This window comes from Molossus molossus, unplaced genomic scaffold (genome assembly GCF_014108415.1).
Source record: "Molossus molossus isolate mMolMol1 unplaced genomic scaffold, mMolMol1.p scaffold_m16_p_11, whole genome shotgun sequence".
NCBI classification, from domain to species: domain Eukaryota; kingdom Metazoa; phylum Chordata; class Mammalia; order Chiroptera; family Molossidae; genus Molossus; species Molossus molossus.
The window spans coordinates 46,657,979-46,802,157 of record NW_023425346.1 but is presented as its reverse complement, the minus strand read 5'-3'; the positions used below and the strand labels follow the sequence as shown (position 1 = coordinate 46,802,157).

The 144,179-nt window shown below is 36.2% G+C and overlaps 1 protein-coding gene and 1 non-coding gene across 14 annotated transcripts; one reads left to right on the top strand and one right to left on the bottom strand.

Moving 5' to 3' along the window:
- Positions 1-62,532: 62,532 nt before the first annotated feature.
- Positions 62,533-139,559, bottom strand: LOC118625450 (sodium channel protein type 2 subunit alpha). 13 transcript variants are annotated; one of them, XM_036254476.1, is made up of 26 exons: positions 139,281-139,559; positions 137,407-137,525; positions 129,470-129,559; positions 128,375-128,503; positions 127,713-127,804; positions 126,549-126,821; positions 123,878-123,941; positions 122,209-122,350; positions 121,864-122,070; positions 120,251-120,535; positions 115,275-115,622; positions 111,833-111,965; positions 106,589-106,827; positions 101,065-101,238; positions 97,509-97,865; positions 95,188-95,667; positions 84,898-85,018; positions 83,832-83,986; positions 82,063-82,236; positions 78,080-78,202; positions 75,571-75,852; positions 74,249-74,302; positions 71,149-71,286; positions 70,678-70,782; positions 65,291-65,561; positions 62,533-63,725 (listed from the first exon to the last, which is right to left on the bottom strand). In XM_036254476.1, exons 1-26 carry the CDS (start codon positions 139,545-139,547, stop codon positions 62,533-62,535), a joined length of 6,015 nt encoding a protein of 2,004 aa, XP_036110369.1. In that variant the 5' UTR covers positions 139,548-139,559. The 13 variants fall into 13 exon arrangements, with proteins under 13 accessions (XP_036110369.1, XP_036110360.1, XP_036110359.1 ...); XM_036254467.1 differs by lacking the exon at positions 127,713-127,804 and adding an exon at positions 127,900-127,991 and having other exon boundaries at positions 121,849-122,070; positions 139,281-139,547; XM_036254466.1 differs by lacking the exon at positions 127,713-127,804 and adding an exon at positions 127,900-127,991 and having other exon boundaries at positions 139,281-139,547.
- On the top strand, positions 97,145-97,247 carry LOC118625945. Its single transcript, XR_004958793.1, has one exon. It is a non-coding gene; the product is annotated as a small nucleolar RNA U13 (small nucleolar RNA).
- Positions 139,560-144,179: the final 4,620 nt, after the last annotated feature.

The window sequence follows — 144,179 nt, the reverse complement described above, 5'->3', positions numbered from 1 at the left end:
TAAGAAGGAATATATAGATGGTGACCACTATCAAGGATTTCCTTATGTGTGGGAAAATGGAGGCAAAGAGTTAGTAGTTATTTTATTCACCATCCTTCCTAAAGTTTTTTATTTAAGATTTTTAGAAAGTCAGATACACAACCACTACCTGCCACTGTTGGGATGATAGGCCCCGGGCTCCGGGTTAACCCTGTTTGAAAGCCAGTATCCAATTTAAAAAGTCACTTGGTGACCTAATATAACCATTATTTGGTGGAAGAGATTCTCTTATTTTTAACTGACTTAAGAAAGTTTTAGAAGAATTGCTTATAAAGACTGAGAGCTATTGATAGATTATTTTTTAAAATATTGATATACCATAAGTTTATCAGTTATAGGAAACTATCTGGAAATTTTCCTTAACTGTTATGAAATCCATGCAAATGATTTATGCATGAATTTGCTCATATTTATGCTTTTAGTTTCTGGTGGCCTTGAATAATCTTGCACTAAGTCATTAGAAAAAGATCGACCTGTATAATTAGACATCTGAGTAAACACAAAGAAAGGGTAGGGAAAAAATATTCCAAAGCTTCACAGACACTTGTCGGAAGAGAGAGACTCAGCCTCCTTTGTGTTTGCTAATCTGATTCCACTGTAGTGTACTCTGGTTGTGGTGCTAAAATTGTGATGTTACAACTGTTTCCATGGCAACAGATGGTGAGATCATGCAAGAGAAGCTAAATGGTGAGAGATTAAGATGTTAGCCCTGTTCAGATGTCTGCAGTAGTACGTGGGAAGGGAGAATGATGGAAGGAGAAAACAGTTAGTGTAAATGCCCTTGATTGAAAAGGTCTCATCCACACATAAAGTGAAAGCAATCCTAAGGAATATTAAGAGTCACCCTAGAACACAGAATGTTGCTTTGAGAGTACATGGCTGGAAGAAACTGTTAGCAAACAGAGGGAAGGACATATGATTTATTTATATTTTCTGGCATCTAAGATTACAATATTTGTTTTGTATTTTTTAGAAGTCAAAAGTTTTAGAATTCTATTTCAGGAATCCTTACAAGGTTCTTTGTTTCCCAAAATGGTGTCTTCTTAGCTTTTCTTAATCTATCTAATGAGGATACTGTATTATCACTACTCCTGTATCCAATAATTTCTTTTGAGAAGTATATAAAATAAATTTCTTAATATGGTTCCTAATATGAAGAGTTAGTTACCTATGGGGTAGGGTTGATTACCAGATATTAATGGGTAAAAGTCAGAACAAGAGTGGGGACAGATCTCTGCAGCTAGAGACGGGTGCAGGATAAAGGTGAATGAAGGTGGAAGCAGACTGACCAGTCCAGGGAAGTGGAGGGGAAAGTCGGACAGGGGGAGTCGTAGAGGGAGGAAGGGAAATCCGCAAAGGAAAAATGGATGATTTGATGACCTGAGAGATCTGGCATTGATTTTTGTCAAGAATTTGATCACAGAAGAGTCAGAGGTAGAAGAAATTAGCCTAGGTTATAGTATCTATGGAGAAATGTTAGTTTCAAAGATTAGGGAATTTGGTACATCTGTCTTGTGTTGAGAGGAAAATGGGAAGAATTGTTTTAATATGAACTTGTGTTGGTATCTGGATCCCCCCAGTGAAACCACACCCGTTAATTTGCATGTTAAGATCTGAGAGGCTGGAGCTAGGAAAAACTTAGGAGAAAAAAGCAATCTGCATTGTTACCACTCGTTTGCCTTCAGGTGTGGGGAAGTGGTGATGTGTAACGCTGTCGGATTTAGACAAAGCTAATCATTAAAACAGAGTCCCAGGAAACACCAGGAATCACTGGAGTGGTGAAGAGGGTGAAGTCAGTTGCTTAAAAACCTGGTTTCACCATTTCTTAAATAATCCCCCTGAAAGTTAATTAATTTCTCTGAGCCAAAATTTTCTCACCTGTAAAATGGGATTAATAGTAGCTAATTTATAGTGTTAGAATATGCACTGTAGGTGCTTTCTTAATAATTGTTAACTTCTAGATTCTCCATTGGTACATATTATATGTTTCAGATGCCTTGCATTATAGGTAAGACAAATAAAAAACAATTCTCTGCGATCTTGGCTGAGTGTGTAATTTGGCCAGTTTAGTACAAAGGACGGCTATGAATTAGGAATAAGAGACCAGACCATGCCATTTGCACTTTGAGGCATTGAATGGATGGAACAGCACAGAACACGGGGGAAGATGATAACAAGGTCTTCTGTTGAGGATGCCCTGGTTGAATGGGCATGACCAGACGGACAATGTCAGGATGACCTTGTCAAGTGACTCTATCTTGCCAAAAGGCTACCTCAAACCCCATGTGGATGCCAGAGCTCCCTAAAAAGTCTCTAGAAGCCTAGTTTTACCTACAGCAATCTGAGAAGACTTGTCAGGGTGTGTTCCCTCCATTGTCAAATGACCATGTCTTGCCAAAGTCCACCTCACACTCTAGGAAGAAGTGTGAATTGATTAACACTATATATGCAATTTTGTAACCTATAATTTTTCCACTTATAACATGAGCATGTTCCAGTCTCATTAAATAATTTTCAAAACCACGTGTTTCTGTTATATTTTATTTTTATTTTTGTGCTTAAGGCTACATAACATTTCATTGACTAGCCATGCCATAATATCAACTAAAATTTTAAAGGGGATCTGTGGTTGTTTTAAATATTTATTATTATAAATCACCATATAATTAACATTTCTTTCATGTGCCTTTGTGTATAGCTCTGAATATATCTTTAGGATGAATTCCTAAAAGTGGAATTACTGGGCTTTCGATACACATTGCCAAATTACCTGGCAGAAAGTTTCTACCAATTTATGTATTTAATGGTGCATTGGGATATCACTTTATCATATAATTGCCATTACAGTGACATTGCTATTTTTAAAAATTTCTGTGAATTTTTCAGCTACTCAAGAAGAGCTAACACTTATAGTGCTGACTATGAGCCAGGCACTTGCTGGCATTTTACATATGTTTTAGGCTGGATTCTAAGGTGGAATCCAAGATTTCCCACCCTCTCATGTGCATGTTTTTTATAATCCCAGGATTACACACATGGTAATATACCACTCCCATGGTTACGTACACCTTATATGCCAAAGGGAATTTTCGTGTGTAATTTAGGTCCCAGTGACCTGATAGATTATCCAAGTGGGCCTGACCTAATCACACGAACACTTTAAATCTAGGGGTCGGATACTAAGGGTGAGAAGGGTTCAGTGCAAGAGAGACTCCGTGGCTGCCTTTGACATGGAAAAGGCCACATGAAAGGAAATGTGTGTGGCCTCCAGAAGCTGAGAGGGGATCCAGCTGCAGCAATGAGGAAACAAGGACCTCAGTCCTATGACCACAAGAAACTGGTTTCTGCCAACACGAGCTTGGAAGTAGATTTCCCCCAGAGTAACAGACAAACATTCAGTTGTGCTGACTCTGATCTCAGCCTTGTGAAATTCTAAGCAAAGAACTTAGCCACACCGTGCAGGACTTCTGCCCTCAGTGCTGTACACTAATAAACGGGCATTGTTTTAAGATGCTAAGTTTGTGGTAATTTGTTACAAGCAATAGGAAACCAATGCAGCATATATCAATTTATTTAATCTTCCTCATGCCCATATGAGGTAAGCATTATTATGAATACCATTTTCAGATTAAAAACTGAAACACGGAGCAGTTAGATAATGAGGCCAAGGTCATAGAGCGAATAACTACTGGAAGCATTTGAACCCAGGCATTTTGGCATTTAATCAGCATATTTGTAATCATCACACTCTTTCTTGATTCTTGATGATACGTCACTGCTAGAATTGCCTTCACAAGTCTAATAACTCATACAGTACTCACTTAACCAATTGATTTCCAATGTTTTAATTATAGAAATATGGAAAAATAGAAACACTAGCCAATATAGAAGAATTTTTGTTTTGTTCTGTTTTGTAATTCCCTAATGAGAAATAATATTTAGGAAGCTATTAAAAACCCTCAGGATTATTTTGCTCCTCCCATTCTTGGCTTATAAACAAAAAGAATGACTAGCAATAACAACTAAAATTGCACACAGTTCCTATGCCTTAAACTCTGTGGTGAACAATGTTCTACACAGACCTATCAATCTTTACAATATCACACAGTTAGATAGCTGGATTTTACAGAAACAGAAACTGGCTCAGGTAGTTTAAATAACTTGTCCAAATTTACACAGGCAGTAAGATGCCATGTCTGGAGCTGAACTACAGTCTGTGTGATTGCAAAGTCCATTACACCTCCCATCAATCATTATGTTGCACTACCTAAGGAAGTTACAAGACCCCATTAGCTCAGAGAAAGAAAGCATTTTTAGAAACAGAAATGCTGACTGGGTGACTGAATCATCCATTTAAAGGGTATAAATGTATACCACAGTACTGTTCCCATATAAATGAACCGAACACATTTATGGTGTATTAGCAATCACTTTGTCTCTTCAGACTCCCAGATACCACATCAGGGCAAAACATTCACTTTTTTTTTTTGGTCAGTTCTACCTGGCTCTAGTAGACACTTCCTCCAGTCCCATATTATCTGCTTACTTTTACCTTCTGACATATTAAACTCCAGTAAAAGAGCTATATTAACTCTCAGCATCTACCCTTGGCTTCTTTGTACCTGATTCAGCATTGTCACTTGCCAAGCATTGTGGCTTGGAATTGTTCACTAGAATACCATATAAACGGCACAAAGTGGATCCAGAGAGAAGCACAATATTGCTGAACAATTTTAACTTGAATCAAATGTGGGGATTCATTGAAGAAGAGTATATGTATGAGAGTAGTCACGGATTGGCAAAATATACATTACTATATTTTCTTACACAGACATTATTTGACATTTATATTACAAGTTAATATAAAAATTATAATTAATTTACAATGAATCCATGGATGTCATATATGATGACCTGTGTGTATGTGTATATTAGACACAAAATAGTGGTATTACGAAATAGCGCCTTGAAGAGTCATGCAGTGGGGAATGCGTACAGAAGAAATTCCCTGTTCAAGTAGGAGAGCTCAAATGGCATTCATGCAATATAAAGTCTGCAATACAAAATTGCACATGGCTTAATGACATCTATGTGACATGGAAGTTGTCACATTGAAGAGCATCAACAGAGAAGCACATGAAAGGAAGGGACTATCTTAGAATGTAATGAGTGTCTGTCATTGGGAAGATATAAGAAAAGGGAAAGATGACAAGATTATTCACTTATGTATTTTGTTAGCAAAACAATTTGGGGGCACATCATATGCATCAGGCATTATATAAAGTGTTGATGAAGAGAAAAAGAAACCCCCTAATACCAAGAACTAAATTGAGATCGTTGAATAAAAAATTATAGAGAGGTCAAAGAAGTGACTGTAATGACCACACAAAAAAGCCACAGCAGGGAGCAGAGGACAGGACCTGGCTGGCCCTGAGGCTGCTCTCATTAGCCCTTCCATAAGATGTGTGAAGGTCTCTGAATAGAGAAGCTCAAACGGAGTCCTCAAGCTCAGAGTCACCCATTTGACACTCAGTCCTACAGGACATCAGTGGCCAGCATGAGAGAGTCCACTCGCGGCCCTTTACTGATTCAGATATCATAGTGGCCAAATAATGTAAAGTTTTAAGTATAAGTTTTATGAATTACAAGAAAGGACTTCTGAGAAAGCAAAGCAAGAATTTTTAAAATAACCTTTGAAGGCCTTTCCCATCATTCTCTGCTTTAATATTCTGACAGCATCACAACCAGTATTACCTGGGTAAGGATGAATGACAAATATTGATTTTCCATGGCCAGCTTAAGTGGGACAGAAAAGGAAATGAAAATCTTTGTAAATAGATTCAGGAGTCTTGCTTAGGAAATTATTTGTGTCATTTATTAAATGTAATGTGATATATCCACAGTATGACAACAACCAACTATATCAACACTTACTAGAAAACAAATCTGAAATGCATACTTGACATTGACAGCATACTCACACAAGGGCACTCTGACAGTATGTCAAAGCGGCCAGGCCAGGCTCCCAGAACACCAAGGGCAGGTGTAAAGGGGAGGAGTCTGTGCCACTCCCAAATTTCTGTGTTGTTATGCACTGGGAAACATCTGGCCATGCCATGGTTTTTCACTTTTCAAACTCTGCTTTTCTTTCATCCAGTATTTAATGCATTATATCCACATATTTAATACAAACATGTAGTGTTTGGCTGTTGCCATTTGCCTAAGCAAATGATCTAGTTTCTGAAAAATCACTGTGGGACTCTCCCTCTCTGTGCCTTACTTCTTTCATAAGAAAATGGGCAATCCAGGAAGGAATTATCTCTACAGGCCCATGCACCTAAGGTAATGAAAGACTAAAATATTCAAAGAAAATTAATGAAAATAAAATGAGTATTTGCCATATGACCTTATAGTCAATATTATTTAAAGATATAGACATTTATATAAGAACTAATTTTGCCTGGTGACTGTTGTTTTTGTTAAAAAATAATACTGTTGCAAATGTGCATGTAAGTCGGGAGAAATGTAGAAATGTGTTGTATGCAACACCCTTTGGTGTTGTATAGAAAGATAATGTGCTAAGCTCTTGATCTAACTAGAGTACAAAGACTCTTTGAAAATAAATCACATGGCTACTATTTACCTTTTCAGCCATTAGACAAAAATGAATGGAAAATTTGATCTTGTGACAAGTGGTTTTCTTGCTAACGTATGATCCTTAGAAGTAGTATTGACATTTATCAAGGTCATCATAACCTTGAATTAAATGCTTCAAAAACTACATTGAGTCTGTATTCTCAGAGTATATGCATTCAATAATTTTCAGGTCAAACTATTTAGTCTATTATAACGAAGATAAAAACAACTGATAGAAATTCAATGATCTGTCAACTGATTCAAAGAGATATGTGAAATATCCCAATGTGATCACTAGTCTGATAATTAAATCCATTACTTGCTCCTTGATTTACAAAGTGGTAAAGGGTAATAATGCTGCTTAGCACCAACCCCCTTTCTATATACTTATATAAGCCATATACTATACTGTTAAATATTAAATATGCACTAAGTGAAAAATAGCACCTGATTGATATTTTTCAGTTATGACCTACCATAGTACAATCATTAGTGTGGTTTCTCATTTGTTTGAATTACCTTAAGTACATAGCATAATTTGAATATTGTGAAATTGACCCAATTTTTCAAGCTTTCTCATCTTGGTATAATTTCTACATTTTTAAATCTTACCTTTCCATATCTAGCAATGTTGTTTTTTTTACCAAACTACCATATTTTCACTATAGATATTATTGTCTAGCTATATTACAGCAGAAACTATTAATGTTATATTTTCTTAAATATATTTTGTGAGACTTAAGAAACCCTTGGCCAGTTTAGCTCAGCGGTTAGAGCGTCGGCCTGCAGTCCAGAGAGATCCGGGTTCGGTTCCCGCTAAGGGCATGTACCTTGGTTGCAGTTTGTTCCCAGCCCTGGTTGGGTCGAGCGGGTGGCAACCACTCGATGTGTCCCTTTCACGTCGATGTTTCTCTCTCTCTCTCTCTCTCTTCCTCTCTCTCCCTCCCGCTCATTCTGAACAAAACATGGAAAAATGTCTTCAGGTGAGAATAAAAAAGAAACCCTTGTAAACTCACCTAAGAATCTGGCAAGACACTTTCTAGCAAATAAAGAAGCATAAAGCAGTAAAGAGACCCTACTAACAAACAGTATTTAAAAGTTATCTGCAGTTGAGAGTAAGACTATGCAATGCGTTATTTTCAGGAACTTGATATGTACTTAATAATTTTGATTGTGCCTGAAATAAGGATTCTTTGCACAGGGTGCATAATCCATTTACTAGTCTAATTTGTTGTCAGCATGCTCTTTGATGTCATCTGTGTTTATGCCGAAAGTGCCACATGCAGTGTTTTGCTCATGTTAATTGATAACTAAATACTTCCCTTTATCTTAACGCCTTCTGAAAAATAACCTACTTACATACCACACTCATTTAACTTTAAATAATGTATTGACTAAATACTAAATATATTAAAGCATGGTTTAATCACGTACTTTATTTGCTACATTGTTAACAGTAAATCTAAGAGACTAAGGTTAATATTATGAAAATAAAGTATTATGTCAAAAACAAGTGATAAAAAAGAAAATAGAGTTAGATCTTTCCTAAATTACAATAAAATAAGAAAGATGTAATAGTTTTATGATGATTTTTCTCCTCACCAAATAGCTGAGAGAAAACCAATTATAATGAAAGTGTTTTAATTTAAGAAATTGCCTAGGGTAAAAATGACAATGGTTGTAATTTTTATTTCTTATAAAGAAAAGTTACATAAAATAAATTTTACTTCCTGAAAAGCAAAAGGCTTTTAATAAAACAAAAAGGACATATGTGAATTTACAATAATTCTTACTAAGTTTCAATTATATTACCTCAACATAAAATCCTTTTTAGATGATGTTTAATAATATTAAACTGCTTTTAGTTTGTTGCAATGTGTAATTTTTTAATATATTAGATAGATTATAAAGATAAAGAAATGACTGTATTAATGAACCATGGTCTGAACATTCAAGTTCAAAAGATTCTCGTTCTAATATACCTCCACTCCAGTGCTCTCTCTTGTCTCTCTCTCCCCCCACACTCCCCATCTCTCTCTGTCTCCTGTAGCCTCTGCAGTAAAAACTACCACAGTTATCTCATGGAGACGGCTCATGCAGACGTCTGCCAGTGGATGATAGCAAATGCTGATTGAGAAAGGGTTTATCTACATTTCATCTAAAATATGTGAACCATTAAGAAAATTATAAAAAGCAGCAACAATACACTCTGGTTTTATTCAGAACCTTTCCCTTAGCGATTATTAAAAGGATGATATTTTTAGCCAAAGAAAGCAAAATGCATCTGCAGCAGCTGGTTTCCAAGGAAACAGAATAATTTAAAACCATGTGGAACTCTGCTCTCTAATTTTCATCAATTCCCCTTCATTCCTGGATGTAGCTTTACTTGGAATTTATAATTTCCAAAAAATATAACTGCCTTGGCTTATTTTCTCTAACACATATCAGGCAGTAAATATCTGGTCTTATATGTTACCTTAATTTCCAATTTAAGGGGTGGATTAATTTCTACCTTCATTTTGGTTTAAGAAGCAAGATCAAAAGAATCAATAATGAGAAACATGGCAATAGCTCAGTGTCATACAATAATTTTTGAAATCCAGAAATAGTTCAACATAAACCATGCAAGAGTATTTGCTTGTGTCAATATGATGCTTCAGTACATAAACATATTATTCTCTGTATTTAGTACATTTAGAAAATTTAAGATAGTTCTCCATTCACTTTAGATCATTTTTACATAATATTCAGCAGTTTTTCTCCTCCCTTCTTTTTTTTGAATTTTGCAAGAAATGTTATGCTTTTGTCTGCTATTTAAAGACAAAACCCATCTCTCAAATTATGAAAAGCAAAGACTGGATCCCCCAACATCTTAGAAATTGTTTATATTCATTCCTGTTAGTTTGTGATTTATGCAAAAGAAGTATTTTAAAAATATATGAATGAATTAATTACATAATTGAAAGACTTTTATTTTATTATTATCAACAAGTATTAATTACCAATATGCCCATGTCAGTAATAATCTTTCTTTAAAAAGCTCAATCTTAAAAAGATAACCCTACATTTAGTGATCAATATTAATGAATTAAGAATAAAAGAAAGTGACTTGGAGTAAAATTTTTAAATGTCTTTACTGTATGTCAGTCTACATATCTAGAACTCTCCAATTTTCCCTAAGCAAAAAAAAAAAAAAGGCAATATTAACAGATATAAGCCAATGGTACAGTAAAATCTTAACTTTAAAAAACATTGCCTAGAAATATTCCCAACAATATAAATGCTGTGACAGAACTGTTCTCTAGATATATTTGACTGATAAATGAAACTAGCTTATTAAGATGCTGTTTTTACAGTAATCTTTAACCTTTCCCCAGTAGATTTCTGAGCTTTTAAAATGAAAACAGTCCCATGCATGTTGACAAATATAGACAGTTGTTTACATATCATGTAAGCTTACAATATACTAAATAAAATGACGCAACTACTCAATAGCATAAGATTTATCAAAGGAGGAAGTTAAAAAGGTTTAAATGCACATAAATCATTTGTTCTAAATCAGTGCTAAAAGGGTCTACAACTAGCAAAAGTTATTTTCCTAAACCATTTACTGTATTGTAAATATTAGAAGACACCACATGAAATTTTATACTGTATATTTAGAGAAAGCTCCATTTTCCCAGGACCTGTGGAATTTACCAAGCTCTCCTTTGATTTCTAACAACATAAGCTTGAATAAAAGCAAAAAAAAAAAAAAGGCACACGATGACTCATTTTATCCATTAATTTTGCCTCAATAACCCTTGCTTAGAAAGTTATCCAGGATAAGACATGCCTCTGGTGTTTTTATCCGCTGAGGGTTTGCAGGGAGAAAGAATAACTCACTGCAAAGCTTCCTCAAGTAATGAAAAGGACACACTTTAGGAAAATGTCTTCAGAATGATTTTCATATCATAAAATTGCCTCGGTAGGAATTGAAAGCATTCTCTTTTGAATAAAAAGAAATTTTTCTCTTCTTGTTTGCCCTTACCTGTAAATATGGTTTCTGTACTTCAGCTCCGTCAGATCAGACTGAAGATTTCCCTCCTCCCTCCTCTATCCATCAGGCAGCAGCCAACCAATAACAAAAGCCAGATCCTGGCATTCTCTGGCTCATGCTCCCTGCTCTGCTCCTCTCCCTTATTCCCTCCCACCCCCACTCTTTTGGAGAACAAATCCTTGCAGCTGGGAGAGAGAAAGGGAATGGAGAAGAAAGGAATAAACAGATGAAAAATATTTCAGCAAACAGCTCCCAACTATGAAAAATATCTGTAGGTGAACTCAGCTGAAGTAAAATGTCTTGCTTTGGATTTAGGAAAATAGGGTCAATCAATGCCTCACGCAACTGAAATCAAAACAAAATATGCCAAAACCTAGGTACATTGCCTACTAATTCAGCTCCCCCTGATTTTCCTCCGGGCAAAAATTTATCTCCTCATTGTACATTTTAATATGCAGACAGACGAGGTTCAGACTGAACATCAAGATAATACTGTGCATATACAGTCTGCAAAGAGATAAAATTAAAATTAATTGAGCCCCTGAACATTGATGTATTGTACTATTTGCATTTCAGCCTCTTCTTGGCACTGTTTCCATTTAAAACCAGTGTCAGAGCCTAATAAGTATGAAAAAGATAGTTCATCCTGAATATTAGAATATTCAAGTATTTCAAAATTGCATGGTTTGCATTACTTCAGATATCTTAAATGTTGGCACTAGTTTGTCTATGTAAATAATGCAGCTTGTTAAAGATTAAAAAGAAATCAGCCTGTAGTTGCCATGTCTCAAAGTGACTAATTAAACTCCAATTTTATTGTAATAACCTTGGGCAAAATCATTTCACTTCTGAACTAAAAGGCATAACATGTACAAAAGAACAATCAAGGAAAACATCAAGTTAGAATTCTTTGAGATAGTAAAGTATATTCATCCACAGCTTAAAGGAGGTTAGGTTGAGACTAACAAATATTTCAAACTATCATATATCTATATCTATATCTACATCTATATCTATCTTTATATCTATACCTATATTTATATCTAATATATATCTACACATTGTATTATTAATATTAAAAATATAATACAAACCAGGGCTCTTTATGATAAAAGGTGCTATTAATTGAACTTCCACTTCTCCAGGTGGTCTGCAAACATGTTCTTGGGGAGATACAAATTTAAGAATGGATATTATCTCTATTTTAGGAGTACTGCTTGTTTCCAAGAGTAACTATCATGAGATCAAATATTGATAGTCTAGAAATAACTGTATGAGAGGGTTTAGGGGTGTCAATATTGTTAGAAGGGGAGTGGCTGGTAATTTGATCCCAAACTGACTATAGTTAGAAGAAGTACACTGATTTTACTGAGTGTGTGCAGCTATTTGGAGTAGTTTTGGTAGACTCAGATTCAGATATGGGGAAGGTTAAACCATCTCATTTCTATCTCAAACCCTTTGCCTTGGAAAATGTTTTTAAAATCCTTGTGGTCCTACAGCTAGGAATAGCTGAAAATATTCTTAGGGCAGCATTTCTGAAAGTGGGAGCTGGAGGCCATCTGCATCAGAATTATTGCTGGGAGGTGTGTTAAAAATGCAGATCTGGCCGTGGCCAGTTTTCTCAGTGGTTAGAGCATCGGCCCTCGGACCAAGGAGTCCAGGGTTTGATTCTGGCCAAGGGCACCGTATCTCTGTTGTGGTTCTTCCGCAGCCCCGGTTGGGGTCATGCAAGAGGCAACCAATTTATGTGTCTCTCTCACATCCATGTTTCTCTCTCTCTCTTCCTTCCTTTCTCCCTCCCACTCTATCTGAAGATAAACAGAAAAATATCCTTGGCGAGAATTTTAAAAAAGCAGATATGTGGGCCTCATTCAAGACTTAAGGAATTAGCATTTAAGGAGTTTGCGACTCAGTGTACCAGTAATTTTTTTTATGCCAACTATGCTGTAGATCAGTGACTCAGTAGACAAGTAGACAAGTCAGTTACAAACTCTAACCAGATTACTTCTGGTTGCTTATGGCACCATTATCTCAGATAGAGGAAGAAAAGGAGGTGGTGGGGGTGGGGGGAAATAAATTTAGATGGGATGGTTGAATTTTTTGAATATCCAAATTGAAGTATTAAGTAGTCTGTTGAAATCATGGATAGGTCTGGAATCGAGGTCCAATTTGGAAATTATGTTATGGTTATAGCAATGAAAAGCAAATGAGTGCCTTAGGGCAGATCTTCTCAAAACTGTGGCTTAAGGAACTTATTTCTAAGAATTAAAATTACAGGTTAAGACTCTACCCCATACCCACTGAATCAGAATCTCTGCAGTGGGGCTTAGGAAGCTTCATTTTTAATAAATTTTCTAGCAAATTTTCTTTGTGTACTAAACTTTGAGAACCATCACTCTAGAAAGAGAAATAAATTGAGGATGAAAGTCTGGGGATGACCCACATTCATAAAGAACAAACAGAGGTCTTGGCGGGCTCAGTTGGTTGGGCACTGAGAAGTTGAATGTTCAGATCCTGGTCAGAGAACATGCCCAGTAGGGGTATGCAGGAGGCAGACCATCAGTGTTTGTCTCTCACATAGATGTTTCTCTCTTTATCTCCCTCTCCCTTTCTCTCTAAAAATCAATTAAAAATTATATTTTTATTAAAAAAAAAACAAACAGAACAAACAGAGGAAGTGATATGAAGAAAAGATAATTAAAAGAGAGAGCTAGCAAGGAGGAGAGCAAAAAAAAAAGTGCCCAGCCCATGTAGCTCAATGGTTGAATCAACCCATGCACCAAGAGGTCACCGGTTCAATTCCCAGTCAGGGCACATGCCCAGGTTGTGGGCCTGATCCCCAGTGGAGGGCATGCAGGAGGTGGCCAGTTGATGTTCTCTCTCATTGATGTTTCTCTCTTTCCTTTTCACTTCCTCTCTCTCTAAAATCAATACAGGGGAAAAAAAATGTTTTAAAAGGTGGTGTAGCAAAACTCAAAAGAGTAGAGAATTTCAAGAAAAGTTCTCTCAAAGGCTATGGCAAGGTCTAGTACCGTACTAGAGAAAATGCAGGTCAATGAAGTCAAGCATCCCTTAGAGATTGTTACGATATAAAATCTTGGGCCCTGTGCCAGCAACTGGGGCCATGTGCCAGCAAACTGATTCACAATCTGCATGTTAACAAGACCCATAAGTGAGTCCAATGCACATTCAAGTTTTATTTTTACTTATTTATTTATTTATTGAAATACATTGACATATAACATTGTGTAAATTTGAGATATGCAAGATGTTAATTTAATACACATATATTATAATATGATAGCTATTGTAGTGCTAATTAGCATCTCTATCATGTTACATAATTGTCCTTTCTTTTTAATGATTGGAACAATTAAGTCTAATCTCTTAGCAAGTTTGATGATTGTAATACATTATTGTTGCCTCTATTCACTGTACTGTGCAGGAGAGCTCCAGGGCTTATTTGCTACTTGCTGTAAGTTTGGACCCTTAAACAATATCTGTCCGGACTACCTCCGCAACCCCCATCCCCTGGCAGCCACCATTTTATTGTCTGTTTTTATGAGTTTAGCTTTTTAAAATTCCACACTTAAGTGATATTGAGACAGTATATGGACTTGGGCCCAGGAATAGAAAAATACCAGGTGGCCAGGAAGCCAAGTTAAGACCAGGTGGCCAAAAAATGTCGTAACCACTGTTCTGCATGTGCAGTTGCTCAAGGTTGACCACTGCATGACCTTCCCAGGGGCTGAGGAAATTAGCAACTCCAAACTATCACAAAAGATGACATTTAAGTTAGAAGAGGATTGTGGAAAATGATGTCTCAAAAATGAAAAATTCTCTTAGTAAGAAGAAACTCTGGATAAAAAGAAAATTGATAGCATAGTTTCCTTAGGGATTCATGCTGAGAAGAGCTGCAGATAAGGTTGCTAATTTTATAACAATTAAGCAATATTAATAAAATTTTCTTGAGAATTATAAAATATATCCAAGTATCCTGCTTCTGTTCACACTTCCTAGAGAGTGTCATAATAAACTATAGAAAATATAGAGAATAAACTATAGAAAACTTTATAGGTCAGCATGAATCAACAATATTAAGTGGTAGATGATTTTCATTAGGGGTATATATAAAATTATAATTTAAGAACAAATAATTTAAACCTTAAACTATGATGATGCTTGAGCATCAGATGTAACCCATGAAAAGACTGCTATCACTTTGGTTCCTAAAGACATTATTTTATGTTGTCAAAAATGCTCACAAATTCTGCTACCCATATTCTGGAAGCATAGTGAGTGAGAAAATTTTTTTTAATGTTTATATTTATTTTATATAAAAGTGCAGAATGTCTGCACTTGAAATGCCATCATAATGACTGGTTATCACAGATCAAGAAAGACATAAAATAACCAGAAAATATCTGGAGTAAAGCAAGTCCAGTGATCACTGGAACTAAGGGGTTTCAAATAAATCTGACCACTGAGATTTGGATAATGTGGAACTGGTAAGACAAAAAAAGAAAAAAGGACATAATCCAAGTCTTTAAAATACTGAGTGTGTATAATATAAACAGAAACATCTATACCAAATTGTAGGCAGCTTCAGCTGAGAGGAGATCATTTTATGATCAATAAAAACAAGTAATTATTTCCACTTCATCTTCTCCCAAACATTCCACATCTTAATTACCCAACGAGGATGGGAAATGCAAGGATTTGGACTGGATGGCTTCAAAATAGTCTAAGGTTTATCTTCATGATGTGAAAAATTTGCAATAATGATATTGTATTTAATAGTTAAGTATGCAGAGCATACACAGTGATGGGCAAATAATAAATTCAATAAATGTCGAAAGATATAAATCCAAAACAAGAGTGGAAGTGGAGTTGGGAGGAAAAAGAAGAAAGCAAAAGGAATAAGAGAGAGCAAGAGAGAGAGAGAGAGAGAGAGAGAGAGAGAGAGAGAGAATGCACCAATCAAAACTGCACAGATAAATTGATCTTGTCTTAAATATGACTAACCTTCAGAGTTATATGAAATAAGAATTTCTAACTATGAGCAGAGCCAACTTCTAGAATAAGGAGGTAAGAGAGAGATACCAGAAATAAAAGAAGTAACAGCCTTGCGAACCAGACCCTGAAACTGCTACACTGCTTTGGTATTCATCTATCTAATGATTCTCTGTCCAGGATATTCTGAGATGAAAGTAAACAAAAGCAAAATAGTGCCAAGCTCCTTAATAGGAAACAATTTGGCAGGTGACAGTGAGAGAGAGCCCAGCTAACACAGAAACATGCAAAGCATCGCTAAGATCCCTGCTGACTTTTTGGTTAGGTATCAGAGCCAAGAAGTTGAAAGGATGCTTGCATTTACGTCTGGTGAAGACTACAGAGAAAGCCTTTACTGAAGTGTGAGTTGGCTTTCCCCCAAACATTACATTACCCTTGAATGGAAAATTGATCGGATGACATATGGTGATAACATCTGCCACCCATGGATAAAGCCGGAGTGCCATGTGGGTGGTAATGGAAGCTGTAATAGTGAGGGTGGAGAATTTAATGACAGTATGTAACACGGAGGAAAGTAGCAGCAATCTGAAAGAAAGGAACAATTTGTGTAAATCTTTACAATGGGCACTACAGGACTACCCATCCTGTTCTGTAGTCATCTCAGAGGGAATGATAGAAATAAAAGATGCTTTGTCATTTTATTACCTCCAAGTTGATCTCAGCCATAACCCACAGGGAGGCATTTCTTCCAGATACTACTGTAGGTAGGCACTCATTCCTTATCAGTAAATAGATGTTTATTACAAAGCTGGAATGGTCATAGCAAGAAATCATAACAATCCAAGGCTATTTATATTAAATATAAAAATGAGGACAGCCTGGCTGGTGTGCACAGTGGATTGAGCATCATACCATGCCTGAGAGGTCCCAGATTGAGAGGTCCTGATTCGATTCCGGGTCAGGGCACATGCCCAGGTTGTGGGATCAATACCCAGTAGGGGGCGTGCAGGAGGCAGCCGATGGATATTTCTCTCTCACGTCAATGTTTCTATCTCTCTCTCCCTTCTTTTCTCTCTAGAATATCAATGAAAACAAAGTTTTAAAAAATGAGGATGAATGTCACTTCCAAACATTTCCAAAAAAATATTTAAATATGAATATTTAGATATTAGAAAAACAAGTAGCAAAATAATAATGTTTTACAAGTGAAATATTTAAGTTCATTTGTTTTGCCCTACTCATACAGAAAGAAAATAAATAGTATGGACAGCTGCACATTGCAAACATAAGATATTGATTTTCAAAACAGCAAAAAGAAAAAGAAAAATCTTGCCATGGTTACATAATAATATGAGTTTGGGCCAATGTTCCTATGAAATTCAAATATTTGAAATTTCAGTAGGCAACCTGAAAGACTTGGGCATAAAATGTTTTGGGGTGAATTTTCTCTTTCTCAAAATAGCCTTAAAAACAAAAAATCCTAATACAATTTTTGAAAGAGTCCTTAATTAGTTCAGAGCTAGTTCTGTGTTTCATTAAATTGCAAAGAATAACGTTCGGTTTTCCTCTTTCCTCAAGCGCAGGAAAAGCCTCAGCTGGCTCACCGCGCAGCCCCTCGGCCGACCCCGACTCCGTAAAGCCGTCCGCAGGGGCTCATGCAATGCCCGGGCCAAGGTTCGAATCTGGTTTTATTTTCCATCCAGTTTAAACCAGTCCAGTTTAAATCACTGCATTTCCTGGTACTCCCACACACATAATTCTAAAGTCATTTCATTCTCCCAGTTTTCCTCCCTATGTCCATTTGAGGGAACAAAATGACATCAACATTTTAAGTTTTATCCTGCCAACACAGATGCTGTGAGGTGATTATTATTGTTATTATTATTATTAACAAAGATCATTTGCCGTTGTTAACTTATTTAAAGCAAAGGATTGAGAATAAACGTACTTTATTTCAGAAAGGTGAGAGAAAATTGGAAACTTCAGTTTGGATAGTGAGAGCCAGATATTTGAGAAAACTAAATGAATTCGAGATCCGGTCCAACTTACAGGTAGGTAATAAAACCTCAAGACCAATGAACAGGACTAGGCTCTGATATCCGCAGGGGTGTGCAATGATTTCCATTAAAACATATCTTTTCCTGTCTACAGTCACCCCCATTTCTATGAAAGATAATCGCAGTAAGACTAATTTGTTTGCAAAATAAATGTAGTCTCATTAAACTTGGTCTGATTATTTACACAAGTGCAGCAAAAATAGTCATGACCATATATGCTCTTTTTAAGTCTTTGTTGCTGAAATTCTTAATAAGAAATCTAAGACTGGACTTTTAAAAGCCTCTTGAGGCTAGGAAACCAAGCCAAGTACTTGCCATCCTCTCTTCCCAGGGTCTCCCAAATATCCCGAGGCTCCTGGGACTCCCAGCAGGTGACCTTCTTTACTCACCTCCAAGGGCTCTGTAAACCCTGAGAGCAAAAGACCAGGCAGTTTTTCTGAAGGAGGTTTTATTAACTCAGCCTTGGTCCTTTAAAATTGTCTGATTACATCTAATGCTATGAACTTCATTCCCAAATATGACATTGCAGTCAAAACCTTGGCAACATAACCAACATTTCTAATTGTGTCCTGTTACAAGGAGAAGAATTTCATGACTATATTGTCATGAAAATGAGAATACTCATTAAGAGTTTTCCAGTTTTGCTGACTGCAGTCTTGTGGTGTTATCTAACATGATCCTTTTGTGCTTAGATCTAGAAGTCTGATCACCTTCAGGCTTTTACTTCCTAGGTTGTGTGTGTGCATCTATCAGTTAAGTTTAGGTTGTCTTGTTTTGGTGATACTACGTATTCATAACTTTGTTAAAAACAATACAACAGGTCCAAAATAGAGACTCTTATGCCAAGTGCCACATTAGCAAAACAAGATTTCAACTTAATTACAGTTTTGATGTCCTAGAAACAGAATCCTAAATGAGTCAGTACAAAATTGACTGATCAGCACTAGTTAGGTAATCTGCCCGGTTGACCTCTGCCATCCCCTAACTGAAGATAAGCTTTCCTTAATCAATTTATTTTTTGGTCTAGCATAACTTTCTTGCTCATTCTGTCTTCTCCCTATAAAAGTCTTTCATTGTTTCAGTTCCTTGAAGCTTCCTTTCATCTGCTAGATTGGATGTTACCTGATCCACAAATCACTAAAGAAAGCCAATAAAATCTTTAGGATTTACTCAGTTGACATTTTTTTTAAACAACTTACATGTACTGTTTCATTAGTGAAAATCTAATTTTATCATTCTTTGTCAATTTAATGACTGAAATTGAGAAACTTACTTTCTTTAATATTTATTCCAAATTAAAAATTCATATAGAAAAGACAGGATAAATCTTGTTTTACCCTTTATTTACCACTTTCCAAAATAATGAGATATGATAATTTAAAGATTATATGAATATGTGATTTTCCCAAAATTTAACAAATTTCTTTACTTAGAAGCTTCTGCCATTCTGCATTGACCACTAGTAGCCATATTTAGAGTATTTTTCCACAGCTTCACTAAAAGGGTATTCTGTCAGACTTTTGAATTTTTGTCAATTAGACAGATTATAAAGTAATATATTAAATATTTAAATGTGAAATTTACAACACATGCTTAGATCCAGTATATTGTGATTATTTCCCTGAGAGAGGTGAGGTATGAGTTGGGACTTTAATAAGAATTGGATGGAGGATGTCTTTGGTTTCTGTGATGGAGTTTGGGAGATATGTTCAAAGGCAGAAATTGAAAGAAGCTAATTATAATAAATGACAAGAGCTAAGCTTAGCAAACTCTAGAGATCAAATTCCATTGCCTTTTAAGTAAATTATATATTTTTTTCTCCTTAAAGAAATATCAATGTCCTTAAGTAAAAAAATGGAGGAGATGGGACCTTGGGTTTGGGGTGAAAGGGAATTTCTCGGAGGCTATAGAAATAAGGGAGCAGAGGTGAAGACAGCCAGGGGAGTTTCTGAACAGCTGAAGAAATGTTTGGAGCCTTTTTGAACTCAGCTCATGGCTGGACAATTGGGTGTAAATAAGCTAATTCCTAGTGATACCATTGTAGTAACTGGTTATTAATAACAGGAAAGGAGCAAAGGGAAGGCCAGATAATACAGGCATGCCATCTGCACAGCTTTGCCAGGAAGCTGCAGTTTAACATTCTCCAGGTCTGCTCCCTGCAGACTGATGGGGGAAGAGATTGGACAGAAGCAGTTTAGATGCATGCCCAGTGAGGTCTGAATAAAATAGGGAAGGTGCTTGCCTGTCAGTCACACCTGGAAACAGGTCGTTAGCTAAAATGAGCATGGCCACTGCAACGGCACAAAATCTGAGATCCTTAAACTCCTTAACAAAAAGAATTCTCCCTCTTGCTGCTCATGCCTGACTCTTGGTTTTCAGGACTTTCATGCTCCTTCATTCGCCCACATGGCTCCTGGCCATGGGGACCCCATGCACAATGGACTAATGGACTACAAATCATCTGATGTTACATTGGCCCCAGCTCCACCGCAAAACGGAAACTCTGGACACTTGCTCTGCTGAATCCCTAGTTGAACCTCTTCCAAGACTGGTTTAAGGGAAATGGGACTATGCAAATCGAGGGATATAACTGCATAAAAATAAACCTTTTTGCCACATCTGATCCTCTTGTGGGGGCCTCCAGAAATGCTTATTTTAGTGCTGCCCCAAGAAGCCCACTCTCAGAAACAGGGAGAAGGGCAATCCTCACAATTCTCCGATGATACTAGGTCACCCTTAGTCTCCTGGACCTCCACCTGATATGGATTCAGGACTAACTTCTTGGTCCTCTATTTGAAATCCTCATCTGGCCTAAATAACATCAAACAGGGACTTTCCTTAAAGTTACCGAAATAACTATTGTCATATTGCGAATGGGCATTTTTAGGAGATCCTTAGTTTTAGATCTTGTAACCATTCCCTTCATTTTATTTCATTTTAACCATTTTCTTCATGTCTACTAGGAGGGACCTGATAGAGCAACTCTGCTAAAGTTGTATAACAGACAGCAGTTCTCATTTTCTCTTTATTAATGTTTCTATCTGTGTACTATCTTTCAACCAAAATGGAATCTGGGATTGGAAATTCTGAGAGTTCCTCTGGAAAACCTGATTTAATTTTTTTTTCTTTAGCCTGCCAAGGCACACATTTCATGAGCTTTCTAGATAATTGGGCCTGAGAAATAACTTTCTGGCATCTAGTAAATTGGTCTCCAGCCAACACTAGGTCTCTAGGAAAGATTGCTTAAAAAGGAAATTCCAAGATAGTTATAATGTAGGAGTGGTCAGTGACCAAATGGGCATGTTTCTCTTTTAAATGCCATTAGTTACATAGAAAATATGTATTTTTCCGCAGATAGAACACTGTTATGCATTGGTTTATGCTTGTTTTAAGGCTTCAGGCTCAAATTATGGGGGTAGGAAGAAAGCGCCACTCCATTTTCATGAGATGCTGCCCAGTGTGTTCCACCCTCTACTTTAAATTCTGATATGTGAAACAAACATTCCTAGCCAGATAGCTCCCAGGTACTCTGCAGGTGCAGCTGCTGAGCACTGTTGCAACTAGTTTGACACCAGACATTTGTGCTTGAAGGAATGTCTAATTTTTTGCTTCCCTCAGATGGTTTCACACTCCTGTATAGCAAGTGGGGTTTTTTATTATAGCACTCCTTTTGGGTCAGACAACACCATTTTTGGGAAACCACCAACACAAATGTTAATGATATGCAGATCTGGCCTTTCCTAGGCTGGTATTGCATCAGCCAAACTTTATTTCCAGGGGAGGTTGCTAAGACAATTCATAAATCTTGCCAACTTTTACTAATGTGCTGAGTAGACCCGGTGTTATCATATGGGTGTTTATCAGCAGCCAAATCTCTGTACATACATATTGATCATCTCTCTTTTGTATGTTTTTCCTGACTACTGATTTCGATAAAAATAGAAAGTTGGATGAGTCTCAACAATGTATATTTCCTTTTAACAATATCAATAAACATATTTTTATGTGATTTCGCACATGAAAGTCAAATAACTCACCATTCTCAAGAAATCGTCTCATGATCTAAGGCAATCTCTGGTTCCTCTGTTGTTGCAGGTCTTCTGTTGTGATAGGTCCTAAAATCTATCTCTGTGACAAGCAGATCGCAATAGTCAGCAAATGACACACGTCCATCTCAGTGTCTGACAAGCTGCATACCTGTCCTGTCTTATCACCTGCTCTGGCTTTGTTCATTTTCTGACACTCTAAGTTCATCATAACTTTGTAATTTTGTGATACTGTCTCATTTCCATGCATTCCCACATTTTATTTCTTCTCCTTTTTTCTATTGAAAAACTTGGTAAAATTCCACTTCGCCATAGAGCCTTAGACCAGACAGAGGCCTGATCTGAAGCCTTTCCCATTTCTCTCAAGGGGACACAGACTTGGGGGGAGGGTCTCTTTTCCTTCTGCCTTCACCCTTTTTGTGCCACTCTTCATTATAGAAACGGTGTTACCGTGTAGTAATGATTCACGCAATGAGGGCGACTATGGCTCTCAAATATTGTCTGAACTTGGCTCATTGAAAGAAACACTTTTGGTAAAACATACATTTTGCTTGTGCTCACATTTCAATACAGAAAACAAAAGTACATAATTATAACAATAAAGTGACTCTTTTTAAGAAAATCTTAAGGGTGGAATTGCATACGCATTTTCTACAGATATACGGACAAGCCTCATTATATTTGTTAAGGACTAAACGTTTGTCTCCACCCCCCTCCAATTTATACATTGAAATCCTAATTCCCAATGTGAAGGTATTAGGAGGTTGGGTCTTGGGAGGTAATTAGGTCAGAAGTGTGGAGACCTCGTCAGTGGGACTGGCACCCGTATACAAGAGACCCCCAGGAGCTCTCGCACTCCTTCCACCACGTGAGAGCTCTGAGCCAGGAAACAGGCTCCCCAGATGCTGAACTGGCTCGTGCCTCACTTTTTGCCTCCCCAGCCTCCAGAACAGTGAGTAATAAATTTCTTTTTTTTTTAAATAAGCCACCCAGTCTATTATAGTATTGTATCATAGTAGCACAAATGGACTAAGACAATATTTATACTGAAACATATACTATACTTGTACTGAGGTAATTTTTCAAAAATTACAGACCAAAAGCATTACTGATGCAAACAGTGGACGTTCCAGATCGACGGGGCTAGCCCAACATGCTACCACCAACTAAACAGGCGATGAAGAGAAGGTAAAAGTAATTCATTAAAATCTAAACATAATAAATAATTTCAAATAAAAACCTTAGACAATCCAAAATATCCTTATAACAAAATGTTCTTTACAAGAATTAAATATATTTTATATATGTTTGTGTTTATGTGCAGTCGGTTTGCAAAATTTTCGAGAGTTTCGAGGTAGATAGAAATTTTAGAAGCTTACAATCACTGACTGGATTCTCAAAGTTCTTAGGAAGAGGACATACCCGTCTACTACTGCCCAGGTGGTCCGGGACAACTGGCCTCTAAACTGGATCATTTCCATGCCAGTCCCCTGGCTGGGGGTGTTGCAGCCACTTTGGATTTCCTTTCATTCCACCATACTCCCTGTCCTGTGGCTTTTCCCTCCGTCTGTGAATGTTTTATTTGACTGCCAACTTCTTATTCATTACAGCCACCCGTTTAATGCTTATGCTTCAGAAAGTAGCTCCAATCTAACTTCCAGGGCTGTTGGCTCTTACCTTGTCAGGTTGTATCAGGTTCTTCACTCCAGGTTTTTTCCTATAGCTTGAATTTGCACTTCCGAGTATCTATTACTATTTGTATTGGTATATGTGTGATTTGATTAATATCTGTGCTCATCATTCAATCCCCAGCATCGGGCTCAGTAGACCCAGAGCCTTGACCCTGCCCTGCCTTTATCCTGTGAACCTCTCGAAGCCTCCGTTTCTTTTTTATATAATGGGATTATTAGTGATATCTTCTTTGTAGAGTTGTTTTTGTGTTTGAAGAGATGATATTTACATTTAAAATATTATCTAGACCAATGCATATACCAATAGTAAATAAAGGCTAGATATTTTCAAAATAAATTTAGCTGAAAGAATAAATAATAAAATATTTATATAGATTCTTCAGTACATAATGGTAGTGTGCCGGTTTTAGTTCATAAGTACTTCGTTTTAGGGACCCCTGGTAACCCAGTCTTGACTTTGTAATCCAACATGTGGGCGTGTATAAAAAGGAAGGTCTATGACTTCCCATCATTCTTTCATCAGGTGGATGAAAGCATGTTGCTCCCTGAGGACAGGTACTTGTATCTGTCTTCCTGCCTGTGTGGCTCTCACTGTGCTGGATGTGTGAAAAGATGTTCCCAAATATAATTGAGTAAATAACATATCAATTTACATTTAAGTTCAAGACCAAATATATAGTTTTATTCCCATCTGTTTCTCTCAATTTATGGAAAATGGAAATTTATTCAATAATGGTAGGTAGGTGAAAGGGGTAATTATGTTGACTAATAACCTTAAAATAAATCTTTCCTAGCCTTTAAAATGATGGAAAACAGCCCTGGCCGGTTTGGCTCAGCGGTTAGAGCGTCGGCCTGCGGTCCTGAGAGACCCGGGTTCGGTTCCCGCTAAGGGCACGTACCTCGGTTGCAGTTTGTCCCTGGCCCTGGTCGGTTGTGCGGGTGGCAACCACTCGATGTGTCCCTTTCACATCGATGTTTCTCTCTCTCTCTGTTCCTCTCTCTCCCTCCCACTCTACCTGGACAAAAAATGGAAAAATGTCCTCGGGTGAGGATAAAAAAATAAAATAAAATAAAATGATGGAAAACAGTCTAAGTGCTTGCATCCTTTTCTGTCCAAGTTCACAGAAAGGCAGAAACTAGTATACCTCATGAACTAGAAACATCATGAAACAGATGCAATGAGCAGCAATTGAATTAAAGTATATATTGAGCCCGGCCAATGTGGCTCAGCGGTTGAACATTGACCCACGCACCAAGAGGTCGCCGGTTCACTTCTGGTCAGGGCACATGCCTGGGTTGTGGGCCCAGTCCCAGGTGGGGGGCATGCAGGAGGTGGCCCTTTGATGTTCTGTCTCATCAATGTTTCTATCTCTCTCCCTCATCCTTCTTCTCTCTCTAAAAATCAATAAAGAAAAAAAAATTTTAAATAAATAAAGTATATATTTATTATAATGCCATAGTCTAAACAAAGATTTTCTTTTTCCAAAAGTGAGAATAAATACAGCTAATAGAAATAATTTAATACCGGAAATGAGCACTTCAGAACACAAGGGATGTCTGGTGCATATTAAGCCCAGTGAGTAAAGGAACAAAACATGTTGGTTTTGACCTCTCTTCTAAACGTTTAGGTCTCGACGGTGCAGCCATGGTGCACAGTAAAACAGCTTGAGCATCACAATCTGTCCAGCACCCAGGTGAGAGCAGACATGTTTAGTACAGAAAGCAGAGATAACAGTTGCCACCCACTAACTTCTGGAAACATTCAGACAAGCCAACCTAGGAAAAAAGAAGAAAGAAAATGCCTGGTATTAGAAGAACAATGTTTGCAAATAGATTTGACCTGATTCCCATCGAGCTGGTTTATTTTTATTTTTTAATTATTATTATTGTTTTTATAGGGTGGGTAAATTGTGAGAGACAAAGAACTACATTTTATGTATATAAAACTATGTACAGATACATACAGGAAGCATACACATTTGCTCCTATGCAAAGTCTAGAACAGTGGTGTTTTCTATTTAGTAATATGACTGAGAATGAAACCATTTCTGATAAAAGGAATACAAAGGGTCGATATAGCATTCCTTGGACACAATAGCCACTTGGAGAAGCTGTTAAAGAGGTGTGTGTGTGTGTGTGTGTGTGTGTCTACAGAGGAGGGATAGAAGAAGTTTCCCTGCTTCATTCCTGCACTTTCTTGGTGGGTGCAACCATATCTGTAATGCTTGACCAGGCCAGATAACAAAAAGCTTTGTCCGAAAACAACTTCTTCCCTATTATTTCTGAAGTTATTATGGGAATGGTGTGGAGGAGGAGGTACCTGAATATCAGATCATTATTTTCTTTCAAAACCCAGTGTATTCTATAAGCATGTGGCAAATACCAACATAACTGAAATGGGACATTCATAACCTGCCAGGACTTATTTCATGATAACCTTAATGATTTCACTTGTTTGCCAGGTAGGACAAGATTAAAAGTGAAGAGAAAAAAAAAAAAAATCAGAGGAAGAAAAAATTGTAAGGATATATAGTGCTTAAAGTTAACAGATCAAAAGCATATTGATAAAAACCACATGGAAATAACAGCAACAAGGATGGTTCACTTGTAATTTTGCAGCTCAATGAAATGTGTTTAAATATCTTACAAAGTCAAACATGTATTTTTTACTCATATACTAAATGGATGTGAGGAACCATGGATTCTGTTTCTGAAAAAGGAAAATCCATATAAATAAATAGGAAATAAGTTCCTGGTACTTGAATAAACCAAGAGCTTTCAAAGCATGATCTCATTTCATTCTAATGAGACTTCAAGGAAGATATAATGACCTCTAACTTACAGGTAGAAAAATGATATCAGAGATATTAAATGAATGACCTGAATTAACACAGTAAGGAATTTGAACACAGAAACATCTGGATGTCAGAAATATATCACTAACATCTTTGAACAACCTAGAAATCTATGGAGTCTCTTGCAGTAAAAGACATGTACGCATGAAGCTTTGCTCACGGGGCCTCCCAGCCTCACTCCTAATCAGATAAGAAACCTGTCCTATATCAGGCTTCCTCGGAGTGAATACTCACATCAAGAAAGTCGTCATTTTTCTTCCTCAGAAGTGGAAACTTACTGGTAAATACATTTCTATATTGAGTACTTGGATCAAAAGGTAGTTTATTATCAAAACTTTTTTAAAAATCTGAACAGTTACCTCAAAGAGAAATGTTTATTTATTTATTTTTATTGATTAATTTTTGTTACAGATGTTTCTCCTTTTCCCCCACTGATTCCCCCCTCCCTCTCCCTCCCTGCCCCTTCCCCAGATTGTTGTCCATGTACACAATGGAGTACTACGCAGCGGTAAGAAAGAAAGATCTCTTATCCTTTGAGACTACATGGAGGGACCTTGAAAGTATCATCCTAAGTGAAACAAGCCAAACAGAGAAAGACAAGTTTCATATGATCTCACTTATTTGTGGAATATAATGAACATAACAGTTTGAGGAACGGGGTAGTCCCAGAGACGCGGAAGCGGGGTACATACTGACAATCCCCTAAAGAGGGGGGAGGTGGGGGAGGGATGAACCACAGAACTTATATGCATGTATGCATGAACAGTGGACATGGACATCAAAGAGAAATGTTTAAATGGTTTAAGTAAGATTTGAAGATGTCATACACATTGAAGTAAAACATGAGAAAAATACATTAAGGCTTTTGTTTTTCAACATAGGATCTCAAACACAGAGTATCAATGTTTGATTATCTGAAACTGGTTAATAAATAATAGAATACTAATATGCCACTTAAGTTATATTGCATATTCACAGTAAAACATGTATTTATTGACATGTAAATAACTCATAACATGTACTTTATGATCAAACATTTTATTGTGTGTGTATAGAATTCTAGAAGAATATATCAAGATGTTTATAATTTTATTTCTGGAGATAAGGTTATATCGTACAGGTTTTTTTTTTCATTTTCTTTTACTTGTTTACATTTCAAATTTCTATATAATAAATATGTACTATATAAAGTTATATGATAATTAGCATAGTGCATCATTGCTCAAATGTCAAAACTTCACTGACATTAAGAACCTTTGGTTAAAGCCAGTAGTTAGTGTTATAACTGGAAATTATTCTCGATACACAGATATTTTACCAGTTTAAATTGGGGATATATAAGAGTTTTTTTGGCCAAGAAACAGAGGGCATCTCCCCTGCTGGTGTGTTCTGTGTGAAAACCATCAATCCTGCCTCCACCGTGGGTGACAGCTAGTGAAGCATTGCCGGTTTTCTCCTCTGTGGCTCCCTCTCCTGCCTCTTTTCTCTCAGTACATGGTCTTTGATATCTGTTCTCTCATAAAGCATGCACCTTCCCCCAATACAGAGGAGGCACGTTTTGAGTCATGCATACACCTATTAAGCGACTCCTCATTTTGTTCATCTTGGCAAGAGAGCCCTGTTCAATTTGCCATGTGAGTAACACACTCTCTCCTCTGGAAAACCATTGTGGAGCTGCGGGTTTGAGATGATGATTCACGTAGCTTTACATCTGTTAGTAGTTAAAAAGTGGCTCCCTATTTGCTAAGGCTTAGGACAGGCGGGGAGTGTCTACAGTCAGTCTACAGGTCACAGACCAACTGTCCCCCTACCAATAAGCTTGAGTTTGGGGAGTCAATAATCCCAGTGGGCTGCCAATAGAGGCAAAATCAAGGCAGGACTTTAATCTTGGGGTTCAAGACAGATAAATTCATTATTGTTACCAATGTGCAAGACCAAGATTGAACTAATAGTACGTGTAACTTAATGCTAAATTACAGTGGAACCTTGGTTCTCAAACTTAATTCATTCTGGAAAGCTGTTCAAGAAGTTATTTGTTCAAAAACCAAAGGATTTTTTTTTTTCCCATTAGAAATAATGTAAATTGAGTTAATCTATTCAAGACCTACCCCCTGCTACCAGGGTCCAGAACCAAAGTTTTGTTTGACAACTGAGGTTTTTTTGTGAACAACTTGGTCGAGAACCACATTGTTCAAGATGGGAGATGTTTGAGAACTGAGGTTTGACTACAGTTATGTAAATGAAACCTGTTGTCTAACATTAGCATTTGTCCTAAATAACAGGGTAGAAAGTCACCTTACGGACTTGGCAATGGAGAGAAATACTGGAGGCAGAGCTTGTTATGTGAAAAAAATTCTCTAGTTATCTTACATAATTTAGCTAGTCCTTCTCCACATTAATATGAAAATGATCAAGATCTCATTAAAAGGCTTGCCCATAAATATGATTGATATAAGTTTGAAATCATGGCTCTTCAGGGTTCTAGAATCAATAAAAAACATATCTTTGGGTGAGGATTTAAAAAAAAATTATCTTCAGGGTTTTAAGATATTTTTTTTTTTAAATCCTCACCCAAAGATATGTTTTTTATTGATTCTAGAATGAGAGGAAGGGAAAGGGAGAGAAACAGAAACATCAATGTGAGAGAAACATCGATTGGTTGCCTCCTGCACTCCCCTCAACCGGGGATAGACCAGGGATCAAACTGCAGTCTGGTTATGTGCCCTGACCAGGAATTGAACCCATGACCCTTGAGTGCACAGGAAAATGTTTCAACCAACTGAGCCACACTGCCCAGGGCTTAAGAGAAACTTTGACATTACAAACACTTTTGGCCAACCATAAGCAGAGATTTAAACACTGAATATTTTATGATATCATTCTTGTACTAAAAATATTTCAGAACCACTAAGCTCTATAAAGTTCAGGGTGTAGGAAAAAGGAAGTTGTGGAGGAGCAAAAGGTTGGAGTCACATGACAAAGCTTGTCAGTCATCCTAAAACATGAGGTTGGCTGGAGATCCTATAACTGGATATTCAGATTTTAGTCAATAAATATCAAAGAAGTAGAATAAACAACTTGCACATTTGCATAAAAATAAAGGCAGTAAACCAGCATACTCAAAAACCCACAGCATTTTGGAAATTAAATAAAATTGCCTTAAAGCAATTTAAGGCACCAGTATGTACCCATTAAACTAACAAAAGCAATAAAAATCCATTGGTTAGAGGTTAGGATAAAAAGGTATGCTCATATATTTTAAGTGGCATTATAAATTGGTTCAAATTTTCTGCAGAGCTATTTGTGACAAAAGCTATAGAATGGTTTCTTTCCTTTGACTTCGTAATTTCACTTTGGGGAATATACTCCAAGAAAATAATCTAAAATCAAATAAGTAATTTGTTCCAAGCTGGTCATACAAAGCTGTTTATGAAAGGGAAAATTTGAAAATAATTCGAATGTCCAACAATAAGCGATTGTCCAAAGAAACTAGCATTTAATACCATGGAATGATAGCTGGCCTGTTAAGTTATATAAACAATGTTCATACAGGCCCATCTTTGTAGTAAATAATTAAGTGAAGTAAGAAAAACATCCACATGTGAAACCTGATTAGAGTGATGTAAATCCCTATGTGTATGCACAAAGGGCCATCAGAGAGACTCTGAAGTCAAGGGAAGGAGTCAATTCAGATGTATTGATATATTGAGGATCTCTGTGTCCCAAGGTCTTTCCATACTTTTTTTCTTGTAATCTCAGGTCAGTCTTGTGAGACAGATATCATTTATCCAACGGCAGAGCTGAAATTCGAACCCTGTCTGGAATTCCAAAATCCATGTCTTTTCAGTTCATCACATTGAACACATTTGAAATTCTCTCTCTCTCCCCCCTTTTTTAATGCTTACCTGAGGACATGCTTAGAGAGAGGGAGGCAAAGAGAGAGAATGAGAGAGAAACATTGATTGGTTACCTTTGATATGCTCCCTGATTGGTGATCAAACCCAAAACCCAAGTATGTGTCCTGACAGGGAATTGAACTGGACAGTGCTCAACCAACTGAGCCATTCTGGCTGGACTGAAATACTCTTTTAGAAACACTAGTTTCATCACATGATTCTCCCAAATGTATTAAGTGATTGAATAATTTTGAAAATGTGTTCAAATATATTCTTCTAATGTTAGTTGGCATAAATTTTGAAGTCTTAGAGAAAATAAGCCAGTTTAGATTTAAGACAGCATTTCCCTATCTAGCAAATCCTGTGTGAGTGTGTGTGAGTGTGTGTGTGTGTGTGTGTCAGTGTTTACACACATACATGAGCATTTGTGGCAACTGTTAATAAACCATAAAATTCAAGATCTGCAGAACACAGTTTGGTAAATAATAATTTAAAGTTTTGAGCTCACTAGATATTTTTTTGAGGTTAAGTATGAAAGCTTAAAGTTTCAAAATTTAAACTTAAAGTATTAAACTTTGTGAAAGTTGGTTATCTACTGAATAACCTCAATCTGAATGCACTCAAAGGATTAAATGTACATAAGAGAATTGCTCAGAGCTTAAATGAAAAATATATAAATCCATGTTTTTTGTTTTCCTTAAAGCAATAAGTGGCAACTCTTTGATATTGGCACAGAAAATTACCGTGGAATCCTGAGGAATTATTCTCCCTTGGAGGAGACGGTTCACCGCAATTTGTTTCAGTTATACTGTAGATAAGGGTAATTAAAAATTTGATGTTTTGAGGGTCAAAAAACCAGCTATCAGAGTGCATATGAAGGAGAAAGTAGAAGATGAGGTTTGTCAGTCTGTGATAAGACTGATCGGCACCCTGGAAGATGATTGTGTTAAGTTTAAAGAAATGAACACTAAGAATTATAACCCTCCTGGAATAAATTTAGTTAGGACTGTAGACCTCACCTGAGTGTGATTCAGAAGACTTTTGGGAAAAGCATCATTTCAAGGCCTTCTTTTTTTTTAATCTTCACCCAAGGATATTTTTCTATTTATCTGCAGATAGAGTGGGAGGGAGATAGAGGAAGATAGAGAGAAAGAGAGAAACATTGACGTGAGAGGGACGCATCGACTGGTTACCTCCCGCATGACCCCAACCGGGGCCGGGGACAAACTGCAACCAAGGTAACTTCCGTTGGTCAGAATCGAACGTGAGACTCATTGGTCCATGGGCCGACACTCTACTGCTGAGCCAGGGCTATGTATTACTTCTTCTAGAGTATTATTTTGATTAATGTCTTAGGGATTAGTTGTAATTTGAAGAAGGAGACCACACTAGGGGATTCAGCCTTCCTTTCTTTGTGTTTAAAAACTGCTTTTGTTATGGGTGGGGAGCTCTCCTTGTCCCTAACTAGTGATGGTGGGAGTGGGTTTCTTGAAATGTCACAAGAAAAAGAATTTTCTGAGAATCTCATTAAAAGATGAGCTACTGTAGAAAGCTTTATTTCTGTGGAATTAAATCCCTGAAAATTGAAAATCCATTTTGTTTTAAGCAAGGCTAAGATCAAAGCCAGTGTCCGGAGTTTTCCTCCATATTTGCACACTTCAGCTCATCATCAAACAGGTTTAGTTTGTGTTCCCAGTTGCAGTCCTTCGGTCCTCTGCATGGGGAGGGCCACACGACTATGGAGGGGTCATGGGCAGGAGCAAAGCCAGAGGAACAGGAGAGCAAGAGCCGAGAGAGAGCCCCTTTGTCTGGGGATTGGTATTCCCAAAAGCTCTCAGGCTTGCATGGGCTCCACTCCCTCTATTCAATTACCTTTGTTCCCGAGTTTGACTGACAGGCACCTTCTCTAAGTCACCGCAGTTGCACTGCCCCTGTGCCCATCTCCTCTTTGTTCAGTCCCTTCTCCCAGTACTCAGCAGGGAACAGACTGGTAGTTCCCTGAGGAGTGTAAAGTTGCAGCATCCTGATGAAGCTGCCCAGATGGCCATGCTTATAATATCTGGTCTCCCTTTTGTATCTTTCTTCTTACTATTAACCAGCTAATTACAATGATATAATTTTGAGCCCTGGCCAGTGTGGCTCGGTTGGAGTGTCATCCCATACACTAGAAGATGAGTTCAGTTCCTGTCAGGGCACATACTTGGATTGCAGGTTTGATCTCTGGTTGGGGCACTTGCAGGAGGCAGTGGATCGATGTTTCTCTCCCACTTCCTCTCCCCTTCTATCTCTAAAATAAATAAGTTTTAAAAAACAAACAAACACTCTATATATATTGGAAATTAACCCCTTATCTGATACATCATTGGCAATGATGTTCTCCCATACAGTGGGTTGCCTTTCCATTTTGATGATTGTTTCTTTTGCTGTGCAGAAGCTTTTTAGTTTGATGTAGTCCCATGTGTTCATTTTCTCCTTTATTTCTGTTGCCTTAGGTGATGTATCAGTGAAAATTCTGCTCCGTATGATGTCCGAAATTTTGTTGCCTACATTTTCTTCTAGAATTTTTATGGATTCACGGGTCACATTTAAGTCTTTTATCCATTTTGAGTTTATTTTTGTGTGTGGTGTAAGTTGATGGTCTAGAACCCAATTAAAAAATGGGCAGAGGAGCTGAATAGACCCCTCTCCAAACAGGACATACAAATGGCCAAGAGACATATGAAGAAATGCTCAACATCACTAATCATCAGAGAGATGCAAATTAAAACAACAATGAGGTATCACCTCACACCTGTCAGAATGGCCGCCATCAACAAATCATCAAACAACAAGTGTTGGCGAGGGTGTGGAGAAAAGGGGACTCTAATACACTGCTGGTGGGAATGCAGACTTGTGCAGCCGCTATGGAAAACAATATGGTGCTACCTCAAAAAATTAAAAATTGAACTTCCGTTTGACCCAGTGATCCCACTGCTGGGAATATACCCTAAGAAGCCTGAAACACCAATCAGGAAGAATATATGTACCCCCATGTTCATAGCAACACTATTTACAATAGCTAAGATCTGGAAACAGCCCAAGTGTCCACCAATAGACGATTGGATAAAAAAGCTGTGGTACATATACACAATGGAGTACTATGCAGCGGTAAGAAAGAAAGACCTCTTATCCTTTGAGATGACATGGAGGGACCTGGAAAGTATTATCCTAAGTGAAAGAAGCCAAGCAGAAAAAGACAAATACCACATGATCTCACTTATATACGGAATATAATGAACATAACCGTCGGAGGAATACAGTAGACCCAGACACATGGAAGTAGGGCACAGACTGACATCCCTCAGAAGAGGGGATGGGGGGTGGGGGGGTGGGAAGAGATAAACCACAGAACTTATATGCATGTATGCATGACCAATGGACATGGACAACTAAGCCGGGGACAGGGTGGAGAGGGGGTAGGGTGGGAGGTGCCAATGGGGTAAAAAGGTAAAATATCTGTAACAAAAAAATAAATAAAAATTCATAAAAAAAAAAACCAAAAAAACAAAAACAAACAAACAAACAAAAAACTTATGCCTGCAATCCAGAAAGGCTGATCTAATTCATCTGGAGTGGGCCTGTGATATATGTATTTAAAAAAAAAAAAGAATTACTTTGACAACCAGCCAGTTCTTAAACCATCACAGGTGTCACGAATAGATGGCCTGGGTATGTGGTTAATCCTATAATCTCCATCAGCTTCTCCTGGCTCTATAACTTTGCACATAAACACATGGCTAGGTAAAACTGATGTTTTTTGTTATGCAAACATAACTTTAAAGAAGGTTTCAAAGGGTTATTCTCATTCCTGCCAGCTCAAATTCAATCTCCCAAGCATAAAATTTGGTGCTATCTCCGGAATGCTCTTACAGCTTCTTTTGTTAGGTGGATTCTTCTGTGACCATGTGTCTGAGTATGTCCAGCAAGTGGTGCTTAGTCCCACTAAGGCCCCAAGCTCGTCTACTGCTTACTTCTGAGCCTCCAGAGAACAGAAGCATCCTTAGTTTTTTGGACACAGGTTACTTTATCTGGGAATCCTCCACTGGACTGAGAAACTGACACCTTAATGGCAATCATGAACTTAATCAGCTTTGGTACTTAGGAGACAGCTAACCAAGGCTCCTGGTTGCCTCTTCTGTAGTCAGCACATCCACATGGAACTGAGATGGATTTGTCATCCCTTTCTAGATGCTGTTGCTGGCTATCCCGGGATGCAGTAAGGGACTGGTGTGAAGATTCAGATAAGAATTTACCCTACTTGTGGATCCATTGCTATTTCAGCCATGTTCTAGTACTACTCTCTACACAGAGATGGACGGGGATGAGATATCTGTGTGCCCACCTCCCAGATCAATAAAATCACAGTCCCTCATTGGGCACAGGTATGTTTTTTTGTTATTGTTTTGTTTTTTAAGTTGCCCAGATGATCTGGGCTGAGAATCACGTATGTAGAAAGTCATCTTTATTAAACATTCAAAGTGTGTCTTGCGATGTATTTTGTGATGTAGACCTTTCTCAATCTTTGCAGCCATGGGATCGGTATTCAATCCCCTGAGCCACACCAGCTGGGCGGTCTAACCACATTTTGAAGACCAGTAGCTAATGCCCTAATTTTGGCCTAAAGATGTGTTTTATTTGACAGGCAGCACATTTTTTTTTTTTTAATACATCTGTTGCCAACATTTGAGATGTTTACATAAAAGTACACTTTTAATTTTCTTGAAGAAATTGGTAGATTTGGCCTATCCTTTCCTTGGCAGTAACTGGCTGGAGCTGAGTGTGCTGCACTGCCCCCTGTATGTGGGTTTGTGTGCCCCAAGGCTTCACTGTCCCCAGCAAGCCCACTGCACTCAAGACAGCGTTGCCTGGCCCCAGGAGTTTCAGTGATTGTGACCTGTGGTCTAATAGTTTCTTCCAGTACAGAAATTCTATGTTTCTCCTTTCCCCAAAAGGAGAGGAGAGGATGAAAGGTGGATGGAAAGGAACAGAACAGAATGAGGAGGAAGTGGGCTCTTAGCTTCCCCTCAAGTGTGTGTAATTTCTCTTGGATCAGAAATAGGCTTAATCCCTTAAAAGACTTGATCCACAACTTCAGAAGGAGTGGAGGCTGCGCAAGCTGCACAAACACCACTGTCATATTTACCAGGTGATGTGGAGCTTAGGGGAATGCCAAGGCAGAAAAGTAGCGACCAAAAGTTGTCATTTTAAAAGTTAGATTAGGTTCCTTTCAGATTATAAAAATCATCTATGTTAATTTTAGACTGCTTGGATAATTCAGCCATGTATCAGACAGTACCAGATTAGCATCCATTTAGTTTTAATCTGCAAGGAGATGAAATAAATTATTTCAATTAATTATAACAATAATTTATTGAGCACCTATATGTGTGTTACAAGGGATACAAAGACTAATCAAAGAAATAGTATTGAACTTCTGGGAGCACATAATCTACAAGGAGGAAATAATAGAAGTACAAGTACAACTGATACGAAGCAAAAGATACAAGTGGTAAAAGAAAAATACAAAATACAATAATTCTAAGGTCTGTAATTCAGAGGAGCTTGCCAGTGAACGAATATAAAATGTCTTATATTTTACAAGACAAATAAACAACAAACATTTTTAACTTTTCTTTTTAAAAAATTTTTTTATCCTCATCCAAGGAAATTTTTTCATTTATCTTTATATACAGTGGGAAGGAGAGAGGGAGGAAGAAAGAGAGAAACATCAACATGAGAGAGGCACATTGACTGGCTGCCACCCACACAACCCCATAGGGCCAGGGACAAACTGCAACTGAGGTACATGCCCTTAGCAGGAACCAAACCTGGGACTCTTTGTCCATGGGCCGACGCTCTAACCGCTGAGCCAAACTGGCCAGGGCTCAACTTTTTTTTTTTAATATGTTTTTAGCCCTGGCCAGTTTGGCTCAGTGGTTAGAGTGTCGGCCTGAGGTCCAGAGAGACCAGGGTTCGGTTCCCGCTTAGGGCGCGTACCTCGGTTGCAGTTTGTCCCCGGCCCTGGTTGGTTGTGCAGGTGGCAGCCACTCGATGTGTCCCTTTCTCATTGATGTTTCTCTTGCTCTTTCTTCCTCTTTCTCCCTCCTACTCTATCTGAGCAAACAAATGGAAAAATGTCCTCGAGTGAGGATAAAAGAAAAAAATGTTTTTATTGATTTTTTTAGAAAGAGAGGAAGGGAGAGAGAGATAGAAACATCGATGCGAGAGAGAAACATCAGTCGGCTGCCTCCTGCACACCCTCCACTGGGGATGGAGCCCAAAACCTGGGCACCTGCCCTGACCAGGAATCGAACTGGTACCTCTCCGTCCATGGGAAAATGCTCAATCTACTGAGCCACACCAGTTGGGCTCAACTTTTCAATTATAACAAATAATGTAATTCAAAAAATAAAGGATTGATTAAAATGGAACATTAACTTATCAGTGTGATACATATATATAATTATGCTTCAGCAAAAGTAATCTAAGACAAAAATAGTACAGTGTTAGAAAAAAAAAAAAGTGGAGCCCTCTCCTAATTTCTGCTATAGTAGAAGACATGAAGTTAGATTTCATAGCTTACTAGATGATTATTCCACTTTGACCAGGCCTTCATGGGACCCAGTACTGCAGATAATTTTCATAATTTAAAATTCCTTTGTTTGAAAGATTTTCATTCCCATAATAGGTCATAAACCAACCAGAACATAATTTCAGTAAGTTATGAATACTACTTGAGAGAAAAATGGTTATGTTGAGACATATTCTTGTAGAGAAAGAGAAAAACAAATTTTCTTTTGATTTAATTTAAAAATGATAATTGGTTCATTTCTCAAAGGACCTTAATTCTAAAAAAATTTTGCCATAGCATTTTTGTGTATGTAAAACCTAATGATACCCTAGATAATAAGTTCCCAAATGAAATGATAAACAATTTGACACTATATACAATATTTTCAAGTCTACAATGTTATTAAACTATCATTGCTTTGCAAATTAATATTTATTTTCATTTTGTAGTAAAATGACCAAGACGAAAATAGGCTCAACATGAATGCAAAACAGCAAATATGAATCACTAAAATTTGTGGCTATTTTTCCCTAAAATCATTTCCTCCTTCATATAAAATATAGCTTTGAACAATAATAAAATATTTTCCTCAGCTTTTTATAGTTTTAAAGACTGGTATGCTTACCACAGGATCTGTATTTGTCTAGAAAATGTAGTGGAAACAATATACAGTCCACTGGATAAAACATGTGTAATAAATATGATCCTTCAAATTGCTGGATGATTTATCAAATGTACAGTTGTCAACCTAATCAATTCATTTGATGGATCAACATTTCCATTGCTAAGAGAAAATGTACACCTCTGAGCTGTATACTATTCTCTGCAGACCAAAAACTGTGGTTGTCATGGCAACTGCAAACCGTGGAGAGTCCATCATGACCCAGTAACAGTATAATAGAAAACATCTGCCAGGAAATCACAGACTGGCACAAGGTCTTTGGGAGGAAGTACTTGTGAGAATTTCACCTTAAAAGATTTCCTCAATTATAATCTCAGAGTCCCCTAATGCAAATATTTTAAATTATGCTATTATTGTCAACATCCACAGCACACAGTACAAAGGGAAACACAGAAAATGTGAGGTTTTATTCATTGTCAATAATACAGTTTTCAAGAATTAAGTTAGTTTTTTTAAATTAATTAATTTATTTTTGTTACAGATATTTCTCCAATCCTCCCCCCCCCCCAGATACACTCCTCCAGAACCCACCTACCTTGTTTATTATAAAGTTCCCTCCCACCCCCACATTTCTGATTCAGTAGGTTAGGGTGGGGTGTGAGAACTGGTATTTCTAAAGTTTCCAGGTGATGCTGTTGCTGCTGGCCTAGGACTCTGAATCTGAGAACCACCGATCTAAATCAAAACTTCAAAGGACTCTAACAGCTTGCTAGCAATAGAATGTTGAGAGGAATAAGAAAAATGTCAGTTTTTACTACAAAGCTCATTTCAATTATATAAATGGCAGAGGTTTCTATACTTGGTCTCGCATGAGAAATCCCTTTAAAAAACAAAATTCCAGGTCTTACCCCTAGAGATTTGGTTTTATTTGGCCTTGGATGGAATCCAGTGTCTGGATACGTTTAACAAGCATCCTGAGTTAATTCTGATGTAAGCCTGCCCTACTTTGCTTGGGAATCACTGTTTTGCAGCAAGTTGACACTTTTTGGTGTACAGTAATAACCCCTAAAGCTAGTTTCAAAACTCTGATTATTTCCCCAGTCCTTAGATTCAGTGGGTCTTGATGGGACCTAGAAATTGAAATTTTATTAAGCACTGTCAGGACTTGGTGAAGGTGACGACAAGTGTTAGTCTTCAAAGTGAGTTATTCAAGACATCTATTGAAGATGAGGGAAGAAAATAATGGATTTTTCTCCCTCTTTTTAGTTTTTATCTGAAAACAAAGGAAAACATTCATCTTCACTCTTACTCAGGACCTCACAGGGTTCATCATCAGGGGCTGTCATGGGTCACCCACCTACTAAGGGAGGGAAGGTGAGCCTGTAGCGTGGAGGAGGGGCTGATAGCAACGTTCTTATTCAAGTGGTATCACAAGGCTGTTCATTGGGAGTCCTTTAGGTGGACTTATGGATTTTTTTTCTTTTAGTTTTTACTGACCCAAGCCTTTGGAAAATGGAGTAGTGGCTTAAGAAGAATTGTGTTTGATTGAAGACATTACAAATAATGCAACCACAAGTGAGCCACCTGAAAATGGTTCAACTGACACATTTCCTACTTTCTGTTAAAGCTGTTTCCCACCTAATTAAGAGAAGAAATAAGCTACTAAGATCCAAAAAGTTGATCAATAAAAAGAAAATAACACCTTCTGAGAGAAATATAGGCCGTGGAAAGAGCAGTTTGAAAATAGATATTTCCATTATCATATAATTTTGTTGCTAAAAATCTGCACACTTAAAAACATAAAAACCAAATTTTCTACCTTGATTAAAAATCTTTAGAGGATCACAGTGGGTTTTGAACCATTGTTTAAAAATATAATTAACACTTGATTAGCTTAAACTTCAGGAATGATTAAAGCTGCTTGAATTTCAACAAAACATCTTTAGTGAATTACATACAGAAATGAGTAGAATGATTTGATAAGCAAAGTGAAAATTAAGACATTTCTTTCTCATTTGGATCTGCATTTATTTATTTATTTTTTTGTCAGCTAAGATGGACTACTAAATCCAAGTATCTCTAAACTGAACTTAAACTCAGACCTACAAATTTCCATAATACAAAGTGGTAGGCCAAATGTTTTTCTAAATAATGAGGCATATTAAATATTAACTGTACCTCTTATAACATAATGTATATTATTTATTTTAACAGAAAAGGTATTGTGTTCCTTTATAAATGAAAATAGTTATTAAAATAATGTTTGTGTTATTTTTGGTTCAGGTAAAAATTTATTTCATTCTTTGTAATGTAAGGAATATAGGAATATATTTCTTTATAATTTATAAATACATATATATACATGTACTGGGGATATGTGTTTGAAAATATCTTACTGATTTGGAGATCAGGCTTTTGAAAACTGGATTAGAGAAAATACTTTTCCTTAGAGATCTAGTTAATAAATTAGAAATCCTTTCTTTTCTCATTGATGAATTAGGGATATGTATCAATTGATGATAATAATAATATTAATTATCTGGATATTACAAGCATTGTATTAATGCTACCTATAATAGATGCTAAAGACTTTTAAAATTATTAAATAATTATTGTGCTAAAAGTAAGTAACTGATATTTATTATTCCTTTTGTGAGCAAATAATGTTTAGTCTCAGAGAAGGTTTTGACGTTATAGTTGAACAGATATTTATCAGGATCTTGAAACTGAAATAAAAATTAAATAAATGTTTTAACTAAATTATATTAACCATCTTTGGGAAATTGGCAAAATATTTATCATTGAAAAATATGTCATTTGATTTTCTAAGTTATATTGAATAGATTTTGAACAATGTATAGTATAATTATGCCTGGCCAGTGTGGCTCAGTGGTAGAGCTTCAACCCATGCAAAAGGAGGTCACCGGTTTGATTCCTGATCAGGGCACATGCCCAGGTTGTAGGCCAAATCCCCAGTGGAGGCCATCAGTGTTCTCTCTCATCGATGTTTCTATCTCTCTCTCCCTCTCCATTCCTCTCTCTCTAAAATCAATAAAGAAAAAATATATATATAGTATACTTACTTTGAAAATGGTTAAAAAAGATATACAACACATGCTTTCCCCACATGGGATGTACAATCTAGTTGGAGAGGTAAGAGAAAAGTCTGTACCCTACACATCACTTACTTGAATGAAAAGAGTAACACACAACTCAGTCCTTGACAGTTCCTCTACTGTTCAAGATGCACTCTGTGGGTCATGAGTGGAGCTTCCACCACTACAAAGACACAAATAACACTGACAGCAAAGAAATGCTTTGTTGAATGTTTATGCCATAGTTAGCAGCATGGAACTTCAGTTCCTCTTCTGGACAGCTTTATTAAATTAGTTTTCTATTGCTGTATAACAAGTTATCACAGATTTAGCAGCCTCAAACAGCATCCATTTATTTTTTATTTTATTTTTTAAAAATATCTAATTTTTAAAATTTTTTCTTTTTATTGATTTTAGAGAGAGAGGAAGTGAGAGGGAGCGAGAGATAGAAACATTGATGAGAAGAGGGGAGAAAAAATGGCAGTGGAGTGAATGGAAGCTACACAGACCATCTCCCAGGACCAAACTGGAATTACAACGAAAATAAAGACAAATCATCAGGAAGGGGCAACCGAAAGGCAACTTGGAGGACCACATAACCAGGGACACTGACTCAATCCTGGTAGGCTATGAGGATGTGAGAGGGGGCGGGGAGCCCACAGTCTACAGCGGCCTGGGCTGGGACCTGCTGCAGCCTGAGCTGAGGCAAGCAGACTCTGCTGGAAGCTGCACCCTTGGCTGGGTCCTGTGGCCTCGGCTGGGTCCTATGACTTCGGCTGGGACCAGCAGGCTCGGCTCGAAGCTGCGCCCTCGACTGGGTCCTGTGGCTTCTTCTGGGACCAGCAGCTGCCTTGGCTGGGTGCTACACCCTCGGCTGGGAGCTGCCACAGTCTGGGCCGCCCTTAGCTGGGAGCAACACCCTCAGGTTAAAGTCCCAGGCGGCTCCACGGTACAGAGCCTGGACAGAGGCTAAATTGGCAGCAGCCACTCACCTTGGGCTCCGACAGAGGGAGGGCAGACTAGACAGGAACTGTGTGTGGACACTTGGGATTTGGAGGTTGTTCAGAGCTTTTGCTGAGTGCAGCCACACAGGACTGTGGTCATCTTACTCCTTCCCAGGGCCCTGGGGAGAGGCAGCGGCCCCTCCCTCGGAGATTCAACCCCACCCAGTGGCCATTGAAATGCTAATTGAGGCTCATTAACAACCAGCATCTGCCCCACCCTCAGGAAATCCTCTTACAGAGTAGAGGAAGCTGAGGACCTGATCAGTGAATTAGAAGACAGGGTAGAAAAAATCAACCAATCAGAAAACCAAAAGGAAAAAATAATTAACAAACAGGAAAACAGCTTAAGAGAACTGTGGAACAACTGGAAACATAATAATATTTGCATCATAGGAGTCCCTGAAGAAGAAGAAAATGAGCAAGGGTTAGAGAATATATTTGAAGAAATAGTGACAGAAAACATCCCTAATTTGGTGAAGAAAGAAGGTATTCAAGTTCAAGAAGCACACAGAGCACCAAGTAAGAAGAACCCAAAGAAGCCCACACCAAGACACATAGTAATCAAAGTGCCAAAAATTCAAGACAAAGAGAGAATCCTTAAAGCAGCAAGAGAAAAGCAACAGGTTACCTACAAAGAAAACCCCATAAGGCTCTCAGCTGACTTCTCACAAGAAACACTACAGGCCAGAAGGGAATGGCATGAAGTAATCGAAGTCATGAGAAACAAGGATCTGAATCCAAGACTACTCTACCCAGCAAGGCTATCATTCAAAATAGAAGGTCAAATAAAGAGCTTCCCAAACAAAAAAAGGCTAAGGGAATACATTAGCACCAAACCAACACTGCAAGAAATGTTAAAAGGACTACTGTAATGAGCAGGAGAAATAGGAAGAAAAATAGAACCACACTAAACAAAAATGGCAATAAATAAGTACATATCAATAATCACCTTAAATGTAAATGGATTGAATGCTCCCATAAAAAGACACAGAGTAGCTGATTGGATAAGAAAACATGATTCATCTATATGTTGTTTACAAGAGACCCACCTCACAACAAAAGACTCACATAAGTTGAAAGTGAAAGGATGGAAAAAAATCTTCCAAGCAAACGGAAAGGAAAAAAAAAGCTGGGGTAGCAATACTCATATCTGATAAAATAGATTTCAAAATGAAGGCCATAACTAGAGACAAAGAAGGCCACTACATAATATTGAAAGGATTTATCCAACAGGAAGATATAACCTTGATAAACATATATGCACCCAATATAGGAGCACCAAAATATATCAAAAATCTTCTGGAGGACTTCAAAGGAGAAATCGATAGCAATACAATCATAGCAGGGGACTTCAACACCCCTCTGACATCACTGGATAGATCCTCTAGAGACTCTAAATAAAGCACTAGACCAAATGGATTTAATAGATATCTACAGAGAATTACACACCAAAACTACAGAATTCACATTCTTCTCAAGTGCACATGAGACATTCTCAAAGACAGACCACATGTTAGGACACAAACTAAGTCTCTACAAGTTCAAGAAGACTGAAATCTCAGATCACAATGCAATGAAACTAGAAATCAATTGCAAGAAGAACATGCAAAGACATTTGAACACATGGAAGCTAAATAGCATGTTATTAAACAATGAATGGGTTACCAAAGAGATCAAGGAAGAAATTAAAAACTTCCTGGAAACCAATGAAAATGAACACACAACACAAAATCTATGGGATGCAGCGAAAGCAGTTCTGAGAGGGAAGTTCATAGCACTACAGGCCTGCCTCAAAAAACAGAAAAACCTCTAATAGACTATCTAACCTCACAACTTAAAGAACTAGAGAGCAAACAAAAAGAAAACCCAGAGCAAGTAGAAGGAAAGAAATAGTAAAGATCAGAGCAGAAATAAACAACATAGAGTAAAAAAAAAAAAAAACAATTCAAAGGATCAATGAAACAAAAAGCTGGCTTTTCAAAAAGATTAACAAGATTGATGGACCCTTAGCTAGACTCACCAAGGAATAAAGAGAGAGAACCCAAATACACAAAATCAGAAATGAAAGAGGAGAAGTAACAACTGACACCACAGAAATACAAAAAATCGTCAACAACTACTATGAACAATTATATGGCCACAAATTCGACAATCTAAGCGAAATGGACAAATTTCTAGAAACACATAGTCTCCCAAAACTGGACCAGGAAGTGATAGAAAACTTGAACAGACCAATAACAACAGAAGAAATTGAAGATGTAATCAAGACTCTCCTAGCAAACAAAAGCCCAGGCCCGGATGGCTTCACGAGGGAGTTTTACCGAACATACAAAGAACTAACACCCATTCTCCTCAAACTATTTCAAAAAATTCAAGAAGAAGGAAGACTTCCAAACTCGTTTTATGAAGCCAGCATAATTCTAATTCCAAAACCAGAAAAAGACACTACAAAGAAAACTTCAGGCCAATATCGCTGATGAACATAGAAGCCAAAATCCTGAACAAAATACTAGCAAATTGGATCCAGCAATACACCAAAAAAATTATCTGCCATGACCAAGTGGGATTCATCCCAGGGATGCAGGGCTAGTACAATATTTGCAAATCAATAAACGTGATACACCACATAAACAAAATGAATAAAAACCACATGATCATATCAATAGATGCCAAAAAAGCCTTCGACAAAATCCAGCATCCATTTCTGATAAAAACGCTCAGCAATGTGGGAATAGTGAGATCTTATCTAGACATAACAAAGGCCATATATGAAAGACCTACAGCCAACATCATACTCAATGGGCAAAAACTAAAAGCATTTTCCTTAAGAACAGGAACAAGGCAAGGATGCCCACTTTCGCCACTCTTATTTAACATAGTACTGGAAATCTTAGCCACAGCAATCAGACAGGAAGAAAAAATAAAAGGGATCCAAATTGGATAAGAGGAAGTAAAACTGTCATTATCTGCAGATGACATGATACTATGTGTAGAAAACCCCAAAGACTCCATCAAAAACTTACTAGACTTAATAAATGAATTTGGCAAAGTAGCAGGATACAAAATAAACATCAAGAAATCGATGGCATTCTTATACACCAATGATGAACTCACACAGAGAAACTAAGAAAACAATCCAATTTACCATTGTGGCAAAAAAATTAAGATACTTAGGAATAAACTTGACCAAAGAAATAAAGGACCTATTTGCAGAAAACTAAAGGTCATTCAAAAAAGAAATAGAGGAAGATATAAAAAAGTGGAAGCACATACCCTGTTCATGGATTGGAAGAATTAACATCATTAAAATGTCCATATTACCCAAAGCAATCTATAGATTCAATGCAATCCCCATCAAAATACCAACGGCATACTTCACAGAATTAGAACAAGTACTTCAAAGGTTCATATGGAACCAAAAAAGACCTTGAATAGCCACAGCAATCTTGAAAAGGAAGAACAAAGTTGGAGGGATCACATTACCAGATTTCAGGTTATACTACAAAGCCACTGAAATCAAAACAGCCTGGTACTGGCACAAGAACAGGCATATAGACCAGTGGAACACAACAGAGAACCCAGAAATGGACCCAAGGCAATGTGCTCAATTAATATTTGACAAAGGTGGCAAGAGCATGCAGTGGAGTAAGGACAGCCTCTTTAATAAATGGTGCTGGGAAAATTGGACAGCTACATGCAGAAAAATGAACTAGACCATCAACTTACACCCTACACAAGAATAAACTTAAAATGGATAAAAGAGTTAAATGTGACTCATGAATCCATATAAATCCTAGAAGAAACTGTAGGCAACAAAATTTCAGACATCATACGCAGCAGAATTTTCACTGATATATCTCCTAAGGCAATAGAAACGAAGGAGAAAATGAACACATGGGACTACATCAAACTCAAAAGCTTCTGCACAGCAAAAGATACAATCATCAAAACGGAAAGGCTACCCACTGTATGGGAGAGCATAATTGTCAATGATATCTCAGATAAGGGATTAATTTCCAATATATAGAGAGTGCTCATACAACTCCACAAAAGGAAGACAAAGAACCCAATTAAAAATGGGCAGAGGGCCCTGGCCGGTTTGGCTCAGCAGTTAGAGCGTCGGCCTGCGGTCCTGAGAGACCCTGGTTCGGTTCCCGCTAAGGGCACGTACCTCGGTTGCAGTTTGTCCCCGGCCCTGGTCGGTTGTGTGGGTGGCGGCCACTCGATGTGTTCCTTTCACGTCGATGTTTCTCTCTCTCTCTCTCTGTTCCTCTCTCTCCCTCCCACTCTACCTGAACAAAAAAATGGAAAAATGTCCTCGGGTGAGGATAAAAAAAAAAAAAAAGGCAGAGGAACTAGACATATCTCCAATCAGGACATACAAATGGCTAAGAGACATATGAAGAAATGCTCAACATCACTAATCATCAGAGAGATGCAAATTAAAACAATAATGAGGTATCACCTCACACCTGTCAGAATGGCCGCCGTCAACAAATCATCAAACAGGTGTTGGCGAGGGTGTGGAGAAAAAGGGACTCTAGTACACTGCTGGTGGGAATGTAAACTGGTGCAGCCACTATGGAAAACAATATGGTGTTACCTCAAAAAATTAAAAATTGAACTTCCATTTGACCCAGTGATCCCACTTTTAGGAATATACCCTAAGAAGCCTGAAACACCAATCAGAAAGAATATATGTACCCCCATGTTTGTAGCAGCACTATTTACAATAGCTAAGATATGGAAACAGCCCAAGTGTCCATCAGTAGACGAATGGATAAAAAAGCAGTGGTACATATACACAATGGAGTACTATGCAGCTGTAAGAAAGGAAGATCTCTTATCCTTTGAGACTACATGGAGGGACCTGGAAAGTATCATCCTAAGTGAATCAAGCCAAACAGAGAAAGACAAGTATCATATGATCTCACTTATTTGTGGAATATAATGAACATAACAATCTGAGGAATGGGGTAGTCCCTGAGATGTGGAAGTGGGGTACAGACTGATAGTCCCCAGAAGAGGGGGTGGTGAGGGAGAGATAAACCACAGAACTTATATGCATGTATGCATAAAGAATGGACATGGACAACAAAGCTGGGGACAGGGCAGGAAGGGAGGGACAGGGCAGGAAGGGAGGTAGAGGGGGGAATCATTGGGGTAAAAGGAGAAACATCTGTAACAAAAATTAATTAATAAAAACAAATTAAATAAAAAAAAAACATTGATGAGAGAGAACATCAATTGGCTGCCTCCTGCTTGCCCCCCACTGGGGATTGGGCCCACAACCTGGCATGTGTCCTGACCAAGAATCGAACCAGCAACCTCTTGTTTCATGTGTTGACGCTCAACACCAGCCAACCACATCCATTTATTATCTCAGTTTCTATAGGTCTAAAGTCCAGGCACCACATTCTGGTGTTCTCTGCCCAGGGCCAGCAAAACTGCAATCTAGGTGTCAGCCAGGGCTGGTGTCTCATTTGAGACTCAGGCATCTCCTCTCTTAAGCTAATGTGGTTGTTGGCAGAATTCATCCCTTGCAGCTATAGACTTCATAGTGGCTTGTTCTTCAAGGTCATCCATCAGAAGAATGGCTCTCTTAAGATTTCACATGTTTTTAAACGGCTCACCTGGTTTAGAGCAGATCCAGGAAGGTTAATCTTCATTTTTATTAACTCAGAGTCAACTAATTGGGAACCTAATTACTGCAATGCTCTCCCATCATATACACTAATCCTGTCCACACTCAAGAGGAGGAGATTCCGTAACAGGTGTTCGGCAGGATGCGCAATGTTGGAGACCTTCTTAGAACTCTGCTTTCCACAGCAAGCATGGATACGATTTTTAGTCATCAGTGTTTCAGAGTAACTATCAATTTATTCACACATTCAGGATTCCTTTTTCAGCTATGCACTGTATTCAAGGGATTGTTTCTTATTTATAGGCAACAATCCAGTTCAAAATAACCTTGGTTTATAACAATTTCAATTGAGTTTTTGATCAAGAACCAGATCTTACTCTTTTTGGCAGAGAGGCTTTAATTAAATTAAAATAATAAAACTCAGTTTTTTAGTGGTGTGTAGAAGACTTCTGTTCTCAGTTGTTTGGTATAGTGGGTGAAAGTCTAAAGGAGAGTGAACCTCTGGGGGTCAGAAAATGCCGTAGTACCCCCTGTAGTCAAAACTTTCCTCTCCACCTCCAGTGGGTGGTGGCTGCTGCTCTGCTTTGTCATTCTTTTGCCTTTCCACTGAATTCTGTATAAATGGAATCACACAGTCAATTATGGCTTCCTTTACTTCGCATGATGATTACTGAGATTCATCCATGTTGTTACATGTATCAGTAGTTCATGATTTTATTGGTGAATTGTATTCCATCCCATGGGTATACCACAATTTGTTTATCCATTACCAGTTGGTGAAAATTTGAGTTATTTTCTGTCTGGGCTATTAAAAGTAAAGCTTCATCAAATGTTCACATATAAGTAACAATACCTAGTAGTGAAATTGTTGAATTGGATGGTAGGGGTATATTTAATCTGATAGGAAATTCTCAAACTGCTTTTCAAAGTGACTACCATTTTGTGCACCAAAATACAACACAACACTGTGTGAGAGCTGCTTTATTATTCTCATCAACACTTGATATTATCAATCTTTTTTGTCAGTATAGAAGGCTTAAATCATCTCTTCCTTTTATTCTTTGTTTTCTTTCTTCTTTTAGATTGAGCATTTTTTAGGATTTTATTTTGTCTCTATTACTGGTTTAGCAATATCTTATTTTATATTTAAGAGGTTGCCTGATAGAAATTGAACATTTTATTTTTATATAGTCTGTAAGTAATATTATACCATTTTATATTTAGTATAAACATGTTAAATTAGTTTATTTATCTCTTTATGCTATTTTTGTAAATATTTTGCTTATACATGTGCTTAAATCATTCAATGTGTTACTATTTTTTTATTGAATAGTCAGTTATCCTTTTAAGAACTTAAAATGAGAAATACATTTTTTTTCATGTTTACCCTCAACATTTAACATTTCTGGTGCTATTAATTTTTTTAAGATGTGTGAAAATTCAAATTTCCCTCTGACATAATTTTCCTTCTGCTTGATGAATTCCCTCCAACATTCCTTTCAGTCAGTCTGTTGACAATGAATTCCCTAAGCTTTTGTCTAAAGTTTTCACTTCCCTTTTATTTTTGAAAAATAGGTTTGCTGGCTACATAATTCTAGAATAATGGGCTTTCCCCTTATTTTTAAAGAATTTAAACATATTCTTCATTGGGCTCTGAGCAGTCTTCCATTATGCTTTTCTCTTGTCCTTTGTAGTCAGTATATCTCTTTTCTATGGATATTTTCTTTTTTAAATCCTCACCAGAGGATATTTTTTCCATTTCTCTTCAGATAGAGTGTGAGAGAGAAAGAGAGAGAGAGAAACATCAGTGTGAGAGAGACATATAGATTGGCTGCCTCCCACATGACCCCGACGAGGGCCAGGGACCACACCACAACTGAGGTACATGCCCTTGACTCTTTGGTCCTCAGGCCGATGCTCTAACCACCAAGCAAAACTGGCCAGGTCTTTTCTTAAAATTCTTTATTGATTTTAGAGAGAGAGAAAAGGAGAGGGAAAGGGGGGAGAAACATTGATCAAAGAGGTCCACCTACTGATTGTTTCCTGCACCCCCCTACTGGGGATTGAACTGCATGCAACCTGGGCATGTGCCCTGACTGGGCATTGAACCAGTGACCTCTTAGTACATAGACGAGGCGCAACGGCTGAGCCACACCGGCCTGGGTTCTCCAGATCTTTTCAAGATTTTCCTTTTAAGACTTGACTTTCAACAATGTGATTATGATATGCCTTGATAAGGTTTTCTTTACTTTTTTTTCAGCATGGGGTTATTGAGCTTCTTTGAGTTATTGAGGAGGTCCCAGCCCTGGCTAACACCTTGACTACAGCCTTGTGAAACCCTAAGCAGAGGACCCAGGTAAGCTGTGCCCAGATTCCCAACCCACAGAAACTGTGTGCTAATACATATGTTCTTTGAACAACTACATTGAGGTCATTTGTTAATTCAGCAATTGAAAACCAACACACTATAATAACAATATCTAAAACTTATTTATGGAGATTACAAAAGAATATTTCATTTGGTGGTTTTTAGAATAACTGAATTGAAACACTTTAGGAAAATCTATATACAATTTATATATTGGCTAGAGTAGGTTCTGGTATATTTCCAGTTCTTTCTAAGTAAAAGCCTATTATTAAGCTAATATTTCTGGATTTGGGGATTCTTTTGCCAGGCTTCACAATAAATCTTGTCCCAAACTGTCTATACTGAACTGTTTCACAGGAGTAGTGACATCATTCTGACTTTGGTCAGAGAATGGTCTTTTTTTCTTTATTGATTTTTAAAGAGAGGAAGGGAGAGGGAGAGAGAGATTGAAACATTGATGAGAAAGAACATTGACTGGCCGTCTCCTGCACACCCTCCACTGGGGATTGGGCCCAAAACCTGGGCATATGCCCTGACCAGGAATCAAACCTGCGACCTCTTGGTGCATGGGTCAATGCTCAACTAGTGAGCCACACTGGCCAGGCATGGTCTTTATAGTATTTACCAGCTAATTCCTTAGAAAGGCTTTACTTCCTATTAGTGTACCTTGGAAAATGCTGACTGTTGATTTTATAAATTAACCCAAGAATGACTATACAATTATATAATTATAAGGTACTAATCAGAATACTTTAAATCAGATTTACTTCGGGGACTATGTTTTCTTGGACTATTTTTTCTACGCTACAGTGGAGTTTTGTTGCATGCAGTATCAGGAGGACATTCTCTTTGTGGGAAGAGTAACTTTCTGCATGGTTCTGGAGCTGAAAATAAATAGTCCACGCATGTGAATGTATGACACTCCCTGTGTTTCTTTGTTAAAACCCTAACATCAGAAATGGAGGGAGATTATGGTCCAACTATTTTATTCCTGATACAAACGTCAACAAATGTATCTTTATTAATTAATAAGTGACAAGTTATTTCATGAATCAGAAAGAATTTAAGATGAGCTGAGTTAAAGAACCAAATTTTGCTGTTGTCGTGAAAATACAGGTAAATACTTTCAAGACCTTCTCAAATACAGTAATAATAAATTATTTGAAACTCTATATTGATATGAATAATTGGACACTTTGCTGATTCGTGTTTATGTGTGTGTCTGCATGCTCTCCATGAACTTTTTTTTTTAAGTTTCATAATTTATTCATGTTGGTTAATTTTTAAACTGTGAGGTCTTTGATCATGCAAAGGACTTTTCTTAATATGGATGCCTCACAGATTTTTTTCTTGAAAAGGTCCATTCAAATGTAAAACATTGTTTTTCCAGTAATGTTTCCAAAATGTACATTGGCTTCTTAAAAAACAAAAAACCCTAAAATAGACGCAAAATAAGTAAAAAAATGTACTTGCTATTTACAGATCTCACTTTCTTCCTCGTTGTCATGTTTCTTAATGGAAGCAGCGTCCCCTAGTGGATATGTTTGTAATAATGTTAACTAATTATTTTTCTTATAAATTTTTAAGGTAAAATTCATATAATATAACCATTTAAAAGTGTACAGTTCAGTGGCATTTAGTTTACTCACAACATTGGGCAACCACAAGCTCTCTCTAGTTTCAAAACTTTTTAACTACTGCAGAAAACTTCTATAACCAGAGAGTAATCACTCCCAATTCTGCCCACCCATCCCCTGGTAAACTCAAACCTGCTTTCTGTCCCTGTGGACTTATTTATTCTACATATATCACATACAACGAATCAAAGAATATGTAAAGTTTGTGTCTGGCTTCTTTCATTTGGCATAACATGTTTAATGTTAATTTAAATTGTAATATATATCAATATTCCTTCCTTTTCATTGTTGAATACTATTTCATTACATGTACAGAGGTGGGCAAAAGTAGGTTACAGATGTTTATATGGAAAAACACATACAAGTTATGATAATTACAATAACTTTATTAACTCAAAAGTACCACAATGCGACTGTGAACCTACTTTTGCCCACCTCGGTATTGTTATGGAAAAGACAGAATAGCGGAGGAAGCCAAGAGGCTCCTTTATTTACGCATGGGGACCCAGAGGAGGCAGTCTCGGAATTCTGGGCCCGAGTTGTAGGGGTGCCTAGCTGTATAGTGGCTGGGCGGGGCATTCTTTTGGCGCAAAAGTGGTAAGCAACTTACAGAAGCAGGAAGCCAAAGGGGTCATGTCATTTCTAAGACAGTGGCTCAATTAAAATGGTGGTTTACTTTTCGATCAGTATATGCCACAATTTGCTTATTCATCTAATGTTAGACATTTAGATTGTTTCCACCTTTTTGTTGTCATGAGTAATCTTGTTATAAACACATGTGTACAAGTTTCTGTGTAGATATATATCTCCCTTTCTCATGGGTAAATACCTAGAAGTGAAATTGCTGGATCGTATGGTAATTGTGTGTGTAACTTTTTGAGAAACCACCAAAAAAGGCCAACCAATACACATCAGAATGTGATTTCCTAAGATATTGGCATGTTTTGCAAGAGAATGCTTCCTAACGTGGGAAATAATAGCAATAAGTATAAATCTACTCATAGTTCTATTATATAACGACAATTCTTATAGGAAGCCTTTCTATAATTGAGCATTGGATGATAATCCCTCTTATTCCATAAAGAGTGTCTCTAAAAACATACTATAAGATTTATCAATTCAAGATATGTATTTATGTATATCAAGATGTTTGAGTTGTCCCCTATTGCATTTTAACTTCTAAGGATGTTTCTCTCCTTTTCTTGAATTTTTCCATCATGAAGGCCATGAGGCTTTTGTTTCAAACAACAAGAATTCAGACACCAGTTACATAAATAATGGAAAAAGCTCTGCTCACATTGAAATTTGATATTTCTAAGTCCATAGGAATGTTGAGATTTTGCATAGTGACACTCAAAGTTCAGAGAACTGAACCAAGTATAGGCTCTAGAATAAGAATGGTATGTTATGTAAGGGAAGTTTTTGCTCATGGGAAAGGAAAAACATTTGCTGGCAAGTGGGGCAAAGGAAGGAAAGAAATTAAGAGACAAAGATTAGATATGAGTAACATGATTCCCCCTTCCACCTCCAAGTTAAAACTAATATTAGGAGTGGTGGTGGTAGACCATGCTCATTCAAAGATAGATTTAAGCAACTCCCAAGCAGAAGGTACTTTCTACATTTTTCAGGACATGGCCCAAGAAAGTTGCAAGATATTTAAAAATGACCCTTGCTTGGCAAAGCCCTGAGGCAATGTGGTGCTGTCATGTAGCTACAGGAAGAATCTGAGAGAGTGGCTACAATGTCATAGGGTCTACTTCTCACATGTAAGAGTGAGAATTTCTTACACATCCAGAATTTCTTAGGACCTCTGGCATGGGAAGGATAGAAAGCAGAGTATGAAAGATCCTAAAATACAGTGGATCAGAGACATCTGAATGCAAACTATGAAGAAGAGGAAATTTGAATCAAGAGAGTAGAGTCCCTGTTCCTGGAAACTCACTTGTAGCCAGCAAATAAATGTTGTCAGGTAAAGGCCATGGATCTCTAAGCCAAATGCTTATTTGATCATGCTGTTTGGGTTCTTATGGATTTTTTCATTAATTAATGAGTAAATAAAATCTTTGATATGTATTTATTTTTTATTCAAATGAGAGTCATGATTATTGGAAATTATCATTTTGACAGAAGACAATGATGTCATCCTCAAAATACTAAACTAGAAAAAACACTACCTTAGAATTCTACATTTAGAGAAAATATTCTTCAAAATTTAAAGTAAAAGAGAGACACTTTAGGGCAAATTAAACTTGAGAGACTCTTATTAGAAATATCTTATTAGAAATTAAGAAGAGTATAGCTAAATTTCCAAATATGTGGGGGATTTTCAAGATATACTTGTTTTGATTTCTAATTTAATTTCCTTTTATTAAGATAATATACTCTGCATAATTTTAATTACTAAACATTTTGGGGAACTTCTTTATAGCTCAGCATTTATAAAATGTAATATAAGTGTTATTTCTAATAAGAGCAGATGTACTGTAAAGGGAATATGAAATGGAGTATTTTTCAGGCAGAAGGAAAGTTTGTAGGTACAGCTATAAATATTAGGAATAAAAAGAGCATACATATTTTGGGAAATGTAAGTACGTATTGACTATAACAATATCTTCCAGAGTTTAAAATATTTATAAAATGAAAATATATGACAATAATAGCACAGAGGTTGAGAAGGGGGAAATAAAAGCACTCTTGTGTCCTACCAATGTATACAAACTGGTAAATGTACTAACTTATTTTAGAATTTAATAAGTCACAAAAGCATGTGGCAGTTACTCGGGCAACTACAAACAGTATAGTAGCAAAATGTATAAAATGGAACAAATAATGAATCCAAAAGAAGTTATAGATTCAAATCTAAATGTTGTGTGTGTGTGATTGTCAGACGAAATACAAAACTCACCTATATTCATTATTGAATATTATGTTACAGAAACATTAAAAGTGAAACAATAAAAAAAGATATATATTTCATGCAACCACTATCCAAGCAAAATTCATTGAAAGTGTAATATCAGACAAAGTGAACTGAAGGCGATCATTACTAGAAATTAAGGAGCCTATTTCATAATGATAAAAGGGACAACCTATGAAAATGTAGCAATTTAAAATTTTAGAATCTAATATATATCAAATAACCAAATACAAATAAAAAATCTATATAGCAAACGTTAACAAGAATAAACGGAAAAATAAACAAACTCATAATCATAATGGGTGATTTTTACATACCTTTCCTGGTAAATGACAGAAAGAAACAGACAAAAGAATTCAGTAAAGTTATATTTGAATAATATGATTAATAAACTTGATCTATTAAATGACATAAAACCTTGCATCTAACAACTGAATAATGCAGTTTGTTTTCAACTACACATAATAGTTATATTACATTTTATAAATGCTGAGCTATAAAGAAATTCCCTGAAATGTTCAGTAATTAAAATTATGAAAAGTATATTATCTTAATGAAAGGAAATTAAATTAGAAATCAAAACCAGCATATCTTGGAAATCCCCCAAGTATTTGGAAATTTAGCAGTATTCTTCTACATTTCTAATAAAATAAAAATAAATCAGAATAGAAATTAGAAAATCCTTTTATTCAAATTGTAACAAAATAAAATTTAACAAATTTGTGGATGATATCAAAGCTATGCTTAGAGAGAAATTTATAGCCCAAGTGTGTTTGCTTAAAAGAATAAAAGCTGGTCCTGACGGTGTGGCTCAGTAGTTGAGCATCAACTCATGAACCAAGAAGTCACAGGTTCATACTATATATAGAAAACCCCAAAGACTCCATCAAAAGTTTACTAGACTTAATAAATGAATTCGGCAAAGTAGCAGGATACAAAATTAACGTCAAGAAATCGATGGCATTCTTATACACCAATGATGAACTCACAAAAAGAGAAACTAAAAAAAACAATCCCATTTACCATTGCGGCAAAAATATTAAGATACTTAGGAATAAACTTAACCAAAGAAATAAAGGACCTATTTGCAGAAAACTACAGGTCATTCAAAAAAGAAATAGAGGAAGATATAAAAAAGTGGAAGCACATACCCTGTTCATGGATTGGGAGAATTAACATCATTAAAATGTCCATATTACCCAAAGCAATCTATAGATTCAATGCAATCCCCATCAAAATACCAACGGCATACTTCACAGAATTAGAACAAGTACTTCAAAAGTTCATATGGAACCAAAAAAGGCTTCGAATAGCCACAGCAATCTTGAAAAGGAAGAACAAAGTTGGAGAGATCACAATACCAGATTTCAGGGTATACTACAAAGCCACTGAAATCAAAACAGCCTGGTACTGGCACAATAACAGGCATATAGACTAGTGGAACAGAACAGAGAACCCAGAAATGGACCCAAGGCAATATGCTCAATTAATATTTGACAAAGGTGGCAAGAGCATACAGTGGAGTAAGGACAGCCTCTTTAATAAATGGTGCTGGGAAAATTGGACAGCTACTAGCAGAAAAATGAAATTAGACCATCAACTTACAACCTACACAAGAATAAACTCAAAATGGATAAAAGACTTAAATGTAACTCATGAATCCATAAAAATCCTAGAAGAGACTGTAGGCAACAAAATTTCAAACATTATACGCAGCAGAATTTTTACTGACACATAACCTAAGGCAATAGAAACAAAGGAGAAAATGAACACATGGAACTACATCAAACTCAAAAGCTTCTGCACAGCAAAAGATACAATCATCAAAACAGAAAGGCTACCCACTGTATGGGAGAGCATAATTGCCAATGATATATCAGATAAGGGGTTACTTTCCAATACATATAGAGTGCTCATACAACTCGACAAAAGGGAGACAAAAAATCTAATTAAAAAATGGGCAGAGGAACAAAATAGACACCTCTCCAAACAGGACATACAAATGGCTAAGAAACATATGAAGAAATGCTCATCATCACTAATCATCAGAGAGATGCAAATTAAAACAATAATGAGGTATCACCTCACACCTGTCAGAATGGCCACCATAAACAAATCATCAAATAACAAGTGTTGGCGAGGGTGTGGAGAAAAGGGGACTCTAGTGCACTGCTGGTGGGCCATTATCGAACACAATATGGTGTTACCTCAAAAAATTAAAAATTGAACTTCCATTTGACCCAGTGATTCCACTTCTAGGAATATACCCTAAGAAGCCTAAAACACCAATCAGAAAGCATATATGTAACCCCATGTTTGTAGCAGCACTATTTACAATCGCTAAGATCTGGAAACAGCCCAAGTGTCCATCAGTAGACGAATGAATAAAAAAGCAGTGGTACATATACACAATGGAGTACTACACAGCTGTAAGAAAGAAAGATCTCTTATCCTTTGAGACTACATGGAGGGACCTTGAAAGTTTCATCCTAATGAAACAAGCCAAACAGAGAAAGACAAGTTTCATATAATCTCACTTATTTGTGGAATATAATGAACATAACAGTCTGAGGAATGGGGTAGTCCCAGAGACGTGGAAGTGGGGTACAGACTGACAATCCCCTAAAGAGGGGGGTGGTGGGGGAGAAATAAAGCACAGAACTTATATGCGTGTATGCATGAACAGTGGACATGGACAACAAACTGGGGAAAGGGCAGGGAGGGAGGGGGAGGGGGGAATCAGTGGGGGGGGGAAAGGAGAAACATCTGTAACAAAAAATAATTAAAAAAAGAAAAGATTGTCATCAAAATAAATTTTTTAAAAAGAAAAAAAAAGAAAAAAGAAGAAGTCACAGGTTTGATTCCTGGTCAGGACACATGCCCAGGTTGTGGGCCCCATCCCCAGTGGGGTGCAGGCAGGAGGCGGCCAATCGATGTTCTCACTCATTGATGTTTCTATCTCTCTCTCCCTCTCCCTCCCTCTCTCTCTAAAATCAATAAAGAAAACCATATAACTAAAAATGAAGAAAAAAATAAAGGCTGAAAATAAGTTTTAATAATTTAGAAAATAATGGTAAATTAAAACCAAAAAAATAATAAGAAAATGATAATTATAAAAGAAAACAAAAACACAGAAATATAAAAGGATATAGTAGAGAAGATTTTTAAAAAGCCAAAAGTTGGTTCTTTGAAAGATTGAATAAATAAAAGAATGAAATCACAAGATACAAATACTAGGAATCAAAAATAGGCCATTACTACAGATCCTACAGAGTTTTAAAAGGTAATATTAAGTTAGAAACAACTTTATGTTAATAAGTCTGAAATTTTATTTGAAATGGGCAAATTTCTAAAAAATTACTGTCAGAAACTGAAACAAGAAGAAACAGCAAATCTGAAGTGTCCTTTATCAATTAAAAATTATAAGTTAATTAAAAACTTGTACCCAAAAACCAACTCAGCCCCAGAAGGCTTCGTTCATTAATTATCCAAATAATTAAGGAAAGTTAACAAAAAGAGAAAACCATTCTCAATTGTTTTAAAAGGTTAGTATAATCTTACGATCAAACCTAGCAAGCACATTAAAAAGAAAGGAAAATTACAAGCCAAACTCTTTCATAAATATAGATGCAAAAATATAAAACAAAATATTGCAAAAGAAAATACCTTATACCTGTTAAAGAAATTAATATCTTTAAAACTTTTGTAATAAAGAGATGGTCCCGGCCAGTGTGGCTCAGTGGATTGAGGGTCTTCCCATGGACTGAGAGGTCCCGATTCAATTTCCTGTCAGGGCACATGCCTGGATTGTGGGCTTGATCCACAGTAGGGGGCGTGCAGGAGGAAGCCGATCGATGCTTCTATCTCTCTCTCTAAAATAAAACAATAAATAAATAAATAAATAAATAAATAAATAAATAAATCTAAAAAAGAGATGGGAGCCAGGCTGGTGTGGCTCAGTGGATTGAACATCGTCCCATGGACTGAGAGGTCCCAGTTTGATTCCCCATCAGAACACATGCCTGGGTTTTAGAATCAATCCCCAGTAGGGGCATGCAGAAGACAGCCTATGGATGTTTTTCACATTGAGGTTACTATTTACTATTTAAATAAAAAAATAAAATAAAATCAATAAAAATATATTTTTAAAAATGATAATTAAAAAATAAAGAGATGGGAAAATGAGATCTCTGAAATATTAGCTAAAAAGGGGGGAGGGTGGACAATGCAGTCTATTCCTCTTAGATTGAATCGGGATAGATGTGTTTGATTTTACTGCCTATTCTATTGCTCAAGAGCAATTAATCACTGCTCATTGCCAACAGCATAAATTCCAGGCTCTTTAGCATGACTTTCAAGGTTCTTCACCTCTGGCTACAACCTTTCTTTGGAAGTAAAGTTCATCTTTGATCTCTCAGCTGTTATTCAAAGATAATTATGTAGTAGACATTCAAATATTATTTAGTTTAGGTGAAAGAAAAAACCCACTATCCATGCAGTCATTGTAACAATTACTTGCCTCATGTCCTCTTCACCTTTTTCATGGGTATTGTTTCTTTAAAAAGAATGGGAGGAGAAACATGTTTATATTGTTTACTTAATATATTGACAACTAAACAAAATGTGTTTTCCTCTAACCTCTTTCTTTCCCCTCCCCCCATCATTGCTGTAGACATGAACAGCAAAAGACTTTTTTCCAGAGGATAATTTATAAAGCATCTCCTCTCATTTCTTTTACTACCCTACTTACTCTCCTTTCCCCTGTTCTTCCCTCTTCCTTCTCTCCATTTCATCCCTGCCCTATTTTTCTTTGCTCCTTTCCTTTCTTTGTAAATTAATCTGTATTTTACAGAGATCAAGGAAACAAGTGATGATGAGAAGTGTTCAAGAATGGAGAGGTTGAGAGTGGGAATCTTTCCTGTTTAAATTTGTGACTTGATAATGATAAATTGAATGTTTGCTATATGGTGGCGAATGTGAGCCATCTCCCACTGCACCAGATAGTTCTCACACATGAGGCACATAGGATTCACCTGGGGGGGCAATTTTACCAATCCATACTGTTTCTGAAACCAGCCCCATATTCATATCATGCAGTATGTTCTAGGGGTACCATGTTATGTGTGTGAGTGTGTATGTCTAATTTGAAAAACTCTCTAAACTATTCTTATGGAATCCCTTTTTCACCAACTACAGCCCTAGAAGAGAATCCTTGATATAAATGTATCAATGTCACACCACAAGACAAATACCCCTAAAACCATTATATTGGGAAACTTATTTTGTACATGAGGAATTATTCTGAGTTACAATCTCTGAAGGGAACAGGTGCATTTTCTGTAGAATGATTTTTCCTGCTGGGTGAGGATATCATAACTCATCGAGTCTCATTTCTTCATATGAATTAGCCTTAAAAAGTTAGAAGCTTAAGTCTCATTCCCATAAATCTGAGTTTGGGTGGTCTGGTCTGGGTCCATGCATTGGCATTTTTTAAAAGCTTCTCAGGTAATTCTAATATGCAATCGGAACCGAGAAGCATTTCATAAACTGTTCACCATTAAACGGGGAAACCAAAGCTGTGTCATTTGGTTTATGTGAGGTGAAGTCTTGAGTTCTAAGCTCATTTAGAATTTTTGACAAGTTGAATGTAGAAATAAATAGATACTGTACGGACTTTTTATAGTGACAATAGATTATTAGGAGCTTAAGTGCACAAATCCATTATCTCCAGATTGTACTAAATAAGAAATTTGATAAACAGAAAAGAGAATATCCTGGGTGAAAAATACTAAAAGCCCAAGGAAGACGCGGAAAAGTAGACCAAGAATACTTAGGGAAGAAACTAAAATGAAAAAGAGAAAAACAAAGCAGCAGGTAGACGAGGAGAAAGGATGCACAACTTAAAATGTTAGTCAATTTTTATTCATTTTTATACCTTTCCACTACCCAATACCATATCTTGATTTTTGGCCAATATTAAAACTAGATATCCAGTACACTCTTTTTAATTAATTTCCATTCCATGAAAAATTTTAAGATGAATTATTATATTTCATGTGTATTCTTGACATTTATTTTTTCTGATAGATCATTTTTACATGATATAAATTTACCTTTTAGTGGCATTTCTAAGATAGAAACAAAGACAGAACAATTAAATACGAAAACAAAAGCAAAACTTTTATTCTTTTGGCTTGATTGTAATGTGGTTTACCGTTCTTTATGGTAATAGCATTTTCCTACATGCATTTCACCAACACACTACAAGTCAATAGCTTTAGTATAAAGAATCTACATTTAATGTTGCTTGTGAAAGAAACAAAAAATGTTTTGCTGTAACTAGTAATATAATTTCACTACCTGGTTCTGTGGGAGAAAAAAAAGCTTGGGTCTTGTATCACATTTGATACAGTTCTAAAGCCATATTGGTCAATACGAATAAGATCTATCTGTATAAACAAACACTGGAAAAGACTGGTGATTTACTCAATTTAAGACTAGGTGGAAACATCTGATAAAGCAATGCCAAGAATATCAACTGAACTTTCTTTAAGCCTTTCAATGATAAGGCATTACTATTCGAAAGCAAATACACAAGGGACTCAGTCTGATACTTGTTTCACATTGAATTGTGTGCAAAGTTTATAGTACTAATAAAAAAGCAGAGCCCTACACTGCGCCTTAGTCTTTGCTTCTTATTTTTGTGAAGTGCTTTACTTTAAAAGTGCTAGGAACAGAAACTAACAATAGTGACTGTGACATCAACCTGAAGATACTTTTAGTTTCTCATTTTATGTACAAAAGGTGGAAAATAAAATAAAATGAACTTTTTACAGTATTTATATTTTCTTAGAAAACTCTAACCATATATTTTCAACAGATTTAAGTGGCTTGCAACATGTTTGTACAGTTGGGCTTGGTAACCACGGAGTGTTCAATCAAGGTTGGAAGAATAAAAAGCAAGAAGCTCTTCTTTGCTGCGGCCTATTGCTTCATGACATGAAGAATGAGGTCTTGGTAGGACAACTGGTTTCACTTTACCACTGACATATGGCTTCCCGTATCGGACTTCCGAACCGTGGAAGGAGGAAGATACAGTAGCATAGGCGAGATAAACATGCAGCAGCGACAGCTTCGAACTATAGTGGAACCAATGACATCATATTACCTGTTGAAAAGCTTGCAAACTATAGTTACTGTGGTACATATTTGATGCAATAAATACTGTGCTTAAGTCATCATTGTTGTTTGCTCAAACATGCACCACTGGGTAAAATTACTATTTACAAAGCAGAACTTTTATTTTTTTTTTAATTGACATACACTATGTCAACCTTACCAAGAGCAGAAAATGGCTAAACAATACTGCAGGAAAAAGCAGAATCAACTTGATCACGTGGTGGTGGGGGATGCTTTTTGGTCAATTCAGGTTCTTAGAAAGGACTGATAGAATGTTTTTATTTTATGCCAAAGGGCACTTATCAAAAATGTTATAGTCATGCTGCCGGGACTCTGAATGACTATGTAATGGTGTGTGTGTATACATGTATATGTATATACACGCACATATACATATATACATATATATACATGTACATATAATGAATTATGTAAAAATAAAACAATTCTTTAATGCTTGTGAATTCTATGAAACATTTACAGGCACATTAAAATTTTTCTGGATGAGACACCTTAAAAACATGAATAGCTATTTAAGCACCTCAAAAATCTAAAAACATCCTGAAACAAGAAGTAAACTTTCTTTTTGTGGTGTGATTCTTTCCATGTGTGAATGAGAAGTGCAGCATGCCTTCATTTAAAATGTATTGTTATACAATAGAGAAATGTAAAGATTCCCTACCTTTAATCCCTCTCCCCAAACATAAACCCATTTACAAAAATAGTCACATATAATAGTAAACAACCTGTGAATTGAAACAAAAAAAGCGGTAAATTCACAGCATACGTTTTGTAGAAATATGGCAGGTGTGGCAGTTAAACATAAACAGTGGTGATAATTACTATTATCAAGTGTCACGAGTTGAATTTACATAAAAATTTAACTTCCCTCCCCCCTTAAATTGGTTCCTATAGTCGGAGTAGCCATCAACATCTCTGCTCTTCAGCAGTGTCAGCTGGTTGTGGAAACAGAAACCTCCTGTCATTGCTGATTTCCTGGTTTATTGAGTCCCAGTTTGCTGACCAGAGGTCCCTGTCTTGTTATAGGCACTGACCTTAAGTATACATTTGTAAAAACAGTCAGATTGGCATAGACCTCCTGTGGGAGTCCTGTTGACACTAATACATCACCATCACAGGCTGTAAACAATTGATCACAAAATGAAAGAATCTTTGTTTCTTTTTTACTTTTTACTTTCCCTGATATCTTTCCCTTTGTCTTCCTTTTCTGATTTGTCTTTTTCAAATTTTTCTTTTTCCGGTTTGGTCACACTGTCATATGAAGGTGGGGAAGTGGTAGAAGGTGTCACATCAGTTTTCTCTGGAGTTGAATTCTCATTTAGTTTATCAATGATATCTTCTTTGACAGGTGTTCCATTACCTTCCTTGTCTTTGTCTTTCTTATATATGGATGAAACCTTTTTAACTTTTTGCTTCAAGAGGTAGCATCTATAAGCCCTCTGGATAATGACAGCAGACACCTCCTCTTGTTTGCGTTTCAAAGTGGTTGTGATGGGTTCATAGGAGACTTTAGATGGGTTCGAAGCCATGAATCGCTCTTCCATCTGTACTCGAAGAGCATCCATCTCTCCACTCTCACCCAAAACACGCTTTGTGAAGGCAAATAAAATGTCCAGGCAGTGGATCCGGTCCCCACTGACCATGGGCAGATCCATGGCAATGAGCTGGACTTTGTTCGGTTTTGCTATGAGAAGAGGAGGATCCAGGGCAGCTGCAAAATCAGAGAGCTTGGAGAACTCTATAAACTGGGTGGCATCGGGATCAAACTTCTCCCAAACCTCGTAGAACATCTCAAAGTCATCCTCACTCAGGGGCTCTGCACTTTCTTCAGTAGCAACACTGAAGTTCTCCAGGATGACAGCGATGTACATGTTCACCACAACCAGAAATGATATGATGATATAACTGACAAAAAAGAAAATCCCAACAGATGGATTCCCACAGTCTCCCTTCACTGAGCTCCCAGGGTGATCTTTTTCAGGGTCACAGTCAGGTGGTCCGCTGTTGAGAATAGGTGCTAGCAATCCGTCCCAGCCAGCAGAGGTGGTAATCTGGAACAGGCAGATCATGCTGTTGCCAAAGGTTTCAAAGTTGAACATGTCATCAATTCCAACTTCCCTCTTAACATAGGCAAAGTTGGACATTCCAAAGATGGCGTAGATGAACATGACCAGGAAGAGCAGGAGGCCGATGTTAAACAACGCCGGAAGGGACATCATCAGAGCAAAGAGCAGCGTGCGGATCCCCTTCGCCCCTTTGATCAGACGTAGGATTCGGCCAATCCTGGCAAGACGGATCACTCGGAACAGGGTGGGGGACACAAAATATTTTTCTATCAGCTCAGCCAGAAACATGCCTGTGAAAAACCAAGTAATAAGAACAAAAATAGTGTTATATTTAACAGCAGCAAATGAAAATTTACATTGCTAAGATAAACATTAACTAGTTTTACAAAATATGAATATGAGAATTAGGTATATACATACATTAATATATACACGTACATACATAAACAATCGCAATATTTGTTCACCAAAATAAAACTGGTTTGTTTGGTGTCATAACATTAACACCTTTTTACTAACTGATGGTTTTAATAGACATTTTTTTCCTATTTCAAGAAAAATATCTGTCAAAGGAAATAATAACTGAAGGTCTAAGTATGTCAAAAGTATAGGGCAGCTATGCACAGAAATTAATTTATATTTCTAAAATACTAGTTCTGGTATTTACATAAGAACTAATAGATAAAGCATGTGATTTGGGATCAGGAATATGAGAGTTTTTACTCTTCTGGGGTGGTTGTGATCTGTTTTATTTGGGAGGTGTAGAAGGGTGTACAGGGGAGAATCTGGGCTCTGGGGACAGATATACTTGAGACTGAATCCTGGTCCTTGATTTTATGAATCACTAAATGGTGATAATCTCTTGTTTTTTTCCTGTGTGTGTTTGTTGTTGTCATTAAATTTAACATTTACTGAATCTTTTCTTTGTGCTGGGCACAAAACTAAGTGAATTTACTGACATAATCTAATTTAATCCTTACAACAACACTTGGCAGAAATAATTCTTAGAAAACCAGGGATTGAAGAGGTGAGGTAACCTGCTATTGGTCACAGAGCTGGTAAGTAGTAGAAACAGGACAGTCCCAGGCCAGGTCCGTACGACATTGAGCCCTATCCTTTAATCATTGTATTGCTATCACATAGCTCTTTTGTGAGGATGGGACATTTTTTTGAAGTTCTATTTTACCAGAGAAAGTGTGCAAATAGTGCAATGTTGTTTTTCTCTCTATGTGTATGTTCTTATTCTTCAAATAGGCAGAACCTTGTCTTAATTCTCTTATGTTTACTTCCAGCACTTTATTAAATGTCCTATACATAAATAATAAGTATGTACTTAAATAATGAATCTGTTTTGAGTTTTTGAACAAATGTATACTTCTGAAGAATATTGCAAACCACAGAAAACTATCTGAACTCAAAGATAAGAAGCTTATATGTATGTAAATATTATAAACATATATGTGCACTATCCCAGTTATCAAGGAGATCTTATTTGTGGACTTATTTATAGACTACTTCCAGTGATTTATATGTGTATGCACATATGAATTGTTTATTCAAAGCAATACTTGTTTATATGACAGCACACTATGACTATTATGCCAAAGTTGCAGTTATGGTCTTCTAAAATAAGACAAGATGATGAATGAAGGCTGAAAAGCATAAATTCTTTTTTTACACATCATTTTATGCACAGCATGCAATTAGAGAAATAATAAGCTGAAGAATGGATTGTTAAATTTTTATTTGAGATTTCTGGATGAATGAAAAGGATTAGTGAAAAACACATTCAACGTTTTAAAACAGAAATTTTCACTACTGACTTGCTTAATTGAGTAAAAGCGCCTCTTCTTACCTACAATGGATAGAATGACCACCACAAAATCAAAAATATTCCACCCAATGGTGAAATAGTAATAGCGAAGAGAGATCAGTTTCAGCACACATTCTCCAGTGAACAGAACAATGAACACCAGATTAATCCAGTAGAGAATGTTTGTCATTTCTTGACTCTGGTCATCAGTTTCCACCATCATAGTGACCATGTTCAGGCAGATGAGGATCATGATGCTGATATCAAAGACTTGTTTGGTTACAAAATCAAAGACAATCCCTTGGAATTTGTTCTGGAACAAAGAACATGTACAAGTTCATTTAGAAGCTGGGAAAAAATCAAGTTCAACTTATCTGATCTTAATACAGCAATATGAAAGTGCAGTTTTTATAAAATCATACCATGTTCATTTTATACTTGGAAAAATTTGATATGTTGAAATATCCAGCTCTTTCCAAATGTATTAGTTTTATTCATACTGTTCAGGTTACCAAATTTTATAAACTGACTTTATGCTTAGATTTACTTATAATGGTCTCAGTTTCCAGAACATCAACATGTGTATGATGGACAGTCAGTAAATATTTGCTATTACAATAAATCTTTGTGATCCTGTATGTTGGTGGTAGGTATCAAAATTAACTTTGAAGAACTAATAAATAAATACTTTTCCAGCATTTCTGCTCCCCACCCCATACTTTCTGCCTTTATGTTCTCTCCCCAAAGTCACAGCATCTTAAATTCTACCTTAAGGTTTAGCTGAGATGATTTAAAAGTTATAGTTCAAGAAAAACGGCATTAGTGGAACACTTGGTAAAATCCAATTAAGTTCTTGCCTAATGGTATTATGCCAAGGTTAATTTCTTAGTTTTGAAAACTAATCTATGGTTATATAAGATGTTAAAATTTTTAAAAAGCTGGATAAAGATTTTATGAGGTAACGTTTCTGTAAGAATAAAATTATTTTTAAATAATTACAGTTCACACTTCAGATATTTCATCTTTGCCCTATTTATTTTGAACCTTATTTTCAAGTACTAACAGGCCTTGTCTTATTTATGGAATTAGGTCCTCCTCTTGTAAACCAATTCCACTAATCGTAGCATGTTTTGTTCCTCTGGCCTGTCTCTGCTTTCTGCCTGTATGAGACACCCTCAGGCACTGGCCATGACAAAGTTCTGCTAGGCTGTCCTCTACCTTCTCAGCGACTGATGTTCTGCGATCTACACACTTCAAACTCGGTTTTCCCAGACTGACACAGTCACAGGTCTGGATTCTCTTTACCAGTGTTCTGACCTTACCCCTTGGTTCTTTACTCTTTTCTCTGCATACAGATTTGGCCTGCTGGATTGGATTTAATACATGCGTCTAATTCCAGTTCCAAAGTCTTCCTTCTCACTTCTAGTTTACAGCAGTTTCCTTTCCCAAGTCTGGTTGTGTTTCTTTTATTTCTACCTTTCTGATATTTCCTAGCACTCTTCCATCATACCCTTTTATTTTAGTTATCCGCTTGCTCTGTCCAAAACAGACTTTCCCCACCCCTTCTCTGGTGCTCGCAGAAAACTTTGTGCCTACATTTGACATAGTACTGATGACCTTGTATTGTGAATGATTTACTCGTATTTAACTGAAATTTTCTCTCCCACTTGTCTGGAGGCTCTGCAAGGACAGAGCAGTGCCTTCTTCCTTCAGATACAGCACCTGGAGTGTAGTGGTTTTAAATGTGCTTAAAAGCAGAAACTTGGTCTTTATTTTTATATTAGCATGACCAATGAAAAGCATTAGGATCTCTGCCCATATAGTTTCCCCATGGGTCACCTCCATGTACAACTTCAATCCCCATTCACGAATTGCTGTCTCCAATTTAAAACCCAGGGTAAAGAATATGCTGGAGGAAGCTCTATAACCCTGGAGGCCTTGTTCACCAAAGACTTATGTTCTATCACTTCATCTTGGCCCTTGATAATGATTAAAAATTCTTTGTCCCTCAGCTGCTCCCAGGACAGGTCTAAATTTCTCAGAAATGTCCCATTCTCTTGCCATCTGCTCTTACTATTTCTTTGTCTCTTTCTTTTTTGAGAACATCAAAGTCAATTGGTGTAAAGAAACAACTCTGCTTCCTTTTGCATTTCATATTATCTTAATTTCCACACTTTTTGAAAATTTTTTATAATCTTCATCTGAGGATGTTTTTATTTATTTATTTATTTATTTATTTATTTATTTATTTATTTATTTAGAGAGGAAGGGAGAGAGAAAGAAAAAACAAACAAACATTGATTGGTTGCCTCCAGTAACCGCCCCAATTGGGGATTGCGCACACAACCAAGGTATGTGCCCTGACTGAGAATCGAATCCACAAACTTTTTGATGAACAGGGATGACGCTTCAACCAACTGAGTCACCCAGCCAGGGCTCTACATCTACCTTTTTTATGTTACTCCAAATTCACTGAAGGAATCAGTTCGTTTTCCTCTCTAAATGTAACATTGCCTATTCTTGAGCCATATCCTGTGCATCTGTATTCTACATTTATTTATTTTTTTAAACTCTCTCTACAGATCTCCTGCCTTGCTTCAACATTAATCTCTCAGTCTTAAGAAAGTTTATTTTACTATTTCTAAATATTCATTCTCTGTCAGAAACCCCCACTTCCTTTGATAATCAAATTCTGCAAACTAGCACCTCCAGTTTTCTCTCCATTCATGTCCCTACGTCATATTCTGCGTGATGCTACTACTCTCCCAGTTATTTCTCCCAGGCAGAAACTCATAAGTCCTATTTGTTGCTTCCTTCTTCACTTCTCATATTGAATTTTTGACAAGCCTTTTAATTTCATCCCTGTGATATCTCACAAATCCATTCACTTTTATTTATCACTCTGGTTTGGGTACCTATTATTTCTGAGGTAGCTCAAAACCAGTCTACAATGCAAAATCACTGCCTCTGTCAATACTGATTGGGTGATCTTCACAAACTCAGACTGATCAGGTCCCCTTCAATGGTTCCCCCTACGCTACGGACAAAACCAACTCTTGAACATGGCCCATAAAGCCCAGAAAAGTCTGGCTCATCCTAACTTTGTCATTCTCAACATGTCTCAAACAAACCCCTGCTCTCTGCACTCCGGCCTCACTGGCCTTCTCCCTCAGGGCCTTCACATATGCATTCTCCTGCTCCTAGAGGGCTTTTCTCTTTCCACTTTGCCTACTGATACCTCCTCATTTTCCTTCAGTCTCCAACTCATGCATCACTTCAGGGAAGCTTTTCCTAACTTCCCTACTAATCAGCTCCCTTTCCCTTCCAGGCTCTCATAGCCAAGTGTATTATTTCTTGATATTTCTGTTGGTGTGACTATTTGATTACTTTTTTCTGCACCAAATAAACTCTATGTTATTAAATATTAAATTCCAAATGCTTAACAGAGTACATTCTTGTCTTTTAAGAAAAAAAGATCTTTTTGAAAGGAAGGGAGAGAGAGAAAAACATTCATCCATCGACTGCTTCCTGCGAGCCCCCTACCAGGGATCAGGCTGCAACCCAGGCATGTGTGCTGACTGGGAATTTAACTGGCAATCTTCCAGTGCACAGGACAATGCCCAGCCAAGTGAGCCACACCAGTGAGGGCACATAGCAGATTCTTAATGAATTAATAAATGGATTCTACTACATCATTTCCTAACTTGCCAAATTGTCACCAATAATATTAAGCTAAATGCACTGATCTTTTCCCATGCATCCCTACTTTATTCGGGTAAATCTATATGTCATTTGATATAATTAAACAGACTCTCTTTTTTTTTTGAAATGTTGTCAATCATACATATTTCTATATATACTGTCTTATTAATCAATCCCTTTCTTCATTGATTTACCTCTTCCTATAATAAGAAAGTGCCCAAGGCTTCATGCTCAGCACTTTTCTTTTCTTCTTCTTCTTCTTTTTTTTTTTTTTGTCTATTCTAATTATCTTTTAAAAATCAATCTATGTTTCATAGCTCAATTGAACTGTCTGACAAACCTAAAATTCTTATCTCAGTCTGATGTCCCATAGGACCTAAATCTGTATTTCCAAATGCATTCACAAGATTTTCATTTATGTTGTTGGAACCAATAATTTCACAAAACATCAGCTGTTTTAGATTTTCCATTATTTACACATCCTCCTTGTTTTCCTACACTTTATAGCTGCCTCATCCCATTGGGTCTTATTAGCTCATGTGTCTCCCATGTTCCAGTCCTATCTGGCGTGGCCCCATATTATTGACTTATCTTCTTGTCTATGGTCCACTGTTATTTTTGTTTCTGACATCTTCTTATATCAGTCTCTAAAATCTCTTTTTCTTCACATTACCATGCTTTTATTTGAACTATATTACATTTGTATTGCTTAATTAAGATCAATTTCTTCAGACTCACAGTGGTTACCTTTATTCATTTAATCCAGAAAACCTTTGGTTCACTACTCACTAATTCAAATGTCACTATTCTCAACTGAAATATTTATTTTCATGGCTTGGGAGTATATATATATTTTCCATACAGGGAATGTACTCTTCTTTTCTTCCCACCCATTCAAACTCTTTTATTTCTCAAAGACTAGGCTCAAATTGTACATTCCTTATGTTTTATCCAATAAAGCTATCTATTTTCTTTGAGCTTTGGCCAACTTACAAACTGAACACAGGCAGAGCTAGTTTCATGGTGTTACTAAACAATTCTAGACTCTCGATTCCTGGAGAACACTGAATTGCTTTGTATTATGTATATCATGGGGGAAGAGTTCTGAGACTTAATAATGAGGTATTCCTTTAGGAGTGATAAAAAAAAATCAGGGATTTTTTTATAACAATTTCCTATAGCAATTAAACAGAACCAGCAGCAAATAGCAAATATATAATTGGAATAGCCATAACAAGTCATGAAAAGAATCTGATTTAGAGGCAAGATTCTAAGGGAAAATATAAAGTTTTTTTAAAAAACAAAACAGAAAAAAACAAAACCTGTAACTCATTTCATTAATGATTCCAGTTTTCAGAGTTGGACAAAAAATGGGGCATATCTGAGATGGACCAATTATCCCAATCGGCCCTCACTACACTCTGAGAATATATAATATTTCAACACTATATATACATGGATATCTTTTCCTTTCTACATTATTAGAAGCACTCAGTGACATCAAGCATATGTAATACTATTGGTATATAAGTCTGACATTTAATTTATAAATATTTTATATGTCTGTATATAAAATACATATACTTAGGCTATTTGGTCTAGCTAATTACATTGTGAAGATAAAACTTTGTTTTGCAAATTCAAAAAAAATACTAGTATCTAGCAATTTGAGCTGTGAAAGTGATAGATAACATAGCTTTTACTGGTGATAAAAGTGTTATTCTTACAGCAGGTCGAGGTATAGGTTTTTGTGGTTTCTTTGAACCCAGTTTTTTCATTGCATTGTAATATTTCTTCTGTTCTTCTGTCATAAAAATGTCTTGACCTCCAAAGTAAAGAAATGAAAACAAAACTTGTTAAAATCATGTTCTTTGTTAGCTATATAATCCACCTTAGTAACTGTGTGAAAACTGGCCCCACATTCTAGTCTAATGTTGCTAATTAATATTTGTATTTATACAAATGTATATATTAATACATAAACTATGCCATATTAGTCAGTTACATTTCTGTTTCTGGAAATAGCAATGTGTGCTATCTTAATTTTCAATAACTTAAAAGTTTATAGCTAAATAAGTCTCAAAATAGTTTATAAATTTTACTTTTTTTTTTGATGACTGCATTTTGGAGTCATACGGAAACAATATGGCATGTTCAGTTCACATTTTAGAGCAAAGATGAAGTTTTGGTATACTTATCTTCTTTTTCTGTTGGTTGAAGTTATCTATGATGACACCAATAAAAAGATTCAGGGTAAAGAATGAACCAAAAATAATAAAGATGACAAAATAAAGATACATATACAGATTGTCTTCATACTTGGGTTGTAATTCTACCTACAAAATATAAAGAATGATAGCTATTAGCCTGAATACTGTTTCATAAAAAGGATATCAGTGAATTTTCAATTCTCAAAACATGTCTCAATCATTGGGAATAAAATTAATTTCACCTAATAAATGCCTAGATTATGAATGCACTTTAAAAGCAAAGACTCCAATAGGGCATGCAAAGTAAGAATTTCCTTCTCCAAAAGAAGAGATGTTATGTTAAAACCTTTAAAATGTACTCTCTCTGACTCAGCTTCCTCATTTGTAAAATGGAAATAATAAAACCTAAATCTCATATGAGAGTTGGAAGGTTAAATAGAATAGTAATATATGAAAAGCACTTAAAACAGTGCTTGGCCAATAGTAAGTATAAAGGTTTGATTTCTATTGCACATATCTTTTGATAGGTATGTGTGGCTATAGGTATATCAGAAGGACCTCATTCTGAATATGAGTTTATAGATTCATCCTACTAGGTAGGCCTTAAGAACTGGTTCTATATGATGCCTTCTCTTGTCCAGCACACTTTTTATCAGAAAAAGATTTGTGCTTTGGCCGTAATCTATAGTTCAGGTGTCACAGGATATTGTTCTAACCAACTCAGTTAACCAGTCATAGGAGATAACAGATGCAGATAATAATCTATTTTGTCATGAACTTAATTTAGAGGTTAATGGCCAACATGTATTTTTTTTAATGAAATAGAGTAAAATAGAAAATATCAGAAATATTAAAATATCTATTCTTTGATGAGACTTTTATTTCATTTGTGTGTATGTGTAGTAAAAAGTAATATAAATGATATTTTTAAATGTTTTTATTTATTTTTTTTATCCTCACCTGAGGACATTTTTCCATTTTTTGTTCAGGTAGAGTGGGAGGTAGAGAGAGGAACAGAGAGAGAGAGAGAGAAACATCGATGTAAAAGGAACACATCAAGTGGCTGCCACCTGCACAACCGACCAGGGCCAGGGACAAACTGCAACCGAGGTACGTGCCCTTAGTGGTAACCGAACCTGGGTCTCTCTGGACCGCAGGCCGACGCTCTAACAGCTGAGCCAAACCGGCCAGTGCTTAAATGTTTTTAAATTAAATACAATACATACAAAAGTGCACAGCATATATGTCTAAAATGTAATAAATTGTTATAAAGTGAATCTCACAACCCAAGACATTGTCAGGGCCTCAGAAACCCTTGGTGCATCCTTCTCAAACATAAATTCTACCATCCTGCAGGATAAGTAATCATTATCTTCACTTTTATGGTAATTATTCTCTTGCTTTTCCTTTAAAGTTAACACCTAAGTACATAAGGTTAATTGTGTCTGCATTTTTCCTAGCAGACACATTCTATTATATTTTTAAGATTCATCTGCATTATTGTGTATATTATATTCATATATAATTTTATTACCAAATAATAGTTATTTTTTGTCCACTTCTACTTCTGGGCTGTTTACAATTTTTTGCTAATACAAAAAAAAGTAATGTCTATTCTTGTACATAGATTCTCCTATGCATGTGCACAAGTTTCTGTAAGAGAGCCACAGATGGAATTGCAGTGTTCAAGGATATCTTAAACTATTGAATAATGTGATAATTCCTAACTTTTAAAAGAAATATTTATCCATTTTTTTCCCATTAGCAAAGTATAGGGTTTTTTTGCTGCTAATTCTTGGCAGCACTTGGGATTGTCAAACTTTTTAATACTGCCAGTCAGCGAGGTGTGCAGGTGATATCTCGTTTCGGTTTAAATTTTCATTTCTCTGTGGATTCATGAGAGTAGGGTGAGCAACCTTTCGTAATTTTCATGGGCCATTTGATTCCACCTTTTGTAGAACTCTTGAATGCTAAGGAATTATGGAGCAGACAGTGTATGCTAAATTATTAAGGTAGAAACTGAAAGTAAGTTACATGTCATGTAGGTTATTGATAAAAAGATAGAACTTTAAATGAAGTAATCAGATAGGTAGAAAACTACTGTAGAAAGCAGTTATGAACCCCTTGTGGTCAAAGTTCAAGAACATGTTCCAGCACTTAATGCATTCATCCTCTTTGCTTCCATGGTAAAATAGAGTTGATTATCAACTACATGATAAGGTTGTTATTTAGGATTAAATAATATGATGTACAAAAATTTTTTAGCATAGCGAGTTATAATTAATAATACATTATTATTATTATTGTTATTATTATTATTGTTATTACGTTAAAAAGCCCATAGTGGCATTCCTGATAGTACTTCAGAGATACAGTGCAGGGATTTCAGCTCTTGTGCTCTCTTTTTTACTAAGGTGGGGAAAAAAAAAAACAACCCTCAGGAATTCTTTTGAGTTAGACCTGATTTTTGGTGCTAGGTAAATAACATTTTAAGGTTAATTATTATGCTCTGGTGATATACTAGAAACCAAGAGCTTTAAAAAAAATTTTTTTAATGTGATTTCCTCCCTCATTGTCATATAGTAAGAAATGAATGGAAATTGTACAAAAAATTTCAAAAGTGTTGAAGTGTCTAAGGTGAACTGTGAAAGCCCCATTCTTCTACCATATCTCATTTCCCAGAGAGAAGCGCTGTTAAAGTTTTTGTTTGTTTTGTATTTTGTTTATTTTTTTCCCACCATTAACCAGATCCCTTCTGTTACAAGGAAGATCAAAAGCTTAAGGAACCCTAGACAGACGAAAAAGTGCCTGTGAGGACATCCAATGCACTAATGACCACAACTATCAGAGCCAAAAACAAAACGTCTCATTTCAATTTCAGTCAACACATTTTAAGTGCCAGGTGCCATGGTAAATACTAGAAAATATGTGAAAAGATTGACAGTGAGTATAAAAATGAGGTTGAATATTTTATTTATGTAATATACGTGTGCTTCATAAATGACCACAGTTTTGTTTTATTGACAATATCACTAAAATATAACATTGCAAAAATAAATTAAGCAATTTTCCCTCTAAGTAGACTTACATTTCGTGAATCAACAGCTGCATACATGATATCCATCCATCCTTTAAATGTAGCCTGTAAACAAGTAACATCATTTATTTTTCCCCTCACAAGTTATAATTTTAGAAAAGAAATTAAGTATCAGATTGATTGACAAGATTAATTCAAAACAGGTATATACAATAATTTGTAATTAATATCTAAGCTCTTTGGACAAAATTTTATAATATATACTTTGCAAATACTTCAACTTTATATTCTTCTATAACATCTTTATATACACCTTTAATTAAATCCTGATAATTCATAACAATATGCTAGCATAAAAGAAATTAACAATCTTTGTATCTGATGTACCTATCCAAATATAACATGAAATTTGATGAAATAATTTCATGTATGTAGTACTAGTATCAGACAAGTTGAAAAGTATGGTGTATTGTTTGATCTTAATGCTTTTTTCCCTGTTTTCTGTTCTAAAAGTTATTATCACTAATCATGAATCATGATGGTTTATTCCTGAAAAGCTCCTCAATATTGTTGAATAGCTTTGTAATCTGAAAACACACATTATATTCAACCGCAATTTCCTCTTTTAAGTATTTGCGTTTTTTCGTATGGACATAGTGATCCTGAAAACAAAAGCTTTGTATGTTTTTTCAGGTCCTTAGCCCCACAGGGTCATTCCTTCCTTCTAATATTCCTGTAGTGTTGGGTACTGTGTGGGTGGGTCATCTCAGGGAGCATGTGGACATAACTTACGGTGGTCATTTCAGAAGTTGAATTAATTGTTATGTATTGATAGTGCCATAACAGACTTGATAGGAAGGTTTTCATTGACAAGAGAGCAATCTTCCTACCCAAAAGTGTTCAAGAAGCAGCCAGGGAGATGGGAAGGAGGTAGCTGTCTGTGTGAAGGGGTAAAGGTGGGGAGTTTTGGTTAAGGTGGTGGTGAAGGTTGGGTGTGTGGAAACTTGATGAGGCTACCTATAATCTCAGGTACCTGGGAAAGAGTACAGAAATCACCACTCCCCACACACACCTTCTCTACCCCACCCTGGAGCCTGTGCCTCTACTTTCTCAGAGTAGGGATGGGGGATAACAATGGGAACCCACAAAGAAATCTCAGTAACAAAGGACTGGTGCTGGGGTCTAAGGCATAGCCTGGGAGATGATAAACTTTGCAGAGCTGTGCACTTTCAACATGGTGAAGGAAAGCCGGTTCAGTCATTTTTGAGGGAGAATCTGCACAGATGGACCTGAAGAAGTATTTAGAAGTACAGAAAAACATTTCAGATTTATTTTAATAATACATCACAGGAAAGACTAGAGTGGTTACTTACTACTTGAAGCAGAGAAAGATATCCAAGTCCTACATTATCGAAGTTTACTTTCACATTTTTCCACCGGGCAGTTTGGTTGCTTTCTATGAGGGCTCTACATTCACTGTAGTTGTTGACCACGCTTACATCAAAGATTTCTCCGGTGGTGTAGTTAATACAATGATAAAACTTGCCAGCAAAGAGATTCACTCCCATGATGCTGAATATTAGCCAAAAGATCAGACAAACCAGAAGTACATTCATTATGGATGGAATGGCTCCTAAAAGAGCATTGACAACAACCTGACATGAGAAGGAAAAACAGGTGTAAAGTCAACAACAAATATTTACTTATTTTTACCTATTTTTAAACTCTATAAAAAGAACAATAGTCAAATGATAGAAAATATATATCTGTTCTTAAACAATGGGCAAAAGCTAGTCTCTGGTAGCTCCAGTTAAAATTTTAAATTATACTTCAGAATAGTATAAAATATATTTTATGTTGTAGAATGCTTTGCCAAAAGGGAAGGCTCTATGCTTATCAAACTTTCATCAAAGAGTGGGACTAATTATAAATGCAAAGAATAATTAAGAGTACAAATAGTGATGTGACTACAGAAGTAATGTTATCCTGTGAATATCACCATTTTAAAATACCGTGCAAACCGTAAAATTTACTATTCAAAATGTGAGAGTCAATTTCCAGGGTGAACGGGAACACTAGTGATACCTATCCTGAGAAGGCAAGTGTAAGGCAGGACAGTCCCAAGAAATGTGTAGGGTCACCCTACATATAAAGATTCTGGAGCAAAGAGAGCAAAGCATGGAGATTGAACATGTGATGGAGGAGAAAGAGTTTGGAAGTTAGATCTGTATTCTGGCTTGCATCAAAAATAAGCTATGCACCTTTGAGCAAGTTATTCAATTTTTCTGGCCCTGTGGATCCTCCTTTGTGGAATCCCTTTCAAAAGTAAATGAAAGTAAGTGTTAAAGAACTTATTACAGTGTTAAGTTACTACTAGATTTTAACTGTCATAATTCAGAGGAACTTAGACTTGACACTTAATTTTTAAATTCACCACAATGAATGCTCTACTATGCAAATGTGAGGAGATATTAATAGAGTTATAATTTTTTTCTTTATTGATTTTTAGAGAGAGAAGAAGGAAAAGGGAGAGAGAAATAGAAAGATTGATGAGAGAGAACACTGATTGGGCCCACAACCTAGACATGTGCCCTGACTGGGAATTGAACTGGTGACCTCCCGGTGCATAGGTCGATGCTCAACCACTGAGCCACACCAGCAGGGCAAGTTATAATTTTTTTCAAGCTGGTTAGCAAAGAGATAACACATGTTTTTTTTCCAAGACAGTCAAATCTATGGAACAACTAAGGACTCAGGTTCTTAAACATGAAAATTTGATAAAGAAAATATAACAATTATTCTAGTACTGAAAGTTTGATTTCATTTTTTACAAGAAAAACTACTACTGTAAAAGCAGCAATTTTATTTTTTAACATATTTTTATTGATTTTTTTTTAGAGAGAGAGGAAGAAAAAGAGAGATAGAAACATCAATGAGAGCGAAACATTGATCAGCTGCCTCTTGCACACCCCCTACTGGGAATCAAGCCCCCAAGTGCCCTGACTGGAAATCAAACCAGGACTTCTCAGTCCACGGGATGACTGACACTCAATTCACTGAGCCACACTGGCCAGGCAAAACACAATTTTAAATTGGTAAAGTGAAAAGAATTTAAAGGCTAACAATATCTTTCCATGCAACCATGTGCACATGAACACACAGACACACACATCTACCCACACCATTTATTTCTGGTTGTGTTTGCAACATTCACAGAAAGTCCTAAGTAACTAGTGTCATATATTACAAAAAGTATCATTTAAAAGAAATTTCCTTTTAAATAATTAAGTTCACTAATGCACAGCCTCATCATTTCCTCAGTTCTGAGGGTATGTGGTTTTAGGTTTTGTGCCCCAGGGATGACAAATGACAAGCACAAATTCGTCCCTCTTCTTCGTACCACCTTTCTAAATGAGTGTTAGATTTCCACAGTTGACCTACTTTTCAGCTGTCTCAGCCTGTGTTTGAAACCTAAAAGGCCAGATTTCGACTTTGAAAGCCTCAAAACACTTCAGTCATATGAAGCAACCAAGAAACGATGAGAAATGATTTGGGGTTTTAAATTACAGTGAGTGGGATTTCCTCCACATTTATAAGTGGAATAAACATAATCTTGACTCACATCAGAAGTTTACACAACATGATAGAGATTTCCCACAGAGTAAAAACTGTAGTAAGAAACAGTCACTCAGGCATTCTGTTCCGTGAGTATCCCCAACAGTGTCAAGTTTATCGACATCTGACAAATACTGTTGATTGGTGGATTACATCAGTATGAATGTGGAAGACACAAATTCTCCATAGATGTATCATTTCTAAGGTACAAAATATATCTCTGTTCTTCATTACAATTTCAACAGACTCCGAAGCATTTGGTCTTACCCTCATTCCTTCAAACCGGGATAAGGCTCTCAGCGGCCTCAGAGCTCTTAGAGTTCTGAGGGATTTGATGGCCCCAAGTTCGGAGTAGCCCAACGCATTCGCAGTTAAGCTAACCAACGAGACCTAGACAGAAAAAGCAACACAGTGTTCTTATTCACAGACAGAAATGCTCACACAGTTCAACCTTGCTCTATGCAATACATCAGTAGGTCTCAAAATCTATTGCGGATCAAAACCACCTGGACAGCTTATAGAAAACAAGTGATCTGTGAGTCAGTTTTAGAACCACGGTCCTAAACTTACAAAACAGGATGAAGCTATACGTGTCCTCGTCTCAAGATTTTTGACAAGAACCTTTTTTTGTAAATTAAATGTAAAGCAAGAAAAATAATGAAGCAGATATGTCATTTTTACGTACATATCTGTACAACTTTATCATTTCTCAATTTAGTGAGCGGACCTGACAGGGAGATTAGAACTCGGTACATGTGCACAAGCACCTAAGCAGAACACTGGTGAATCTGAACATAAACACATTCGGAAAGAGCAAGGTCTCTGAACAGCGGCTTTGTTTTAATGTAAATTTTAGTGTGAGGATGTAAACTCATTAGTTAGCTCAAATTAATTTATAAAAGCTGAGATTTTAGTAAAACTAATCAGAAATGGCCAAAACAATGTTTTCTTCAATCATGTATACAAATGACGAATATAATCGATACGTTTTAAAACCTCAGCTGAAAAAAAAAAAAAAAAACTGTCACAGGTGGGACAGAAATAGCTGACTTCCTTTGAAAATACTCAGAAAACTCATTAAAACTATATAAGCTAAGAAAAGAAATTTTCTCCTAAAGTGCACCTGAATTTCAAAAGCAGATAAATAAAAATAGATATATTTAAGAGTATAGTATCAATGGGTACTTGGAAAATATATTTTCTAAGAAAAGTGAAACAGAAAATTTTTACAGAACTTGACTTATTCAAACTACAGTCGTCCTCGCCACCTCCCGCTCCGACTTTCGCGGCTTCACTCTACACTGATTTTGCGCATGCAATCGAAAATAGGAAAACCTCTGTATTTGGAATAAAATTGAGCTATAAAAATACAGTTTAAGTGGTTCATATATTTTTCCCTAAAATCTAAACTTTTAGGCTTTGTTAGTCTCTTCTTCATATATAATTAAAAAATAAAGTCCCTAATTGGTCTTTTGGCCTCTAAATCATCCCCTTTTTATTCCATCCATCATTTACACCTCCACCAAATCTCTCTCCCTGAAAGACTGAGCTGTTCTTGTCACTTCCCACAGATAATCTCGATGGCTTCCTTTTTAGTAAATTGTCGGTCTAAATCTCTGTGGGTGGCATCTCAGGTTCTTCACTCTCCAACTTACCTTTCTTCTCATCCAACTCGAGAACGCTGTCCCTCACTCTGCACTGTGCTGACCTCCAGGGCTGCTTGTGTTTTGAACACGCCCTGTTGGCACGCATCAGTGTCTGCACATTTTGGTGTCCCTCCCCTCATCTGTACCTGCTTATCGTCCTTTTTTTTTTTTTTTATTGTTGACATTATTACAAATTTTCCTCCACCCACCCCCCTCTCATCTGAAATGTCAATCTCTTCCACGTGTTCATGCCTCTGGAACTATTTTGTTAGTCAGTTTATTTATTAAATTTATCTTTACTGTTGAAAATATTACAGATGTCTCCACCTTTTTCCCCCATTGACCCCACCTCTTCCCCATTACCTCCCCCCCACCCCGACTTTCACCACACTATTGTCTCTGTCCATGGACTATGCATACAAATTCTTTGGTTTGTCTCTTCCCAACCCCCACAACTCCCTTCCCTCTGAGGTTCCTCAGTCTGTTCCCTGCTTCCATGTCTCTGGATCTATTTTGTTCATCAGTTTATTTTGTTTATTAGATTCCACATATAAGTGAGATCATGTGATACTTGTCTTTCTCTGACTGGCTTATTTCACTCAGCAGAATGGTCTCCAGCTCTAGCTCCCAAAGCACTGCCCTCACAAAGACTCTCCTCCTCCCTCAGTGAAGTAAAAGGCACTTCCAATACAGATCCATCTTCTAGCTGTATACATTTCTGTCCTCACTGGTCAATGGCAAGCTCCCACAGGCACAGAAAAATGACATTCAAATTAGTATCTTCAATAACAAAATAGATGATCAATAAATATATTATTATAAAGCAAAGTATTGATTAGTTTAATATTATCATAGTAGTTTGTTTTAAATCTAAGAAGGAAAATATCAGAATATGTTAGGTAATATGAATACCAGCTGCAGGACAAGAAGATTTCTCTTAATTTCTTTATATTCAAGTAGTATTGACTTAATGCTTTTATTATTACATAGCTATATTAAAAATAAGATATTTTATTATAAATTTACCAATGTATCTTAACCACTTACAGAAAATAATGAAAATAAAAAGTATAAACTCATTATACAAATAATAGAATGGTATAGTTTTGGTATATTTTTCCATTGTTAATAATGTCCAAACATATGGGTTTTAAATATTATTTATTGTCATTTTATTGCCAGAAAATTTTTGATGTAATTCTGTATGTAACTTTATACATTATATTTAATAGCAGATTAGAAAAAAAATAAAACAAAGATATATTTCTCTCATAAATTCAAAGAACTCTCTTTGTCTCTTATACAATTTTTTTCTTCTGTTTGGTGATTAGAAAGCTCATACCGAATTAAAAGTTAATTATTCTTTTCACCAGAAACTGTAAAAAATAATTTTCTCCAAGAAAGTGTCCATTTTTTCTCTTTTGCTAACATGATGTGCAAATTTTATATATCAAAATGTCTTTAATTGCCAAGAAGTTATTAAGATCAATAGAATATTACCTTTGCAATGCATTGTTAAACACATTGTGCTTTCCTGAAAACGCCAGTGTTTTCCTGTGTTGATGGTGAGCATCAATAGGTTCCCTTCCCCTCTTCCTTTTCCTGTGCTCACTGGCTCCTCTAGACTTTTCTAGACAAAAAGCCTCTAAGTCCCTTTCTATCCATTTTGAATTAGCTACTAATTTGAAAGACATTAAAAAATTAAATCTCCAAAACTAAATAAACATGGATTTAAAAATTTCTCTTCAGTTATGATGTTATATTTGTGGCCCGGCCAGTGTGGCTCAGTGGTTGAGCATCGACCCATGCACCAAGAGGTTGCTGGTTTGATTCCTGGTCAGGGCACATGCCCAGGTTGTGGGCTCGATCTCCAGTGGGGGGCATGCGGGAGGTGGCTGGTCGATGTTCTCTCTCATCGATGTTTCTATCTTTCTCTCCCTCTTTCTTCCTCTTTCTCTAACATCAATAAAGAAAAAATAAATTTTAAAAAAAGATATTATATTTGTGAATAAAAGGTGAAATGTTCCTTGAACTTCTCACTCCATCTTACTTTATTTTCAATACCAATACAGTTTAATAAAACCTTTAAATAATTAGTTCATAGCCAATCTGTTTCAGTCATCATACAAATCAAGAAGTGTTGCTTGCTATTTGGACTTCCAAATTTCTTGGTAAACAGTAATCCATCTGTGGAACAAGAATTCCTCAACAGTCTCTGGTGATAATAAAGATACCCATGTAAAAGACGTCTAGAATTTAAATACAGTTATTATATTAAACATGAGAGTGAAAAATGAAAGCTTACATAACCATAGTATTTGTATAACTTGGGATTTTAAATTAATTTGAAACCAAGTCAGTCATTAAAATAACACAGCATTTGATTGTTTCATCTATGAAAGTATAGGTATTTGCATTGGCAGAAAAATGTTTTGGGACTTTTTGTCGTTGGGAAAATGGGAATCACCATTTATGTCTGGGCCCACACAGACAGTATTTATGGAGTGCCTACTAGGTATGTGCAGGCACCACTTCGAGGACTAACATGTATCATCACATCATCATATGCCAATGGAATGAAACAAGAAAGTGAAGAATACTCACATCCACAATCAAAAAATCTAGCCAGCACCAGGCATTGGTAAAATACATTTGAAAACCGTATGCAACCCACTTGAGAAGCATTTCCAGGATAAATATATAAGTGAAAACTTTGTCGGCATATTCTAACATGGTCTTAATGGTTTTTCGCTGCTCAATATATATATCTTCAAAGGCCTGGAAGTAAAAACAATTCCAATTAAATTTCATTGCATTGACTGTCTCTAATTGAGAGCTTATTAGAAAATACATGCTGCAAGCGTCTTCTCCGGTGCCTGAGGCTGGAAGCCTTTGTGTTTTCCATCGCTGCAGTTTGCTTTATAGTTATTTATATGCAAATGACTGCACTTCAGTCAACCAATAAATTTAAATAATTTAAAATTTTTAGTATCAGGGTACCTCAAAAAAGCTTAACATTTTTAACTACCAGCTGCTTCTCTCTACAGCAGAAAGTCACTGCAATTGGACCTACTTTATTTAGAGCACAGTCCTTGAAATGTACCTTCTCATTAATGCAAATCAAAGCAAGGAGCCCCTTTAGCCTAGGGAGGGAAACAGGACAATAATCTCTCACTTTCTCCTCTCTCTCTCTCTCTCCCTTTCTCTCTCTCTCTCTCTCTCTCTCTCTCTCTCTCTCTCACACACACACACACACGCATATGCATACACATGCACACACAATCTGGGCATGTCTAGAAGCTCCTTTTGCCATCATTTTTCAGAGCCCTTTGGAAAGGATGCAGGGACACATTTACAGGGGTCTCTGGGATCTCTGGAATGATAAGAACATTTACCTAGCCCAGCCCCCTTACATGAGTGTAAGTTGGTGGTCTGGATTAAGAATGAAGGACATTTTTCTTTTTTGGAGAAAAGGGAGGATCTGGGCTTGTGAGCAGGGTTTAGCACAAGGGAAAAAGGCTTTTTCGGCTCAATTTATAGCTAAAGGTGGAAGCCCCTCAGATGCCAGCCTATTGATGTACTTCCATGATCTTTGACTGGGTGTACTTGAGAACCAAGAGCTATTACAATGAGGACACTAGTCACTGATGAGATTTCCTGGTTGCCTTTCTACTTGGAATTAAAACACAGGCTGACCCTCTTTTTTCTGAGTACATAGCAGGATGCAGGATTCTCAATCAAATCAGAGGTGGACTCCAGATACAATGCCATATCCTCATATTGTATCAATTCACCAAAAACTACTGATTAATTGAAAAAAAAAGAAAAGAAAAGCAACTATGTTTCTATCATTGAATGGGAAAACTCTTCCCACTGTTTTTATTATATAAATCAATATTTTGATCAAATTGATTATTCCATTGAATAAAATCAGACGTAAAATAAGTTTATAATGCTTTCACTTTGCTACTAGTGAGTAATTATGTTAGTCTACTATTTACCGTTCACGATGCTTGGCTCTAGTGAATCAGCATGAACAAGACAGGTGAGTTCCATGCAGCAATGGAGTTTATGTTAAGCCATTTGATATTTAGCTGCTAATCCCATGTCATGCCTGCACTCATTCTTCAAGAAAACTATCTCTGTTGACTGAAAGTCAACAAGATCCTTCTTTAAATATTACAAAAACCAGAGTGTTCTGAGTTTGATTCCATTTTAGGTCTACTCCAGAATAGTAAGTTTATTGAGCCTTTCACAACTGTGCAAAAAATATCATGCAATGTCACTCATCCTCACCAACAACTTATTGTAAAAACGTGTAGTCAGAGGTTCATCAAAAGACAAGTTCAAGGAGCAGCTCCTACGTCACTTACCAGTGCCCCACTGCTGAGCAGGATCATGAAGACAATGAAGGTTTCGAACCAGTTGTGCTCCACAATTTTATAGCAGGTTTTTCTCAAGTTCCACCAGAGTTTTCCTTTGCCTTCTTCTATGCTTATCTGACAACACTTAAACTTCCGTACACAGTCTAAAATATGTCAGAGTAAATGAAGAAAAAGAATATTCTCTTTGATTATGTTCATTTGTGTTGGTGGGAGATTCATCTACATTTTTACCTAATACATTGTAAATGACTTTATTTTTTTTAAGATGGCTTCCACTTATAGAAATAGGAATCTTCTTTATGTTTTTTTAAATCATTTAGCCCACAAATTTTGTATATTTATGGAACTATTACAATGGATTATATTACATTAGAAAAACAGAGAAAATTAAAATCACCAGAAGTTGATATTTCTATCGTATTCTTTTTTATATTTTTATTTTATTTTTTATTTTAGAAAGAGAGGAAGGGAGAAGAAAAGAGATAGAAACATTAATGAGAGAGATCATAAACTGGTCGCCTCTTGCAGCCCCCCCCCCCCCCGGGGATCTGGCCCACAACCTGGGCATGTGCCCAGACTGGGAATCAAACTGGCGACCTCTTGGTGCATGGTTTGACACTCAGCCACTAAGCCACACCAGCCAAAGCTAGGAATAGTTTTAAATGTACCCTTATTGATTAGTACCTATTATTATCTGATGAAACAGTAAACAATAAGTTACTTCTTTAACTTTTAAATTTTTTCCTTTTTTAAAGCCAAAGAGAGAGAGAGAGCTATGATTTGGCTTTCTCATTGGATATTCTAGAAGGCCACCCAAAAACCCAGAGAGTGGGCAGCATTTCTAAGCATTGAATAGTATCCACACAAGTAACAATACTTGATTACATAAATTAAATCTCACCTTTTTAAAAATCATGTTTGTTTTGATATAGAAAAAGTAAAACAAGCACATTAACAGTTGTTAGATAGACCCAGATGATCACCAAGAAGGGGAGAGAGAACAGGTGGATAGCTCCCAGAAGTCTAAGGAACCTGGATGCACTGTTGCTCTCACCTTCTGTAAAACAGGCCTCGGGTTCCAGGGATTCTTCCGGTTCCACCTCCGGTTGTTCTCCCTCAGCAGGAGCTCCTATATCCACTGTGCTCCCTTCAGATGAACTAGTTGCATTTAGCTTCTGAAAATCAATTCCACAGAAAAGCTTTTAAAATATGTTCTTTAATCTATAATATAAAAATTCAAAAGGTGTGCCCTCAAATCTTCGGGATACACTTCCTTGATCTGTAATTTAAGAATGTCTTAAACATAATGCCAGTCTGCTTTAGTAGAGGTGGAAGGTCACAAGATTAGATACAGCACTACAGGGTGTTTTTTATTTAAAAATATGGTATTAACAACTTAAATAATTTTAATTAAGTTTTTTATAGAGATTCTGAAATAAAATCCCGTAGAGAGCTTATACAAGCTGCCAGAGTTGTATGGTCATCTGTGATCTTGCTTTTGTAAATTAGCTTGCAAACGGTATAGTGTGTTTTATTCTAAAATTGTGACCCAACCAACAAAAGCTGCACAAGTGTATTTTCATGTCAAATGTAGAAAAGATTTGATCAAATGCACATAAACAGCAACAATCTAAATTTATCCACTTTTCATTGACATGAAAACATATACCACCAGTTGTTATTAAATATATTCTATAGTTCTCTATTTCCAAAAGGAGCAGCACATTGTTAGCTTTATAGCAAGAGCTGATATTTTGCATTCTCTTTGGCCAATGCACTCCTGTGTGTCATTGTGCATTAGGAAACTACTTGTTACTCTGGCACTCTTACCTGTTTCGTTCGTACAGGCAGAAATAAATCTTTGGTTGTTGCTTTGTTTTCCTTTAAGTTAAATCAAATATCACCAAAAGAAAAATATACTAGAAAGAAGTTGTTTTAAACCTTGAAATGCAACAAACTTTAGCCAGATCAGGTTGTTCACGGATCAGCATAAAGAACACAGGGCCAGGTATGAGTGCCACATGGAATCAGAGTAGTTTGGGCCACACATTCTCGAACCTGTTACAATGTTATTACCATTGATGCATAACATTAGGAAATGGCTGAGCTGATAAGAGCTACATTATAGAGGATGAGGTAAGCACATGAACAAATGCACTCTGAAGTATATTGAACTATTGCCAAATAGATGTTGTAGTCAGTACTAGAAATAGTCTGCTCACATTTGGCCTAAGGATTATATGAATTACCCTGGGAAAATGGTTCCTTTACTGCATGAAAATAATTTTCTTTATATAAAATATTTACTTGACAAGTGGTGCTGATGAAGTAAAATATTTATAGATGATATGTGAGATTGAAAATGCTCCGTCTTATATAATTTAACAATACCAAAGATAGAAGCATAAACATTATATATGTCTGCCTTCTTAGAACTACTTTGGAGATTATTTTTTAATTTCAGCAAATTATTTAAATTAAGGATTATATATTATGAGGTGCTTGTAGGTTGTTGATTTGTTTTGCTATTCAATCAAGTATATCACAGTACTTGACAAATACTCAGTTATAATATCTTTGTAAATAAAAGTTAAATACATTTTGTTTTAAGATATATATCAAAGTGAGATTTGTTATAAATATCCCACTCTTTTAGACTTTTTCTAATTTCCTGTCTTTTATCTTTGGTAAGTATAGCCTTGTTTATATATAAAATTGACTAAAAAATGACTTAATTACCCTCTCATTCCAACCCATCTGATTCACATGAAGTTGTCACATATTAAGGATCTGAAAATACTGATCTTGTCATTTGTAGGATGTTGAAACATGATATAAGTAGTATATAAAAAACCCAAAGCACACTCCTATCTGACCTAACTGCAGAGCACCCACAATAAGAATTAGAAAACATGCCTTTTAGAAACAAACATCACATTGCAAATACACGTTAGAGAAAGTCCTGGGGGCGGGCCCAAGTAAAGAACGAGAATCCGTATTCAGGAAGCTTCGCACGTTCAGGTTGGCATTGGTAAATTACTGCATCAGATATGTTGAAGGTACTTGACAAATATTGTTTAAAAAACAAATGAATTAATGAATGAATAAATGAATGAATGAACTTAATAACATAATGAGCATTGTGCCTTGACAATGATTGGGAAATGTCACCAAAAAGATATACCAGGGAATCTTTGTTCAAAATAGTCAAAAGTTTCTAGAGGATTCTATAATATCAACTTATCAATTCTTTCATTAGTGCAGTGACTTAGTATTGACATGAAATTAATAAATGCTTTTTCATTGAAGTCAAATATTTAGATCATGTTATTACTTTTTCAAAAGTATAACATAAAATATTTTGTATTTGTAGAAGACACATCTCACCAGACTTAATCTTTTGAAGCAAATAGCATGCTTTTGCTATCTGTTTCTCTAGTACCTATCGTCAATGTTTGTGTTTAATAATATTTGTTGAGTAAATGAATTACATGGACTCGTATCCACCACTAACAATTTCTAACACCTCCCACCTTATACTTGCTTCCACGTTCAAGGGGATACAAATAATATTCTGACTTACAGTGCAGAGTAACACAGATCCTGCGAAATTCTAAATTGTGTAAGTAATGACCAACAACTCTTACTTTGGAGGGCTGTTGTAATTATTCAGACCTGAGATGAGTCTACAATGTAAACTGTAATTTAACTCTGGGGTCAGGAAAAGTAATACTGAATCATTTTGATAATGTTTTCTCTCTTTTCTCTCTGTGTACATGGATCTACAGTCCCAGCAAGTGGATGGAACCTCTTTAAGGAGAGGAAATCTCATCCTTTTCTGTCATCCCTCTGATGTGGAACAATACAGGAGCTACCTACCCCATGGATTGCTTGAATAGCTTTACTTGGTTTATAAATAAAGAATCTAGGCTCATAGGATGTTTGCATAAAGAGACTAATAATAATAATAAGACACAGCCACTCCAATGACGTCCCTATCTTAAGGGTGAGCAAACAGAAGAATCCAAAACAAAGTGAGGGAAAAGCAGCATGCAACTCAGTGACTCACCACTCCAAGGCTCAGTTCCCATGATCTCCCTGTCTTCATAAAGAACCTGCTAGTCATTCTACCCCCGCCAAGGGGATCATTCACAATATTGGAATGCTTTAGCTATCCAGAGTGGCCTACAGCCAAAATTTCTGGATTACTAAAGTTGAAGTTGTTAAGTATTTAGTTTTTATTCTTAAAATCTTGTAAAATAGATAAAAGTACTATAAATACTAAAAAAAATCTAGGCTACACAATTAATTCTCAACATCAACCATTCCAGTGTCTATTTAGAGTAAGAAATGGAACTTTAATCATCTTTTCAAAAGTCATAATGAGTCAGTAGCTGGACTTTAGATCTTCTGTACCCCATTTTGCCAGGATCCCCTAGAGAATTTCTTTGATGTTTCATAGGTAGACCCAATGTTTACCAAGATGTGATAAGTTACTAAACATTGTAGGTTTAAAATAGTTCTTGTGATATTGTTGTGTCCTGTGTCTCATGACCATGAACTTAGTTTTAGCTCAAGTTATAGTCATATTCTTACATGTATTAATGTAAAGTAGAGCTAAAGATACACTGGAATACTTCATGAAAAAAAACAAAAAACTTTAAATGATAATCCTGAGATGTAGAAAAGAAATTCTGATTTATAAAACCTTTCTAGATAACTTTAATTCAATGACTTTCTTAAAATCACATGAAGTAAATATCATAATACTATAAAATATATTGACTAAAACAATTAAAATTTGTGAAGTGCTTATAAAAACCAAATAAATCAAAATAAGAATGTAAAACTCATCAGCTTCAGATAAAATCATAATTATAATTAATCCTGACTGCAGTGCAAATTCACCAATTAGAATGGTCAAATACACATTATATGGAACTCTTATTACTAATTCACTTAACATTTTTTTTCAAATAAAGGTTTCTTGTAATACTTTAGTCTAGGCATCGTTCACTACAAAAGGCCACATGAGGAAGAGAACAAAATATTAACTGACTAGCAATAAAACCAGATCTATAATTTCAAGTTCTGTGCTTGACAAGTTCTATACTTCCCCTTGTTAAATTTAGGTGGTAGGTTCTCTTTTTATTGTCTACGCTTATTTATTGGGAAATAAGTAGATTGAATAATATTGTTAAATTTAATGTTGAACAAAGTATAAACGTCAGGATACCAAAGGCATCAAACAGGAACAGCAAATTTTTATTTGCTATGAATAGCATTGGCAATAATTTACTTTGAAATGAAAATATTAAACATTTTTTTAAAGCAAAAACCTTATTACAGGGCTCATAGTATTTAAAATCTTCTGATTTCTCTAAGAGCTGGGTAATTATAGGAGTTAAGCAGGGCAAAATCATATATTGCTTAATGATCTAATAAATAAACATCAAGACACAAACATTTCACTTTGTATTTTTAAACACATACTTCTTTTATTTTCTACCTCACTGATACATTATTATTAAACATCAATGTGCCAAAGTAACTGTCCTTCTTTCAGAAAGTAAAAGTATTTATAAAAATACATTACTGCCCTGGCCAGTTTGGCTCAGCGGTTAGAGTGTTGGCCTGCAGTCCAGAGAGACCTGTGTTCGGTTCCCGCTAAGGGCACATACCTCAGTTGCAGTTTGCCCCTGGCCCTGGTTGGTCTTGCGGGTGGCAGCCACTCGATGTGTCCCTTTCACGTCGATGTTTCTCTCTCTCTCTCTTCCTCTCTCTCCCTCCCACTCTCTCTGAACAAAAAATGGAAAAATATCCTCGGGTGAGGATAAAAAATAAAAAGTAATACTTTACTTCCTATTGTTTTTAATAAGCACACTTGTTTCTCATTATGAAGTTATTTGTAAAATAATGTAATTAGTAAATATTGTATATAATTTAGAAAAAGGGTGGTATATTCTAATCTGAGTCAAAAAAAAGTAAGAGTTTTAGAAATAAAAAGATAATTCAAATATAGATTAAAGCAAGTACTCCATATCTAACAAAAATTTTAGTCTCCAAGAATGGCATTCTTTTGTCCCACATAGATCCTAATTCTAATCTGTACTTAAAGAGCTCTGGGTCATTTTACATGGAAAAATCTTAACATTGTAACACTGAAAAGGATGATCTTGCTTGCTTTGGGATAGGCTTAAGACCAAAGTCCCACTGTAGTACTCCAAAGGAATTGTTGGTGATACTTTCTTAATAAGGAAGATGGAAAAATCAAATGTATCATTGTTATTCTATTACATTATCCAGAAAATATTTTATTCTTTATAATGAATACATTGCAAAAGTCTTCAATCTATAAATCGTAGGATCTTAAATCTCTTTCTTGGGATGGCAGAAGTAATCCTAATGACCTACCCCTCAGCAGATTACCAGTGTCCCCAAACACATATTTAGCTTACGTTGTTCTTTTCTCCTTTACTCACCATCCCATTGGAAGACTTTCTTGAGGACTACACATTCTCCATGATAAAACCATAGATGGCTTCCCACTGAAGCCATCCCACCGTTGCTTACCCAAACCTTCCCTACACATCTTTTTCCCCTTCCCACCTCTTAAGTATTAGCGTTCAGGATGTACACACTTTTAGGAAGCAGACAAAAATGTTTCACAAGAGAGAATCAGAGACCTAGTAAAGAAAATTGGATACTCTAATAATGTGAGAGTTGAGAATAAATGAAGTCCATTTAAATTGGTTCCTATTTGGTTTGTGTTCTCCTACATGTACTGCAGCCAGACCTCCTGTCCCTCGTACAGCTCTCTACAAAGGAACTTGGAAAATGGGATACCCAGAGAATAAGGAAACTAACCTTGTCTCTTTTCAAGAAACTGAGGAAAACAAGCCGTTATCCTAAGGAGTCATATATCGTGTTTTTTCTGAAGAATTAATACATAATAGGAAAAAAAATTTTTTCTAGTCCCTGTGTAAACATGTTAAATGGTGAACAATTAGACTTCTTAGGTCTCATTTTATATATTATTCCTCCAACATGTGAGGCATTATCTTTCATGAATCTAGAGTGCCAGTCGCTGAATATTTTGGTCCAAAGTATAAGAGGATGCTCTGAGGATGGCATGATCATTGCTCCTTCCAAAGCAGCAAACCTTATGGTAGGGTTGTTTTACAGTTTTGATGGCAGGAGAGAGAACTGCATCTAAGTGACAAACTAGTAGTCTTGAAAAATAATTAGATTAGATTACGTAATTTGGTTAGCATATTTTAGTGCAAAAATGTCATTTCAGCATCAGGAAATAAAAAATCCACCAAATGGATCTCCCAGAACAGTGTTACACTTATTTTCATAGTCACATGACAAGGGAGGTCCCTTCTTTTAAAAACACCAAAGGAGCAAGAGCTCACAATGATTCTCTTCCTATACAGGAGTTTGCAGTGCATGACCTATTTAAATAATATTCTTCCGGAGAAAGTTTTCCAGCAGGTCTGGATGAAACAGAGACAAAAACACAAATGACTGAGGAACAACAGATAAAGAAAGTGGATTCCAGATGTATTTTCAGAATGAAAATACTACATATAAGACTGTCTTTCTTATTTTTTTGGTCTACAAATGCATATTTCCTGTTATTTTCAGTCATATGAGTTTTAGGGGTAAACAACAGAATTTCCAAGGGGATCATATTCTAAATGCAAAATACTTTTGGTCAATTGCTAAATAAAGCAATGCTATTTTCTGTAAATTGAAGCAGATAAAAATTATACCCATGCTGCTAGCAGCCAAAACATAAACATTCCAATTCATTTACATTGTTATAACATAAAGACATCCTTCAGGAAGTTTGTACATGAATAAAGAATTGCTTTCATTTGCAGATTACCCTTCAGAAAAACTTAAGATGGCACTGAACAAAAAAATTACCCACAAAGTACACTCATTGAGGCTATATATAATAAAAGGGTAATTGAAAAATAAATAAAAAAAAGGGCAGGATGGCAAGAGAAAGCTTTTTTGCAAGAGTCTTTCAAAGAGCACCTACATATCTCCTTTAGGCTCTTAGCATGTTCAAAACTCTGGAATGTAAAATGGAAATTAAATAATCCATAAAGGCATGCACTTTTACTTTTCACTGAGCATAACTTCTATTAAAAATCTATGTAAGAAGACGAGCAGGTAAATACTTTTTTTAAAAGTTGGGTTGCCAGACTTGCCTGACCATGCTTTATGACTCAGCATAAGAGCAGCTGTGCGTGTTTTTGTTTTACTGCCAATGGATGGGCAAGGAATGTAGCTGAGTAACATGCAGGCCAAAGTTCATTTAGAAAAGGATTATATTTATATATGTACAACTTGCTTGGGTAACCTGGGTAAAAGTGGTGGCACGAGCCTCTGGCTGGTTAAAAAAACCCAGAGCTGCATTCTTGATGGCTCCAGCTTGGTTTTACCCCTGTGAGAAGTAAGAATGGTAAGCAGTGAAGGTCACCATATCGCACTAGTAAATTTCACTTTGAAAATCATTCAAGCATGCCCTCAACATTATTAAAACTCCCAAGAAAAATCAACCATTCAACATCACAGAGTATAAAAGAAATTACATTAAATATAGTAAAAATAACATAGGAGTTAAAGCATACATGATTATGACATGAATTTGAAATGATATACTCTAGAGCATCTATAGAACTATCAAAGAATCATACAAATTTGGCAAAGACAAAATAGAAGAGGATTTAAATTCGAACACCTAAACAACCTCTGGGTCCACTTGATTAACCTGCCCTTTAGAAAGGAAATCATTTAAGCATTCCAAAAATTAAAAAGTGCTCCATTTTTTTCTTTAAGTTTTTTTTTAACCACTTGGAAAAGAACATCAGTAAGCTTCAAACCATTTCTTACAACTCTACATGCAATATTTAACAGCATAATCCCATACCGTCAGTTAAGAAAAGGACCATATATAAAAATAACTTGAAGACAGAACACTAAAACACATATTTCAGGTGGAGATACTTGGAATTCTTGATTGTATCAATTCTCTGTTGTTTTCCAGGGTTAGAGCTACCAGGTAAAATACCAAAAGATTAAAACCTTCATATATCCCCTTTCCAGACTATCAACTAATCTTTTATTAGTTTATGAGTTTATATTTAGAAAGTTTGAGATCAAGCCGTAATTGAAAATTTCTCCAAATAATATATTTTAACACCCAGGTAATCATCTCTAGGGTGGGAAGGTATTGAAATGACTCCACAGCTGAAACAAAAAAATAATTCTATTTACAACGGGAAGATCAGTTTTCTGCCTCCAATTCCAAAGTACTGACTTCACATATATTATTTTGGAGCACTTAACTCAAACAGAAAATAAATGAAAAATTTAATGATAACAGGAAAAACTGGGAAGACAGCTTGAATTTTCTTTCTATAAGCCCCACCTTACTGGACATTCCTCTTAGTCAAACATAATGCTTTGAGGTGAGGTACCATATGTAGTCTTTTGGAGAAGCTTGAGGCTTTAAAATTTCTGAATCAAGAGTGAATGTCAAGTTATCCACACCTCAAAAAATACTCAAATTTAGCCAAAAGTTTAAATTGACCGATGGCTTCAACATTTGATTCTTTATAATTCATTCTTAGTTTATATGATTAAATTATATGTTCTAAAATTAGACATGCATAAATGGGAGAAAAAAGGGGAGACAACTGTAATACTTTAACAATAAAGATAAAAAATAAAATAAAATAAATAAATAAAAATTGACTTCTCTTACTATAAGGGAAATATTAACTGTTATGAATAATGTCAAAACAGCAAGAGAGGGACAGATATTAAAATTTAATTACCCAATTTTATTTTCTAAATACTGACTTCAGTTTCTAGTAATGTAAAATATCAGAAATTAGGCTTTACCCTTTCAGCATAGTCTATCCAACTATGCTTATCCAAAATTTTATTAACCATATCTTGAGATATTTAATTTGAAAATAATGGTCTTATTAGTAAACATTCAATTAACTACAGTGATTCTTTGTCCCAGGCTATATAGTTTTGAAATATTCCACTTAATTTCATCAGTTATTTTTTGAAACTAGTAGCCATAGGCTTGTTACTTACATGTTAATTTTAGTGCCTACAGTTAAACTTTCCCTGAATTTATGCTTAACATACACTTCTACCTAATCACTGAATTAACAATACTACTTATCTTATAAACAGGAAAGAATGGAAAATAGCATATTCTTCAGTAATTTTATGGAATACTGACTGAAATGTCTAAGGTTCCCTTCTTAGAAATTTTGCTCATAATTTTGTTTACTGATTCCTAATTACTGAGACTTTGTTATACTACTTAAATTTTATACTTTAATGTTCCAAATTCCTCCAATAATCTATCTTTCTCAGAATGAGACCAGTAATAGAGGTCTTGATCTTCCCTGCCAATTGATTCAAATGAAAAATTAGGATAAATCTTTGGTTTTGGTTGCTATTCTTATTTGTTTATGTAAGCTTTAGTTACTTGGTAAACCATCCATATTTTTGTACAGTTACACAATTAAATAGTAAGGATTTCAATTCCGTCTTCTCTTTACCCCCAATGCTATGCTTATTAATCTATAAAAAACCAAAAACATACTGATACTCATACTCTTGTGATAAATCAAAGAATACTTTAAACTACTGAGACTCTACAGCAGTTGGTAAATTCACAGTTTTACATCCTGCAATATTTACGCATGCACTGGGTTCAGTAGGGTTAAAAATATTTTCAGTGTGACTCCTCATCACTACCTTCACTTCCTTGAAAAAATTATTTACTTAATAAAATCTATGAAATTATATGTAAATGTCAAGCCAAGATTCCAATCAGATTTTTCATGAATAAATAGGCTTGTGCAAACCAAATAAGATCACATTTTATGAAGTACTTCATAAGAAACAACAATGTAGCAAAATCAGAATTGGAACTACCTTCTCACCAAGTATTTTTCTAGTACATACCAAAAAACACACACCATTGTGAGGGAATCGTAAGGAAGAAAGTGGATATAACCTGAGGCATTTTCACAAATCTAAATTTATATTTCAACACTTAGAAAAATTCACATTAAACTGCATTTTAATATTATCAGTAATTCAAAATAATAAATAGTTGAAAAATTAGTGCATTATTTGTCTAGCTATATTTTAATTTATCAATTTATCACCAATTTGCCATAGAAAATGTATCAATAAGTATTTATTTTCTTATTGAAAGAAAACATATAATTTTAAAATAGTCTGATATTTTAAAGCATAATTCCACAATATCTTCTTATTCAAAAATTCCTACCTCTTTGCTTTCCTCCATATCTGACTCGCTGCTGAACTCTTCAGTATTTAAATTCTCAAAGTCAGACTCTCCAACAGCAATTGGCACCGTCACTGTGAGGCTGGGGTTGTTTATGAACGACATGTAATCACTTTCATCCACGACATATTTTTCTACACTGCTGCCTATGCCACTGGTGGTTCCATTCCCATCTTTGAGATAATTGAGGTCTTTACCTATTTCTATGGTGGTATGGTTGGAAATGCAGCTGTCTTTTTTGTTATTTAGATCTTCAAGAGGTTTGATTTCATCTAAAGCTTTCTGCTTTCTAACAATGGCTTTCTGAATAAATTCGCGTATTTTTCTTTTAACATAATCAATTCCTTTCTGCATCCTTCCCACAGCAATCTGGAGATTGTTCATTTCATTATCGTCATCAGTGGCAGCCAGGTTGTCAGAACTGAAGGAGCTCAAAAGCAAGGCCAGGAAGAGGTTCAGGACCTGAAACACAACAGGAAGTTAATTAGGTGATTGAAACATTCTGCCGTTTCAGGTTTCAGTTGTTCTTGACTGTGTTTTCCAAAATTTGTCTTAAACTTAACATCTTGACAGAATCTAATCTTATGATAGATTCTGAGCCAAAACCATCCAGTTACACTGCTCCCAAATTTCTGACCACAGAAATTTGAAAATTCATTTCAAAATCAATAAATGAAATAATAAATGTTTGTTGTTTTGAGCCAATGTTTCTGTTCCTGGATTGTACACTGTTCATGTTTCTTGTTACCTCAAGAATAGGTCAGCATTATCTAACCTATACCAAAGAGGCTGATAATGTATAGAAATAAAATGATAATCTTTTGTCTTTCTTTCCAACCCTTTGGGGTATTTGGTGTTACTCTCATGTGAAATAAAATTAAGTTTATAAATTACATACTTTAAAATACTGCTAATAATCATGGATGTAAGGAACAGACTGACAAATCTTGGAGGGATGGGGGGTGGAGGGGGGGTGGGCAGAGATAAACCAAAGAACTAATAGGTATATATGCAGAACCAATCGACATGGACACTAGGCTGGGGAAGGTGGGGTGGGGGAGTGAAAAGGAGGGGGTCAATAGGGAAAAAAGGGAGATATCTGTAATATTTTCAACAATTAAAAAATAAAGAAAAAAAGAAAAGAGAAAAAAATATTGCTAATGACAATCCTTATCCTGTTATACTGGAATGGGATCTATGAAACAGCTTAGTATAACTGCTTAAATATAAAATATAAGAGCTAATCCCTCCCACGGGGTCTATTGTCCTTTGTTCCCCAACCAGAGTCCACTGTTTCCTGATTTCAGATGGTCGACCCTTCTTCCTACCAAGTTAAAACTTAACTCAATTAAAGATATCTCACGTCCAAACTCCTTGACAAGACCTTGCCTGATGATCTGTGCCCTTGTAAAGCAATTTTTCCATTTTGTGAACTTGATATATGACACTTTGTTTTCATATCTTGACATGTATTAGATACTTCTTATTTTTACTTCTGTTTAAGTAAATATATCGTCAGTCTGCCATATTTATTTTCAGATCATCTTCCTCAGGCCTCTAGGACTCAGTATGGAGTGCTGGGCATGGTTCATTTTACGTGGAAATGACAATAAGTCATTCTTTAGTCAATGTCACCTGTTCATACTATAGTTTCTGGGCTCCCAAGGCTCTGTGTCCTCTTAATTGACTGAGAGGATCACTAATTTTTTTTTTTTACTCCAATGTGCAGGAAATGCAAATTTGAAACATGTTCAAGTGATCCTGTTTGTTAGTACTTATAAATAAAATGAGTGGCTGTTCTTAGTAAACTTTCCATTCATTAGTGCAAAAACTGAAAGATAAAAATGCCATAAATGGCCATCTCCATGGAATAGTAAGAGGTATTAGTGATAAAGAACAACGTGGGTTCAAAGGGTTATCTTAAGAGTTTATGTTATGGATCCTTTTGTAGTTTGTAAGAGTCATGATTAGGTGTTATGCTCTTATGTGAGATGTGCCTCCCTCAAACCTTGTTATGACATCAGCAAATTACCCACATAATGTGAAATAAAAAGGGTTTATGTTATATATGTCAATTATATCACAATAAGAAAAAAATAATTTAAAAATTTCTAAAAAGACTTATGTGGATTTCAATAGTATAAATTATACCCGGTTCCTTAAATAATGAATAACTAAGAATTGAAAATGGCCTTGATAAAAAAACAAAAAAACAAAAAACATATACAACATTCTTCAATTAGACATAGTTTTATATGGTTACATTACATTTTACTGAAAATGAGAAAAATGTTTGTACATACCACTAGGTTTCCAATGACCATGACCATCATGAAGACAGTAAGGCACATGGTTTGGCCAGCGACCTCCATGCAGTCCCACATGGTCTCTATCCACTCTCCACACAGCACGCGGAACACAATCAGGAAGGAGTGGAAGAAGTCATTCATGTGCCAACGTGGGAGTTCACAATCGTTGGAAATCTTGCAGACACATTCTTTGTAGCTTTTACCAAAGAGCTGCATGCCGACCACGGCAAAAATGAAGACGATGATGGCCAACACCAAGGTGAGGTTACCCAGAGCTCCCACAGAATTGCCAATGATTTTAATTAGCATATTCAGAGTTGGCCAAGATTTTGCCAACTTGAAAACTCGGAGCTAGAAACAAAATCAAGAAGGCTGTTATGGTCCTGTCTTCTAAAGAATTTATAGATCTATTTATGCAGAAAATCTACAATGTCTCAGTTGAAGTGTGATGAATTATTTGTGTGTCAAACTGTTATATACCAGATGTACCAGTGTATTTGATATCATATGGTATTATTCATTTGGAAATAGTCTATAATATAAATAAAATAGTTATATGATACAGTTTTTCTTTTTTAAAATACTTTTTTTTTTTTTTCATTTATCTTCAGCTAGAGTGGGAGGGAGAGAGGGGAAAAGAAAGAGAAACATCAATGTGAAAGAGACATATCGACTGGTTGCCACCCCACTACCCCAACCAGGGCTGGGGACAAACCTCAACTGAGGTACATGCCCTTAGTGGGAACTGAACCCAGGACTCTCTGGTCTGCGGGCAAACACTCTAACTGATGAGCCAAACTGGCCAGGGCTATGATACAGTTTTTATTGACATTTTAAGAATAATATATGCCAGTTTTGCTCAGCGGTTAGAACATCAGCCCATGGACCAGAGAGTCCCGGTTTCGGTTCCTGCTAAGGGCATGTACCTTGGTTGCAATTTGTCCCTGGCCCTGGTTGGGGTCGTGTGGGTGGCAACCACTCAATGTGTCTTTCTCACATGGATGTGTCTCTCTCTCTCTTCCTCCCTCTTTCCCTCCTGCTAAAAAAATAAAATAAAAAAATAAGATACATAAAATTTCCCAGAATCTCACATAAGCATTTATAACACTCTGTTTGCATTTCTTTAAGGAACTGAGGTATTTAAGATTAATGGTAATGGATTAACTAAGACTGTTTCAGAGAAGTAGAAGCTCTCATTATTTAACAGGCTGAAGTAGATATATTTTTTCAGTGTACTTGAAATATCATACTAAAATGCAAAAGTGCAGATAAAATTAAAACAAATTATATAAAGTATAAGAGAAAAAACAACTAATTAAACATGGCTAGACACCCTGGTCTGTTTGGCTCAGTGGTTAGAGCATCGGCCCGGGTTTGGTTCCCGCTAAGGGCAGGTACCTCGGTTGCGGTTTGTCCCCGGCCCAGGTTGGGTTGTATGGGTGGCAGCTACTTGATGTGTCCCTTTTGCATCGATGTTTCTCTCTCTCTCCCTCCCACTCTATATGAACAAAAAGTGGAAAAATGTCCTTGAGTGAGGATAAAAAAAAATGTTTAAAAATGGCTAGACTGCTTTAATCTTATTATGTCTTTAGCTTGCTGTAATATTAGGCTATATTTTAAAGATTTATTAGATTCAAAGAAGAAATACTTGGACTTAAGTAAAAGCTGTATTTTATCAACCTTTATGTCTTCAGTGACTTAATTAATCAGAGTGTGTAAATGGCTCTCCACCACTGTGCCTGACTCATTGGTTGCATTAGCTCATAGAGGCCTCCAAAATACCATTTATGGTTAAACAGTACCAGCGTTTTATTTCTGATGCTTCAATAAATGTCAAGCCAAGAGTAGTGCATTATTTAATGGCATCTAAGTGATTCAAAGAATCAAATATAAGCACCACAATGTTTAATTTATTCCCAGAGAATAATTAATCCAAAAAAGCTTGACATTCTAAGCAAGATGCTAATGATATTATGCTTCCTATTTCGTTAAACTGTATCACATTATCATGAAGATTTACTAAATATTTTTTTTTTTATCCTCACCCAAGGATATTTTTCCATGTTTTGTACAGATAGAGTGGGAGGGAGAGAGAGAGAGAGAAACATCGACGTGAAGGGACACATCGAGTGGCTGCCACCCGCACGACCAACCAGGGCCGGGGACAAACTGCAACCGAAGTACGTGCCCTTAGCGGGAACCGAACCCGGGTCTCTCCGGACCGCAGGCTGACGCTCTAACCGCTGAGCCAAACTGGCCAGGGCATGATTTACTAAATATTTTTAAAAAGTAGTTGCCCGTATTTCCTTTTTTTTGGTACGTGCCCCTAGCAGGAACCGAACCCAGGACTCTGGTCCAAAGGCCAACGTTCCAACCACTGAGCCAAATCAGCCAGGGCCCGTATTTACTTTTATATAATCATTTCTAATTTTTGTTCTATTTTTTGCATTCTTCTGACTTTAAATTAGATTTATAGCTCTCTGTGAAAAAAGACCACAACTCTAAAGATCTCAACTCAACCGTGAACTCGGAAAGTAGTAAGGGAAATTTTGACAGACTTCACAACAATGTCTTGAGACTAATCGTGGTTTAGTTGATTGGAGTGTCATCCTGTATACTGAAAGGTTTCAGGTTAGATTCCTAGTCAGGACACATACCTAGGTTGCGGGTTCAATCCCCAGGCAGGTTACCTAAAGAAAGCAATTAATAACTGTTCCCTCCCACATGGATGTCTCTGTCTCTCTGTCTCTTTCTCTAAAATCAATAAGCATGTCCTCAGGAAAGGATTAAAGAAAAAAAGCTAAGTTCCCTAGAAACCTGTTTTAGTAACTATCTACAATCTTCTAGTTGACAATAACTTATAAAAAGTTAGAGCCAACTCAAAATAACAGCACAATAAAGCATACAAAATTTTAAATGGAAATGTGCCAAGTGGTATTTTGTCTCTTAATTTCAAAAGATGCATGTGCTTAAAGTATATAACAATCACATGAAAGAAACTTTTTTAAAAATTAACAAAATACAATACAAGCAATTTTTCTCAAAGAATGACTTTGGTGACTTCCTGGACCGGCTGAAGCATGTCCGGGCATCTCTGTCCTCTTCCCTTGGTTACTACCCACTGCTGAGTCTTAACTTCTATGTGGGCAAAGTGGGCAACTCTAATTCTTGAGCTTCTGATAGAAAAGTGAGCTCATCCTGAATTCCAACCAAGCCTCAATCATAGTTCAACAAACCCCACAGAACTGAGAGAGAAATATTGTATTGTTCAATTGTGATTTGGGTTTATTAATGACTCCTTTTTCTCCCTCCCCATTTGCCTTGTTATTCAATTACTAAAAAGAGAATTGTCGTTGTTCATTTGAATATAGGTTAACTATTCATTTAAGCTATAATGTAGAAGAAATTACCATCCAGTTGTGGGGCAATCTGGTTTGTTTTAGAATGTATTCAAATATAACCATGTAAAATCTCATAATGGTTACTTAAAAGGGTGAAAGCAAATTAAATTAATCATAAAAAAATTTATGGTTACTCCCAGTTAATTTACCAGCCGAAATGATCGAAGAACGGATAATCCTTCCACATTTGCCAAACCAAGTTCCATTAAACTAAGGCTTACGATAAAACCATCAAAAATATTCCAGCCTTCTTGAAAGTAATAATAGGGATCCATGGCAATGATCTTGAGAAACATTTCTGCTGTGAAAATCCCAGTGAAGACCTAAATGAGAAATTATTATTACCTGAGTGAATAATCTTAAAAACATAAGTAATTATTGAGCAACTTAATTTACTACCAACAAATTACAATTCTGTATTTTTAAAACTGGTTTAAGTCTAGCAAACTATACCCTCAAACGGTTTGTATTCAAACTAATATTTAATTGTTTACTATATTTAAGGTCTATCAGGTGATGAAGAGTACATGAGTTAAGATAAATCTCTTTAGCCTTCCCAAACCTCACCAAATGATTACTTTATGGTTGGTTTCCTTCCAAGGCCCACCGGCAAGGCTGATGTGAAGAAAGTACTTAGCAAACCTATGCAATGAACATGGCCACCACTAGGCCTTCTGATGGTAAGAATGCTTAAAAATAAAAAATTCCCAGCCACATAAACAGCATTTTCCATTCTCCATTTTCTTTCTGTGGAACCGGTAGCCTGATGCTGAGAATCATTGAGGTAGGCAGGTCCTGTGACAACAGCATTGGTAGCCGTCTTCCCAAGGCAGGCTTCTGTGATTTCCTTCATCTTCTGTGATTTCCATAGATGACACCCCTTCTAGATAGAAACTTTCGGTCTCTCCCTTGTATTATACTTGGACCTTGAACTTGTTGGCATCACTGACCACCATGAAGGGCCAATGTTTCATATCAGATTGGAAAACAGCATCATCAAATCTATACTCAATCAAGCGTTTGCCATAAAAAAAAACGGTGCAGGTAAGATTCATTGCAACTTGATTCTCTGCAGCATCACTGATTGACCATTCTATATTAGTAAAGGCAACATAACTTGAGGTAGTTCAGTTTCCCTGATCACTGGCAATTATTTCCACTTTTCTGTATTGGAAACACACAAGAGTAGGTGGTGCCAAGATCAATGCCAATGGCAGGTCCCTTCGACATGACTGCTTGAGTGTATGTATGCTGCTTGGGAAGACTAGAAATGGAACTGCTGCCCTCCCTGTTCAGTAAGTCTTTTATCATTTCTTATAGCATAATTCTGATGTAACAACTCTCAGTTTTTGTTTATATTAAAATTCTTTGTTTCACACTGGCTTTTAATGGACAGTTTCATAATAGAAAATTGGGTTAACTTTTTCTTTCTTTCATCAGGCCACTTTCTTAGGGCCTAAATTGTTTCTAATGAGATGTTAGTTTCTTGTATATTATAGTCATGTGTTGCTTAAGGACAGGGATACATTCTGAGAAATGTATCCTAGGGCAATTTTATTGTTCTGTGAACCTCAGAGAGTGCACTTATATAAACCTAGTGATATAGCCTACTACACACCAGGCTATATAGTATAGCCTATTGCTCTGTAGGGGAGGAAAAATAATTTTTCCTCTACCCTTCTGAGTTCTTGGCTGAGACATATGTATAATAAAAGAGATTTACAGGAGAAAAAAAACAAACAAGCAAAAGTTTTATAACATGTATACATAGGACACCCAGGAAAACTGAGTAACTTGTTAAAATGGCTGAAGCCACCACCTTAAATACCATCTCCAGCTAGAGACCAAAAAAAAAAAAAAAAGATGTTAGGAGTTAGGGGAGTCATTTATGAAAGGTTACCAGAAAAAAATATAGTAAACAAGGGTAAAGTTTTCATGCAAATTTACATCCTTGTCTTCCGCGTTGATAAGAATTTGTAGAGATGAGGTAATCCCCTCTTCCTGGAACAGCAGGTAGGCACCCTTTCAAATGGAAATTTCCCTTATAAATGTAAATGCATATTACAAAGGATTGGTTTACAGAACTTCTCCTGAGTCTACTGTTTCTTAAAAGTAACCAGTCTAAAATCATCCTTATGCAAAAGAGACATATTTTTGTGTAACAAATTCAGTTCCCCTACAGCTCTAAGCTACAAACCTATACTACATATTATTGTACTGAATACTGTAGGCAACTATAACACAACGGCAAGTATTTGTGTATTGTAATGCAATATGCTATGATATTGCTATGGCTATGGCATCATTAGGATAGGAATTTTCAGCTCCATTATAATCTTATGGGACTTCCATAATAGGTGAGGACTGTTTTTGGCTGAAATGTCATTATGTGGTTCATGACAGTTTAAAGTATTTTTTCTTCTGGCTATACCAAAGTTTTCTTTCACAACTTGACCAAGCTGTGCTCAATGTAGTTTGCTTTATATTTATCTTTGCTGATGATCACTGAAATTTTATAATTTGTAAAGGTGTCTAAGTTAATCTTTTCCAATAATTTTGAAAAAAATTCGGTCATTTTTTTTTTCTTCAGATATTTGTTTTATTACATTCTCTCTCTCATTTCTCCTTCTGGGTCTCCCTTATACAAATATTATTCTACAGAGTAGTGAGACTCAATTTCATTTTTCTTTCAGTTTTTTTTTTTCCTGCTGTTCAAATTAGATAATTTCTATCAATTTGCTTTAAGTTGAACTTTTCTTCTGACATCTGCAATTTCCTTAGAAACATATCTGAGACAGGCTGAGTCTCCTCAAGGAAAGATTGGAATTTCTGTTGGTTGCCCCTCAAACCCTACCTAATTAGCACCAAAGAAGCACCAGGTACTGCTTTATCAGGCAAAGGGATTTTTTTCAACCCTAAGGTATGTGCAGTTGAGCCCCAGAAGGACCAGTTGGTGACCTTACCCTCATGAAAACAGTAAAAAGAACAAAACAAAAACAAAATACTCCTGGGTGGAGATTTAACATACTAATGAGACTTGGTACCCATGAAGTATGTAGTTCCACTAAACAGTAACCAGAGTCCCCACCTCTATATAAGGCTTAGGTGCCACCTTTCCTGCCTCAGCTCTTTTCAAACTGCTCCCTGGCTTTTGTTCCAGAAGCAGTAACCCCTTGGACACTGTTTCCCTTTCAAGCATAAACTATTTAATAAATCTTTGCTTGAGTCCTAATTCTGTAGGTACATTCTTTATTTCTATCCCGGGAGTTCCCACAACAAGACATCCAGTGAAATTTTTTTTGGAATTTTTACTTTTTAGTTCTAACATATCTAGATGATTGTTTTTTTATATATTTCTCATTTTTATATGTTTGTATTCTTCATCTGTTTATTCTTTGTGACCATTCTGTTCTTCAAATTGTTAAACGTATATAGCTCCTCTAAAATCTTTTTTTAATAATAGCTCCACTGAAATTCTTTTTTGTGAATTCTATCAATTCACTCATTTCTGGATCTATTTTTATTGAGTGCTCTTTCTCAAAACTATGAGTCACAGTTTCCTATTTCTTCACATAATACATAATCGTTCATGTGCTGTGGATGATGTATTGTAAATAATTTTGATTCAATTATTTTCTACTGAAGAGTATTGATATTTTTTTCTAGCAGGCAGTTAAATTTTAGGTTGGTCACCTGGAACTTATAGTACCTTGGTTTCATATTTAATTAGGGAATGGCTACTTTGGTTTGCTCTTTGTCCTAGTTAAATCTTCTGGTTCTCTGGCATGTTTTTTAAAAATTTCCACATATTTGTAAATTTTCCAAATTTATTTCTGTTACTGATTTCTAATTTCATTCTATTTTTGTCAGAAAAAGTACTTTATATGATTTTGATCATTTTTAAATTTAGTGAGGCTTGTCTTATGATTTAATAGATAGCTTATCCTGGGTAATATTCTATATGCACTTGGGAAGCGTGTGTATCCTATCTGTATAGATTTTACTCTTCCATGATTCACCTCAAATACAGATTTACCTTCTTTAACACATAAGTCCCACTTTGAATTGTCCTTTTGTTACTTAATGTCTTTCTAGCAACTACTCTCTCTTTTGGTAATAACACACCTGATTTTTCCTTCATAATTCTACTAATTAACTCTGTCTTCAGTGATAAGACAGAGTTCTTGTTTTACCAAACAGACATGTTAACCCTAGAATCATAGTAACTGACTGGCTTAAAATGGTCATGTAACTCCAACCAGGCCAATGATATTCAATTATTGGGCTTCTGTTTAAGCTACTAGTTAGGAACTACAATTATTCCACTCAAGGATCTATGTTGGTAGTATAAAAGTTGTGTAGAACATTGCCATCTGTAAAATACCCAATCAGAGATGAACAAAACATATTGGGAAGAATTAGGGCAAGAAGCTGACAATTGACATTGACTGAGAACTTAAATCTAGCCAGGTTAAAACTTGCAGCTATGCCCAAATGGACTTTACTTACTTGAGGTAATGGATTCTCTTTATTTTTGTTTAAGCCCTTTTGAGTTGTTTCAGAATACCCATCTACACAAAGCATTCTTTCATCTCTTGCTCATATTTTAGAGATAATGTTGAAGGGAGTCCTATGTAGTCCATAATTGGGACTAGGTAAGGTTATTGTCCTTTCTTCTTCTAAAGTTCTGTGATTTTTAACTATAGCTTACCATAGTCTTTGAAATAACTTTCATAGTCTGTGATATAGTATTCAGACCTTCCACTGCCATGACAGTTTCTCATAGGTACAGTTTCCCAAATGGTAAAATGCAGACAACCACAGTATCTATTTTAGGATTAACTTTGTGGGAACCTAGAAAGAGTCGTTTCATGTAAAACATTTAGTACAGTGCCTAGTATAAAAGAAATGGTCAACATATATTAAAAAAAACATAGTGGTTACTTCAGAGCCTAAAATATTGCATCTTATACTTTTGAATATGTTATTTAACATGTTTATATGTTCATATATTAAGTTGGAAAATGCATGAGAACTTAATAAACCTCGTATATTTTTGTTGTGTGGATTTATTAATTTTGTTTGTCTGTAAAGACCACTGGACTTTCATTTCTATCTCTCAACCATGTATCCAGTGAATGTTAATGTAAAATTTTAAGTAAAAATATATGCAAGAACATCATTTATAAATTTCTAATTTTATAAGAGAAATTCAAACAGAAATAATAACCACTATATGTTTCCTCCTTAAAGAATCTATTTTCATGTATTTATAAATGATATTTAAAAATGATCTGACTTTGCATATTTTATAATTTGGCAAATATATACATGTCCTAAAAAATCTATTCTAAATACTTGAAAAATGCATTAGAATTTTTTTTTAATCATAGCCCAAGCCCAATCTCCTCCATAATTCATAATCATCTTCCTAATGAATGAGCAATTTAAATTTAATTCTAAATCAAATTGTAAAGTCTTTGAATTTTTTGCATTCCTTAATTGTGGTGATATATTTTTGTTATTTAAAAAGGGATGTCAAACTGTCTGGGTATACATGGAAAATTAATTCATATTTAATTTGAGAGTGATATTTATTAAATGTGAGAGTAAAATCCATTATGACAATCATAAAGTCTTCCGATGGAAAGAAGAACCCTCAGTGAGCCTTACCAGGTTCCCGACTGATAGCACACTGCTGAACTGCTCCGTCATGGGATAGTGCTCCATGGCCATGAAGAGTGTATTTAAGACAATGCAGATAGTGATGGCCAGGTCAACAAATGGGTCCATCACGACCAGGTTGACGAGATGCTTCACTTTTAACCATGGCTTACAGCAGTCCCAAATCAAACACAAGTTAGCAAATTTATACCAGCAGGGTGGGCATTTCTGCCTGGATTCTTCAAGTTCTGGAAGAAAAAGTTCAAATACTCATGAAAACTGCTTACTTTCTATTAAGCAGTCTTTGGTTTAAATTGAAAGGGATATTTAAAAAATCTAAAGTTATTAAAAGGCATTTGGGTTAATCTGACGGTGGAGCAGGAAAACATAATGGATTAGCTGCCATAAAAGGCATGGACAAAGAAAGGTTAGTAGACCTTCCCAATTCATCTTGGCTAAGTAGTTTGCAAGATTCTATCTGCAGTATTAAACTGTCTGATAATTATCTTCAAAGCTATCAGAAACTAATGGGTAGGACTTGTGTTCAGTATACCGAAAACTCATCCATGTTCCAGACAGAGCAAGATACACATATATTATCAAAGAACTCCTCCCAAACAGCTTTATCAGTCATGCTGAATCTCAGCTTTTTGGATTACCTATGTTTTGTGGGTCTTTTAATACAATAGCTTTGCCAGTGTCTTCAGTCTTAGTAAAAAAGTTTCTAATTAAGAATTATTAGATATAGGCTTGTATATTAAACTCAAAAAGATTTGTTTTCTTAATTTAACTGGAGGATATGAAAGAAAAGGAAATATCCATTGTGAGAAACTGGGATCCTCACTATCGAATAAATTCATGTTTCACAAAATGGGACTTCAGGTGGAACATATGTAGAATTAATAAATTTTTATGGTATGCTTTTATGTATTAAAATGTATAACTATCTTACCAAATCTATGAAATAAAATTTCATATTAAAATCCTTTATTTTTTTAAGTACAATGATTTAAAAAAAAAAGAATTTTAACTAAATAATGGGAGAAAGAAGATAGAAATACACAGATCTTTAAGATGATACTCAAAATACTGCAACTTGGTAAATATTGAAAAATAATTTTAGGAAATTCAGAAGTGGGAAATAATCTCTTCCTTTGGTAAAATGATCTCTGAATCAACTCTTGAATGGGAAAAGCATGCAGAACTTGTTTTCTGACAATATTATTGCTACACACCTTACTACCTGCTCTGTTAAATGAGACCACCACTTCTTAGTACTGAAATAGAATGGAATATTCTTTTTCCATTTATGGCATAATTGACTCTGGTACATTACTTCAGTATTAGTACTGTGGCAACTGGAATATCGCTCTAAACCTGCTATAGTCTACTAGGAACTCAATTTGTAAGGGAAGAAACAGGATATGGAATAGACAAACATGATCATAGGTGATGATTTTTTTGTACTGCTGATAAACATTCATTACTAACCAACACTATAAAGTTTACCACTTCTCTAAAATAAATTAATTTCCTGGTTATTTTTAACAGAATTCCATTAGCAGTAGATTCTTCAATTGTCTTTTAAGATATTGAAATTCTTCCAGTGCACAGTTTATTTGTATATCTTTTAATATGCAATTTTTGTAAACAATAAAGAATAGTTGAGTTGCAAATCAGAAGAAAAATATAAATATAATTATTATGTACTAGTTATTTTGTAGATGCCTTTAAGACTCCCAAATAACCTTATAATTATGCTGAAGATTAAAAGATATCATCATTTTACGGTAAATAACAAAAGAGAAACAAACAAACGAAATCTTTGTCTGTGTACAGAGTAATTGTAAAAAATGCTACCTGCCATTTATTAGATAAACAGAAGCAAAAGTAATTGCATAGAAAAATAAATAAATCAGAGAAAAGTTCAAAAGTGAAAATTCAGCTGGTAGTGTTCATCTTGACACCAGGAAAAAGTGTAGCAAAGCTGTTTAATTTCTAAAATAAAATCGTTCATTTATTCATGCTAAAAAAAAGGAGACGTTTATATTTTGAAACGACAAAACACAGGAGGAAACCACAGCCATGTCTCCATTATTCCTGCGTGGGCTTTCCACACTGAGAATCATTGGCAGCCCGGTTTAGACTCCTGCTGGCTCTTCTCAGTTCCTCAGGCGCTTCTAACTCACCCTCCCACCATCCTTCCCAAGGGTGTGACCAGGAAACATTTCTATATGGCTTTAGCGTTTTGAAAAACTTGCAAAGCAAACTATTCATGTTTCTCATTTCCTATAGTTGCATTAAATAGGAGGCTATTCATTACCCTGGACAATGGAGACTTGGCTATAGTTCAAAAGAAGGAAAACAAAAGTTGCCAACCGAATGAATCAACAAGCCTGCTTTATAAAAAGGGAAAGTGAACTAAATCATAATTAGAACTAGAAGAAAGGGTCCCCAAATAAACAGATTATGTCCACCTAGAAAACCTTTCCTCCATTATCAGGAACAACAACAAAAAAGGACTGTGTATAAAAGACAGATGTAGTATGCATGTGTATACTAAGAATTTCTAACAACACACTTTGACCAATGCCACATTCGAAATGGTTAGATATAACTGAATAAAGAAAAGTAAGCTTTTTATTCTCTACCACCAATGAAAAACAAATAAAACTTAGCCATTATCCCTTACAAAAATACAAGGTCAAAAGATAAGCAGATGCTAACATCAAACACTCAGGCTCCTGCTTCCTCAGTTGTACTTTTTTCGAGGACATCCTTGCCTCCTAAGCAACTCCATGAGACACATCCCCACGGAGGGCAACGTGGATGCACTCACTCTGAGCTCCGTATCTTAATTAGCGGACAAGCTTATTCTTGTTCTGGGTTGATGCTTTCTAAGTAATTTTTTTTCCTTTGTGAATGGCATTAGTGCCCCTATTTTTTATTTATTTTATTTTTAAATTAATTTTTACAATTAATTTATTTTTGTTACAGATATTTCTCCTTTTTTCCCCATTGACACCCTCCTCCCCATCCCCCCACCCCCAGTCCCCAGCTTTGTTGTCCATGTCCATCGGTTATATGTATATGCATATAAGTTCTGTGGTTTATCTCTTCTCTCCCCCTCCTCCCCATCTTCTGAGGGTTATCAGTCTGTACCCTACTTCCATGTCTCTGGGTCTACCATGTTCCTCAGACTGCAATGTTCATTATATTCCACAAATAAGTGAGATCATGTGATATTTCTCTTTCTCTGCTTGACTTGTTTCACTTAGGATTACTTGCCAGGTTCCTCCATGTCGTCTCAAAGGATAAGAGATCTTTCTTTCTTATAGCTGCATAGTACTCCACTGTATACATGTACCACAGCTTTTTTATCCACTCATCTACTGATGGACACTTGGGTTGTTTCCAGATCTTAGCTATTGTAAATAGTGCTGCTATGAACATGGAGGTACATATATTCTTTCTGATTGGTATTTCAGGCTTCTTAGGGTATATTCCTAGAAGTGGGATCACTGGGTCAAATGGCAGTTCAATTTTTAATTGTTTAAGGTAACACCATAGTGTTTTCCATGTGGCAGCACCAGCCTGCATTCCCACCAGCAGTGTGTTAGAGTCCCCTTTTCTTCACACCCTCGCCAACACTTGTTTGACTAAGTAATTTCTTACGTCAGCTCAAACTTAATGCTATCAGAAGTGCAAAGTAGGACTGTTGATTTAGACTTACCCTGTCTCCTTCTCTACTTCTGGCTTTAGGGAGCAGACATGCTGCTGACATCGGTAGCAGAACCACTGGCAGCTTCCTCTCAGTGGTTTTGCTATGGCAAGAAGCAGAAGACCAGAGAATCTTCAAAAGATTTACCTGGAGGGACAGGGAGGAGCAAGCTACTGGCAGCTGGGAGGGAAGAGGGAGTGCAAGCTAACGCAGGCGAGGTTGGGGAAGAACGTACTGAGTTTAATATTCCATAGAGATCAGTGAAAAGCTTTCTGATACTGCATTAGGACATGACGAAAATTGGGAGTCATAATACTGACATGGCTGTGATATATACTGTCATCTACACTGAGTTTTTTTTCTGTCTGTGACTTTTGGTTTTTGGTACTGTTGTTAGCATCATGGGATTTTTCCATTCAGACTGAAAAATAATTATTCCAAGAATCTATCCAATATTAAAAGACACTATAACTAAAGATAAGAAAGTCATCTGCACACATGCCCCCCATTCTCCATCTTTCTTTTTCTTTTGACACAGCTACACACACACACACACACACACACCTGGGAAGGGGTGGAAAGAGAGGGGTTATAGAAGAGAAAAGGATAAAGGAAGGGTAAGGGAGGAGGATAGAATATATTTTATATGAAAGTATTTTCCAAGTAGTTGATGTTAATATTCCAGTTTACTTACAGTATGAAAAAGTACAAACATGTAAATTAACAAAAACAACAAAAATAAAACAATGAATAACAATGATAATATTTATTGACTGCCTTCTACATGCCAGGTACATAGGTGCTTCATATATGATGCCCCATTTAATTCTTGTAACAACCTTATGCCTAAATATCATTATCCACATGTTATAGATGAAGAAACTGAAGTTTAGAGTTATAAACTGACACATTTAACATATGGCAGAGCCACGAATTGATCACAGATTAAGTTGTTTCCAAAGTCTTTATTTTGGCCTTATAAGATCCAGATCACTAAACAATAAATTAACTGCTCAAACATAATCTATAACTTAAAAAAAAGCTAATATAATTGAATACTTTGGTCAGAGAGAGGCAAAAGTTGATCTACAAAAATTTGAAAACTTTGCTTCAAAGAAGTTTATATCAAACCCTAATTTACAGTTTTCATTTACATTTCTGACTAAATCAGAGGATTTTATAACCTGTGTCTCAAGCAATTAATGCATTTCAAGTGGGTGAGCATCTTTATAAAAATAAGCATTTATCATTACACTCCTTTCAATGTCAGGCACACAATAAATTTGAACAGTTTGGTATTTAGTGTATAAAAGTAGTATTCCAAGTATACCTTGAATTTGTAGTAGCTTCCTGGAGGCAAAATATAAAAATCCATACCAGATGGTAGAATACATGTGTTGTACATGGATTTTACTTTTATTTAGTAAAAGACATAATGATGATTTGATATTAAGTCAGAAAGAATTTTTTTGAAATTTATAGACTTTTTTTTTTTTTCATCATTACCAAAGCACAAAAGACTTTTGACGTACCTTCCATTGTGTTGGTCAAAATACTCGCTATACTCATCGCTCTTTGCCTTGCTGTAGGATCTTCCAACAAATCCATGGAAACATGATAAGAACTAGATCGTCTCTTTCTTATTTCTGTTTCTGTAATTGTCCCCTAAAAATAAAATTTCAGATAAAGTAACCATTATTCTCGAGGACAGCAAAACGAAAGCTTTCCTATAATAGGTGCTACTTCACTAACTGTTCACCGTGCTTTCTCAGATGTGAACAGCTCATAGACATGGCTGGAATCATCATTCTTGGGAAGTGTGTGAAAGCCCATCCGATTCTCAGTTTTAAGGAATGCTTGGGTTTGCAATCCAGAAGGACTAATTCCCCCACCTTGGAGCTTTAGACTGGAAGGACCATGCTCACTACTGTATAGATAACTTTTTTGTATTCAAATTAATTCCACCCAGAACTTCAGATGGAAATATATTGTTCTTTGATTTATACTCAGATTGAGTTATTAGATCTTTATAGGCATATATTCATGTGGCTTAATGTGCAAAAACAATTTTTAAATTTTCCTAATATGTATTAATAAGAATTTCCTTAAAATGTGAATTCCAATATAAAATGCTTATGTTCACTATAACATTTCCAAAAATTCTTAATAATAAAATTAAATATTAGAACTAATCTATAACTTTTTTACATTTACAAAAAAAGACCATGCACAAAACAACTCATCCTTGGCATTGCAACTCTAATTTAAGGCAATAAAACCAATTTGTTTGGGGAGAGGAAGAGCTTAGGTTTTTAACAATATGATGATTTGGTATTTTTCTATTACAAAATAATTTCACTGAAATTTCAGGGGTAGAAATTTATTTCCACTTTAGGAGATCAAGCAATGAAATTAATTATCACAGAAAAAAAAAGGCAAAACAAGCATTTCAAACAGAAGCCTGAGAAGTCATTTTTAGTTCTTTGAAAACTGTCCTTATTTCTAAAATAGCAATATGAGTCCTGTGCATATACTTTGACCTTATTGTGATATGAGTAACATTATTTTTATCAACGTACACATCTCTAATGCATATATATTCAAAAGCAAAGTTTCCCCTCAAATGGTACGATTGTCATTAATGGTGATAAACATCCATATAGGTCACTGTACAATTAAGTTTATGGTAAAATCCTGGCCAGTATGGCTCAGTGGTTGAGCATCGACCCATGCACCAAGAGGCCACTGGTTCCATTCCCGGTCAGGGCACATGCCTAGGCTGTGAGTCAAATCCCCAGTGGGGGGCATGCAGGAGGCAGCCAATGGATGTACTCTCTCATCGATGTTTCCATTTCTCTCTCCCTCTCCCTTTCTCTCTGAAATCAATAAAGAAAAAAAAATTTTAAGTTTATGGTAAAAGAGAAGTAAAATCAATGGGAAAGGAAGTACCTCCTCTCTGAAACTAAGGCTCTTTAAATCAAAATGTTGTCACTCAACATTTTGTCTCATCAGAGAAAGGCAAAGTTTTTAAAGAAATAAATTAGGTTGCTTAAAGTTCATGTAGCTCCTTCTACTCTGTACATAACTATATGTACAATAATCCTAGATCTGTCTAATTTTTAATGATAGATTCCAAAACTTCTGATGATATTACTGAGGGAATTTTTTAAGTAAAATTGCTTAAATTGTGTGCTTTGGAGGGTGTCATTCGCCTGCAGCTATTTGGGTTTTATTCTCATTTTCCCTCTGCAGTCTCTCAAAGCTGACTTCTGCCTGTACCTTCAACTCAGGCTGCACCATGATGCCCTGCCTCATGGAACCGGACTGCAAGACTGAAGAATGGACACGAGGGAGCTGGAAATAGGGGGATCACACCAGGCTTTGCTTCAAACTGGCCCACATTTGCCTTCAGAGATTTAGTCCATCCTTTCTGATAGGATAGGAGTTTTATAGTAAATTACTGATAAATACTATTTTCTGTGTTTTTAGACAATGAAGTTATATACATGTTTTTGTTTGCTCACTTAACAAGATCAGGGATGCTCATACTTTATTATGGGTAAGAACCATGTGGGATGCTTTTCAAAGAAGAAGATTCCCTGACCGTGTTCTCCTTAGTTTTTTGTCTAAGTCTGAATTGATTCAGGAATCTCCTTTTTTTTTTTTCTTTAAACCACTTTATTGAGGACTGACTGACATTTAAAGAGCTGTATATATTTAATGCCTACAGCTCAATGAATTTGGGGATAAGTATACAACCTGAACTATCACCACCATCACGGTCACAAACATTTTCATCACCTTCCAAAGCTTCCTCCCACTCCCTTTATTATTGTTATTGTTTTCTTGTGGTAAAAATACTTAAGATATATCCTTTTGGCAAATTTTAAGTACACAATATAGTATTGTTAACTCTAGGTACCATGTCATATCCTAGACCTGCAGAACTTATTTATCTTGTGTAACTGAAATTTTGTACCCTTTGACCATCAGAGTCATAGAAGCAGAGAGGAGAATGGTGGTTGGCAGGGGTCAGGGAGGGGAAAATGAGAAATCTCCATTTTTAAGAAGCATCTCAGGAATTCTGATGTAAATAGTCTGAGGGTGAAGTATATTTCGAGAAACACTGGGTTAAAATAAAGCTGTTTCCTTAGCCATCTCCCCCACCCCTCATTTAAAGAAGTTAAAAATATTCAGTGGGAGGCAATATTGCAATATGGACACAAGGTAGGTTCAATAGCTAGCACACCTGGAGTCAAATCTTAGTTCCACCAACAGGCCTCAGTTTCATCTTCTGTAAAATTGGTATAATATCAGTAGCTATATATAAAAAGTGTTGTAGTGAGGATTAAGTGAATTAACACATATAAAGTGTTCTGGACAGTGTCTGGTATATAGTTAGCTATGACATTTTTAAAGAGAATTTCACATTCCCTCTGCATTCTTCCTGGTTCCTTCAGTACAAAATTCTACTTTTTCTATATTTGGTTTGACTCCAGGATACTTGGACATTTCTCTGAGAGAGAGCAGTGGAAAGAGTCCATGAGAAACAAGTAAAGATCAATGGCTATTGTTACAGTGTAAGGTAAGATGCTCCTCTGTTAGGTGACTGAAAGCTCACTGCATGTGATTTTAATGAGGCTTAAAGTGTTTGTCTAACTACAAATGGAATTGTGTAAAAATCAATCCTACAAAGATTGTCATATGATTCAGCAAACTCTAAAATACAATCAAATGACATTGCTGATATATTTTTATATTGGCAAATAAAATTCTATTTAATACCAAAGTTAAAAAGCAAACTTATATTTTACAAAGGACATGTCAATAATATATCCCTGTAAGTGTGTGGTATTTAGTAGAAGCCCTTTGAGAACAGACTCAGGAAAATTCTTAGATGTGGAAACCAAAAATACTCCAGCCTGCTCCAGCCTCAGCTCCTTTCCCAACAGCTGCTGTCTTTATTGACCTCACCTCTGGAAGGAGCTGTCCAGTGGGAGACGTGAGGGCTGAAGGGCCCCCAACCAGGGAGACGACTCCGTTGCAGTCCACTGCACTGTGCATCTTCCCATTCATGGGCAGAATAGGGAGCACCCTGGAGGCACGGCTGGCCTGGCTGACGTTGCTGTGGCGCCGCTCTCCATGTCTGTGTGGTACGAACAGAGAGTCCCTTCGGCTGTCATTGTCTTCAAACGTGCTGTGCTCGTCATCAGCAAAGTCATTCTCAGAGCCAATATCCTTTGTTCGACCTCTGAAGCTGAAAAGGCTCGCTCTACTGTTGCGTCTTGGAGAAAAAAGGGAGCCACGGATGCTCAATAAAGACTATGAACAACAAGAAAAGGAACAAAAAATAGATGGACAGAATTAAGAGTTGGTATCTTGAAATATATGAGACTCGATTCATTGTTTCAGAGTTGTTGACTTACCTACAACTAACTCACAGGATAGGTGGGACCACAGGCTCCTGGGGTAACTGCTGGTGGTCCAGAACTCTCCACGAGGTTCACCTCTTTCTTTGCTTTCCCTTATTCTCCCTTCCTTCATATTCTTCCACTTTACTCATGCCTTAAGATAGTCACAAGTGCCCCTCAACAAGGATTAGTCCCACTACTGCCACAAAAATTAAAATTTTTGCTAGACCCCTCTCTAGAAGTTAGTTTGATTTAACAAACCAATGGAAAACAATTAAATACACACCTATTTTTAGATTCTTTGAGGCCAAAAATATACCCAGTAGGAGCACACCAGTGACTGAACCCTGATGCAGATCTTACTGCAGAAGAAAACAAAATTCATCTTGCTAGTAGGTCTGTTTAATTATAGTACAAGGAGAAGCTTCTTCTCTGCTCTTTGCATATTTTATAATGTCTTTATGAATAAATTAAACAATCAAGCCAAAAGAACTGTATGATTCATTCCCTGATTTTTACTCTTCTATCTTAAGAAATCTGAACAATACCATATTTACAAAAACCTGGCTTTCACGAAGTATCTGGTCACAATCATTTAACAATTTTCTAAATAGCTACCTTGTCACTGCCATTGTGCAGTTTACCTTGATTCTTAAGTTCAGCAGATTGAACACAATGAATCACTTCCTATTTATTACTAGCATACTTTTACAGCTTTCCTGTAGTGGACACTTGTTTTTGCTTGTCCAGTATCTATTTCTCCTTCTTCTGTTGACAGTATCCTGATTATCCTTGAGAAATGATCCTCAGATAAGACCATGACCCAAGTATAGCCAATGTATATATTTTGTATCCCTGACCATAGAGAATGGATTAAAGATGGTCCATTGACAATCACTTCTTTCTTTTATAATTGTTGGGAAATGGGTGCATTTTAAATTAGAGTTGATAAAAATATCGACTATGTAAGTGTGAAGTTGAGGTGGGTATCTTGCCACCATATTGGAGGAACCTGGGCTGAGATATGGAGAAATACTTGGTCATAAGAATATGTTTTGAGCCCTTGATTCAGCCATGCTTAAAGTTACTCACAGATATTTAGATATAGGATCTAAAATTTTCTCTTTAAAAAAAATATGTTTTTATTGATTTTTTAGAGAGAGAGAAAGGGAGGGAGAGATAGAAACATCAATGTGAGAGAGAAACTTCAATTGGTTGCCTCCTGCCCGCTCCCTACTGGGGATTGAGCCCACAACCCAGGTATGTGCCTTAACCAGGAATTGAACCGGGACCTCTCAGTTCATAGAACAATGCTCAATCTACCGAGCCACAGTAGCTGGGCTAAAAATTTCTCTTTTTTATTAAACAAGGCTTGAGTTGGATTCCTAAGATTATTAATGGAAAGAATACTAATATTATCATTTAAATATTATTAGTTTATTTTCTCTCCAAAGGACTCAAAGCTACCTAAAATTATTTTATATCTATATATTTTTTACATTTTCTGACCAGTATGTTTTTATTTTAAGCTAAATAATAATATTCATCAATAATTCCTATAGTACTCAAAACCTCACACAACCACATCAAAATTATAAATAAGTGGCAGAATAACCATAATTAAGAACCACTTAAAATCTAACTGAACAGAAGTCCTATAATCAAGGATACAGAAAAGAAGCTACATCGAGACTGATAGAAGATGGACATGAAATGGGCTGGTCCCACACTCATGTATGGTGTTTAAAAGTCAGGAGGGATGTCTTGGCCGTAGAGGTCCCCTCCATGAACCAGGAGTCCCATCCCCACACTGGAATCCCCAGCACACCAGAACTTCCAGTTCAAGTGCTGAGAAGAGTAGTTCCTATAACTTCTGGTGGTAAAAACCAGTAGGGATTGTGGTGAGTGAGATGGAGGGTCCCTGAGTCCCAGTTCCTCTTAAAATCCTGTTCAATGACTTACTCAGACCCATTCACTCTGAGCTCCAGCACTGGGGCAGCAGCTGGAAAGATATGAGAGACATATGGGGAGAAATCAAATTGTTTGGCATTATGGCCAGGGCAGGAGGGGAAGTGTTCTCCCAGACAGAAGTGCTGGCAGAGGCCACTGTTTCTTTGCCAAGCCCTCCCCTCATAAAGCTGGCAGGAAGGTGCCATATCTGAATCTCCATCAAGTTCTCTAACAGAGTTTACCCTGCCCTGGTGATTGATTACCTGAGACCCCACACAACCCAACTTTTGGGCTCATCCAAACTGTTTCCAGTGGCTTTTCCATACAAATGGCCTATCTTGGCTCATGCTACTGACTTTCCTAAAACCTTTCAAACAAGCAGCATCTGGCCTCTGTGTACTCTGTACTTCTTGCTAAGTGGCTCCAGGCTAATCACTAGTGGCAGCTGGACTTGGTTCACAGCTTGGCCTCTCGTGGGCACCTCCAAGCCCAACAAAAGCAGCAGTCATCTGAAGATCACTTTGTAGCTCATACCAGCTGGTTCTGGGCAGGGGCAGGGCACAGGTGGCAGCTGACCTTAGTCTGCACCTCCCAAGAGGCCCCAGATCCAGTGCAGCTTCAGACCACATTAAAGCACCATCCAACCACTTCTACAAGTGACACACTCAATGGGCAGACTCAGTGGGTACCTGAGCCCTGCCAAGATGAGCACTGCTCCAGGGGATCAGCCCCTGCACAGCAGATCCTCAACAGTGGTCAAGACCAGTCCTTGTAGCCCATCACTCTGGGGGTAAATCCCTCCCGTTGATGTGCTGACAGCAATCAAGACTCAACTACAACAACAAGGTACACACAGCCCACACTAAGCTTCCAGATCAGGTGACTGAAGAGGCTGTGCAACTGGGCCTTACCGGACACCTACTACATAAGGCCACTCTACCGAGACCAGGAGATGTAGCAGCTCAGCTGAATATATAGAAACAGACACAGGAAGGCAACCAAAATGAGGAAACAAAGAAACATGTCTCAAATAAAATAACAGAATAAAACTCCAGTAAAATAACTAATCAAAATGGAGACTAGCAGTCTAACAGAGGTAGAATTCAAAACAGTGGTTATAAAACTGCTCAATGAAGTTAAGGAAAGAGTAGAGGAACTTAGTGAGAACTTCAACAGAAAGATAGAAAATGTGAAAACAAAGATACAGCCCTGGCCAGTTTGGCTCAGTGGTTAGAGTGTTGGCCCATGGACCGGAGAGACCTGGGTTTGGTTCCCACTGAGGACATGTACCTCGGTTGCAGTTGGTCTTGGCCCCAGTTGGGGCTGTGTGGGTGGCAACCAGTCAATGTGTCTCTCTCACGTCAGTGTTTCTCTCTTTCTGTTCCTCCTTCTTTCCCTCTCACCCTATCTGAGGATAAATGCAAAAGTGTCCTCGGGTGAGAATAAAAAAATAAATAAATAAATAAATAAAGCACAAAAAACGAAGATACAAAACACAGAAAAGAACCAGTCAGAAACAAATAATGCACTAACTGAAATGAAGCATACATCACAGGGAATCAACAGTTAAGTAGCTGAAGCAGAGGATTAAATCAGTAATTTGGAAGATAAGGAAGCAGAAAACACCCCATTAGAACAGTAGCATTTAGGTGAACACATTTTTGAATGGTCCCCTTTCAGACCGTTTCTCCTAATGCCTGATCACCCTTTCAGACTCCTCCTTCTAAACTCTGAGAGCACATAACATAACCTTACTTAGTTTATACAGTGATACCTCGGTTCTCGAACATAATTCGTTCCAGGAGGACGGTCGAGAACCAAATTGTTCGAGAACCGAAGCAATGAAACCCCAATAGGAAATAATGGAAACTGGATTAATTCGTTCCAAGCCCCAGAAAATGCCTATTTACTGGCCTAATTTGTATATAATATGTAGAAAAACATAAGTCTCAACAAGAAATAAAAGTGTACAGTATGTCTAAGGGTTAAATTCAGTGTAAAGCGTGACTCTCTCCACAAAGCGTGACTCTCTCTCTGCACTCACACTGCTGACGCCAGCAAGGCGCGCTGGGCGAATGAACGCCATTCGGCTCAACTCGGCTCATCTCGGAAGTTCGAGTTCCAAATGTTTGTTCGGATTCCAAGACAAAAGTTTCTCGAATCTCCTGGTCGAATACCGATTTGGTCGAAAGTCAAGGCGTTCGAGAACCGAGGTATCACTGTAATCTGATCCCCACCATGTTTTCTATCACCTTCATGTAATCTTCCTTACATTTCTTCCTTTATTCAAATGCATAAGAGAAACTAAAAAACTGTTATTCTCCAGAGCTTGTGAGATCTTGCATCCCTACATATGTCCTCAGTTTGGCTCAAATAAACTCTTATAAGAATATTTTCTACAGGTTTGGACGTTTCTTATATCAACAGTTGTAAAACTCACAAATTCTCTGAGCTCATAATCGCAACACTTGATGATCATGACCATTCTGAAGGCACTGTGCTCTCCAGTGGAAGGCAGTTTTATCTCTACTAAATTCTGGCACATCTTTAAAAAAAATGTTATGAAAAATGCAGTTTATGGATATTTACCTGATGTGGAGAAGAAAACCTCTTTTCATATGTCAGCCGGCTTCCTTCTAAGGAAAAACGGAAACCTTTTCTTCTAATGCTGTCTTCGGATTCAGATTTTCGGACTCTGTCTTCCTTCTCTTCTTCTCCAGACTGTTCTTTCTGTTTCTTTTTCTTCCTTCTGTTTTTCAGCTCTTTTTCACTCTTGGAGCTCAACTTGGATGCTACTGAAGAACTCTCTGAGAAAACTCCTACCCCGCCTGCACCACTGAAGTCCCTTGATTCAGCAGATACTGCTGCTGCTGCCTAGAAGGGAGTAAAGTAAATGGTAGTTGCATATAGACTTCATGCAAGGAACTCTATCCATGTTACCAATGAATGTACCTTTAATATCATGAATATGATCTTGAAAAACAGTATTCCATTCTGGTACATACTTTGGAAAATAATATATTGCCATTAGAACCACTATGAACAGATATGTGAAGATGAAACATGTGGCTGATGAAAACCTTCAAGTTCTGGCCTCACACTATGCTTTGTAATTATCTAATAATATGAACAAGACATTTAAATGTCATAATTTTTTTTTCTCTGATTTTAAGTCTTAAGAAGGTAAGAATTGAAGGACTGAAGGTTTCCTATTTTACTTTCATTTGGCAATGACTTTTAGAGCCAGTCTAAATACGGCATTTAATTCAGTCAAGTATTGTTTTATTTGAATGAACTTTCCCTTTCTTTGACTGAAATTAAATATTTTACCAAGAAATGCACAACAAAAACATATTATAGATTATATATAGAGAAACCCCAGATCATGGCACCTGAATGAATTTGTTAATTACAATAACAGTTTTGGAATGACACAGTATTTAATTTTGTTGCTGTTAACCCAGTATATTTTATTTGTCTGACTTTTATTCCATATTTCGGATACTCAGTGTTAAAAAAGAACTATACTTAAGATCTAAGAAAAGCCAAAAGATAGGCAATTGGATTAGTTCATCAAGTCAAGCAAACAGAATTAGAGAAATTCTTGCCTTATTTTGAAGCCTCATCAAGTACAAGTTAAAGGACTTACTGGAAAGAGGCATAGAATGTAGTGATTTACTATGTTCACATATCAGTGTTTCTCTTACGTAATCCACAAACTTGCATTTAAATGCTCTTCTAATATAACAAATATTAAATAGGTACTTGTCTTTCCAGACTCTAGAAAAGAATATTCCTGGTGTGACCAGCTTTCTGACCTTTCCTACATCTAGTGACGTTACTAAAGAAGCAGGTATAACTGAATTCCTCTTCTCCAGAAGATTAAGAAAATACTTTGATTGAGAGCATGTTGGTCTCATTACTTGGTGAGCTTGAGTAAATGAGGTGTCACAAGGAAGAAAAATTGTTAATAAAGCAATTATATATTTCCATGTTTTGATGCCATTCGTATTGACAGCAATTATCAAAGTAAAATAATAATCTGATAACCAAATAGGCTTCCAGTACGTCGCAAACACACATGACATGCTTCAAATGTCAATGTAACCACTGCTGATTCTGTTTCCTAAATGCCACCGACTTCACCAGCATGCTCAGAGAACTGACACAAACACAGAAGAGCTCACGTTTGCTCCCTGTACCTGAGCTTCTTCTTGTTGCTTTCTCAACTGTTCCAGCATCTGCTGAAATTCAGCCTCTTTCTGTTCCGCCTCCTCAAGTGTGGCCTGGTTCTGTTCCTCATAGGCCATGGCCACCACAGCCAGGATCAAATTTATAAGGTAGAATGAGCCCAAGAAAATGACCAGCACAAAAAATATCATGTATGTTTTACCAGCAGCACGTAGTGTCTGCAAAATGGAGGAGACATTTTATTAAATATTATATAGGATGTTCTGAGTTCACTCTAAATAATAAAGTATTTTACAGTAATTCTCTTGATCTCAGTATAACATGCTTTTCAGAAGAATCAGTGTATCTTTTCTCACCAGTTGGTAAAGGTTTTCCCAGAAGTCTTGTGTCATGAGACGAAATAAGGACAGGAAGGCCCAACTAAAGGTGTCAAAGCTTGTGTAGCCATAATTGGGGTTTCTACCAGCTTTCACACAGACGTATCCTTCAGGACACTGGCTGAAATTAGGTTAAAACAAAGAGAGGGGGTCAGTAACTGCAAGTCTGCTGGCTGTCTTTCTGTTTTTTTATAGCTACCACTGCCTATTTGACACAACACCAGGGAAAGCAGATTTCTCTCACTTTACCCAGCACTGTCTAGACTGATTTACATAATAACAGAATCTGTTAGCTTATTTGTGAATTCCTCTGTGATTCTTAATTGTCATTATTATATGCATCACATCTCCATATAAAGCATCCATATCGTGATTAATAGCTTTGGGGGCTTGTGGACATGAACAGAAAAATAAGTCTACAGAAAAAAAAAGAATTTTCACTGAAGATATTTAGAGCAGAAGTGTGTGTGAGCAGAGAAGAGGGGTGAAGAAAAGATCGGTTGGGGGCCCTGAAAGGAGGAAATGACTCTGCACAGTGAAGATGTCACATGACCTTGATGATCAAGCAGACCTGGGCTGAAAATAGCGCCTGGCGTTCCTGGGCTGCATGATCTGGGACAGGTTTCCTGACCTTGCTAATCTTTAGGCACTTCACACGTCAGAGGGGTCTAGTAACAGAGCCTGCCTCACAAAGTACCAGCACTGAACACCATATTGTATGTAAAGCATTCAGTATAGTGCAGACAAGGAAGTAAAAGCAGCCTGTTTTACTGATCACTGGGATCTGAAGATAAAGGCAGTACCATTTTTATCATGAGTCAAACCCAAAGCCTATAACCAATGAGAATTTTGCTACAAGTATTAGTTACTAATGTCCACAGTTATCATCTTCCATAGAAAGAACAATAAATCGTACTCATTGAGTGCTATAATAGCTGAATGTTCACGAACCCATTGAATTCTTACAGTCACCCTATTATTACCTAAGGGAACTATAAGGCAAGAAGAGGTGACATTATATGGTGGAGTCAGGATTTGAATCCATGCAAACTCTTCAGTCTGTGCTCTTAACCGCTTTGCTAAAATATGCTGGGACATACACTCACTGTGCCTCAGACACTGACGTTATCTGCAGATAGCATATATGTTAAACCATCAGCACACAGGCTAGGCAAAAGGAATTTTACAGTTGTTCATATGGAAAATAATGCAATAATTAATAAATACTAATATAAGAATAAACTGTTCTGTGCACTCACAACTGTAAACCTACTTTTGCCCCACCCTGTAGATAACATGCCACACTTAAAAAAGTACATGTTTATAAATTCTATTAGCCTCAGTTTCATACACACACACACACACACACACACACACACAGATATGTGTGTATACTGCTTTTCTGTTTCCCACTGAACTAATTTGGAAGATCAGCTGTGACCTAGTGTGGAAAAATAATTGCTGCAGATGAGTGTGTGAAAGAAGTGAGAATCCACACCTCTCCCAGCTATTTGGAGAGTGAGTGTGACGTGAATTTATGCAGGCCTTTGAATGACGAGTGAACAGGGGGGCCAGGTGGATGGGAGGTGGCAGGTTATTGAGGCTGATGGAGCAGTGTGGACTGAAACTCATATGAAATATCACTTACCCTGCATCTGAGCTGTTGCCACAAAGCAGAGCATCATTCTGCCCTTCCAAAAAATAAAAGTGACCTATTTAAAGAGGAATAAAAATAATTATTAAAAAGCCCTCAAAACACTTCAGCTCTCATGTCTAGATAATACAGCTTATAATTTTTCAACAGTAATAAAATGTATAAAATAATGAACATGTATATGGCTAAATAAAAATATTTTAATAATAACTAAATACTAAAAACATATCAAAATATAATATTTTAAATTAAACAAATGTTTAGAAAATCTGTTTTAAAAAATTTTGCAGAGAATGACTATTATAACATTCTCATGTCAGCATTTACTATAAATATAAACTCAAATTGCTTGAGATACTTCAAAAAGAGCTGCCAAATTAAGACTGTGTTCTTAGAGAGAGAGAGAGAGAGAGAGAGAGAGAGAGAGAGAGAGGTAAGCCTTGTTGGTTCTAATTGCTTCTGTGAAAATAAAATTTCACTTTACAAGTACTTTTTGCCTGGACTTCAAATACATTCAGACATTTTTCTCCCACCCATTTTAACTTAATTTCCTTTGAAAAGTGGGCTTAGGTATTTGTTCTTTCTATGATGCTAGGTATTTGCTCTTTTAGGTATTTGCTCTTTCTCTGATGCTATAAATCAGTGTTTTATTTTGGGGTTTGGCTTGATTCCTATCTTTCAAATAAACTTGTTTCTCTGGAGATACATATTTTCTAATTACATCTAGTTCTTATTCTTATGGAATACCTTACATATAACTTTAATATATTGCAAAGATGATCTCAAGAAACATACACATACATAAACATATGCATGTAAATATTTACATAGAAATACACACATTAAAAAAAAACCGACAAATGCCCCCTCAAAAGTTATTATGATTGTTTTTCAGAATACTTAAAGTCTATATTCAAGAAGTATCTTAATCTATTATGCGGGGAAATCTGGGTCATGGTTTTGGAAAAAAAAAAATGTTAATCCTTACCTTACAACATATATAAAAAAATAATTCTAGATTAAAAAAAAAATTTAATTTAAAAACAAGTCCATCAATATGACATAAAGTGTGTATATATATATATATATATATATATATAGTGTTTAAATGTAGAACATATAGGTAGCTGCTTTATATGTAGAATATCTGGGTGAATATTTTTTATTATCTCCAAATCAAAAATTTTTTTCTAAACTTAAACATAGAAAAATATTTAATGACACCGTTGTCAAAAAATCAAAATCACTTAGGTATCAAAAACAAGTAATAAGGTGTAAAACAAGCTGGAGATTATAGTTGCAAAAAAGCATTAATATGGTTGATAAATTAAAGAGTTCAGATGAATTCCCTAAATATATTATCACCTGACAGAATGGGTAAAAATATCAAGAAATAATTCACATTATCTAAAATATATAACTTTCTAATGATACTAATACACAAACCTTTAAAATTTTACTACATTAATAATTAGGAATAAGAAGATGCATTTTTCCTTCTACCAAAAGATTTTAAAATATAATAATAGCAGTATTAATGAGTGGGCTGATCTCTCTGGAGAGCAATTTGACACTGTCTACATATACATAGCCTTAACCTGATCATACTCTTGACCCAAAAATATTCTATTAATGAAAATTCATCTGAAGGAAAGAGAAATAGAGAAAATATTTATATGCAAAGATCATTGTGTTATTATTATATTAATAAATGGAAAAACCTTGTATATAATAAAATAATTTATTTATTCATTCATCCAATGACTCTTAATCTTCCCAGTATAAATTTTCATAAGTATTCTTCAGAGGAATACTAACTCTTAAAATATTTATATAATATGAAAAGGGATAAAAATCCATATAGTTCTAAAACCATGAAGGATGGCACAGAATAAGTGTGCCAGTAGAATATCGATAATCAAAGGATCAGTGGAAGTTAGTTAGCTAATTGCACATGGAGAGGATGGGACTGGGATATACAAATGATGGAGGGGCTGGTTTCAATGGTAAGAAATTATAGTGAAGTATATGGAATTATAAATTTATCTTGATGTCCATCCCTATGAATAAAATCAAACTATACTGCTCAACAAACCTAAAACAATGACTGACACTAAAGGAATACATTGAAACGAATATCATAGAGGTAGGTTTTGAGTTTACACTTTCCTATCGTCAAAGAGCAATGCCTACCATTCTGATGAGTACACAAATTCTAATTTCACCTTGGTGAATGGTTTCTCTACTTCCAGATCATATGCCCTCAATCCATATATTGCATCAATCAAATAAGGCCAAGTTATTTTTCCCCAGTCTTCTTAACGATACATTTCAGCATAATATTCTGAATAGTTCAAACTACTGATTTATTTAAGATGACTGAAAACTCCTGATCAGTGCCTACCGAATAAATACAATTTAATGTGGCATTGCTTTCAACACTGATTTTGGAAAAGATAACACATGTTCAAATGATAAGTTTTATCATGCTGATTGACAGATAAGAAAAAAATATTATTTAATTTCTGTATCACATATATTAATTTATCTTAAATTGGTTTAAGACATTTGGTTCACACAAAAAATGAGACAATTTCTACTTATGTGTATTTTTTTTAACATTTAAAGGACTAACCAACGTAATGGTTAAAAGGGTGTATCTTACTTTCATCCTCAATATAGTCATCCCAGTTAAACATGCTCACTGTCCTGTTGAAAGTGGTACCGTTCCCATCCAATGAGTTATTAAAGAAGGAAGTGATGTTTATTTCAAAGGAAGAATTATCTGGGGGCCATTGCAAACATTTATTCCGCAGGTTGCCCATGAACAACTGTAGTCCTATTAGAGCAAACACACTCAGACAGAACACAGTCAGGATCATGACATCTGACAGCTTCTTCACAGACTGGATCAGGGCCCCCACAATGGTCTTCAGGCCTACAAATAAAATCAGAGGGAGAAATTTAAATATACTATTTAATGGCTAATTTATTGACAAAAACATCATGAGCTTGTCCTGGAAAATAAAGATGTCATGCAGAATGCCAAGAATATTAGTTTAATGTTTGTGATTGAATAACATTTTCATGAAAAGCCTGCTAGCTGGTGAAAATGAATGAAAGCGGAATTTTTATGTTCATTAGAAAACTGAATGGAAATGAACCAAAGTGTATTTCCAAACACTCCTTGGAACAAAAAATAAATAAATAAAACAAAATGATTTTGTTTTTCATGCTTACACATCAACCTTGTGTAAATATTTTGCTTTTATTTGCAGATGTCTTACTCCCTTACCTCTTAGTGATTTTAGAAAAGTCTCTATGAATACAGTAGCACTAAATCTTTAAGTCACTGAATTATGAAGTTATATGTTTGCAAATTCTACAAGCTTGAGTATGGGTTAAAAAGGGAAGACATCTGAAAACTGAGCCTCATGCAGCACTCATGCTACCCGTTGCTCTTTCATTTATCTGCAGGTAAGAAAATTACCAGTTTTCTACCTCAAGGGTCCAATTTGCATCAGTTTGGACGTCTCGTATTTAGCTTCTATGCGGAAAGCTTGATGTTATAGGATGCAGATCATGTAGCCTGTTACTGCAAATGCCTCATGCAAACACTTGTTAAACTCAAAGGCTGATTTAGAATGGTTTTAAAGAAAGAAACTAGTAAAAGCAAAGAATCAAGTACATCCAACATATGTTGTACAGATTCTTGCTTTTTTATATATTTATTTGCAATAGGTCACAAGCAATAAGGATTATGCACAAAAGCTGTGATTGTAGCACCAATGCAGTTAAACTCAGCCTCGGTGTTTAACCCGGCTCTCACCTGGAATGACTGAAATAGTTTTCAGTGCTCGGAGAACTCTGAATGTTCTCAACGCTGAGACATTGCCCAGGTCCACAAACTCTGTCACATATCTGCAATAGGGAGTTCACACACAAACACAATGACAAAACACAAAAAACAGTTGGAGATATAAGGGGCCTACCACCTTATACCAGTTTCTTCTTACCTGGAATTACAGAAATAGTTTTCAAAGCTCTCAAGACTCTGAAAGTTCGAAGAGCTGAAACATTGCCTAGGTTTACAAATTCTGTTATATACCTGTAGAATTAAATCAGAGTTATTCAGAATTTAGGAAAATCTAAGTCTATGTTGGTCTTGCATCAAGACCTTTTTAACTTCAATGAGTGTTGCCAACAGATTTCCCAATTAAGAGAAAAATGGCATTGTTAACTATCATAATCTCTGTTATTTGGGAAACTATTATTTTACAGCGTTAACGGACACCAAAGCCATGTAAATTATCATGATTGTTCCTAATTTTTTCAAAGTACATAATTTAATTGGAAGAAAAATATTTTAAATTCATATGATAACTATGAAAAATGCTTGATCTGTCAAGGGAAGCCACCAAGGAGAAATACAGTGTAGGCTCCCACCAATGATTTACTCTTCCAGGATGGAAAACGTATTAAAATACTTACGCAAAAGTAATGACTGTGAAATCCAACCAATTCCATGGGTCTCGTAGAAATGTGAAATCTTCTAAACAAAAGCCCCTTGCAAGTATTTTTATAAGTGATTCAAAAGTATAAATTCCTGTAAAGGTATACCTGAGAAAAAATAGCCAAGCCCATATTAAAGATCTAGTAGGTAGTTTACATGTACGTCTCTTAAAAGATACTTAAAACAACAAAAATTAGAGGCTTCTGTATGAGTCTATATCCATCTCCTACAATGTTGAGTGTAAGTAGGGTTTAAGGCAAAAAGAAACATTACATTTTGAAAGACATTCTCTTTGACTCTAACTAAATGAGTACTGTATATGCTACTTCAATTTGAAGGTTCAAATAACATGGTTCTATATGAAGATATTATCTAAAATACACTGACTTTTGGTCTGATTGAAGCAATAGGTATTAATCCAAAAAATTAATGCAGCATTGGTGTTCAATAAAATATTCAGTATTAAGATACATGAAATAGCCCAACCGGTGTGGCTCACTGGTTGAGCATCAACCCATGCACCAAGAGGTTGCCAGTTCATTTCCCAGTCAAAGCATATGCCCAGGGCCTGAACCCCAGTTGAGGGCATGCAGGAGGTGGCCAATCGATGTTCTCACTCATTGATATTTCTCTCTCTCTCTCCCTCTCTCTGTTCCTTTCTCTCTAAAATCAATAAAAAATATATTTAAAAAAGATACACAAAGTATATACTAATAAAACATAGAAAGGTAATAGCCATTAGAAAAGGAATATGCAAACTATGTATAATTTTTATCACTGGATATTAGTAATCACTGATTTTCAAAAGAGTGTGAGACTCACAAGAAAGATAAAGAGCTAGAGATATTGGCTGTCAAACCAATGCAATAATTTGAGCTACTGAATGAACCATCACTGCAAGCTTTGTCCTAGAGGAAATTAGTGCTTGAAATAAACTTGAATTATTATCTAACTTGTCTGGTCTGGAGAAGCTAGTATGATTTGTTAAAGAAACTAAAGTCTCAAGCTTTTAAAAGCACAATTTGAAGTACAAAGGGATGAGAATATTGAAAAAATTTTAGTTTTCTACTTACTCCACATTCTTTGTCCAGTCTGGAGGATTACTCATTGTCATAAATACACAGTTTGTAAGAATGGTGCACATAATGAGCACATTGAATAAAGTAGAATATCGTCAAGGAAGACAAAGTTCAATGGAAAATCTTACTTTCATGTACTCCATGTCTTTTGTCACCATGAAGTTTAGAACTTTTCTGACCTTATACTTTTATTATTGAGTTTGTTGTTTCTATTCCGTCATTCAACCCCATAGGTAGACCATGTCGAGCCAAGTTATCAACTATTTCGAGGCTACCTTGGTGCCTTTTAGTAAATAGAAAGATTAAATGCAAAGCAATGGGCTTGTTAGTAAATAATTTATCAATTTAACTTTCTGAAATGAAAGACTCAACTCACTCAACCACAACTGCAAGTACGGCATGTATGTAAATTATGAAGAAAATGCAGCAGAATTCAAGTGATTAATTAAGTGCATTGAATCTCCATTCTAAGGGTCACCCTGGTGGATTGTCTTTAATGAGATCCTTTCTAAGTGGAGTATATGGTAATTGCTCATAAAATTCTGAATAGTAAGAGAAAATGTCTGATATTAGTGTTGGTATTTCTTGGATTTGTAACTGTGGCCAGATTACTGGTTAATTTTTTAAGCCTTGCTTTACTTCATCATGAAAATAAGAAAAAAATAACTATTTTACAGGATCTCTGTGAGGATCAAATTATTGAAAATATTTTAAAGCTATTACACTTAATTTGTCTGGTATATAGTAGATGCTCAATAAATTGCTTTCCTAACTTCTTGAGTCCTAGAGACAATTACTCATAAAAAATGCCGTTTGTTTCACTCTAATCCACTTTGCTTTGTGGACATAACCAATGTCCTTCACTTTTCTGAAAAATAACAACATTTTTTAAGAAAATATTTGGTAGTCAGATAATGAAGTGACTTTTTCTGATATTTAATAAAAAGCACAAGGATTCCATCGCAATTATGCAAAACAACCTTTATCAATGCAAATTTAGACACAATTTTAAAATTCCCAGAGAAGAGATGCTACTCATAACCCTTCTTGCTCTTTATTTTAATATACATTTTCACATTACTTGCATATAACAAAATGTCAACGTGATTTTAAGTGTGGCAAAATAGGACAGGGAGTAGCCAATGTGGCATTAAACTATAAAAGAAGTTTCTTGGCATATACAATAGGCTTTAGTCAAAGCAATAATTAATTTTTTGTTTTTACTAGTAGCGATATATGGCACATGCTTAATTCTCAGCTGGTCCAATGGCATCCACCTGAAAACAATCATAAGTGAATGGCGTGAATCAGCCACGTGAGGGCACTGCAACCTAGAGAACACAGAGAAACACCATTTCAAAGAAACATATTTTTCCCTTATTGCTGAAATCCAACAAAAAAAGTGAGATAAAATTAAAGATGATTTGCTATTAGTATATAAAATTCCCCTTGGCAGATCAGCACTGCTCTGAATGCATGGTCCCCAACCTCAAGGGTCCCCAACACCATCCTCCATTTCTCTCCTTAGCTCCATGTCTTACTCTCTCAAAGATCATTTCAAATATTCTCCACTCTCCTCCAACCCCCAATCTTCTTCTTTCTTCTCTCCTACCTCAAGCTGAGGACTTATTTCCTACTTCACTGAGAGAAGAGATAATATCAGTCTGCCATATCTCTACTTTTCACCCCCAAAGTGACAAACCTCTCTGTTTTGGGACATATCCTTTCTCCTTCCTGTTTCAATGGGGGAAGTTTTCAATACCTCCTACTCTAATGGCCTCTTCCTATCAACATAGAGGCAGACTAACCCTATATAATATCAAAAAAAGAATAATCTTTTCAGTATATTAATTTCTTTAATATTAATAAAAACATGTGACATTCTGTTTGATATTAACCTGTCAGTTGGAAATCAAAAATATTTCTTGTGTGCATCTGATGAGAGGAGACTTCCTCAAGTTTATACTGGAAAAGGTCTCTATGGCTTTGGTGTGGAGCCTGGGTAGTGGAGTGCTGGCATGCCCACTCCTCCCTCCTCTCAGGCAGGCGAAGCATCCTGAGCTCTGAAGCAATGAACTGTGCAGCAGCATCTTTTCCTGCCACGCGGGCTTCAGCAAGTTCTTTAGTTCTTTCATGTTCAGTTTTCTTATAGAAATGGACATAAAAGTATCACTAGTTTTCTTAGAGGATACGGTTATTTTTATTACCATTAACCATTTGTTTATTGAATATAAAATGTAGGGTATTTCTTTGTCATTCTTAAGGAAGGCAAAGACATCGTTTGTGCTTCTGTTCAGAGACTTTGTAATGACATATGATATCCAGAGAAGTTTCAGGGGAATTTTTAACTTAAAAAATAACTAGAGGAAGAAGAGTTTTATGTTAGCATTTTTTTTGAACATAGAAATGAAAAATTCAAAGCAGAGTAGGATAGGTCTTTCTACATACTGATACATAATTCTGGGCAAGCAGAAATATTGACTCAACGTCATATATATATTGTTGACTCTTGAATTTTTCATTTTTTATTAACAATCTTCTAAATATGTAATAATGTGATAACTTTTGAGCATTTAAAGCAGGAGAAATAGATATAAGTTGTTCTCCTTCCTTTCCTACAGACCTATATAGTTCTTTGCATGGAAAACCATGATGTTCTAAATTTTTACATAGATACTATATAATTTGAGGATGAGCTAAAAAGCTCACTTTGAATGTAATGAAATACAAATTAGAGCCAATGAAAATAACCTTCGATATTTATGGAGACAGAGGTGTTGATAATGTGCCCCCATACATTATTCCCAAGTGTTTAGAAATTGGTTTTCTTTTGTTGGATGAAAAAAGCAGAGGCTAATAATCAGAAGACCTGGTCTGATGTTTTAGTTCTGCCACTGATATAAAATGTAGCCTTAGAAACTCAATGAACTCATCTACAAAATGAGAAAGATGGGACTAACCATATTGTGTGTTGGTCATTAACAGCTCCAAACTCTGGTGCTATATAAACATTTTGTTTACAAAGTCAAGCCTCAAGACAGTAGTGATTTGTATAGAATTCTCTGTGGAATTCCTTAAGCAATATAAGAGTTCTCCTTTGCTAATCTTAACAATAGTTGTCATACCTACCATTTATCTAGTATTTACTAATTGCTAGTCTTGGTGCTAGGGACTTCTCATTCATTTAATTATTATTGCTGTATAAATTATAATTACAATTTTATAGATGGGAAACTGAGATTCAAAATTTATTTATTAGCTACTTGACTTGGCCCAAGGTCAAATAACTAATAAATAAATCTCAGAGGTGGGGTTTGAATCCAGGTTTCCTGAACCAAAAAGCTGTTTTTCATTTTTTTTCCTGGTTTAAATGATAGGCAGCTCTGCATTAGTTGTGTGATTTGGAGTTTATTTGTTATGGCTTTTAAATAGCATCCATATACTGACATCTCACCAAGTTCTATCTCCAGCTCAATTCTTTCTTGAACTCCAGACTCGTCCACTGAATGTCTAATTGGCATCTCAAAAATAACATGTTCAAATCAGAACTCTGGATTTTACTCATCATTATTAATCCACCAGAAGTCATCCCAAGCTCAATCAACAGAAACTACATTTTTTAATTTTCTTGACTAGACTAAATACTTGGACTCATCCTTAACTGCTCATTTCCTCATATTCTACATCCAAATGCTCAGTAAAACCTGTCAGCTCTTCTGCAAAATACATCTAAATCTGATGACATTTTGCCACCTCATTATTTCTCCCATAGTCTAAGCCACCAGCATCCCTGGACTTCACAATGGCAGTAGGCCCCCAATCTATCTTTTTACTTCTACACTTTCCCCCCATGCAACTTATACTCCATTAAGCAGATGGGGAGCTCTCTGCAAAATGCAAGTCAGATTATGACATTTTCTTCTGCTGAAAACCTATGCGTCAGTCATCTCTTCCCATCTCATTAGAAGTAAACTGGGTGTCTTCAACATGTACTACAACTTCAGCCCCTGGCTTCCACCATTACTGACCTTGTCTCCTCCTAGTCCTGGTCTTTCCAACTCTGCTGCTGTCACGTGGGCTCCCTGCTGATTCTCGAACACCCCAGTTTCACCTCCACCTTCATCTTTGTCCTCATATTTACTATTCCCCTTACATTTATTTCCCCCCAAATGTCCTTTGAATCTTTGTTCAAATGAGGACCTCCCTGACCGTATAATCTAAAAAGTACCTTGCCACTCTTTTCTTTTTATACTGCTTTATTTTTCTTAATAGCACTTGTCACTAAGCTGACATATGATTTATTTTTTATTAGCTTTCTCCTCTCAAATACACACATATACTTTAACGCAACTACGAGAGCAGAATTTGTTTTGTTCAATGTTGCACCCCGAAGACTAGAGGAACATCTGCCACATGGTAGGTACTCAACAAATATTTGAAAATCAACATATAAATGAGTAATGAATATAACATTTAAAAAGTGTGCATATTAAGTTAAAATTATAAAAACTGACATAAAATATTTAAAACTCTGAAAATTTAAGGAATATAGATTATTTTTAACTTGTTTACTATCTAAAAAATTATAACCAAATTTTATTAACTGTCAAAACAAGATACATCAAAAGCATTTTCAGTTTTCAAAATATACTCTGCCAAAAATACAGTAGGAATTACTTAGTCTGCCAAAATCAAGAAACAAAGCTAATTTGATATGCATCAGCTTCTAATGAAGATAACAGCTCTTTATGAAACAAGTTGGAATTTAAATAAAGGTATCAGTCTAGGTTTAAAATACACATTTCTTTATTTTGAATGGCCATTTTCTGGTTTTTAAACTAATGATGATGAATACATGATGATCTCTTAACTGTGCCTAAACCCACTGTGAATGTCCTGAAGCATTTTTAATTTACAGCAAAGGGCATTGTGCCTGAACTCAGAAAACTAAGATTTGAGCTTAAAGTTTGCATTGTGAGAAATAAAGAAAATCATTGGGAAAATCTCTTGCAAACTGTACAGTGTTATATATATCATAGTTTACCAGGCTCTTTTATCAAGTGCACCACTATTACAAAAAGACTGAAGAATTTATCTCTCTTAGATAAATTCTTCTGATTTTTCTTTTCTTATGTCTCTATTCCAACGTGAGATCATCTCAAATATAATATATTAATTCAGGCAACTAGAGATTTTAAATATCTACTTTTTCTACGTTGGAAGAAATTTGTGGCTACCAGCCAATTTGTAGGTTTCTAGGAGAGTCAACCATTTGGAAAATCTTAATAGATCTACCTGGCTGCCTTCACATTTCAACGTGTATCGCTGCAGGCCTTCTAATAACTTTGTCTCTGGGAGGTTTTCTTTGCAAGCAAGTACAAACCCTCAAATCCAAGTTGGACCTTAATTCCTAGAAAGTCCCTATCATAAATTATGTCCTCACGGGACGGATTCTCTGGCTGCAAGTTCTGAAACTGCACTTCTCCTCTACCCCTGGAAAGGTCCCTTTCTGGAGGTTCATAAATTAAAATTCAAAAAAACCTCCGAAGATTTTTTTAGAGTGGAGGTTATAGCTTTCATGAAATTCTCAAAGACCTCCACACAAAATTTTAAAACAAAAGCTGCCTTTTTCTTTAACATAAGGCTTTCTTAATTCCATCTCATCATTCAGATTCAGGACAAAACAGATTTTTCTGACCTAGTTAAACCTTCCATTTGTCACTTGTTTTGCATCTGATTCTCTAACCTGTGATTCATTAGTCACTTATTTATTCAATACATACTCTACCAGTGTCTTCTCTGAACAAATAATTAGACTGAGTCTGCATTTGCACATAATTACATGTAGAAATAATGTTGGCATGAGGGGTATACAATTATTTTAAAAATATAATAACTAATTAATGAGAGATTTATTCAGTGCATTGATTATAAATACTTGAAAAATAATAATAGAGCATAATTTATAGTTCAGGAGACCTCAATTTAAACCTCAACGTGATTATTCATTCCTAATGCTAAGTCAAAGTCATTTTTTTCTCCCTACACAACTTGAATCTCTTACTTGAAAAACAATAAGAAAACATACTGCTTTACATAATTCAGAAAAAAAGTGATTAAATCTTAAAACATAAAACAAATAGCAAATGAAAATATGTTGATGTCTATGCAAACTTTGAGGGAGAATGAGAGGAATGAACTGGAGGTTAAAAGGAGATCGAATTTCAGAATGCCATGCTTCTGAAGAAATCTTTTACCCCAATGCTGGGCAAATCTGGGGACATAATTAATAGCCTTTCCATCCAGCAGTGAAACAAATTCCCTGGTACCAAGCTCATCCCATCTCCTGAATTCTGCACTTTATCTAATTCAAATATTATCTGGACCTGCTAGGGGCAGTAAGCTTTTTATACTGTAAGCCTTACAGCTAGGTCCTGGGCTGACCCTGTCGTGGAATCCCAGTCAAGACTCTTCCAAAGAAGATACAACATTAAAAGTTGTCCTGCCTGAGGCTTTACTTAAATTTTAGTTTCCTCTTCAGGAACCTTACCTCTGGATTCTGGTGCATATCAGTCCTCATCCCAAGGCTTCTGTGTCCTTCCTGTAAGGGCCTGCCTGGCACTGCCCTGGTCTTCCAAACCTTTGCTTCCTTGGGTTTTCCAGGGCTGGCTGTCAGGCAGACCACTGGCTGCTACCTGGAATAAACCTCTCATTCACAGCTACTCTGCGTAACTTCCAGGAGGGACTCAAATTACCATTTCCCGCTAAGGTGTCATCAATCCCATTTCTAGGAAATAGTAGAAATCCAATAAGGAGAATGAAGAATAAAATGAGAATATAAATGAGTAGACAGGCATTAAGCATTTGGAGAGACATAATCATAGCAGGACCTGTGATGTGAATAGAATATAAGAACACGGGACCGACCAAAAAAAAAAAAAGGGAACAGAGGAAGGAAGGAAGGAAGGAAGGAAGGAAGGAAGGAAGGAAGGAAGGAAGGAAGGAAGGAAGGAAGGAAGGAAGGAAAATAGAAAATCAGTGGGAAGCCCAGTCAGTGTGGCTCAGAGGATTGGGTGTTGTCCCATGGACTGAGAGGTCCTGGTTCGATTCCCGGTCAGGGCACATGCCCGGGTTGCAGGATAGATCTCCAGTAGGGGGCGTGCAGGAGGCAGCTGATTAATATTTCTCATATCAATGCTTCTCTCTCTCTAGAAAAAAATCAATAAAAAACATATTTTAACAATAAGAATTAATGACAGTATTAGATTATAACTCAAAGAATCAAAATAAATATTCATGAGTCTATCCTTTCCTCTCTCTCTAAAAAAATCAATTAAAAAAGAACATTAAGAAAAAAAAAGAAAGTCAATGGGAATCCAGTTGGGAATAGAATTTGGAAAAATATTTGAAAGGCTAGTGTGTACACAGTCACAACTGTAAACAATTACCAATTCAAAGCTTTCAAATGCTAAAGTGAGAAACAGAAGGTAGTAAAATTCATAACAAAAAAGAAACAACATTGTGTAATTCAGATTATGTCTACATTTTTCAGAAGTAGAAGCAGTAAAGAAAATTAGCTCATAAAGTTTACTCATTACATACCAATGTAAAGTTTGAAGAGAAAGACTGTAAATAGGAGAACTTGTTTATATGGTCAAAATGAATGAAGGCTCGGATGTAGCAAGCAATTCATAGGAAGCAGAGGAGAGAAGTAGTCGTGGGTCAAGAAGAGGAGAAATACTTAGAAGATGGGGAAAACCGTGTCACCTACCTATGATCCTGTTTTGTAATATGCCCACTGTTGAGTTAGAGGAAAGAAAAAGAAAGATCATATAACATTGCCAACCAGCCACATATATCTAAAAAGAAATTCCCAGCTCAATCATTCAAAGAGCAAAATCACATTCAGTGGCTATTTGGAAAAAGGATATGAATGTACCAAAATCTTAATAGCTACTTTTCTAATAGGATTGAAGGGAGTTAAAATGTACAGGGCGGAGGTGGCACTGAACCGAGAGATTGCTTTCCCTTTGTTCAATACTATAAACGTCTGAAAGAGAAAACACACAACACGTAAAACAAGATTTAGAATATGCATCAAGGACATTTTAAGAGAAAGGCAAAACTATTATTTATAGTGTTATAAAATAATGTAGTAACATACTGATTGCCAACATATGACACCATGATGTGTTTTTTCTTTCTGAGCACTGTAAATTCTCATAAATTTGGTAAATGATATGAGGATTTAAAGAAGAAAATAAAAAAAAAATGTGTAGTCAATGACAAAAATTCTTAGCATCGTCTGCCCGGTGTGGCTCAGTGGTTGAGCATCAACCCATGCACCAAGTGGTCACCAGTTTGATTCCCTGTTAGGACACTTACCCAGGTTGTGGGCCAGATCCCCAGTTGGGGGCATGCAGGAGGCGGCCAATTGATGTTCTCTCTCATCGATGTTTCTATCTCTCCCTCTCCCTTCCTCTCTCTCTAAAATCAATAAAGAAAAAAAATAAAAAGACGCCCTGGCCAGTTTGGCTCAGCGGTTAAAGTGTCGGCCTGCGGTCCCAAGAGACCTGGGTTTGTTCCTGCTAAGGGGCATGTATCTTGGTTGCAGTTTGTCCCCGGTCCTGCTTGGGTCGTGCTGGTGGCAGCCACTCGATGTGTCCCTTTCACATCGATGTTTCTCTCTCTCTCTCTCTCTCTCCCCCCACCCCACTCAATCTGAACAAAAAAGTCCTCAGGTGAGGATTAAAAGAAAAAAAAGAAGAAAAAGAAAAAGAAATTCTTAGCATCTTCACCAAGTTTTGATACCAGTATTTTTAAACTGTAATCATCATTTATGAAAAACATAAAATGAAGGTGTGATTACTTCTTCAGCTAAAAGTAATGTCACAAGAACTTCTGGGTTTTCCACCTGTGTTTTGGGATCAAACTCTTATTGGGGCACTTGCAATTCACCTGCTATTATTTCTTCTGGAGAGAGCCATGGGAAGGGCAAAGTCTATGGGATGAAGGTATAAACCTGCTGAAAATCCAAGTACCTTATAAAGAACTTGACGCCGTGAAGAGGCATTGAGGCGTCCCTCCTGGAAATGCAGGGCGGGCAAGAGCAGGTTTCCAGTTGTTAGTACACAAAACACAGACTTTATTCTTGTATCATTTTGTATTAATTATTGTATTATTTTTCATATTAACAACTGTAAACCTAGTTTTGCCCACCCTGTATTAAACTTAAATATAAAAAAGTGACTCCAGCCCTGGCCGGTTTGGCTCAGCGGTTAGAGCTTTGGCCTGCGGTCCAGAGAGACCCGGGTTTGGTTCCCGCTAAGGGCATGTACCTTGGTTGCAGTTTGTCCCCGGCCCTGGATGGGTCGTACGGGTGACAACCACTCGATGTGTCCCTTAAACGTCGATGTTTCTCTCTCCCTCTCCCTCTCTCTCCCTCCTACTCTATCTGAATAAAAAATGGAAAAATGTCCTCGGGTGAGGATAAAAAAAAAAAAAAAGTGACTCCTTTTTTTACTTTTTGCTTCGCCACACTGTAAGGTGATGGACTTTGCCCTTCCTCAGTTCTCATTCTGCCGAGTGTCTCCGTTCTCTGCCTGTCCTAAGAATTAGGTTCAAATAACAGCTTCCAAAACACTTCTAAGATAGTAGGGTCATTCCCTGGTCAGGCCCACCCCACATCCTACTGCTACCTGAGACAGGGAGGAGGAGGCACAGCACCCTTTACCAGACACGCCTGGGAATAGCCCAGACCAATTAGGAAGTCGGGGAAGTAAAGGCAGCTTGGCTAAGAACTCACTTTCTTATTGATATAGTAGGGGTCCAGATCTTCCAGGGGCTCTGACACCATCTCTGGAGGAATGTCTCCATAAATAAATGGAAGAGATTTCCCTGCTTCCAAGTCACTGTTTGGCTTTGGGCCATTTTCATCATCCTCATCCTTGCGCTCTTGTTTGGGTCTCTTAGCTTTCTCTTCTGCAATGCGTTGTTCGATAGCAGCAAGGGATTCCCTGGTAAAGAAGCGGAAGCTGTCGGGTCCTGGCGGTACCAGCACTGACTGTGCCATCTTTTCATCCTGCTTTAATCACTGTTTAGCTCCTTGCATAAGAAAGTGCTATGGAAACAAGAGAAGAGACAGACAGAGAGAGAAAGAGCAAAGGCCATTAGAAAAAAGGTGACTGTGACAATTACATGACTTAGACATAAAATACACGAACCGGGCTATCTGGGTAGCATTTTTACTAAGGATGCTGTATTTGGCTTCCAGGGAATTCTCATGCATGCGTTCACTTGCTAGCATGGAGATCTATCTTGCACATTCAGTAGATGGCTATGAGGTCATCTCATCTCCCATTCCCAAAATGTTTTAAGTGAAAATATCCAATTCAGAGCTCAGAAATGAAGGACACTGCGCTGTGCTTGCTGTCTCACTTGTGTGAATAATTTGGCAGCCATCTTTTTCAACATCCTTTCTGAAAATATATCAGAGATCCAAAACAAGAGATGAATCATCCCCCAAAATTGTAGTCCTGGGTTGTGCAGGGATCTTGCATGTATCTCTCTATTTTTTCCTGTGTTCCCTTTGGCCTACTTTTCCACTCCTAAGAGCTTATTCAAAATCAACGCACCTGGTAAGAAGCTCGGGAAATCCTGAACTGCCAGGCTGTGGAGACATAGGTGGGTACTGCGTGAAAGCAAGGGAGCAGGAAGGAGCAGAGGATGCCTGGTTGCAATTGGAACTGCTCGGAAGCTGCACAGGAAGGGATCCAGCTCCTGCCAAACTGGGCAGGAAGTCACCCACGTCAGAGGTCTGGAGCTAAGACCCCCTGGTTTAGCAACCTGCTGTTAGCTAGTGTAATTGCTTCTTAAATGAACACATTTGCAATGCCTTAGAAAATACTGTGGTGATAGCCCATTTTCTCTAATAGTGCCCATTTCATAAAATCTACACAGAAGCTTTGGACTTGAAAAAAATTAGTGGAAGATAGTTTATCCTTTAAGCATACTCTTATTATATTGGTCTTTGCAATAACATAAATGCAGCTTTACTGTATTCTAATTTCATTTTACTGGATTAACATATATAACTCAACAGAGCTCACCAATCACTCCAAACGCTATCTCTAAATCAATGGCCCGAGTTTCTATGCTTTTTAAAATAATACAACCCAAATCTCGACACCGGAACGTCATCTGTATTCAATCATTTATCTATATTTCCTTCTTTGAAAAATGTCAATTCATTTTAACTCCCACTCTACAGGAATGAGAATTGCCATGTAATTATATAAAGTGCCTTTTCTAAGAGTACAATTCATTAATATCTGGATAATTTCTGTGGCATATGCCAGATAAAACAGGGAAATCTAAAATAACTAAGCTACTGGTCCATCTCCACATCTTTCTTTTTTTTGAAGTAGCCTAGGTAGGACCTTTCAGCCACCACCTAGCAGACTGCCTTCAGTATCACAGTGCCTCCAAATATTTTTTATTTTTCTCACCCGGCCCCAGAGACTCCTTTGCCTGGAGACAGGCATGGCAGTTTCCTCCCTGGAGTATGCAAGGAGAGAACTGCCATGCCTGGTGTTCTAATAAAAGAGACATGCTAAAACATGCAGCCAGCAGTTTCAAAATGAAAGTGGTCCTCTGCAGATTCCCCCAAGGATTCTACTGTAAAGGTATAGAAGCATCACAGAGAACAAGCATAATAAGAATATTAAAACATTACCCCTGCAGAATCTTTTATACTCAGATTTTGGGATTGATAAGCTGGTACCAAGAAGACTGCAGATGAAATTCCATCATGCTTTTTTTCTTTTTTTCATTTTTTTTTTTTTTTTTTTAATTCTCTTTCAAAGACCACACCTAACTTCCTGTAAAAGGATTCTGGTAACTGAAGTAAAAACTGGCGTTTCCTGTGCGGGGACTACAAAATAACATTCTTATAACGACCACTAGAGGGCGAGGGAACTGTGAAGAGAAAGCCCTGATACACATAGACCTATGATTGAAGCAGCTTAAAGCTTTCAGTAATGGAACACTGGTCTTGCTGATTTCAATTATTAATTCTGTTAACTAATAATGCTTCTGTTTGTGCTTTTATTCTCTAAGCCAGAAGTCATTTAATCAATATAAATAATTCAAATTAAAGGTAAGAGGAAAGTAAATAATGAAGGGATAAAAGTAAAAATGCATAAAACAGCAATTATATTAATGAAAGTCTTATATACAGTGTGATTGAACATTGGGCTCAGTTCCAGAGTATGTGAAATCCAATAAACTGCTTTGCTAACTCAACAGAGAGATGGCCTTTTTGTTATAACAGTTAACTTTCTCTAGAAATAAAATTAACCTGATTTATCTGTGATTTAAATGACTGAAAAGCAATCAGAAAAAAACTGAAAAGCCAGTAGTGTCCTAAATGCCAGTCTTTTAATAATAACAGCTAAGATTTGAGGGCTTTACTATGTGCCAGTCACTGACTGGGCTAAGATGTCTATGTGCGCTATTTCATTTCATCCTTCCTACAACCCTGTCAGATACACACTTGGAATAGTCCTTCTTTGAAAACTGAAGAAAACAAGCACACCGAGGTTAAGAAACATCACCTAAGATCATACAGGAAGAATTCAAACTCAGAATCTGACACCAAAAATCTGTGAACTTTATTCAGTTTTAAAAGCAAACACCTTTCCAAGAAAAAAAAAAGCTAAAACAGTAGCACCAATTATAATCAGAAAAGTCATAATGATTAAATTGGTATATTTTGCCTATTTTCTAGCTTTACCATTTTCATTAAAAATATATATTTGTTGGAAATGAGCAAGGAAAAGATACAGCCCCCAAAAAATTTCTAGTCACTATAGCAAGCCTCTTTTTGGTTACAAGAGAACAAAGAATGACTCAAACTGGCCTAAGAGAAAGGGAGCAAGGAATAAAGGAAGGATGAGAGGAAGGAAGGAAAGAAGGAAGGAAGGAAGGAAGGAAGGAAGGAAGGAAGGAAGGAAGGAAGGAAGAAGGGAGTTCATTGATTCAAGGTTTACCATCTGCAGCCAGATTTAGGCTTGGGATGATTCAAGAGCTCAACTGATGTTACCTGCACTTAGTTATGCTGTATCCTGTGGCTCTGATTTCTATGGTGATAGCTTCTCTAGAAATTTATTCCTTATTGTAGTAAGATGCTACAGCAGCTCTAGCCTCCCAACTCCCTGACTTAAATCCAAGAGGAACGAAGAGAAAAACCTGTAGACTCCAGTTGGGCCACATGCCCATCCTTCCATCCCTGCAGTCATCACTCTGTCCGGGGTAATTTCATGTTTTGTGTTTGATTGGCTTTCCTAAGCTAAATGCTCCACCCTTGGAATTAGGAGGAAACCTTACTTGAAACCTATAAACAATCAGGTTGTGTGGTGGTGGTATAGAAACATTTGTCAAAAGCAGAGTTGGGGTACTATTACTAGAATAAGGGGGCATTAATGCTGGGCAACAAAAACAAGTTGGTGTGTATTCCAGTCATGCATCAGTCATATTTCCAGTGCTCCAATACTTAGAGAGTAATATTATGACATATCTATCTATCTATCTATCTATCTATCTATCTATCTATCTATCTATCTATCTATATCTATATATCTAATCTATCTATATATCTATATCTATCTATATCTATCTATATCTATCTATCTATATATCTAATCTATCTATATCTATATCTATATCTATATCTATATCTATATCTATATCTATGTCTATATCTATATCTATAGGTTTGAGAAGCATTGCGTAATGGTTAGGAACATGGATTCTGTAGCCAAAGAGCATGGGGATGGATGGAGATATATATATATCCCTATATCGTATATACTTTTGTTTTTCTAGTTTCACCATTTTCATTAATATTTCCTGTTGAGGACTTAGAAACAGACAAGATATTTAGAAGTTTTCTTCCCCCAAGGAAGCTGTCCTACTGTAATCAAATATTTCACAAATCTCTATGGGGAGCATTAGCGTCATTTATTAAATAAATATATGAATATTCTGGTCTCTCTTTACAGACATGCTCAACAATAGGCCAACTTCTTATATGTAAGATACTATTTTACATAATAAATTAAGGAGTTCGAAATTTACAAAATGATTTGCCAGACATATTTTTGGGGGGAGATTAACAATAATACTAACACATAGTGCTAACTTTTTATTCAAGAACTACAAAATCGTTTATTATAACAACTGATGAAGTAGATACTTTGGTCATCCCCATTTGGAACACGAGGAAACCAAAACACCATAAAGTTAAATAATTTGCGACAGGCATAGTTCTCACAGCTGGAAGTAGTAGAGTCAGAATTTGAACCCGTGCTCTTTGGCTACAGAATCCATGTTTTTAACCATTATGCAATGCTTCTCAAATCTTTTTCCAGAATCATCCACTCTCAGAAACACACCAAGACAATATATTTGTTGTAGGGTCACCTCTTTCTCCCCCACTGATCCTAGCCAGTTAATGTGTCTTAGGAAGTTTAACATGAAATGTTTTATCAAAACATAGAAAACCTAAGATGAGCAACACCTGAATATTTTTTCCATCCCAAAAAGATGTTTATGAAATATAGATCTGAAATAAGAATCATGGTCTCTTGTTCCTGATTTCCTAGGATCAGGTTTTTAGAAGTCATGCATGTTAGTTTTTCTTTCA

Coding starts and splice junctions, on each gene's coding strand:
- LOC118625450 (XM_036254467.1), bottom strand. CDS start 139,547: ATGGCACAGTCAGTGCTGGTACCGCCAGGACCCGACAGCTTCCGCTTC. Junction 97,866..101,064: donor TTCTTCGATCATTTCGGCTG/GTAAATTAACTG, acceptor TTTTGTTTCTAG/CTCCGAGTTTTCAAGTTGGC. Junction 70,783..71,148: donor TCAACCAACAGAAAAAGAAG/ATAAGTATACCA, acceptor TCATTTCTTTAC/TTTGGAGGTCAAGACATTTT.